The sequence below is a fragment of the Miscanthus floridulus genome, chromosome 16 (genome assembly GCF_019320115.1).
Source record: "Miscanthus floridulus cultivar M001 chromosome 16, ASM1932011v1, whole genome shotgun sequence".
Classification (NCBI taxonomy): domain Eukaryota; kingdom Viridiplantae; phylum Streptophyta; class Magnoliopsida; order Poales; family Poaceae; genus Miscanthus; species Miscanthus floridulus.
Window position 1 is genome coordinate 73,550,666 of NC_089595.1, and position 144,179 is coordinate 73,694,844.

Genomic DNA, 144,179 nt, shown 5'->3' on the forward strand with positions numbered 1-144,179 from the left:
AGGACCTTTTGTTATGGTTAGACAAATAAGAATAATTAAAGGATATGGCGGCATATTTGTTCTTATTGTTGTTGCTGCCCTTGTCCTTGTTATCCTTCTTTTTGTCCTTGCTCTTCACCTCCTTGCTATCTTTTGAATCATGGTATGATACATCATCATCTCCATCGTCCGAGCTACTAGAGAGCTCACTAGATGATGCATCATACTCATTCTTCTCTTGCTCTTGAGTTCTTGCTGCCCTTCTCTTAGCTCTTGCCTCTCTTATGATTCTTCTTTCTTCTTTTCTCTTCTTTTTGTCTTTGAGATGCTGCTCTTCCTTCTTCTTTTCTCTAGCTTCTCTTGTCGATATCTTTGTGGCTTTTCTTTCTTTTCTTGCCTTTCTTCTTTCGGCATTGGTGGTCTTGGGTTCTTTGATGGTGGCATCACTTGCTATGGACATGGATAGGTCGCTGCTGCTGCCGACATCCTCAACGTGTACACCACTTGCGTCCACAATGCGAACGTTCTTCGAACCTTCTCCTTCTTCCATACTTCACGCGGTGAAGCGTATGCGAAGCAACCTTGCTCCGATACCACTTGTAGGATCTACAGGAAGATAAAGAAGGCCTAGAGGGGGGTGAATAGGCCTATAAAAATTTAACTCAAAACTCTGTTAGAACATAGGGTGGCACTACTGGCCTTACAGAGCGGCACTGCCGGCCTTACAGAGCGGCACTGCCACTCTATAGAAATTAATCTAACACAGTTGAGATTTAACAGATATGAACCTGACCCCACTAGCTGCTTATTCCTGCAATATAACTTCAAGATCTAGTTCGAAGACTGGATACCACAGAAACTTCACACAAATGTAAATCAAGCAACTAAACCCTAACAACAGCTAGCAACAAAGTAAACAGCAAATGTAATCAAGATGAAGCACGCAAGGCACAAGATTTATCCCATGGTTCAGCTCACCACTAAGGTTTGCCTAAGTCCACGTTGTTGAGGAAGCCACAAAAGGCTTGAGCTTGCCACAAAGGCTTGCCTTACCCTCGTTCTCAAATCAAGAGAGTGAACTCTTGAAGTGAGGGGTGATTTCTTAGCTTTTGAATGAGGTTACAAACCTCCCAAGGCTGCCACACAAGTTGGCAAGCACAAGGGCGACGCCTAGCCGGCTAGGAGCAAGCTCCAAGAGTAATAAACCCTAGAACCATCGGCCAAGCGTGAACCAAATGCTCTTAGACTTTGGGAATCAGTGGATCTACTCTCCAATCGAGTTTTGCTGCCTTTTCTCTCAAGTTTTGATGGTTGGAATCAAGGATTTGCTTGAGGGATGGAGGAGCAACAATGGTGGAGAGGGATGAGCTTTGGTTCTATCTGTTTTTCGAGCAGAGTGACTCAGTGAGGAAGATGACTGTTGTGGGCCTGGGCCTGAGGGGTATAAATACCCCCCCCTGAGTCCAACGGTCGGTTAAGGGCGGCACTGGCGCTCTTAACAGGGCGGCACTGCCGTCCTAGCCAAAACAGGTAACATGATCTGAAATTTGGTTGGTTGTTTTGACTAGGTGAGATGATGTAGATCTGTGGATTTGAGCATCTAGTTCAACACTTGACCAACTGTCCTAAGATCCCTCTTAATAGTATGGCTTTCCTTAAACTCAAATTCAAAACAAAAATGAATTTAAACCTCTTTTGAGCTGGGTCTAGCCACCTTTTGTAATTTGGACACTTGTAACATGTACATCATCCTCATACTTTGATTCCATGCTTGTCATCTCGATAAACCTCATTAGTCCTCTAATTTGGTGGTCATCAATGCCAAAACCCACAATAGGACTTGATTGCACTTATAGTTAGCGGCACTAGTTGGTCGACGCTGACTTGCACCAACTATGGCGAGTGGGCGGTGACCATGAAGGTCACGCTCAGAGCCCGACGGTGCTGAAATGCTATTGACAAGGGCAACGACAATGAAGAATACGACATGTTATCATTAGAGGCTATCCTCGCTGTTGTGCCAGTGGAGCACAGGGAGCCATTGGGGGCGAAGAACTCTGCTAAGGAGGCATGGGAGGCCATTGCAATGATGCGCATCAGCTTTGACCGTGCAAAGAAGGCAATGGCCTAGCTGCTGAAGCAGGAGTATGCCAACCTCAAGTTCAAGGATGGTGAATCGGTGGAGGACTTCTCCCTCTGCCTATAGTTGCTCATCACCATTGAGGATGTGATAGGATGTCTACGGGCAGTGGACGAGCGCATGGAGCAAGCCACAACAATGATAGATAGCAGCAAGCTGCTGCTGACAAAGGAGGAGTGGGCTGCCCGGAGGAACTCTAGGGAAGCATCTTCTAGCCGTGGTGGTGATGGTAAGCACCATGGCAAGGCTTCTTCGGAGAAGAAGAAGAAGAAGAAGGTCGACCCCAATGCCTATCGGCGCTGTGGGAAGACGGGTCATTGGGAAAAGGAGTGCCCAAATTGTAAGCAGGAGAAGAAGGCTAAGGCTCATTTAGCATAGGCTGATGAGGCCACTCTCCTGATGGCAATGTTTTGTGTAATGCACAACATTGAGGCCAAGGAGAAGGGAGAGGTGATGGTGGTGAAAGGGCATAGCAAGGCTCTCAAGGATGTCAACCTCGATGAACCATGCGCCCAAGTCCACCTCGGACGTGTGGGTGGTGGACAGGAGTAGCTGTGGTACCTAGACTCCAGCGCCAACAACCACATAATGGGCTCCAAGGAAGCCTTATTCGAGCTCGACGACAACATGACCAGCACGGTGAAGTTCGGTGATGGCTCAAAGGTGACGATCCGAGGGCGTGGCACCATCATCTTCAGGTGCCAAAACTATGAGCATCGTGTGCTGACGGATGTGTACTACATCTCGTAGCTGCATTCAAGCATCATCAGCATTGGGCAGCTGGACGAGCGTGGATGCGAGGTACTGATCGAGAGCGGGATCCTAAAGATTTTGGATCGAGAGCAGAGTCTTCTCGTGAAGGTAAAATGCTCACGTAATCGATTGTACCTGCTCGACTTGAAGGTGGAGTAGCTAGTGTGCCTAGTAGCATGGTACATCGAGGAGCCATGGCTGTGGCATGCCTAGTTTGGCTATCTCAGCTTCAACATGCTCGGTCGGCTAGAGAAGATGGTCTGAGGGTTGCCTCACATCAAGCACGCAGATGAGCTATGTGACAGCTGCCTAGCCAGGAAGCAGAGAAGGTTGTCGTTCCTAAAGACGGCCAAGTATTGCGTGGCAGACGCTCTCGTGCTCGTCCATGGTGATCTCTGTGGGCCAATCATGCTAGCCACAAACGGTGGTCGACGATACTTTCTCCTGCTCATGGATGATTGTAGTCACTATATGTGGCTGCAACTCCTAACGAGCAAGGATGAGGCGATGGAGAAGATCAAGAAGTTCAAGGTGTGCGTGGAGGTGGAGAACGGTGTAAGGAAAATGGACCCTAGGCCCATTTACTTTGGATTTTGGTGTTTGATTACCAACACAACCAAATTGGACTAACAAATTTATAAGTAATTGTTTTGTAGTTCAATAGGGTGCAAGACGTGACTTGGACGAAGGCGACATGATGATCCCACGATCAACACCATAAGCAAGACCCTAGAAGCACAAGAGAAGACTCAAGATATCAAACAAAATCCAAGCATGAATATGGGAACCAAGCCGGATGCAAGATCATGAAGAAACGAGCTTGGCAGAGGTGACCGGACATGACCCTATGAGGACCGGACGCATCCAATCATTTGCTCAACAACAGCAGGCGTCAGCAGCAGCGACCGGACTCTGAGCGAGACAGTGATCGGATGCATGGACTTCACTATTCATCATCGCGACAACAACTCAGTGAGGACTGGACGCAATAGTTGTGGATGACCAGACGCGCCAGGCGGTGGCATCCAATCGAGTCTAGAGAGATTCTTGAACGGTGAAACATCGATCGGATGTGTCAGATGGTAAGCGACCAGGACTTGCCAGAGAGTTGGATTAATAGTGAGCGCCAACGGTTGGTTTCAACAGTCGAGACGACCAGATGTGTCCGATTAGGACGACCTGCGTGTTCGATCAATGGTAGAAAGCTGGATTTTATCCCCAACGGCTACTTTCTACTTGGGACTTATAAATAGACCCCCCAACCGGCCATTTGAGGAGTGGAGAGCTGAGGAAACATACCAAGGGTGTTGATACACCACTTTAGTGATCTCCACTTGCATACATTCGGTGATTAGCGTAGGTGCTTTACGAAGTGCTTAGGTTAGTAAGACCACCGCTTATGCGTCTGCTCTAGGTTTAGGCCTAGTGTTTAGTAAGGTTTGCACACCTCTTACCACTCAGTGCTTGCGCGTACCATTGTTGTACATCGGAGGGGCTTGTAGTTTTGCGAGATCACACCAACCGCATTTGTGGTGTGGGCACCACCGTGTACCGAAGGGAACAAGGCCCACGGTGGTTCGGCCGGAAGCTAGATAGTGAAGACGATGGGGAGCAGTCTGGGAGAGGCTTGCCGAAAGGCACACCGGAGACCCACTTGCGTGTGGAAAAGGCCCGGGGCTATCCATGGAGTTACCCGACTAGGAACTTGGCCCTTGCGAGGGATTCTTTGCGAGGGGCTCCAACGGGGACTAGGGGAAAGCCTGCGCGCTTCTCGATACCTCAGTAAAAATACCGAAGTCGTCGACGGGAGTTTGCATATCTCTACCTTACTCTTTAGCTTTCGCATTTACATTGAAATCTTGGTTTGTGCTTTACTTTTCGAGCTTAGCAATAGGCTAGTTGGTAGGTTTGAAACCTAGGTTGCATAACTCCTTTTTGTGGTAGAGATAGCAACACACTAGCAAAACCGTAGTTGCACATTTAGATAGTTTACTTTCCTGCATAGGTTTTGACTAGGTAAAATTAGAGGCCTTAGTGAGAAGTAGAATTTTAAGTTGCCTAATTCACCCCCCCCCCTCTTAGGCTTCACGGTCCCTTACAAGTGGTATCAGAGCCAGGTTGGCTCAATTTGGACCTTTGGCTTCACAGCCGTTAAGCTGACGCTATTTAGAGTGGTTGGGATGGATACCTCTAGGCCTCCGCACTTTGATGCCACTAACTTCCCCTACTATAAAGCTAGAATGGCTTGTCATCCTTGAGGTGGTAGATTTGGGTGTTTGGAGAGTCACTCGTGATGGGATAAAACCCATTAAGAATCCCTGATAAACCCACAAAGAGTAAAGAAAAATAAATTCATTTCAATGCTAGAGCTAAAAATTGCTTGTTTGAATCTTTTAGCATGGATGTGTTTAACCAAGTGTTCACTTTAAATATGGCACATAAAATTTTGTTAAAACTCCAAGAGCTACATGATGGCACAACTAATGTCCATGAGCAAAAATATTGTCTAGCTAAACAAAATTATGATTCCTATAAAATGAATGATGATGATCTTGTTCATGATATGTATTCTCGTTTGAATCTAATTATCAATGAGCTCCATTCAATAGGATTAACGAAGCTAGATGATGTGGACATCGTGAGGAAGACCATCTCCGTGCTACCACAAAACAAATATGCAAGCATCATCACCATCCTTCACAACATGGAGGACTTGAGCACCATGACCCAGGCCATAGTCATTGGCAAGATAGTGTCATTTGAAATGTCATGGAAGATGGGTCAAGAAGAAGCCTCGTCATCAAGCAAAGGCAAAGCTCTTGTATGTAGTAAGAAAAAGAAGATGAAGAGAAAGTAAGTTGATACAAGCTCAAGCTCAAGCTCCTCAAGTGAAGATGAAGAAGAAGAAGAAGAAGATGATGATGATGATGATGACGACGATGATGATGATGATGATGATGATGATGATGATGATGATGATGATGATGATTCAAGTGATGATGATCAATCTTCCTCCTCCACCTCTGACCTTAATGAAGAATCAATCAAACTTATCAACAAGGTGGAGAAGATGATCCAAAGGCTCAATGTCAAGGGTGTGCCCATCTAAATTCAAGATTTCATCTATACCAATCAAAGAAATGAGCAAAGAAAGAAAGGATGATATGAATGCGGTGAGTTGGGGCACTTTGTGGAAGTTTGTCCAAACAAGCCCACACCCAAGACAAAGAAGGAGGCGTGCAAGGACAAAGCCCTCACATCAATAAGGTCATGGGATGATTCTTCAAGTGAAGAAGAAGACCATCACAAGAGGCGAGGCCACAAGCACTCATCATCAAGCTCTTCTCGTGTCTGCCTTATGGCACGAGGTAACGAAAGCTCATCCTCTAGTGAGAGTGATAGCGATAATAAAATGCCTTCTCTTAATGAACTTGTGCAAGAAAATCTTAAATATGCTAAGGCTTGCACTAGCCAACAAAAGAAGCTAAAAATGTTGCAAGAAAAGCTAGATAGTTCATAAGAAGCATATAAAACCTTGCTTGAACAATATGAGACATTTGTTAATCTCAATATTGAACTATCTAATAAAATTGAGCAACTTGAGGCTAGTGCAACAACAAATGCATGCACAATCAATGATGAGCAACTTGTAAAGAAAAATGAAAAATTAAAAGAAAAGATAGCTAGCTCACAAGATGCTTATAAAAGTTTGCTTGCTAAAATAGAAACCATGTGCAAACATTGTGATGAGCTAACTAATAAAGTTGCTAATCTTGAAGCTATTCGGTACAACCCTCACCAAGGCTCCTAAAAAAGTTATATCTTTGATATGCCTAAAAAGGATGCTTTTACTTTTTGCAATGATTTATGTTTAGACTCACCCTTGTGCAACCAAGTTTGTGTTGAGAAAGTTGTTGTAGATACATGCACACAAGAGGTCGCAATGGAGAATGAGCAACTCAAGCAAGAAGTGGCTCACCTTACCAAGGACTTGACTCAAGTAAAAGGCAAAACAGAGCAAGCCCAACATCATCAAGATAACACCATTAAGGGAGTGAAGAAGCTTGATGAAGGACAAACCATGGTTTGCTACAGTGTGCCACTAGGAAGGCCGCAAGTCCTATGAGTACAAGGTGAAGAATGGGGGAGAAGCTAAGAAGAAAGAGAAAAACATAAAGGAAACAAGCAAGCTCTCCAACACCTACACCAACAAGGAGGACAAAAAGGCCTCCACACCTTCTCTCTTGCAGAAGAAGAAAAATGACAAGGTGGTGACCATCAAGGTAAATAAGCAAGCCAACAATGGGGCCAAACGCATTTGGATGCCAAAGGAGATCTTTTAAAACATGAAGAGCACCAAGAAGGTTTGGATCCCAAAAGGAAAGTGAGAAGTCCGATGGACTTTGGGGAATTTGGAGACTTGGCAAAGTATGGATGCATTTCATGGGGTGCATCATTATGGACAAGGTAATTGCCAAGTGGGTTAGTGAATACTATGGACCCAAATTTCCCTTCCCATGTTATGTAACTAGATTTAATTTTTTGCAATTTCAACTAGCATCTAGTTTCTTTTCATGCATAGGTTTGCATTTGCATGTTTAATCTTTTATCTTGCATACACTAGGTATATCTTATGGTAGGCTTGCTCGGTTTCACTCTTAACCCTTGGAGAAAACCTACATGGTTTAAATTGTTTAGGAGCATGGCACATAGCTTGTTTTACAATTATTTATCTAATATGTACCAAAGTCCAAATTGTAGATAATTTCTCCCGAATATCACCTTCGAAAATAATTCTCACATTCATGTGATGTCATCTTTCAAGTGGTATTTTTATTCTAAAATCAATGTGCATGTCTCCTACAAATATTCCATACTCGTGTGCATAAATTTAGGGGGAGGTTACTCTACAAGTTGGATACTTTGAGACTAACATCTTTTCAAGCTTATCATGTGTGTAGTAGTCTCATTGCAAGGAAAATGGAGTCCCCAGAGTTAAGCATCATACTTCAAATATCCACCACCTATTGCAAGTGGTATAAATCAAATTGGTTTCCACATGTGGTATTTCTAAACCGATATCATCATATTGATTTTACTTTGGTATTTATATGCTCTCTCCATGCATTATATAGATTAAACTACCTTGAGCATTAATTTGCCAATTATGCATAAACTACTATTCTCCATCATATGTATGCATATATTTAGAGGGAGCTTAGTCTATGTAATGTGAGAGTCAAATTTTGTGACTATTCCACTCCACATACAAAGGATCACAAAGTTTGACCCTCCTTTGTGCTACTAATATCTTCCTTTTTGGTGTTTAATTACAAAGGGGGAGAATTTATAGGACCAAAAGCAAGCCCGATCATAATAATTTACAAGTGGTAATAGTCCAAGAAAGGGAGGATAGTGGATTATGGAGTTAGGGGGAGGCTTAAATCCATAATGCCACATGGGGACATTTCCAAGGGCAAGATAAGTTTCCAAAGATGCTTATATGTGGTATCTTTTAGCATCATATAACATTTCCCTTTGCATTGCATCCTAGCAAGTAAATAGTTTTTAAAATTCCAAAAAAATATATTATTTGCTTGCTTTGGTCGTGTTGTCATCAATCACAAAAAATGGGGAGATTGTAAGGAAAATGAACCCTAGGCCCATTTACTTTAGATTTTGGTGTTTGATGACCAACACAACCAAATTGGACTAAGGAATTTGCAAGTAATTATTTTGTAGTTCAATAGAGTGCAAGATGTGACTTGGACGAAGGTGACATGATAATCCCACAATCAACACCATAAGCAAGACCCTAGAAGCATAAGAGAAGACCCAAGATATCAAGCAAAGTTCAAACACGAATATAGGAACCAAGCCAGGACGTAAGATCATGAAGAAACGAGCTCGGTAGAGGTGACTAGACGTGGCCCTATGAGGACCGGAACGCGTTCGATCAGTTGCTCGGCAACAGTAGGCATCAGCAACAGCGACTAGACTCTGAGTGAGGTAGTGACCGGATGCATAGACTTCACTGTTCATCATCGCAGCAATAACTCAGTGAGGACCGGACGCAGTAGCTGTGGACGACCGGATGCGCCAGTTAATGGCGTCCGATCGAGTCTAGAGAGGTTCTAGAATGGCGAAACATCGACCAGACGTGTCAGATGGTAAGTGACCGTACTCGCCAGAGAGTCCGATCAACAGTGAGCGCCAATGGTTGGCTTCAACAGTCGGGACGACTGGACACGTCTGATTAGGACGACCTGTGCATCCGGTCAATGACAGAAAGCTAGATTTCATCCCCAACGGCTACTTTCTCCATGGGACTTATAAATAGACCCCCCCCGACCAGCCATTTAAGGAGTGGACAACTGAGGAAACATACCAAGGGTGTTGATACACCACTTTAGTGATCTCCACTTGCATAGTGCTTAGTGATACATTCGGTGATTAGCGTAGGTGCTTTGCGAAGTGCTTAGGTTAGTTAGACCACCACTTTTGCGCTTGCTCTAGGTTTAGGCCTAGTGTTTAGTGAGGTTTGCACACCTCTTAACACTTGGTGCTTGCGCGCACCGTTGTTGTACATTGGAGGGGCTTGTAGTCTTGCGAGATCACACCAACTGTGTTTGTGGTGTGACCGCCACCGTGTACCGAAGGGAACAAGGCCCGCGACGGTTTGACCAGAAGCTTGATAGTGAAGACAGCAGGAAGCGGTCCGGGAGAGGCTTACCAGAAGGCACACCAGAGACCCACTTGCACATGGGGAAGGCCCGAGGCTATCCACAGAGTTACTCGACCGAGAGCTTGGCCCTTGCAAGGGGCTCCAACGAGGACTAGGGGGGATCTTACGTGCTTCTTGATACCTCGGTAAAAATACCAGAGTCATCGATAGGAGTTTGCATATCTCTACCTTACTCTTTAGCTTCCACATTTATATTGCAATCTTAGTTTGTGCTTTATTTTCCTATCTTAGTGATAGGTTAGTTGGTAGGTTTAGAACCTAGGTTGCATAAGTCCCTTTTGCGGTAGAGATAGCAACACACTAGCAAAATCATAGTTACACATTTAGATAGTTTACTTTCCTGCATAGGTTTTGACAAGGTGAAATTAGAGGCCTTAGTGAGAAGTAGAATTTTAAGTTGCCTAATTCACCCCCCTCTTAGGCGTCACAGTCCCTTACAAGCGGCAAGAAGCTACGCATGTTGCGGACTGATCGCAGCGGCAAATTCACTTCGATGGAGTTCGCTGCATACTGCGCTGATCAGGGTGTGGTGTGACACCACACCGTGCCGTACTCGGCATAGCTGAATGGCGTGGTGGAGCGGTAGAACTAGACGGTGGTTGGCATGGCTCGATCCATGATGAAGGCCAAGAGCATGCCAGCAAGGTTCTAGGGTGAGGCAGTGACCACTGTGGTGTTCATCCACAACCGCGCACCCACAAAGGCCTCGAAGAGAGTGATGTTGTTCAAAGCTTGGTATGGGCGCAAGCCGAGCATGTCCTTCCTCCAGACATTCGGCTACATCAGCCACGTCAGAAAGACTAAGCCAGTCCTCACCAAGCTAGAGGATAGGAGCACATCGATGGTGCTCCTGGGCTATGCGAAAGGTACCAAGACGTATCGGCTCTATGACCCATGCGGAGGCAAGGTGATTGTCTCACGCGACGTCATGTTCGATGGGAAGGTGGCCTAGGACTGGAACAGTCTAGACACGGGGGAAGCTAGGCGGCTTCACTAGCACATTCATCGTCGAGCACTTGGTCATCCACGGTTGTGGAGACGCTGGAGAGGAGGTGCCGACCACTCCAGCAACAGAGCCGAGCACTCCTAGGGTGGTGTCGAGCACTCTAGGAGGGGTGCCAAGCACTCTAGGAGTGGTGTCAAACGGTCCTGTAGTAGTGCCGACCACTCCAGAACAGGTGTCGAACGCTCCCGTAGCGATGCCGAGAGGTCTTACAGTGGTGCTGACCACTCTAAGACTGGTGCCAAGCACTCTAGCCAGGGTGCCAAACACTCCATGTGCTATGCCAGCCACTCTGACAGAACAGGGGACTCCATCGACGCCGATCGAGTTCACCTCACCTCCAAGCGACATCACCGAGTTCATGGATGCCTTCCACGATGGTGAGGAGGTGCGGTTCCGCAGGCTAGACGACATTATTGGTGGCACAGGGTCCTTAGGCCTAGGCGGGTTGGCTGCTCAATGACCCAAAGCTACTTCTCGTCAGTGCAGAGGAACCACCCACATTTGTGCTGGCCGAGTGTGATGCAAATTGACGACGGGAGATGCTGGAGAAGATGAAGGCGATCGAGGAAAACGAGACTTGGGAGTTTGTCGATTCACCTCTAGGATGCCATCCGATCGACCTGAAGTGGGTGTACAAGGTCAAGCGGGATGAACGCGGCCCCATTGTCAAGCACAAGGCGCGCCTCATCACCTGAGGCTTTGTCCAGCGCTAGGGCATCGACTTCGAGGAAGTCTTTGCGCTGGTAGCGTGCATGGAGTCTATCTGACTGCTGCTGGCTTTGGCAACAGTGAGGGATTAGCACATCCATCACCTGGACGTAAAATCGGCCTTCCTTAATGATGAGCTAGCGGAGACAGTTTTCATCAAGCAACCTCCGGGTTTCACCATTAAGAGAGTGGAGCACAGGGTGCCCCAACTGCGCAAGGCGCTCTATGGGCTACGGTAGGCTCTATGAGCGTGGAACGCCAAGCTAAACGCCACACTGGGCGAGCTTGGGTTCACACGGTGCACAACTAAGCACATGCTCTACACGCGGCGACGGGAGAAGGAGGAGATCACCGTCAGTGTGTATGTGGACGATTTGATCATCACTGGCACGCGTGTGGAGGACATCAATAGCTTCAAGCGCGAGATAGCGGCTCATTTTCGAATGAGCGATCTCGACGTGCTCTCTTACTAACTTGGCATCAAGGTGAGACAAGGGAAGGAGGCGCTCACACTCAGTCAGAGCGTGTACGCCTCGAAGCTGTTGGAGCGGAGCAAAATGGCTGAGTGCAAGCCGTGAGTGACTCCGATGGAGGAGCGGCTAAAGCTGATGAAGACTAGTACCACGGTGAAGGTAGATGCAACACTCTATAGGAGCATCATTGGCAGTCTGTGCTACCTAGTCCACATGAGGCTGGGCATTACGTTCATCATGGGCTACGTCAGCCGCTTCATGGAGGATCCCCGAGAGGATCACTGGGCTGTAGTGAAGCGGCTGCTGCACTACGTCAAGGGGACGGTGGATCAGGGGATCGTCTTCCCTAGGACCGGTGGAAGTGGGCTGTGGTTCACTGTGTTCAGCGATGCAAACATGGTGGGGGACATCGACTGACGGCGGAGCACCTCTGGCGTGCTCGTATTCCTCGGGTCGGCTCCAATCTCATGGTTGTCGCTAAAATAGAAGGTGGTGGCGCTTTCCACGTGCGAGGCAGAGTACGTGGCGGCGGCCACAGTGTCGTGCCAAGCTGTGTTGCTGCGCTGGCTGCTGGGCGAGCTGACCGGTGTGGAAGCTCACCCACCAGCACTGATGGTGGACAACCAGCCCACCATCGCCCTTGTGAAGAATTCGGTTCTCCATGACCGGAGCATGCACATCGACGTCAAGTTCCACTTCCTCAGGGACTGTGTTGATGGAGGGCATATCCTCATCGAGTTCATCGAAACTGGTCAGCAACTTGTGGACGTCCTCACCAAGCCGCCCGGCCATCTTTGGTTCACAAAGTTGAAGAAGATGATTGGTATGGAAGAATTGTTAAGTAATCTACTGCTCCCCTGTGTGAACGCATGGCAAAGGTAGGTGTCGAAAGGCTCCCTGCTGCTGGACTGTAGCCGCTGCAGGGACTGGCGCCGAAAGGCTCCCTGCCGCACTGTAGCCACAGCAGGGGCAGGCGTCAAAGTTAGTCCTGTTGTTACATCTAATCACTGTAGCAGCATGACAGCATGACATATCTGTGTACTAGAATTATATGGGTAGAGTTGTATATATAGTTTCTCACTGCAACTTAGTAAAGAAAGCAAGTTCAGTTTTGTCATCTCTTCCGCAGAGCTCCAGCCAACGCTGGTGCTTGTGCTGTGTGTATGTGTGCGCACGCTCTGTTCTCCCTCTCTTCTTCTACCTCTAGGCATAGTGTGTGGTCGGCAACGTCGGTGAGCGGTCGGCTCACCCGTTTCAGAGATCCAGGGGCCAACACCGTGCATTCATGGCCTCTTCTTTTTGCAAATGAAAATACAGTTGGTGGCCTATATTTTGTCTGTTCGTTGGGCAAAGGGACCTAACCTTCTAATTAGCAATTGCAAAATTGTGTAGCCTGGTCTTAACTACTATCGTAGGTACTACCAAAAACCAGACCACAATTCATATTGTAGACTAAACTATTGGTGTTTGGGTGCAAACTTTTTTTCTTTCAGAAAATGCAGTGCGTATAGCGATAGTTGGATTGAGCAAAGGCTGTTATGGCTCAGTCCTCTTGAAGCGGACATGGCTGTTTGTTGCAGGCGCTAGGAGAACGCTCGTGATGTGGGGGCCACGACAAGTCCGGGGTTCTGATATTCTTTGCACATAATAATATAGGGTAAAGGAAGAAGATGACTAAATTAGGGGAGTCATACTTCACCTTGTCGATGATTGGTTGTCTATTTTGCAACATGTGGATGATACAATCCTCTTTCTAGACCACGATCTAAAGCAGACTAAGAATATAAAGCTATAAGATTAACAAAATTAGAAGATCCTTCTTCTGGAAAGGTGAGGAGAACGCTAATGGGGTCACTATCTAGTGAATTGGCTGACGATCTGCAAGCCAAAGGATCTGGGTGGCATGGAAGTGCCAGACCTGATAGATTTGGGAGGGCCCTACGCCTCCGCTGGCCGTGGCACGAATGGGGTGACGACCCCAAGCCTTGGGTGGGAACGGAAGTCCCCTGTAATGACACAGATCGCCTCCTGTTCAACTCCTCCACCACAGTCACAATTGGCAATGGTGACAAAGCACGTTTCTGGCACCACAACTGGCTGGAGAGCAAGGCACCTAGGTATCTAGCGCCGCAACTATTCAAGCTGGTGCGTAGGAAGAACAGGACGGTTCGTCAGGAATTACACAATGGCAACTGAATTAGAGCACTACGAGCGTGTATCACCACAACAACACAACTCCAAGAATTTGTTGGCCTATGGACTATATTAAAGAATGTTCAGCTGCAGCCCGATGTGCAAGACACAATTATTTGGAAATGGACGACTGAAGGTGCCTACTCCACCAGCTCAGCGTACATGATACAGTTCCGAGGCAAACAATCTACAAAAGAGGGGTTGGCCGCACCAAGAACATTGTGTCTTGTGTAACAGTCCTCTGGAAACTGGGCTTCATCTCTCCTTGTTTTGCCCCTTCGCAAAAGCCGTCTAGGATCAAGTGCTAGCTTGGGAAAATTTTGTGGTGTAATGGCCACAACAGGACCCTGCCTCAATTGCTGATTGGTGGGAGTAGGCGGCAAGCAAGATTCAAAGCAAGACCGCAAGCGGTTCAATGGCATGTGATATACATTATATGGAATTTGTGGAATAAGAGGAATAGAAGAATCTTTGAAAATGTGCACAGATCAAGCGCAGCAGATGGCATTTTTTGCCAAAGAGGACATAGTGCAAAGGCATAGAGCACTGAACTTTGGTGAGGTGTAAAACTAATAGTGCGAGATGTGTTTTTCTTCTCTTCGGTCTTCGGACCATAGTGTTTAGGCACCTCAGCTGCCATTTGTACATAAACCTCTGTTCCTGTCTTAATTGAGCGACAAAGCTCCTACCTTTTATTTCAAAAAAAAAAAGCTGTAAACTTCCTCGTTCCAGAAAACAAAGCCATAGGTAGTACTGGCGCACAAATTATTGTTTGTCTGCATTTGGAATTCAAAGTTTAAAAGCATATATGTGTACTCTTAAGATAATTGGCACTGCCTATGGTCATATGGTGGTAGACTGGTGTTGCCCAATTCAGTCCTAAGTAGTTTAACTATATTTACAAAGTCTTTTTTCGAAATCCCAAAAGGTGTCATTAAACGACTGGATTTTTACTAGTTAAGAGTTTTTTTAGACAATGATAATAAATGAAAATATAGCCTAGCAACCTAGCCAAATGGGACAAAATTCTGTGTCGCCCAGAGGATCAAAGGGGGCTAGGAATAACTTGGCAGACCTTTCTCAAAAATAAATAGAGTTCAAAAAATCTTACTCAGGTACAATCAAAACATGGGGCTTCACAATTTTTAAAAGGTGTGCTAAAGACTCAGGAATATTTTCTAGAGTGGGACATTTAAAAAAAAAATAAGAGATGGCTCATGCACTAGATTTTACAAGTGAAATAGAATCCTCACCCGGCCCCATAAAGACCAATTTTCCTAGCTTATACTCCCTCCATTTTAAATTATAATTCACTAACTTTTCTAGATACGTATCTTTTACTATGTACACATTGTATAAACGTATAGTAAAAGTTATAGTAGGAAAGTTATAGTAGAAAAGTAAGTTGACTTATAATTTGAAACGGATGGAATATACTATGCCCGCCACTGAGCAGCTTGCAGTAACTCCTGAGACACGGGGCATTGCCAGCCACTCAGTCCACACCGAGTCGGCACATCCGACGATCAAGTAAACATACAAGACCACTATCAATTAAATTAATGTTCAGGTCCGAACCTGTACACCGGTATATGATACACTGAAACCCAAAAGGTGTCAGGCGGCATAATTATACATGTAAACCAAAGAAAAAAAACCTAGGTGGTGGTTATCAACTCTATTTCACTATCGCTGTCTTCTCATTCCCCGGTTATCAACATGAAATACACCCTGCCATGCCTATGCGGTGATAGCTATGTGCAACTTGCAGCCCCACTGCAGGTTGAGATTTTGCTAAATTTGAAATGCTGCAAAATGGATGGGTGCAAGAAATCAGGTATGGGGTCAAAAGAATACCACAAGCCTATGAACAAAAGGTCAAAAGCCATTAGAAGCCTCTGTCAATAAGTGGGCATCATCAAGAACAATATCAGCAGGGTCCCCAATCCAAAGTCTATCCCTCCACCGAAACTTTATCCTCAGCTTTCCATTTGCATCCACACCTACAACCTCGCCTTTGCTCGCGTAGGTCTCCATCCCCCAACCCCATCTAGGGGATACGAGACCAGGTCGTATCCGTACTTTGTCACCTTGTCTGAAGGGCCTAACCTTTTCGACCTCCCATGCTTTGCATAACCATAGTCTCTCACAGAAGCAGAAAGCAATCCAGAGCTCTCCATCATCAGCCCGGTGGACCACCCCTATGCTGTTGTGGTTCACATCACCCCATTGATACACTGGGGTTCCAACGGAGTCCTTAACCTTCACCCAATCCCCAACAGAGACTTCCTCCTCCTCCACTTTTTCCACCTCTGCAGGGTCTATCAACCAAGCCCGGGCACCAGCTGGTGTATGAATCCTCAGTTTCCCATCTGCGTCAATAGATGAGATTGTCCCTATACTTGAATGACTATGATTAGACCAACCAAATCTTGGCTGGCGGATACAGCCTCTAATTCGAACACGCTGCCCAACAACAAACTTGCTAACTCCTTCAAGCTGGCTAGAAGGCCCAACCCACCTTTCCTGCTCACCACAAAAAGCGACATGAATGGTTCCATCCCAAGCATCACCTTGATACCCCACCCCATGCACCACACCAATGCTACCAGGCTTGAGCGATCTCCATTGCTCCACATCGTTCCTCAGCCTAACCCACTCTCCAACCTCAAAGATATTCTCAATTTCAAGATCTGCAGGATCGCCTCTCCACAATCCAGGAACACCGAAGAAGGCAACCCTTACTTCTCCATCAGCATGTACACCAGCGATGATGCCTCTAGAATCAGGGTTCGCATCTCGCCATCCCCATCTAGGCTCTGAAATTCCAGCACGGAACCGAACATGCTGACCAATTTTTAAGGTCTGCACTTTCTCAATGTCTGTGTTATGGGTTAACCATTTCCCATTCCTGAAACAACCAGCTAACTCCAAGTAACCAGAGTCCTGAATGCTATGGACTACTGCAATGCTTATTCTCCCAACACTATTCCAGTCATAAGTAGGCCTGCTCCCAATACTTGGTTTCGGGCGGACCCAATCTCCAACCTCAAAGGCTGAAAGCCTCTCAGCGTCACCAGGAGCAACCTTCCACAAGCTTTTTCGGCCAGAAACCTTGATATTTAAAGTTCCATCCATGTCAATCCTTGATATGGCTCCAATAGTAGCTGCAGTTTCATTTAACCATCCAAGGCGTGGCTCAGATATGGAAGGTGACACATGAACCTTTTCCCCTACTTCAAATGGCTGTGCCTTCTCGACATCTGCAACTGAGCAAAGAAAAAGCTTGCTTCTGAAGCAGAAAGCAACACCAACATCCCCATCATCTTGTAGACTATGAACTATCCCAATACTATTGCGAGTCACATCCTCCCATCCATATTTGGGTGAAGGAACTGTTGCTTTGACTCTAATCCAATCGCCAACCTGCAAATAGAAATGGAAGATAAGGATCCAAAGAAAATCAATAAAAGCATTAACACGAATATTAAGAAGTTTATACCTTGAAGTTCTCAATCTTTTCCATGTCCGATGGATCTGCCTGCCATGGTGCAGCCCGATTAGGAATATCAATGATGAGCAGACCATCACTCTCAATGTCAATTATTTTCCCAACACTGTGATGAGTCTCACCACCCCATGCATATCTGGGCTCTGCAACAGACCTCTTTACACATACTTGGTCCCCAATCTGTAATTTTGTTTTGCAAAAACAAGAACATAAACAGTAAACCATTGATCCTTATGTTTATATAACCACAAAGTAGTCAAATAAACACCACCACAGTACCAACTACCAAAGGGTTTTGTTTTGCAAAAACAAGAACATAAACAGTAAACCATTGATCCTTATGTTTATATAACCACAAAGTAGTCAAATAAACACCACCACAGTACCAAAGGGAGCCTTAGATGTAAGGGACTGTAAACACAAGAACAAATAGATCATATACTCCCTCCGTTCCAAATTATAGTTGACTTTGGTTTTGTCCTAAGTGGAACTTTGCTAGCTATGACCAAGGTTTTAGAAAATAATATTAACACCTACAAGTTCAAATAAATACACTATCAAAATATATTTCATGGAGAATTTAACGAAACTATTTCAAGATTGTCGGTATTGGTGCGTTTTTCCATAAACTTGGTCAAAGTTAAAGAAGTTTGAATTAAGACAGCCAAAGTGAACTATAATTTGGAACAGAGTATTAAATAGTAGATAGTTAAAATAATTGAACAGAACAATAACTTACGAATAGACAGTATATTATGTGATAGACAGTTCAAAAACTACCTTGAATGGGTCAACATGTTCAACCTCCTCTGGTTCACACAGCCATGGATGGGACAAATAGCAAAGGCCCAATAGAAGACTGCTATCTGGTCTGATGGAGTATACAATCCCAACACTTCCAGGAGTAATAGACTCCATGCCATGTACAGCAACCGTCAGTGAGGGACGAATCCGAACCCAGTTACCGACCGTATATTCTTCAACCCTTTCAATTTCAGCAGGATCAGCTCTCCATCCCCTAGAAGCTCCTGGGAAACCAACCCTCAAGATTCCATCGTCATCAACACAGAGAACTGTCCCAATGCTATCCCGCGATTGACCGCGCCATCCAAATCTGACAAGACAATATTAGCGGGTGATCTAAAATGACAATTTCACATGCCAAACAGCTAGCTGGCAAGTATAGTGCAGTTATTTTTTCTTCAAACATTTCACAGATTATTAGGTTACCACAATGATAGTGGACATGGCATACAAATCAATACAGCTGAAAGATCACCCCAATACCATTAGCATGTAAATGGCAAGTACATATTCCACCATAATGTTTTGAAATTCACTGTTTGTGGTCGGAAGAAACTGCAAATTCTTTTTTTCTTTTTTTTTTGTAAAATAGGCAGAAGCAAAGCACCATTTATGGGCTATCACTTGAACCACATAGGATGAAAAAAGAGTACATCAGTTTAAACTTTTTCCAAGAGTTGAATGTAATCAGAAAAGAGATTGACAGGTCTCTAAGTTTTGCTTGACACTGAACTAAGTTACTAGCAAGATCAGCTTTAGTGTAAAACCGAGAACACCAGATTGAACATGTAATAAAGCATTAGGGAAAACTAAATATCTGGGGTTTCTATTTGCAACTACTGGCACAATCATCTGGGCTTTCTATTTGCATCTACTTACAAAAGACACATGGTGGATCTCCAGTTCATTATACCATTTTTTATATATCATGGTACACTAAACACAAGATCTTTACTAATTCAATTATCTCAGCATCCAGATAAGTACTAAAGCAAATAAGTAAATATTAATGGAATGTACTGAACTAGCAAATAAGAAAAGAAGTTCCTGTGAACATATCAGGCATTGCTTTATTTAGGTCACAGTGAGGTGTTAGGCATTGTGGCATCAAAGGTATTTAGGACCAAACTTGATTTACCTTGGTTCCAAAACATCAGGCTTGAGTTGCACATGTTGGCCCCTATTTAATGGAATAACTTTGATAACTTCACTTGTCAAAACATGGGCTTCTCCAGTACAAAATGACACAGCAAGTTGGTCATTGTCTACAACAGACTGGACAAAACCAATGCTTCTAGGTCCTGCACCTTGCCAGCCAAAAGCAGGTGAAGTAACAGTTCTTCTAAATTTCACCCAATCCGCAACCTCATATCTGATTACAGCATAAAGAAAATGAATTACTAAGATAATTTGTAAATAACATGACCGTTCATATTCACTTGTTATCCTAGAATGGGCAGTCAACTTCCAAATTATACTTCTAGAATTGTCATCAAAATTGAAAAGTATGTGACTATCATTATTTTTATTTAAAAAATCCATACATATAATTAGGAAAGGCAACAGTCAAGATCAATGTTATCAGATCGGATGACTAATAGCGATTAGTTGTCCTTATCGTAATTTGGTGCTCGCTAAGGGTGCTCGATACGATTACTTTGATTAGAAACCCAGTAGTCCAATAAGTGGACGACTAATCATGATTAGTCCTCTGATAAGCCACCTTTAGATGGCCCATTAGGGTATATAGATATATAGTGTATACGTATAGAAGAGGAGTGGAGGAGCTGCAGCCGCCACACATTTTCCAGGTTCTCCCACTCAGCCGCCAGCACATTTCCAGTTTTCCGCTCCGCCTGGGTGCTCTGCTCTCCCTCGCAGCCGCCGGCACCTCCACCCGCGTCTCCTCCACCTGTGGCCTGCGGCTCCACCTCCGCCCTCAGCTCCTTCCTCTACTCCACCCACAGCTCCTTCCTCCGGTCTGTGCCTGGCCGCCTATCTGGATCTCCCTCGCCGGCGTCTGCACCTCCGCCCGCGCCTCCACCTCCACCTGCAGCTCCTCCCACGCCTGTCGCCTCCCCTGCCGGGACCCCAGCAGCTCTGCCCACCTCTCAGCTCCTTCCTCGACGCCTGGAGGACGGACACAGCACGCCTCAAGCATAAAGATGAGCCACAAGGACGACTATATTTATATCATATATATATAGTATACACATGGTCGATCAGGTCATCTAGGCACAAGGACGACTAAATGTCCGACTAGACCGATTAGGACTGACTAATCGACCCTGATCGACGACTCTGATAAGTGGTCATACGACTAGCCTCGATCATATGATCTGATAACATTGGTCAAGATTGAGCATTGGAGATGGTTATGTCCAGTACAGCGTGTAAGAGCGTGGTAGTATTCAAGATGCCCAACTAGAACTTACATTGAAAAAAGGTAAATAAAAGCGAGAGTGCATTTCATGTAACTATCAAACTGTAACAAGCCTACACTTCTACGGAAACTTTACATAAGACCCATGCATTTTTTGATTCACAGCTCGCGAAGCAACACAGACTCTCTCGGATGAACCTTACAAGAAGCTAGCTAGCTGGTGGACACACACAAGATTTAGGGTGGACAATGGAGAACACACACGCAAGAATTTTGTGACGATGAATGCCTCCTTTCGGCTTTTATGTATTCAACTCACATGAAAAACCACCAAGTACATGGCTTTAAAGCCCAGCTGGCACACCCCGTTGAGCAACAACTCGGCCGGGTCTCAAGCCGTGCACACGCAAGCATGCATGCCACCCACTTCTGTACGAGCTGCAGACTCATGCACTACAAGCCTTAAGTGCACTCACGTGTACAATCCACAAGAAGTGCTCCACCAACCACAACCCACACTGCCCCTACGTCGTGCTCTTGGAGTGCATGCAGCTGCTAGCTTCTCAACATACTTGACTTATTCCCTGATGACTCGTAGTAGCACAAACTAACAAGCTAACTCTATGTGCATGTGACTAACACATATCCATACATTGATGCACAAACTAACCCTGGCCAGAACATGAACACAGCACGGTTCCAGCCACATGCTCATGCACTGCAAGGTGCACGTTCTGTTGGAATTCTTGCAGACTTCTTAAATCTTTGGGACATTCTTCTCAAGTCATTTTGCAGCCTGAGTCAGAAGATAAACACAAATGGCGGCTTGCTGCTTCCTGTGATTACACTGCAGCATATGATGGTTTCTTTAAAGGAGCCATTTTATTCAGTTCATGGGAGCGTATTTGGAGAACGTGGGCTCCTAACAAATATTACTTTTTCATGTGGTTGGTCACGCAAAATAAGTGCTGGACTGCAGATTGTCTTGCTCAGCGGGTCAACAGCATCACCAGAAATGTTTGTTGTGTGATCAGGAAGAGAAAACCATCAAACATCTACTGGTTTCTTGTGTTTTCTCTAAGAATTTCTGATATGAACTACAGATATTTGGACTGTAGAACCTTGCTCCCCAGCCAGCTGAGCTTTCCTTTGAAGTTTGGTGGTGCCGATCTAATGAGATTGCCGCTGTTCAAGATAGGCAGGGTCTCAAATCATTAATTATTCTTGGAGCCTGGTCACTTTGGACCTATCGGAATCGTTGTCTCTTCGATGGTGCTTCGCCTAACCTGAAGGGTATCCTTGTTTCAGTCTTCGAGGAAGCAAACCGATGGGGTCTAGTAGGCGCCAAGGCCATCGCCTTGTTGTTGACTGTCCAGATACTTGGTGGTGGTGCCTAGCCCCTTGGTCATCCGTCCCTTGTTTGTGTTTTTTCTCCTAAGCGTGTATGTGTGTGTATGTTGTTTTTTTAGAGGGGAGGGGGGGGGGGGGGGGGGGGGGGGGCGCTTTTGGATGTGTGTGTGTTGAGGTAGTTGTTTGTTTCTTTGTTATTTGAGGTTTCTCATACCCCTTTTCTTCTTAATGTAAAATATACACAGCTCTCCAGTGTGTTCATTTGTTCAAGAAACAAATATTCAACAAAATTAGCATGACTAACAAACCTATATGCAAGATTCAAAACGCAAACAGGCCCACACTCCTGTAAGAGACGCATAGTAATACTGTCATGTGGACCAAGTGTGTCAGGTGTATAGCCTGCTGGCTGATAGCCTGATACAAAGATGTGGGGGTGGAGCAAACAGCCCTTACTCCCCTTCAATGTCATGCAGTAAAGATGACTTGTTGGCCCACGACGTGGTAGCTCCATATTAGCAAAATGGCAAACAGAAACCACTCAGGCCTGCCAGTTGGTCAGAGTATGTTGTTTAAAAGAACTTGTTAAAAGTGTGGTTTAGCTAAACATATGTCAAAAGTGTAATTTTGCAAAAACCTGCCAAGTATGGTTTGCGGAAGTATCCAAAGTATGTGAAGTTTTGCAAAATTACTCGAAAAACATGAGGTCCTTACATGGTTGGTGAGAGATGAACTCCTTTATCTTCAAGTGTTTCCATCAATTCTTCATAAATCCATTCTCGTGGAAGCCTCTCAAGAAAGTCTCGTAGTGTCCAACCTCTGTAATATACAGTGATATTGTTCAAACTTGTTAATATATAATATATTGTCACACAAACTACTGAGTAACTTTTTCATTCGCAGAACTAAATTTGAATGTAAAATTTCCAAATAACATTGAAAAGAGAAGGTCTCAAATATGAAAGAAAATATGTGAGTTGTAATCATATTTTGTCTCATGTTGTTTTTGCCTTTGGTATCACCACACAACAATAGTTTGGCGTACCCTGCAGAAGGATCCTTCTAAAAAAATTATAGAGAACAATGCATCTAGGATTCACGCCACCATAAAAAGGGAAACCAGGGGACTTTGCTTACCGGTGGTTTCTCACATCAACAGCCGGTGACGGCTGTAGTAGCATTTGAGCAATCCAAGTCAGGTTTTCACGTATCATTTTTGCAGCATCAGCAGCTATGTGAAAAGCATTGTCACCATCATCATCCTGATTAACAAAATAGCACAACACTTAAATACATAAAATAATTTAGTTCTAACATACATAGCAGTAAACCCAGGTTGAATAAAATAGTAAACGTGCATGAAAAATGGTACAAAAAATAAGTCCTTTGTACAATAACTACAGACCTAAAGAGAAGGTCCAAGATAAAAAAAAAGAAAGAAATAAAAGAAACCAGGCAGAAGACCAACACTAAGGCCTTCCTACAGCACATTCCAACTTCTAAGGGTGCGAGCATTTAATTTCAAAACCAGTAAATTCAGTGGATGCCTATAATTCATAAGAATCCGCATCGCATACACTTTCAGATCTAACAGGCCCAATGACTAGCATAGGAGTTGTCCCTCTGGAAGATGACGCCCAAAAAAGTCTCAGTACATCCTAATTCATAGAGCCATTGATCTTGAGCAGATCACCAACAACTAGCACATAATTTAGAAGGTTGAACTAAATTCAAAGGTTAGTTATTACATTAGCAAGCAACATTTTTTTTCTAAATATCCACGTGCCCACTACTAAGGGTGTGTTTGGTTGGAGGGATAGAGCCATCCCATCCCAGTTTCTATAGTGTTTGGTTTGTGGACACAAGAATGGAGCCATCCCCAGCAAGGAATATTCCTTCAAGATGTGAATATTCCTTCAAGATGCCGGACGCACTCGCTCCACTCGGAATGAGCGTCGTCTCCCTCGCACACGCACGCATGGCTGGGACGAGCGGAGAGCTGATGTAGCCAACGGCGGGCAGATCCGGCGCTGCCGGATACGGAGCTAGGCCGGGCGGAGCCCGTGCGGCCAGATCCGGCGCTCCTGGAGAAGGAGCCAGCACGGTCGGATCCAACGCTGCCGGGGATGGAGTCGAGGGCCAGTGGAGCCGGCGCGGCAAGAGACGAGTGGAGCCGTGGGCGAGGTCAGGGCGGCTGCAGTGAGCTCGCACAAGCAAATGGCAGCACAGGCTCACGCGGGGCTGCAGCAGGCACGGGCAGGCGGGGGTGCACGCAAGGGCGCGGCACAAGCAGTGTGGGCTGGTAGCGCTAGGCAGAGAAGAATGAAGAAGGGAAAGAAGCTATTGTTTGCATGACATGTGGGCCCCATAGTTAACGGTGTTAGCCAATCTATTATCCCATCCATCCAAACATAAAAATAGAACAGTTCCATCCTTCCAACCAAACATAAGATGGATGTTAGTCGCTGAATTCTCACTCTTGGTAGTAGGAGAATTCTTACTCTCATCGAGAGAGGATGACACTAGGAGTTGGGGCAATTTTCTTGTCTATTTCTCACACAAGCTCACACAAATGCCATGCCAACCTGAGGGGTTGGGGTTACATATTTATAGGCTGCTAGCCAGCCAAGCATATGCTAAGATGCTAGTCTAAGATGCTAATATGCTGTCCTAGCTAAGATGCTAATATGCTGTCCTAGCTAAGATGCTGTCCTCTAGTCTAAGATGCTGTCCTAAAAACAGAAAAACAGCCACAAGGACCATGACCATGTGAGCATCACAGCCCCACAAAGACCAGCCACACATGAGACTTATCCATCATTCTCCCCCTAAGTCTTGTGCGTCGTCTTGCGGGAGAGTTGAACCATCCCGGTCCTGGAGCAGAGCTCAAGGAACTTGATCCTCCCAAGGGGCTTGGTGAGCAGGTCCGCAAGCTGGTCCTTGGTGTTGATGTAGCTCGCCTTGATGCTCCCTTCCTCCAAACAGCCTCAGATGAAGTGGTACCTCACCCGGATGTGCTTGCTGCATTCGTGGAACACGGGGTTCTTTGCCAGGGCCAGAGCGGACTTGCTGTCCACCCTGAGCTCCACCGCTCTAGTGTCTCTGCCGAGGAGATCACCAAGCAGTCGAGCGAGCCAGAGCGCCTGAGTTGAAGCGGTGGAGGCCGCTATGTACTCGGCCTCGCAGCTGGACAGGGCCACCACCTGCTGCTTGACCGACTGCCAGCTAACGAGGCACTTGCCGAGGAAGAAGAGGATCCCGCTCGTGCTCTTGCTGGTGTCGATGTCGCCGGCGTGGTCGCTGTCGCTGTACCCGACGAAGTGTGCCGCCCCAGGGCTCCTCGGGTAGTAGAGGCCGTGGTCGAGAGTCCCCGCAACATAGCGGATGATCCTCTTCACAGCCTGCTGGTGCTCCGTCGTCGGTCGCTGCATGAACCGACTAACGTAGCCGACGGAGAATGCCAAGTCCGGCCGTGTGTGGGCGAGGTAGCGAAGGCTCCCCACAAGACACCGGTACTGCGTAGCGTCCACCTCCTCCGTCGTGCTGTCGCGGCTCAGCTTCAGCCTCTCCTCCATCGGAGTGAGAGCTGGGTTGCAGTCGGTGAGCCCAGCTAGCTCAACGACGCGCTTGGCGTAGGCGGTCTGTCGAAGCGTGATCCCAGAGTCATCCTGGTGTACCTCGATTCCCAGGTAGAAGGAGAGAGGCCCCAGGTCACTCATCTGGAAGGTGGCCTTCATCTCTTCCTTGAATGCCGCCACCTCCGCATCCTTGGTGCCGGTGATCACCAAGTCGTCGACGTAGACACCCACCAGCAGGGCATTACCTCCATTGCCCCGTCGGTAGATGGCCGCCTCGTGCGGGCTTTGCTCGAAGCCCATCCCCTTTAGCGTGGAATCCAGCTTGGCATTCCACGCCCTCGGTGCCTGCCGCAAGCCATAGAGGGCCTTGCGCAGGCGGAGCACCTTGCCCTCCTTGCCGGGGATCGCAAATCCCGGCGGCTGGTGCACGTAGACCTCCTCCTTCAAGTCGCCGTTAAGGAACGCCGACTTGACGTCCATGTGATGAACACTGCCAGCCCTCCTGGGCAGCTAGCGCAAGGAGTCGCACGGACTCCATCCGTGCCACGGGAGCAAAGGCGTCGTCGAAGTCGACCCCCTCCTGCTGCACGAAACCTCGTGCCACCAAGCGAGCCTTGTGCTTGACGATGGCGCCGGCTTCATCCCTCTTCAACTTGTACACCCACTTAAGGGTGATCGCGCGGTGACCACGAGGAAGGTCAGCAAGCTCCCAAGTGCGGTTCTTCTCAACCGCATCCATCTCCAACTGCATCGCGGTGCGCCATGCCGCGTGTCTCTCGGCCTCTGCAAACGACCGAGGCTCGCCGTCGTCACACGCAAGGTGCAACTGCGCCTCCAGGTCGTGAGGCACCGGTCCCGGCACCGGCTGGTCGCCGAGAAGGTTCTCCACCGTACGGTACCGCAACGGCTCGCTCCTCGTCGTGAGAGAGCGGAGTAGCGAGCTCAACCGGGCCGTGCTCGACACGAGCTGGTGGTGTAGACGTGCCCGGAGTGGTGCCTGTCGGTGCTGGAGTGCATGGCGTTGCCGGCTGTGGTGGAGCCGGCGAAGAGCTCATCGCAGCCGAGGTCCTGGCTGGAGGGCGTGGTGCTGTCGGAGTAGCAGGTGCCGGGGTCGGTGGAGGCTCGGAGACTGGGGTGGACGCGCTCGCCGAAGAAGAACTGCCTACTCCCCCAGCTCCCTCGAAGTGGACGTACTCGACAGTGAAGTCGTCGTACGTCGGAGCCGAGCCGTCGTCCACTGCCTTGTCCCACGCCCATCCTCGCCCTTCGTCGAACACAACGTCGCGCGTCGTGCGCACACGATGTGTCTTCGGGTCGAGGATGCGGTAGGCCTTCGAGCCCTCCGCGTAGCCGATGAACACTCCCGGAGTGCTCCTGTCGTCGAGCTTGCTGATGTGGCCAAGCTCCTTGGCGAACGCGAGGCAGCCGAAGACCCGCAAGTGGGAGGCCGCCGGCTTGCGCCCATGCCAAGCCTCGTACAGCGTCCTGCCGTCGAGCGCCTTGGTAGGCGAGCGGTTGAGAATGTAGACGGCCGTCACCACCGCCTCTCCCCAGAAGACAGCCGGCATCCCCCTCTGCTTGAGGGCCCGAGCCATCCCCACAACCGTCTGGTTGCGCCGCTCGACGACGTCGTTCTGCTACGGGCTGTACGGCGCGGAGTAGTGGCGCTGAATGCCCTCGTCAGCGCAGTACGACGCGAATTCAGCCGCCGTGAATTCGCCGCCGTTGTCGGTGCGCAGCACGCGCAGCTTGCGGCCGCACTCCGCCTCCGCAGCAGCCTGCGCGCGTCTGATGGCGTCCGCAGCCTCTCCCTTGCTGCCGAGGACCATCACCCACATGTAGCGGGAGAGGTCGTCGACGAGCAGCAGGAAGTAGCGTCGTCCTCCCGGTGTGGCCGGTGTCACCGGGCCACACAAGTCCCCGTGCACGAGCTCGAGCCTCTCTTTGGCTCGAAAGCTCGCCCGCTGGGGAAAAGGGAGTCGCCTCTGCTTCGTCAACACACAGACGTCGCAGAGCTGCTCCACATGGTCGAGGCACGGCAGGCCTCGCACCATCTCCGTGGCACTGAGCCGCTTCAGGGCCTCAAAGTGAAGGTGCCCGAAACGCTCGTGCCACTGCCACGCCTCGTCGTCCCGACGAGCAGCGAGACAGAGGGGTTGTGCCACCTGCACGTTAAGGACGTAGAGTCGATTTACGCTTCTGGATACCTTGGCAAGAAGGCGACGACGACTGATCCCAAATCCTCATGACTCCGTCCTCAACCACCACGCGCGAAACCGTTCTCATCCAACTGTCCCAAGCTGCTGATGGAGTTCCTCAACACGGGGATGTAGTAGACTCCGGTGAGCAGCCTGTGCTCACCAGACACGGCGGTGAAGATGATGGAACCGACGCCCTTGATCTCCACGCCGGAGGCAACCCCAAACTTGACGGAGCCTCGGACGCTAGAGTCAAGCTCGGTGAACGAACTCCCGTCGACCGGTCATGTGATGGGTGGCGCCGGTGTCGAGGCACTACCCGTCAGTCTTGTCGTTGCCGGAGCTATCGCCGAGGAGGGCGTGTGCTTTTGGCTCGTCAAGGTGGAGGAGAGCCGCTGCGGCCGGTGCCGCTGGAGGTAGCTCGATGCTGGCATGTGCCATGAACAGAGCCGGCTCCTCCTCCTCCGCCTGTGCGACGTGGGCCTGGCCGCGTCGTGGCTGTCGATAGTCCTTGGCCCAATGGCCAAGCTGGCCGCAGTTGCGGCAGGCGTCGTCTCGTGCCGGCTTGTGCCTGCCGGCGGCGCCGCCCTGGGCGCCTCCGCGGGCATCACCCTCGGCACGTCCTCGCGCCCCGGCCTGGGCGTCTCTGCGCGCCTTGCGTGGCTTGCCACGCTTGCGGCCGCCTGTCGCGGAAGAAGGCTCCCCCTTCCTCCGGTCACCTTGGCTGGCAAGCCACTACTCCCGAGTGAGGAGAAGCTTCCCGCCAGTGGTGATGGGCCCCGAGAGGGACTGTGGCTCATCGCTGTCGACAACCTTGAGGCGACCTATCGCCTCCTCGATCGACATCGTGGAGAGATCCAGCAGAGACTCGATCGAGCGAGCCATCTGCTTGTACTTCTCGGGGACCCAGCGGAAGAGCTTTTCGACAGCTCTCTCCTCGCCGTAAGTGTCGTCGCCGAACTGCACCATCTTCTGCAACAGAGTGTTGAGACGGAGAGCAAAGTCATCAACGTCCTCACCTGGCTTGAAGGCCAGGTTCTTCCCACTCCTTGCGAAGTGCCTGCAGTGTGGACTTGCGGGCGCGGTCGCTGCCGATTGCATGCCGCAGCGATGGCGTCCCAAGCCTCCTTGGCAGTCCGCTTGCTGGTAAGCGAGAACTACATCTCGGGCGGGACTACAGCGATGAGAGCATCCAGCGCCCGTCGATCTAGGTCGTAGTCGACGTCGCCATACCGGACTGCCTCCCACATGTGCCGCACCTGGAGCTTTACCCTCATCACCGCAGCCCACTCGACGTAGTTGGTCTTGGTGAGGGTAGGCCACCCACCGCCGGGACCGACGTCCCTGACAACAGCCTGGAGCCCGTGGTAACCACGGTACCGATCCGGGGAGAGAGAGCCACGCTGCCTGTGAAGGCCGCGCTCTCCATCGACCCGTCGGTACCGATCCGGGGAGAGAGAGCCACGCTGCCTGTGAAGGCCGCGCTCTCCATCGACCCGTCCGCCACCGTTGCCGTGCGCGCCTCCTCCAGGAGCGCCGCCGCCGTGCGCGCCTCCTCCGGGAGCGCCGTCGTGGGCGTGCACGGCTGCCCCAGGAGCGCCACCGCCGTGCGCACCTCCTCCAGGAGCGCCGCCGGCGCGTCCGCACCTGTCTGGGCTACCGCCACGCTCGTGGACGTGCGCGGCTGCCCACTGCGCCGCCCGCGCTCGCGCTGCCTCCCTCCCTAGCAGCTCGAGGTCCGCGTCGGTGGTGTCGTCAGCGGAAATGGAGCTGCCGATGCTGCCGCGCAGAGCCTCGACCTCCGCTGCCGCCGCACGCGCTGCATTCGCCGCCGCCGCTGCCTCCGCCTCCGCTCTGGCTGCTGCCAGCTCCGCCGCTGCCAGCCTCGACGCCCTTGCCGCCGCCGCAGCGGTCTCTGCCGCCGCTCGCTCGCGTTCCTCTGCCGCGGCAAGTTCGGCCTCCTGCCGACGCCGCGTGCTCGAGGCGACCGAGCGCTGAGACTGCCCTGCGGACATGACGCGCTACCGGAGGGCTGCTGCGTGGGGAGAGGGCTGCTTCAGACGAGCTAGGAGAGGAGTGAACAGGAGCGGCCGGAGGAGCTGCTGCTGCCAACAGCTGGGGCTGTTGTGGGGCTAGGAGAGAAGATGAGCAAGAGATGCTCAGGCTACAGGATAATACGGCTCTGATACCAGTTGTTAGTCGCTGAATTCTCACTCTTGGTAGTAGGAGAATTCTTACTCTCATCGAGAGAGGATGACACTAGGAGTTGGGACAATTTTCTTGTCTATTTCTCACACAAGCTCACACAAATGCCATGCCAACCTGAGGGGTTGGGGTTACATATTTATAGGCTGCTAGCCAGCCAAGCATATGCTAAGATGCTAGTCTAAGATGCTAATATGCTGTCCTAGCTAAGATGTTGTCCTCTAGTCTAAGATGTTGTCCTGTAAGATGCTGTCCTCTAGTCTAAGATGCTGTCCTAAAAACAGAAAAACAGCCACAAGGACCATGACCATGTGAACATCACAGCCCCACAAAGACCAGCCACACATGAGACTTATCCATCAATGGAAACATTCCACTCTACCTCGCCCTCCAACCAAACGCATCCTAAAATGATCCATTTTAGTGTTGTGGTCATTAGATAATGAAATAGTCTGCTTCCAACACGTAAGCTTGGTCCTATGCTTCTAGTTTGTGCTCTCCTTAATACATCTAGCCATGTGTGCTGGAGCCCAGTGGTTGGTAGAGAAGACATGGGATGATTCAATAGATCTTTATATAACTTGGGTGCGCAGGAGGACTAGGCGCTACAACAGCCCAACCATTGTGGGCAAATAAGAAATTGACACGTTTAGTTTCAGAAATCAATAAACAAAGCATCTCCTAATAGTGAGGCTTTATTTGGGAAACACTGGGTAGAGGCTGCAGAACTACTTAAGCCAGAGGATACCTTCTTCTAGAGGCTGATGTATCTCGATTGTTGGGATGGTTCTTTTTCTTATCATAAACAACCCTTTGTACAACTGATTTCCTTTTAATATATTAGCTAAGTCCTTGCGAACTGACATTGGCCAAGATAAAACATATGTGCAATTGGCTGAACATTTCAGTTTTCCATTTGCCATGACAAAAACAACACAGCAAAAAAAAAAAAAAAAAAAAAAAAAAAAAAAAAAAAAAAAAAAAATCCTTTAGGGTTTCATGGGATTGGGGTGGAAAATTAACTACTTTCCACCGAAATCCCTACCAACCCATGTGGAATGGGGTGGATTGGAGTGCAGCCAAGCAAGCCTTTGCATATATCCATGCAAGCAAAAAAATATATATAACACAGTGCCACAGTGCAAACTGACCATGAGAACCATAGCACTTGAGCAGATTATAATCACAACAACAACAACAAAGCCTTTAGCAGATTATAATCACAGAAAACATAAATGTGATAGACACTAAACACCATTCATATATTTTATACGTTTACATATTTTAGATGTTCTTACAAAATGATGATGCAAACTTGCAAAGAATATAAACTTCGTTCAGTACAATTTAAATCATAAATAAGTGAATCAGAATGAACAATATATATTACAAAGAGTCTCGGCACAACTCCCACTTAGCAACACTACTTTATATTTCCTAGTACTGGCTTCCACAAGAGTATTTTATTAGACTTGGCTTCCAAACTTACCCAGCGTTATCTATGAAAATAACATGAAAAAAAAAACAGTAACACATCAAACCTGTATGTTGCAGTTTGCACCAGCTGCTAAAAGCAAGCCAACACATGAGTTTGCACCTCTATTAAGTGCAACATGGAGTGGGGTTGTATTTTGAGCATTTCTTATATTAACATCGACTCCTGCTTCCAGTATAATCTGCCAATAAAAAGATAACGAAAGGCAAAATTAAGTCATACTACTATGATATGGTGAGCAGAAACACCACAGAAATATGGGGGAAAGAATCAAGCCACCAGATGGCATTTACCTTAACCAGCTCCACGTCATCGATCATTGCTGCAGTATGTAATGCAGTTCTACAGTGTGGATCATCTTGTGCTGTAGGATCAGCACCAGCAGCAAGCAATATTCTTACTAACTCTCGACCCTCTGCAAGTGCAAGTAATTTTACTATTAGAACAAAACAGGATCTGGAATAGATGGAAGAACAGGATTGTCCAAATATCCTGGACCTTAGAGAACTCTGAATACAGATTTGCTAATAGTGGTATAATCAAACATACAAATGTAGATCTATGTCTTTATATCTGCTGAATCCAATAGAAGCAAAACTAGAAATTACCTTTCTCGTGCTCCTTTTTAAGAGCTGCTGCCATGCATAAAGCGGTACCAACAGGGCTGGGTACATCAATCGCTTCTGCTATATCCTCTAAAGATGCAACTTCAACCCATCTTCTTACCACAGCCGTGTTCCATGTCTCAATACATAAATGCAATGGCCTGCTCACCATGAGAGTGAAATGTCACTAGACGGAAACAACTAGACAGATAAAACATGCAAAGGAAGAAGATTTAATGCAGCCACAGCCTAAATAAATTGGCAAAACTTTTTCAAGTGGTAGACGAGCATTAAAATAGAACATGATAATAGAAGCTGATGCACTGGCTTGGCTTCCACTAGGCACTAGGTGGATATTTCTTACGTTTTATGTTGAGAATTTGGTATGCCCATCGATCTGCAGCCTCCATTTTCCAGTATAACAATAGCACAATCAGTATATCGCCTGGCCACGGCAATATGCAGGACAGATTCACCTTCCCCATCTACTGCATTAGGATCAGCTCCAGCCATCAGCAACTCCTGCATAACAAATACAGAATCTAAAAAATAGGAACCAGCAAGCTTAAATGACATGAGGTGAGCATTATGGCATACTTGCATGCACTCCGGTTGACCATGATGAGCACAGACATGGGCAAGAGTAGGACCCAGGCCTTCTCTAAGCCTAGAATTGATACTGGCAGACCTGCCTACAAGTGCACGAACACATTGTGGAGAGCCAGCAGCCAAAGCCAATACTATAGGAGGGTCTTCATCCTTATCTAATATATCTACATTCTCTTGGTAAGCCACAATAGCTTCCACAAGCTCTCCTGAGCCTCGGCGGCATGCTAAATGTAAGGCAGTGAGCCCATCTGTATTTTGTGCTTCTAAGAGAGAACGGATTAAACTGCTATTTCTCTCTGATGCAGCCTTTGCAAGTAGATCCCTGGTATTAGCAAAAGGTTTAGTGCGAAGTAGTATATGATATACATGCAACTATACAAGAGTTGCCAGAGACAAACCTAACAGCAGCAGCATCTCCTTCGCATACAAGATGATGCAAGGAATTTGGATTATCATGAACCATCTCTAGGATGGAGGTTGTTGGAGGTTCCATGCCATTGGGCAAATTTTCATTTGCGAAATCACTGTATAAGCAAGTAACTAAGTCAAAAATTAAGTCGGGGAAAACAATATGCAATTAGATTTCAAGAATGGTTAGCTTGAAGATATCTCAACATTTGCTGCTACACTTCCAGGTAAAGGAATCTTCAGGAATGGTTAGCTCGAAGATAATTCAATATTTGATTCTACACTTTCAGGTAAAGGTTCTCCAAAGCTTTAAGCTTCCATGTATTATGATTTAACATAAAGTAATACAAAATCAGATGAAATTACTTCTCGGGACTAGCAGGTGGGCTCCGTGGTATGTCCAGAAGATGCCGAAGAAAAGTTTTCAGCACTGTCCTGGAAGGATGGTCTTCTTGAAGCTCGGAATTGCAAACATTCACCAATCATCTTCCACAGCTCCCCAGGAAGTCCTACACCTACTACTCTAGAATATTGAGGCGGTGGCTTCTTTTCTTTTACAACAGACTTACAGATTTCCTCTGCACTCAGTCCAGCCCATCTGCATTTCAATGAGCATATAACAACACCATTCACAAAACATTAAGGATAACAAATTGAATAGTCAAGCTACTTACGGAACAGCACCAGTACACATTTCCACAAGCGTGCAACCAAAACTCCATGCATCTGACTCTGGTGATATACCATTTGCACTATCCCAAAACATATTCAGTGACTTCTTCAGTGGTCCCCATGCCTCAGGAGCTGTATAATTGGGGCTAAGCAGTGTAGCATCAATGCCAGCACTGGAGTCATCAGGTACTCTCCTACTAGTAAGGTTCTTCAGAATTGCTGAAAGACCGTAATCCGAAACGACTGCATGTCCATGTGCATCCAAAAGAATGTTTGACGGCTTTATGCTCATACAAACAATACCCGCTGCATGGAGTTCTGCTACTCCACGAGCAATATCTGCTCCATACCTGCAAAGTCACGTGCGTGAAAAAAATCATCAGTGGTTCGGCATAGTTGGAAAACAAAGGGATTATTGACAAACAACGACACTGGTTAAGAATTCCAGAAATTGTTAAAATATGATGGGTAATGACAAAGAAGACTTATTGGTAAAGCAGGGAACTCAAATTCAAAGGCAAAAGAAATAAATGAATATGAATGCTGTTGTAAGGTAACTAGTTCTACTAATGTTTAATGAGAGATTTCATGCACTCAGTATTAAAAAATGAATCCCACAGGTAGCTTCAGTGTATACTTGGGGGAATCTGTTGCTTACTTAGAAAGTGCTGAAACAATAGGTATTAAAATGCTACAAGTCTTGGTTGTATTTATATGGTTCCATCCATCAGCTGTGAACTGTTATAGAAGCTTTCATCAAATGTACCACAGAAACACTGCATACTCAGAACAAATTTATGTGATTAGCTTGAGCTTGACAGTATTATAAGAATGACGTTGAACCCAAGATAGTTTTGGTTACCATAAAACAGCATCATAGCGATTTCTTTTTTAGCCTACCACAACTTGCTTGTGTTTAAAAGGTTTTACTGTTGTTTTTTGTTCCACCACTATAGGTTTTTGGGGCAAATTGTCAGGAAAGCTAACACAACTAGCGTAGGACATTCACTTATGTTCTACAATGTTTGTCAGTGTGGATATGGTGCAATGAGTTTCAATAAATCGCTACCACACTTTAATGTTGATCATGAAAGCTGGTCGATTCCACAGTTTGAACTGTGCTCTGAATAGGAAAATGCTCAAAGCGTTACAATGAAATCCCATACCTAAGAAAGTGAAAATTTTGGGGAAGGTAATGAATGGGCATATAATGACATGCAATTAAGCATTGACCAAACTAAACTATAATGTACTGATAAACAGTTAGCTGTACAGAAAATCTTGGAATATTAACTGCTGTTGATTTGGTTCCAGCTAAAACAAGCAATCTACTTAACTTGCTGACTGAATCGCCTTTGCTAATATATAGTAAGATATCCAACAACAGTCAAAATATAGAAACAGCCTCCTTTGCAACGAAATATAGCATAGAACCTTTGAGCCAAAGTTAGAGCTGACAATGATTATATCATTGAAGACAGCAACAAACTATCAACCTGGTTGGAATATTGCTCCGGAACTTCCATTCTAAAGACCACATGGTTCTTGCAGAGAAATGTTAAATGTGTCAGTGCCTAATACTGCTGGGAAAACCACAGCACTTCATAAATTTCTTGCAGTGATATTAATTCTCATAGAAATTTTACTCACACATATGCATGTCATAGGAACTTTAATGATTTCAGCATATATATATATAAGTGTTAGTCACACTGTGAGCTGATAATAGATAAAAAAAAATGAAGCTCCACAGCTTGATAACTTGATGGTAATTGACTCAGCGAGCAAATTGCAAGCCAAAGTTATGATATTCACAAAATATATCACGGCATTGCGCAGAAATGGCAAGCGACATACAACAACAACAACAACATAGTCTTTCAGTCCCAAGCAAGTTGGGGTAGGCTAGAGTTGAAACCCACCAAGAGCCCCAAGTCACGGTTTAGGCACTTCAATAGCTGCTTTCCAAGTACTCCTATTCAAACATAGATCTCTAGGTATATCCCAAGCTTTCAAATCTCTTTTTATTGCCTCCCCCCATGTCAATTTCGGTCTTCCTCTACCTCTCATATTATTAGCTTGGCTTAGGACTCCACAATGCACTGGTGCCTCTGGATGTCTCCTTTGGACATGGCCAAACCACCTCAACCGATGTTGGACAAGCTTTTCTTCAATTGGCGCTACCTCTAGGCGATCATGTATATCATCGTTCCGAACTCGGTCCATTCTTGTGTGACCGCAAATCCATCGCAACATACGCATTTCTGCAACACTCAGTTGTTGAACATGTCGAATCTTTGTAGGCCAACATTCTGCTCCATACAATATAGCCGGTCTAATCGCCGTTCTATAGAACTTGCCTTTTAGCTTTTGCGGTACCCTCTTGTCACAGAGAATGCCAGAAGCTTGTCGCCACTTGATCCACCCTGCTTTGATTCTATGGCTAACGTCCGCATCAATATCTCCATCCCTCTAGTAGCATCGATCCCTAGATACCGAAAGGTATCCTTCTTAGGCACTACTTGACCTTCCAAACTCACATCTCCCTCCTCCTGTACAACTCCGCCAAAGTCGCATCTCATGTATTCGGTTTTAGTTCTGCTCAATCTAAAACCTTTAGACTCAAGGATCTGCCGCCATAACTCTAGTTTCCTATTTACTCCCGCCTGTCTTTCGTCCACTAACACTACATCATCAGCGAACAACATACACCAAGGGATATCCCCTTGTATGTTCCTAGTAACCTCATCCATCACCAAGGCAAGCGACATGATGAGCATTAATTGTGACCAAGTTTACCTTCCTTACAACAATAGAAGATAAGCAAACAAAACGGCTAGCAGCACCAACCAAAATCAAAACGCATAATGTCATTAACAAGGCAACCACTTCACACCTCGCGAAGCAAGCTATCATACTACACAATTTGCCACCTTTAGTGAAGGTTCTAGCTAGGCATGCTTCTTAGTTCTTACTGACTACTGAGTAACAATAAAAGTAAGCGCTATGTTGCAATGCGATATGTATGCAGCCATAATTGGCAAGACAAAAGCAGAAAGAATAGCTACTCAATATTACTAAGTACTAACGTTTAGATGCAATGCCACACCTGAGAATCTGCTCCAGCGTGAGGCGTCCACCATTCTGCCGCATCTCCGCCTGCACAGACCCGGCAAAGCGATCCATCACGAAACAGAGGTGGCCGCCGACCCTCACAAGCACCATGGAATGTGCACACGTTCCGACACCATGTGGAGGCGCGCCTCAGACCCTCCACCTCCTCTTGAACAACCTCGAGCCCGTCCCCTGCGGCCAGGGGCACCCTCTTCACTGCCACCTGGTGCTTGCACCGCTTGACCCCGCTGCCGCCACCGCCACGAGACAGCGTGCCGGCCCACACCTCCTGCCCGGCGGGCCCCGGCGGGCCGCTCCCGATGCGACGGGCGAGCTTGAGGTCCGGGTGCGAGGCGAGGTCGAAGGAGCTGCATCCCGACGGCGCGGCGGCGGGCGCGGGCGCGGGGCGGCGACTGGGGCGCGCGAAGAAGTCGTCCTCATCTTCGGAGCCGTCGGAGGATGACCCCGAGTCGGAGTGGAGGAAAGACGGGGATGAGGGGGATGCGGAGAGGAGCGAGAGAATGGGGAAATTCTTCCGCAGCGCAGAGACTGAGTTGCCTACGGCGGTCGGATGGCGACATCGCGGGCACGCCAACGTGGCTCCGGGGGCTGCCGCCAGCATGTGTGAGAGGCACGCGCGGCAGAATCCATGGCCGCAGTGGAGGAGCAGCGGCGTCCGCTCCTCCTCGTCATATCTGACGTTGCATAGCGAGCAGCATGGCACGCGCATCGCGCCGGCGCCGACGGGTTCGGGCGGCGCGGTGCCCTAGGGCGCGGGGCCGGAGAGGAAGCTGTAAATGGGGAGGGGTAGATCTGAGCGGGGGGTGGGGGTTTGGGGAGGAGAGACGGGAGAGCAGCGTGGGAATTTCTGAAAGGGATAGGTAGAAGAGGGGGGTTGGTGGTGATGCGGTAGGGAGTCTGGGGAAGGACGACAAGCAAAGCGCGGCGCGTTGCCCTTCCTGCTCCTGCTCCTCTCCCCGCTCCGCCCACCTTTTTCCGGGTTCCTGCGCTTGCAAAATTGCAACGAGGGTGCGGCGCTGCCGCCGCGTGTGTTTGGCAGTGCGGGCGAGAGCTCTCATGAGTTCATCGGCTTGCAGCGCTGTCGACTGCAGCTTTTGCGACGGAAAAGGAACTCCGCTCTAAAACAACTTGTCAGATATCTATACCCGACCAAGCCAAAATGTTAGAGCCTTTCGTCGATTCATGCGATGATTAAAGACTCCATTGTAGCTTCGTCCGGCCACACCTCCGAGGCGTGGGCTTCGACTCCGAAAACGAGGTTTCCGTTTCGTCTGACTCCGAGGATAAGGTTTCTGCCTCATCCGACTCCAAAGCCTGGGTTTCGACTCCTCCGACCCCAGGGAACGAGCTTCGACTCGTCCGGCCCCACGGGGAGGGCTCCGCCTCGCCTGACTCTCGAGGATAGGACTCCGTCTCGCCAGCCCCCAGGACGAGATTTCCGCCTTGCCCGTTTCCTGGGTCGGATTTGCTACCGGATAAAAGCAGTGGCCTAGGGTGGAACCCAAACCGTTTCAACCACTACGGTATGGAGGCGCACGTCCGAGAGCACGTCTCGGGCACGTCTTGATGCGACTGACGGTCGTATCGGGCCATGCTAGAAGACTCACATCGCCCATCGCGTCAACAGGCCAGCACTGTGCTACCAACTTCCTATCTGACCACCATCCTAACACCAGTCAACCAACGTCAGTTGACTGGCATTGTACCGTTAGCCCCCATATGACCTCTGTCAGAGGACCATTTGACTATTTCGTCCGCTTCGGATGGGATGGAGGATAAGAACGGCGTACGACACCCGCACGTATGTTGCAGCGACCAACAGGACCCTGGTGCGACGTCGCTGCCTCCACGATCTACAGGGTCAGCGGGACCCACGTGAAGAGGAGGACGTAGGGACATTCGGTCCGAACCAGTATAATTCTTGTGTCCTCTTAGCACACCATCTGAGCCAGACACAATATTGTAAATTTACTAGTTGGTGTTTACTCGAAACACCGACACAACTATACGCCGTTAATCAGTATGCGAGGCAAATTGTAGCGATGAAGTCAAATGAAAACTTGGGTCTACCGATGAAAGCTCTAGTTTAGGTTTTAGTGAATTGATGAAACCCTAAGTGCTAATCTAGTTTATCAAGTGGTCATGAGATAGGTAGCATATTTCAAGTGATGAAGCAAATAGAGATCATGACATAATAATGATGATGCCATGGTGATGATCAAGTGCTTGGACTTAAAAAGAAGAAAGAGAAAAACAAAAGGCTCAAGGCAAAGGCATAAATTGTAGGAGCCATTTTGTTTTGGTGATTAAGACACTTAGCGAGTATGATCACATTTAAGTTCGATAGCCGTACTATTAAGAGGGATGAAACTCGTATCGAAATATGGTTATCAAAGTGCCACTAGATGTTCTAACTCATTGCATATGCATTTAGGATCTAGTGGAGTGCCTAACACTCTTAAAAAATATTTGTGAAAATATGCTAACGCATATGCATAAGGTGATACACTTGGTGGTTGGCATATTTGAGTAAGGGTTAGGAACTTCACCGATGGATTATCCGCCCGTAGAGTGCGGACAGTCCGACAGTACCACCGGCGCCCTAGACAGAAAAGACAAAGGTCACTGTAAGTGACCAGACGGTGGTCTCCGTTGGATCGGCACGTCCGGTCAGTGACAGCAGAGGGCGTGCAGCGTCGGTCTCTGACCAGACATTGGGTCATTTAGTGACCAGACGCTGACAGGCTATGTCCGGTCCCGCTGACGTGGCAGTACACAGAGGAGACGCCGAGTGACCGGACACTGGGAGAGTCCAGTCGAGCATGACCGGACGCGTCCGGTCGTGAATAATCAGTTTCTGGATGCTTACTGGAAACGACTGGACGCTGAGGTCTAGCGTCCGGTCACTTTGAGCTGTTGCGTCCGGTCGTCACTTGACCGTTGAGATTAGGCAATCAACATTTGAAGAGATGGGACATGTGGCACGTATCGCGTGACCGGACGCTGAGGTCCAGCGTCCGGTCGATATGACCAGAGCGTCCGGTCACCCCGTGTTGTGCCCAGTGAAGGGGTACAACGGCTCTATTTCGTGGGGGCTTCTATTTAAGTCCCCATGGCCGGCTCAAGCTCACACTCTTAGCCATTTACATTGACATAGCAATTTTGTGAGCTTAGCCAAAGCCCTCCCACTTATCTCCATCATTGATTTATCATCTTTATGAGATTAGGAAGAGAATTCAAGTGTATTGCTTGAGTGTTTGCATCTAGAGGCACTTGTTCATGTTTCGCTGTGGGATTCGCTTATTACTCTTGGTGGTTGCCGCCACCTAGATGGCTTGGAGCAGCAAGGATCGGCGAGCGGATGGTGGTGATTGTCTCTAGCTCCGATCGTGGTGATTGTGAGGGGTTCTTGATCTTTCTCCGATAGAGAACTAAAAGGTACTCTAGTGGATTGCTTATGGCTTATATGATCCTCATCTTATGTTGGTTGTGCGGCACCCTATTGAGGATTTGGCGTGTGAAGCCAATTAACTGCATGAACCTCAAAGTGAGTGAATCACCATAACGAGGAGTAGCTTGTCGGCTAGCAAGTGAACCTCGATAAAAAATCATTATGTTCATCATTTGATTCCTGAGGTTATTAGTCTTTATTGGTATTCATTCTTATGATTGATTGACTCCTTCCTTGACACAGTCGGTATAAACAAATTGCTCACTCTCTTTACTTTACCGTAAACTAGTTGTTAAGCTCTTAAGTATAGCTAGTTGTGAGAGCTTATTAGTTTGATTAGTGTGTCTCTTTAGTTAGCCTTTGAGAGCACATTAACTTAGTGTAGTATCATAGCTTTTGTGTGGATAGAAACTATATAAACTAGAATTGTGGTAAGTGACTTGCTATTTTAGTAGGCTAACGCAACACTTGCTCCGCCTTATAATTATCTAACCGGTTTGTTAAGTGTTGATGTAGAAATTTTTAATAGGCTATTCATCCCTCCCCCTCTAGCCATTAGGACCTTTCAAGTGGTATCAGAGCCGAGGTCATCGTGATTTAAGGTTTAACAACCTTCGGTGTAAAAATGGCTCAAATCAACAACACAAAGAAGTCACCCCAATTTGATGGCATAAATTATCCTCATTGGAAGTCAAAGATAACCACACATATCAAGTCAATCAATAGAATGGTGTGAAAGGTGGTAGAAACCAAAATTGAGATTGGTGATCCGGAGAATCCCACCGTGACCGAAGAAGTGCTTCTCCAAAACAATGACATTGCTCTAAGTGTCATTCATGATGCAATCGATGAGAGAACATTTGAGCAAATCAAGAATATTGAGATGGCTAATGAGGCGTGGAAGAAATTAGAGGAATCATTTGAAGGCACTCAAGCCATGAAGGGTGCAAAGACATATATTCTCAAAGAGAAGTTTGTAAGCTTCAAGATGAAAGAGGATGAGAGTGTACCGGAGATATTTCATAGGCTTTAAGTGCTTGTCAATGATCTCAAAGTACTTGAAGAAGAGGTGAAGGACAAGGACTTCTCCCTATAAGTTCTTAAGATGCTTACCTTCAAGATTTGGTATATTGGTCACTATTCTAGTGAGGAGTGGTTTGGACACCATGACACGAAACTAAGTGTTGGGAGATATAATGACCGATGATACATATAAAGATGATGATGAGAAGAAATAAAAGAAATAAAAGAAAGATGAGAAGAAGAAGAGTGTGGCATTCAAGGCCACATCATCCCAGGGCAAGGCTAAGCAAGAAACATCAAGTGAAGATGATGGCTCATAAGATGATGATGATGATGAGAAGATAACTCTCTTTGTCAAGAAATTTGGTAAGTTCATGATGAAGAAAGGGTACCGTGCTAGAAGAAAGAAATCTTCATCTAAAAACAAGGAAGAGTCAAGAAGATGCTTCAAATATGGAAGCAAAGATCATCTTGTTGCTCAATGTCCATGCAATAGCGACAATGATAATGACAATAAGAAAAACAAGAAGAAGGACAAGAAGGAAAAGAAAAAGAAGAATGACAAGATGGCCTTCAAGAAGAAGAAGGGTGGTTTATATATGGTCACTTTGGATAGTGATACTTCCTCAAGTAATGATGATGATAGTGATAATGACAAGACCACTAAGAAGAAGGCACTTGCAAGCATTGCAATCAATGAGAAGTCTTCTCTCTTCGACACTCCATCATGCTTCATGGCTAAGACCACTAAGGTACAAAATTATGATGATGGAAGTGATGAGGAACATGATAATGAAAATGATAGTGATAGTGATGATAATGAACCTACTAAAGATAAATTATTTGACATGTTAGAAGATGCCAAAGAACACTTTGACATTAAGAGAAGGGAATACAAGAGCTTGAATAAGGAGATGAAAGACCTTAAGTAAGCCCTTGATGAGCTCAAAGCAACTCATGAGAGGCTAGAGAAAGCCCATAAAAAGCTTATCAAAGCTCATAAGAAGCTTGAAAAAGCTCATTCCTCTTTGCTTGATGAGCAAAATAAAAAGAAGCATGTTAAAACTTGTAATATAGGCTTAACTTGTGATATAATTGATAAATCATTATCTATGCCTATCATTGTTGCTCCCACTAACCCTTCTTGAAGTACTTCTACTTTCATCTCATCTAGTAGTGATAGTTTCACTTGTGATACATCACTAATGGTTGAGAATGAGAACCTCAAAAAGGAGGTCAATAAGCTTACTCACACCTTAGCTAAAGCCTATGGTGGTGAGGATCACTTGCTTATTTGATTGGGTAACCAAAGAGCTTCTCTCTACAAAGAGAGATTGATCTATACCCTTAAGAAAGGCAAGGCAGCCTTTGCTCCTTATAAGACTAGTTTTATGAAGAACAATGGTCGGTTTTACACTAGTTGCAAGTAAATTAGTACTAAAGAGCATGAGTGTAAGAACAAGAGTAAAAATGCTAACGTATTCTCAATTAAGATTAATTCTTTCTATGTGCTTACTAAGGGTACAAATGGTGTTAAGGCTAAGTTCATTGGTAAACCATGGATGAGCTCAAAGATGAAAGCCATTTGGGTACCAAAGAGTTTAGTAACTAACCTTTAAGGACCCAAACAAATTTGGATACCTAAAAAGAATTGATCTTCTTTTGTAGGTTAATTATAAAGTCAAAGGAAGGCACTGTGTTCTTAATAGTGGGTGCACTCAATACATGATCGGTGATGTAAGAATGTTCAACTCAATCAACATCAATGACAATGATAGGTTATGACAGTATCACATTTGGTGATAATGGCAAAGGCAAGGTCAAAGGGCTTTGTAAGATTGCAATATCCAATGATATGAGCATATCCAATGTGTTGCTGGTAGAGAGCTTGAACTTCAATTTGCTATCCATGGCTCAATTGTGTGATCTTAGATTCAAATACATATTTGAGGTAGATGATATAGAGATCATAAATGTAGATGGCTCTAATTTGATTTTCAAAGGATTTAGATATGAGAATCTATACTTGGTTGATTTCAATGCTAGTGAAGCTAAATTATTTACATGTTTGTTTACTAAGTCTAGTATGGGTTGGTTATAGCATAGAAGGCTTGGTTATGTTGAAATGAAACAATTAAATAGATTGGTTAAGCATGACTTGGTTAGAGGCTTGAAAGATGTTGTGTTTAAAAAGGATAAGCTTTGTAGCTCTTGTCAAGCCAGAAAATAAGTTGGAAACACACATCCTAAGAAAAGCATGATGAGCACTAGTAAAGCATTTGAGTTATTACACATGAATTTATTTGGGCCAACTCAATATACTAACATTGTTGGAAACAAATATGGCTTTGTGATAGTGGATGATTACACTAGATACACTTGGGTATTCTTTCTAGTGGACAAAAGTGATGTGTTTGCAACATTCAAATCATTTGTCAAGGACATTCACAATGAGTTTGAAACAACCATCAAGAGAGTTTGAAGTGACAATGGTAGTGAGTTTAAGAATACTAGAATTGATGAGTTGTGTGATGATTTTGGAATTAGACATCAATTCTCGGCCAAGTACACTCCATAATCAAATGATCTTGTTGAGAGGAAGAATAGAACACTCATTGATATGATAAGGTCTATACTTAGTGAGTACAATGTGAGTCAATCTTTTTGGGCCGAAGCTATCAACACGGCTTGCTATTGTAGCAACCATCTTTATTGTCATCCATTGAAAGAGAAGACACCATATGAGCTCTTGAATGGTAGAAAGCCCAACATTGCATATTTTCAGGTCTTTGGCTGCAAATGCTATATTTTGAAGAAAGACACTAGATTGGGCAAGTTTGACAAGAAATGTGATGAAGGATTCCTACTTGGTTATTCCACTACAAGCAAAGCATATAGAGTTTAGAATTTAGATAGTGGTACTCTTGAGGAAGTTCATGATGTTGAATTTGATGAAATCAAGGGTTCACAAGTAGAGAATGAGAACTTAGAAGATGTTAGAGGCATTCAACTTTCAAATGCCATGAAGAACATAGGATATTAGGTAAATTAAGGCCTAGGCAAGTAAATGATGATGAAGATAATCAAGTGCAAGTGCTCTCTAACTCAAATGTACAAGATGATACAACTCAAGCAAGCTCTCATAATAATAAACAAGATCAAGTGGCTAGTACATCATCTCAACCTAATGATCAAGCAAGTGCAAGCAATTAAGTTCTAATCCTTCAACCAACCAATATTGGAAGAGATCATCCATTGGACACTATTAATTGTGATATTTCTAGAGGTGTGCAAACTAGATTCAAGATTGGCTTTATTTTATGAGCATTCCTTATTTGTGTCATCCATTAAACCAAAAAAGATAGATGAAACATTGAAGGATATTGATTGGGTGAATGCTATGCATGAAGAATTGAATAACTTCATAAGAAATCAAGTATAGGAATTAGTAGAGAGACCAAAGGGACACAATATGATTGAAACCAAATGGGTCTTTAGAAACAAACAAGATCAAGATGGGATAGTAGTAAGGAACAAAGCAAGATTGGTAGCATAAGGCTATACTCAAGTTGAAGGTCTTGACTTTGAAGAAATATATGCTCCGGTTGTTAGATTAGAGGAAATTAGGATCTTGCTAGCATATGCTTGTGCCCACAACATCAAGCTCTATCAAATAGATGTTAAGAGTGTATTTCTCAATAGTTACATTAATGAAGAAGTATATATTGAGCAATCCTCCCAGTTTTGAAGATGACAAGAAGCCCGATCATGTGTATAAATTGAAGAAGACATTATATGGCTTGAAACAAGCACCTAGAGCATGGTATGAAAGATTGAGAGACTTTCTACTCTCTAAAGGGTTCATGATAGGCAAGGTTGACACTACTCTTTTCATCAAGAAGAATAGAATAGATTTAGTTTGTGTTGCAAATCTATATAGATGACATTATATTTGGATCAACCAATCAAGACTTTTGTGATAAGTTTGGAAAGATGATGGCTAATGAGTTTGATATGTCCATGATTGGAGAGTTGAGTGACTTCCTTGGTCTTCAAATCAAGCAATTGAAGAATGGTACATTTGTGAGTCAAAGCAAGTATATCAAGGACATGATCAAGAAGTTTAGCATGAGTGATAGCAAGGCCATTAGCACACCAATAGGAACCAATGACAACTTAGATAGTGATATAAGTAGAAATATGGTGAATTAAAAATTGTATCAGTCTATGATTGAAAGCCTACTCTATATAACCGCATCAAGGCCGGATGTTATATTTAGTGTATGCATGTGTGCAAGATTTTAAGCCTCACCAAGAGAAAATAATTTGAAGACTACTAAGAGAATATTGAGGTACTTGAAGTATACATAAAATATTGGTTTATGGTATCCCAAAGGAGCAAAGTTTGAGCTAGTTAGTTACTCCGACTCGGATTATACGGGATGCAAGGTTGAAAGGAAGAGCACTTTGGTCACATGTCAATCGTTGGGAAGATCACTTATTTCATAGTCATCAAAGAAGCAAAATAGTGTTGCATTATCAACCGCCAAAGCCGAATACATATCCGCCGGTAGTTGTTGTGCGCAAGTACTTTGGATGAAGGCCACTTTGAGTGACTTTGGAATCAAGTTAACCAACAATCCAGTTCAACATGCAAGAACAAAGCATATTGACGTCCACCACCATTTCATAAGAGATCATCAACAAAAAGGGAACATTTACATTGAGAGTGTAGGCACCGAAGATCAACTTACCGATATATTCACCAAGCTATTAGATGAGAAAATGTTTTGCAAGCTAAGGAATGAGTTGAACATATTAGATTTCTCAAATATGTGTTAATGCATCCCCACTCATATGACGTGCCTCTCCTTCAAGCAATCCAAGGTAAAAGTTGATTGGCATGGCATACATCCTTGCTAAGGACATGTTTAGTGCATCTAGACATTTTTCACATTTAATAGGTTATTCATGAAAATCAAATGAATTTGATGATTGTGAGGTATCACTATTGCTTCTATGCTTATTTTTGATCTAGTGGTAGCATATGACATAGTTAGTGGACTTGTAAACCTAGTGTTTAATCTAGAAAATGAGCTCTAAGTGTTTAACTCAACATGGTATAAGATAATCCTTATTTGGAGGTATGAAGAAGCTTGTCCTTGGATCAAACCGAGTTAAATATCTTTGATAAATGATCTAGATTGAACCAAATTTTGAAATATGATCCTCACCCCATTGATTGACGTTGATAATCTCAACCTATCTACATTTTGAACCTTTATGGTCATTGATGACAAAGTGGGAGAAAAACAAAGATATTAGTACATGGAGAGAAAAACAAAATATTAGTGTACTAAGATTATGAAAAGACAACAAAGGAAGAGAACTTGACATAGGGGGAGAGATATGACAAAGGAAAAGGATTAATTAAAATTTTGAGCACACAAGTAGGGGGAGCAAACTCATAAACTTGTATGGTACATTTGAATATGTATTTCATATGTTTGCTTACATGGCATAAGTTTTAAATTTCAATATCCATACTTATGTGGTGTATGCTAGTTGTAGATTTAAATGATGAAATGAAAATCTAGCATGCATAGGTTATCTAGTGATTTCATTTCCAAGTGTTTCCAAGTGGTATCGAGCTAACCATAGTGCTAAGAATGGTATAATGGTGCACTACGATTGGTATCATGCTTCAAAGGTCCATCTTTTATACCTTAGCATCATTTGGTAGACATTGTCTTCTATATTTCCTATCTAAGCATATGTGCAAGCTTCAATCCAAACTCTTAGCACATATGTTGGGGAAGCAATTGCCAAGTGGTGAAGCATATTCCAAGTGGTGAAGCAAATGAAGATCATGACATGATGATGGTGATGCCATGGTGATGATCAAGTGCTTGGACTTGAAAAGAAAAAAGAGAAAAACAAATGGCTCAAGGCAAAGGCATAAATGATAGGAGCTATTTTATTTTGATGATCGAGACACTTAATGAGTGTGATCACATTTAGGTTCGATAGTCATACTATTAAGAGGGGTAAAACTCGTATCGAAATATGGTTATAAAAGTGCCACTAGATGCTCTAACTCATTGCATATGCATTTAGGATCTAATGGAGTGCTAACACCCTTAAAAAATGTTTGTGAAAATATGCTAACACATATGCACAAGGTGATACACTTGGTGGTTGACACATTTGAGCAAGGGTTAGGAACTTTCACCGGCGCCCTAGACAGAAAAGACAGAGGTCACTGTAAGTGACCAGACACTGGTCTCGGTTGGACCAGCACGTTCGATCAGTGGCAGCAGAGGGAGTGCAACGTCGGTCTCTGACCGGACGTTGGGTCATTTAGTGACCGAATGCTAATAGGCTGTGTTCGGTCCCGCTGATGTGGCAGTACACAGAGGAGACGCTGAGTGACCGAACGCTGGGAGAGTCCGGTCGAGCATGACCGAACGCGTCTGGTCGTGAATAATGGTTTCTGGATGCTTACTGGAAACGACTGGATGCTGAGGTCTAGCATCCGGTCACTTTGAGCTGCTGTGTCCGGTCATCACTTGACCGTTGAGATCAGGTGATCAACATTTGAAGAGAGGGGACACGTGGCACACATCGCGTGACCGGACGCTGAGGTCCAGCGTCCGGTCGATATGACCGGAGCGTCCGGTCACCCCGTGTTGTGCCCAGTAAAGGGGTACAACGGCTCTATTTCGTGGGAGCTTCTATTTAAGCCCCATGGCTAGCTCAAGCTCACCCTCTTGGCCATTTGAATTGACATAGCAACCTTGTGAGCTTAGCCAAAACCCTCTCACTCATCTTCATCATTGATTCATCATCTTTGTGAGATTAGGAGAGAATTCAAGTGCATTGCTTGAGTGTTTGTATCTAGAGGCACTTGATGTTCGTGTTTCGCTATGGGATTCGCTTGTTATTCTTGGTGGTTGCCGCCACCTAGATGGCTTAGAGCAGCGAGGATCGACGAGCGGAGGGTGGTGATTGTCTCTGGCTCCGATCATGGTGATTGTGAGGGGTTCTTGACCTTTCCTCGGTGAAGAGCCAAAATATACTCTAGTGGATTACTTATGGCTTGTGTGATCCTCATCTTGTGTTGGTTGTGTGGCACCCTATGGAGGGTTTAACGTGTGAAGTCAATTAGCGTGTGAATCTCCAAGTGAGTGAATCGCCACAATGAGGAGTAGCTTGCCAGCTAGCAAGTAAACCTCGGTAAAAAATAGTTAGCCTTTGAGAGCACATTAACTTAGTGTAGTGTCATAGCTTTTGTATGGATAGAAACTATATAAACTAGAATTATGGTAGGTGGCTTGCTATTTTAGTAGGCTAACGCAATACTTGCTTCGCCTCATAATTATCTAACCGGTTTGTTAAGTGTTGTTGTAGAAATTTTTAATAGGCTATTCACCCCCTCTAGCCATTAGGACCTTTCAACCGAAGCTACAGATTATTATTGTCTACAAGGACACTCACGTGTGTTTGCTCGGGAACATATAGGGATGGAATGGACCTATTCTACTTTTAGGGATGGAACGGTTCACGGTCCTCCTTTAGTTGAAAGGTGGTGAAATGATTCCTATTTTTTAGTTAGGGCATGTTTGGTTCACAGCCACATATTTGGTGACGAGTGTGGAGGCACTTGAGCTGTGGTGGTTGAAATTGGCGCCACAGCTATGGCCACCGAGAAAGAGGGTGGCTGCCATGTCCAAACACTGAACAAGCAACAACCTTCTTCTGGTGGAGAGCTGCACTTGAGGCTAGCAGGCTGTGGCGGGGAAGCAAACACCCCTTAGTTTAGGATATAATAATTGGGATCAGTACCTAACCTTTAGAACCCATTTGTCATTATTTTTCTTTTTTTTCTCTTCCCATTTTATCAGGTTTGGTACTCTTATCTTATGCCCTTAATAAAACATAAATCGCCTCAAATCTATAGGACGTAACTCTCACCGCCACCAAAGCTCCATACTCGCTAGCCCTATGGCTGAGAACTCACCTTGTAGACGTGCCCTTCCCTCCGCAAATGACTCACCCTGCGAACAACACCCTCGCATTTTTGCCCGTGGTTGAGACGCTCCCTCAGCCTTCGTCTCCATGTGCTACCACCTCACCTTGTCTACACTCGTCACGGGCTAATCTTGTGCCCCTATGCTATGACCTGAACTCCTCATCGTCATCTAGGCTCTACACTAGGCATGAGGTACTCCTCTACATCCACCTCTCCCAGCATCAAAGCCAAGTTGCTGTTGATTTGCAAGGCTAACCACCTACGGTGTTAAAGATGGCTACAAATCATGTTTGCAAGCTTTGACACTTGATGGGATAAACTATGAATATTGGAAGAAAAGAATGTGTCACCATCTCAGGACAAAATGAGTAGAAAGATACGGGGTGTGTTATAAGAGGAGTTTATTGTGCTTGATATGAAGAAGCCAGCAAATAGAGAAGAAGAGTTATTGTAATTGATTGATCAGGCTCTCAATGTGATCTATGAAGCTCTTGATACAAAGGTTTTCAAGTTAATCAAAGACTTAGAGATGGCACATCATGTATGGAAGAGGCTTGAGGACTCATATGAGGGCACTTCGGTGGTTAATAAATCCAAGCTCTATATTTTCAAAGATAAATTTGTCAAATTCAAAATGTTAAAAGATGAGAGTGTACTGGAGATGTTCCATAGGCTCAGTCATTGTAAATGAGCTAATGAAGTTGGGGCACAAGGTTGATGATGAAGACTTCTCCACCAGTTCTTAAGGTTTGATACATTGGTCACCATCATTGTGAGAGGTGGTTTGAAGGGAGTCACTTCTACCCAAGTACTAGGTGACATAGTCACATGAGGCACATACTATGAGGAAAGGGTGGAGGTGGAGAAGGAAGAAAAGAAGAAGGGTGTGGCATTCAAGACCACTACATCATCCAAGGGAAAGAGCAAGAAAGAGGAAGAAACAAGTGACGATGAAGATGCTAGCTCAAGCTCAAGTGTAGAAGACGAGGAGATGACTCTCTTTGTGTGCTAGTTCATGAATTTCATGAAGAAGAAAGGCTATGGTGCAAGAAGGAGAAGATCATCATCCAAGGAAAGAGGAGTGAAGGTGCTATGATTGTTACTATGATTGTTGGGAGGTTGGGCATCTTGTGGCCGATTGTACCAATAAGAAGGAGAAAAGCTCCAAGGATAAGAACATCAAGTACAAGAAGGACAAGGAAGCAAAACAATGACCTTCAAGGAGAAGAAGGGTCATGCTTTATTGTGTCGAGTGGGACACTGATGCATCAAGTGATAGTGAAGATTAAAGGTATCGGGGACCAATACTAGGGTACCCTAAGAGGAGGAGTTAATGACCATCAACATTGAGTCATCCGTGCGATCAAGAGCGTGACTACACCTCTTACTGGGCTCCCTCTCGTCCAGCCACCGAGGCCGGGGACTCTTCCTCGTCTGCCCCCTAAGGGTTGGCTCCGCCTCAGTGGACGGTGCGGCCGCGAGCTCCGCCTCACCCAACCCTCGAGGGTTGGCTCCGCCTCGGCTGACTCCTGAGGGTTGGCTCCGCCTTGTTCGACTCCCGAGGGTTGGCTCCGCCTTGCCCGACGTTCGAGGGCTTGGCTCCACCTCATCCGATGTCCGAGGGCTGGCTCTGCCTCGCCCGATGTCCGAGGGCTAGCTCCGCCTCACTCGACGTCTAAGGGCTGACTCCGCCTCACCTGATCCCTCAGGCATAGATCTTTACGAAAGCTCACGACAACCACTATGGTCCAGAAGGTGTGACCTAAGGTCAAACTTCTGGCATCGTGCAGGGAGCGGTCACATCTCAACATGACCCATCCCCACGACATGTCATTCTAGGGAACTCACATTGCCCACAGTAATGGACACGCGATCACTGTGTTGCCTATTCCCTATACGGACGCTGATCAGCATGCTGGTTCGCCGCGCCGCCCGCTGGGGCAGAATGGGACATGACAACTCGCTGACAATGCTAGGACATGGCATTGTCAGCGGACAGACACCTAGCCTGGCCTTGTCATGGTCAGCGGACATGCGCCCCACGTGGGGCTGTCCCTGTCACTGCCTGCCATGTCAGCGGGGCCCACACAGAGGAAAAAGGAAGGCCCAGCGATCCTAAAGGACTTTCTTTGCCTCTCGTTTTCCTTTTTTTCTCCCATCTATAACCCGTGCTCTCCCTTGGCCTATAAAAGGAAAGCAGGGCACCCCTCTAAGGGCATCGGTTCACCACATCGCACCTCACACCTCATCATAGCAGAACCACTAGCATCGAACCTCGAACACGTAGCTGAGCAGCGACCGAGCTCTCAGCACCAATTCGATCTTTCCATCAGAGACTTAGGATATGTCCCTCTCTTACCCATTTGTAACCCCTACTACGAATTTTTCAGTACTAATAACACGAGCAACACCCACAAACTAGACGTAGGGACATTCTGCTCGAACCAGTTAAACCTTATGTGTTTTAGCACACCATCCGGACCAGACGCACAATAATACAAATTTACTCGTTGGTGTTTACTCAAAACACCGACAAAAAGCAATCCAAGTCACTTGTTGGCATCGCCGTCAATAGGAACCCTTCTACCATCGACACTCCCTCTGTTTGTCATCATGCTTCATGGATAAGTGTCCAAAGATACAATGCAATGAGAGTGATAGTAGGAGTGAGAGTGAGGATGAGGAGTCCTCTAAGGAGAAACTCATTGAGCTATTGCAAGAGTCTCATTATCTCATGAACAAGAAAAGGGAAAATACAAGGAGTTGCAGAAGAGCCAAGAGGTACAAGACGCCTAATTGGAGGAAAAATATAAAAAATATACGTTTTCAGGCTCCGTGGGTGAAATATGACACCCACACCCGTCCTGACACCATCGAAGGTCCCAACCCGTAGACACCCACGGGCCCAATGTTGCACTTGTACACGCGCCCTAATGGGGTGACCCACGGGTGTGATTGCCATCACTAAGTGGGGGTCAGAGTGCAACTACACTCCTAAGCCTTTTAATCTTTTTCTAGCAAGGGTACAATACTCACAGCTAATGTGGAATTAATAAAAGTAGAATACCACTAAGAAGTGACATATTTTGATGGTATACATATCTTAAATTTATTATTTTGGTGGTATATATCTAACAACTGTTCCTTTTGATTGCATGGATCTTTTCCCTTTAGGTTTGTTTGGACTCGAAAAATTTTATAGGAATTTTAAAGGAATCCAATTTCTATATTTTGCTTATGTCACATGGCTTTTAGAATGGAGGAATGGAGTTTTAGAATGGAGGAATGGAGTTTTATTTTTTCTATAGAAATGCTTGCTTTCCTTTGTCAAACGGAGGCAACGAAACATCCACTCTAAACTCTTAATTACCGTATATGTGAATGTAGGAACGGGCAAGTGAAATAAGTTGGTTCACTCATGCTTAAAATTTATAAGCCACCATTTTCTGCGTGGGGCCCACACATTTCACTTAACAGGCATGAGCTTATAAGTCATCTACAACCAAACATGCATGAGTTATAAGTTATTGGTTTTCAGTCACCTGACTTAATAAGTCACCTGACTTATATAAACCAAACAGTACCTAAGCATGTTATTGTATTCCCTTGTTTCAAAGGCATGTTCCTATAAAATTATTATATTTTTAATTCTATATTTTGTAGATATACTTTTATGTTTTTTTTTTCTTTTTACTCTATTTTAAATTTCTCTGTTCTAAATAGACTCTTGGTACTTTTTTTAACATCAAACCAAATCAAACAAATCAGCCTGTTCGGTAGCACGTAACTGCCTGTATCTGGCTTGGCTTATCAGCCAGTCAACAGTGTCTCTCACACTAAATTAGTCAGCAATACTTTTAGCGGTAAGCTTATAAGTCAATCCTGGCTGGTATTCTCTTGGATCTACTGACCGATACAGTGCCCGTCGATCTTGGTGAACCCTATTCGAGGGTTTCTTTCGTTCCCTGTCGCGTTGGATCCCACCACAATCCTTCTCCGTTCCGGTTCCCGACCAGGCCTGAAAGGAAAAGGCTCTTCCCGGCCTTGCCGGCTCACCGCCCCCGCCGCGCCCGCCATGGACTTCCCGGAACAGGACGTCTTCGGCGAGGACTACGACGTCCACGACGGCGCCGCCGAGGCCGAGGCCAACGGCGGCGGGGACTCTTCGGGCTCCTCCTCCCCGTCCTCGTCCTCGTCGTCCTCTGCCGCCGCGTCCTCCTCATCCTCAAGTGGCGGTTCAAGCCGCAGCAGCGGCGGCGGCGCTGCTGGTGAGGGCGAGGATGGCGCCGACGAGGGGGACGGTGAGGAATACGATTCGTCCAACCTCATAACCACGAGGGGCGCCGGCGCCGCCGGTTACCGGGACGATGAGAGGGGGGAGTATGAGGACGAGGAGGTAGAGGAGGAGAGAGATTTGTTCGGCTCAGACAACGAAGAGTACGGCAGAACCCCGGCGCGCAGCAACTACCTAATCCCAGGTCCGCCTCTCGCCAATACTAAAATTGGGTACCAATGCCCTAGAGTCAGTTTCTAGATTGAATAGTAGTAGCTTCTGTGTTGCCGTTGAATTAGCTAGGAGGCCGATACTGAATCCTGCCAACTTTATCCAATGGTTTTGTTGTGAGTAGGTTGTTCGTATTGTTTTGTAAGATGGGGTGCACTTTGGCATTGCACAATTTTCCACTTGAAAATGTGTGAGTGGTGAATCTTTCCCTGTCCGTGATTCTTTGCTTGTTTCTTTCTCATTAACTTTCCTCAGGCGTAATGTGGGAGGTTTATTGTAGGTTATGGACATTTGCCTTCTGACCTTTTGTTATTATTAGGCTTTTTTTGTGTGTGCATTATAGTATTTTAACATATCAGTAGGCATAGTTTTAGTTCAAACCATTTAATGCAAAACGTATTTGCCGCAAAGTTGGATGGAAATTTGTTGGGAAGCATATGTCTAGCCATTTTCATTTCCAACTTTCATACAACTGTAAATTATGACTGAAGAATACTGCCTTTGCGAAATGAATTCTCAAAGCCTTTTCTGGGTGAATAATACCAGCTCATAGAACATGAAGTTTTTACTCAAGGATCACAACTGGAGTGAAATCACAATTATAATGTAGCGGATAGTTACAGCTTTGAGCATACGCTATACATCTTCTCATTGAGAACCTCCCTGAAAGTTACTACACGTTTCTTTTGTGGGGTTATGCTGACAGAGGTATAGCAGTGGACACCAGACACAAGCTTTGTATGTGACAACTCAAATTCTGCTGTTTAAATGTCCATTCAACCTATCAGTACCCTGTTATAGAAGCACCCTTGCTGTATAAGAATGTGACGAATGAACTGGGTTTTTTTTTCATGGGCAAGATACTTTATATTTGGGGGGCTTAGTGCAACTAATGCTTTTAAAAGCTTGAGTGGATTTGGATTGAAAGGTGGAAATATTAATACTTAAGTTCATCATGTGTAATTTCTTGCAGTGCTTCCTGCAATACGGAACACTAATAATCATTCTCGAGGAGGCTTCGGAGGCCGAGGTGGTAGAGGCCCACCACTTCTTCCAAGGCCAGGAGGCCATCCAGGGCGACATAACTTTGGTTATGGGAGATTTGGGAACGGGCGTCATGTTGAAGGTTTAGTTTCAGATATGAAGCTTAATAAGAGCGAAGAAACATTGTCTAGAAAAGCTGTTACTTTTCAGGAGGTGTGTAGTATTATCATGTTCATTTCATCTTCTGATTGTTACTCTTCTATGTGGAGTCATGTTCTCTCTCATGCAGCCTTGTGAGATTGCATGCTTAAGTCGCGCTGAGGGTGGAGCGGTGTATTTTGATGATCGCAGCTTGGTAAGACCTTGGAGTTGCTAACTGGCATTGATTTCTCTTCACAGTAAATAGCTGCTAATTTAATGTCTATGTTATTAGCTTTTCTTGTTATGTTAGATAGATGTTGTTCTAACGTCCTTTATGTTTTCTAGAGGCTCTTCAAACGTGAAATCTGTGATTACGTTGGTGCAGATCTCAATAAAGGATTCGAGTCATTTATAGAGAAGAAAGGTACATTCTTTTTATAACTCATGTTCTTCTTCTCTACATCATTGATATTTACTACTCTTAGTGTATTAGTGTATGAATCTGGTGCTGCCTGTACCTCACATTTTTTTCAATTAATATGGTATATTGCTTAAATTGGATGGGCCACTTCTTAGGCCATATACGTAACATAGATAATACAAGTAGAAGTTGTTTCAAATAGTAGAGAAAAGGGAGGGGAAAACTCAATTCAGTTTTCTCCTTTTACATTCTACATATGGATACTGAAAAGCAGTAATTCTGCTATTGGAAGTTAGTCTTTTCTTTTTAAAATTGTTGCATCTGAGGGTTTTGCTTCATGATGAATGTGGTTCAATACTTCAATGTCAGATTTGGGTTCTGAAGGATTTGGCGATCTACTCGCATGCATACGAAATTCCAACATACTTCTTCAGCATACTATACATTTTGTGGTAACATTACATTGATGTCAATCTTGTATTTGTTACCTTACTAAAATTTCTTAGACATGGTGATAATATATGCTCTTCTTGCAGACATACCGCAACAATCTTAACAAGGTACATTCATCTATTGTAAACTTGTCTAAAACTTCTTTTCCCCTTCCTGTTACTTACATTTTTAGTGAATTTTCAATAAAGCATTGCTGTATGGTGCTTCCAGTGCAAATTGTCTGAAGGACCACATTTTTTTGTACCCTACCTTTTTTTCCTTACATTTCTAATCACTGACTAACATAACATTTTTTAACTTTTTATACGCTTTTATTCTGTAAGACCAATATAACAACTTATATTTTATCATCAGATATTGGCCACTGCTTACCTAAGAGAACCATGGAAGATGGGCGTTCATAAAAGAAGGGGTGTTGTATACCTTGATGTTTATAAGCTCCCTGAAAGACCAAAAAGTGAAGTGGAGCGTAGGAGGTGATTTCTCTGCCCCTCCCCATTATATTTTGTCCCCTTGCATGTACAGAGTAGATGATGATGGTATGGCATGTAGTGTGCTTGCTGACAATAGAATGTTCAATAACAAAGAAATTAGTCAAGGTTAGGGTGCATTTGGTAGGGATTCTCCATACTGATTCTTTCCAAACACAGGAAAATGCCTACCAAACAAAAACTTGTTTTCTGAAGAGAAACAAGAGAATTCCTACAAAATGGTTCAAGAATTAGAGACAATCAGAAATGTTTCTTGGTACAAAAACCAGAAACCAGAAAAACCTGTTTCTCAGCAAAATCAGAATCAGTTTCTCTTAGGAGTCAGGAACCATTTCCTTGAGAAACCGAATCGTTGCCTATTGCAGCTTTAGTGTATAAATATGTTGATAGATTGAGTTTGCACAGGTGTCTTGTGGTGATTCAGCACATGAGTATGTTGACGTACATGAAACCAGAAAACAGAAAAACTTTGTAAATGCAAAATTGTTGCTCTGTTTCATCATAATTTCATGACGCTGATTTGGTTTGTTGCCATACTTGCCATGTGATGCAGTAACACATAGTTATTTGAAATGTTAATACTTGGCAGGAAGTTTGGAAATTTGGGAAAGATGTAAATTCGAATCTCAAACCATTCTTAAACTTGATGTGTTGAATACTAGTACAATCAATGTTTCATGAAAACTTTAATGATATATCTAATAATATAGTTTTCTTATGGCCAATGTAGATAGTTTTAGCCTTGTTCAGATTGTACTTCTTTTGGAAGCATGATCACATTGTGTGGACCATTTAAAAAGGATGGAGTGATTTAATAATCTGTGCATTGGAGATTGGAGAAGGTGGGAAATATAGAAAGATAAGGTCATGAGTTACAAAAGCGGCTCATCTGCATTCTTGTTTGATAGGCCAGCCGTGTTTAAGGAACCAAGTATAGACCCCTATTTATGATTTATACACATTGATTCCTGGCTATTTTTTCTGTTGTGTTCTGCCAAATTAGCTTAGCAGTGGCTTAATGATAATCCAAACCACAATAATACTGATAAACCTGTATTTTTCTCCCCTCTACATTTGATTCCCAGATGTTATTGGGGCTATTCTTTTGAAAACCTTGCCACTGAGAACTCATTCAGCGATGATGGAAGAGGTATTGATGCAAATGTAGAGTTTTGTTCTGTAATAAGGACAAAATTGGGTGCCCATCGCATTGTCATGGGTGCTGAGATGGACTGCTGTGATGCAACTGATGATGGCAGGCGGTTCTATGTGGAGTTGAAAACAAGCAGAGAGGTTTTCTTTTTGCATGAATTGTTAAGCTCTGCTATCACTTTTTTTTAAAAAAAATAATAAGATTCTGTCCTTGAACTTGATGTGTAACAGCTGGAGTACCATACAGTGGAAGCATATGAGAAAGAAAAGCTACTTAGATTTTGGGTAATTCATACTCTCTTTTTTCCCCTTATAAGCTACTTAGGTTTCAGGGTTTACTCCTGCTATCTTTTTCTTTGCTGTCATATTACGTACTTTGAAGTATTTTCATAACTGCCTATGCATTTTATTATTCTATTCTCTTTTGTAGTGTGAAATTTTATTTTGGATAGTAGTGAGTGGTAACTTAGCAATTTTGTTACAAGTCTGTCCATTATGCCGTTTCAGCAACTTAGGATTTTTTGTTCAGATTTCAGAAGGTATAACATCTTATTATGTTAAAATATTGACTTTCTTTACTTATCTAAATATTGTAGATTCAATCGTTCCTTGCTGGTGTTCCTTATGTTGTTGTGGGATTCAGGTATTGTTCACCTTTTGTCATGTTCACCTCTACATTATCATGGGTACTAAACTTTGTTACTTGCTATTTTGCAAACTCATCTGACTGCTAAAGTTAAATCTTGTTATGATTATATATGCAAAATCTTTTGTTAATTGTAGCATTGGGCCTTGATACATCTCCGTTTATGTTATAGATACATTATTAATGTGACATTTCATACTGATCCGTGTGGTGGTCTATTGGTCTTATACAAGTAATCGCTACGGAGTACTATCATTTTTTATTGCTGTTGCTATTGATTCTACCTTTTTTGTTGTATAATTTCACACATTGCTTGCTATAAGATCATAAGACTGAATTCTTTGCCTACCATGAGTTTTTGATAACCCGAATTCTAATGCTACCACATGTATCTAATGCTTCCGATGAGATATGTACATTGGTTGTGGTGTTCCCTACCAGTTTAAACTATTCCAAATTTTGCTCTGCACTTCTTTTGGCCTGTAGGAATGATGCTGGCATACTCGTACGAACGGAAAGACTAAGAACCAAAGATATTACACAAAAGGTGAAGGCAAAGAACTACTGGCAGGTACTTCAAACAGTTTTCCTACAATTTATCAGCATTGCAAGAATCTAGCAATGCTGAGCTAATTTGTGAAGCATCTCATGTATAAAAGGGAAAGTAATGTACACATTTTTCTTGTGCACTACCTATTTTAACCACTTTAAAATGAGGTGATATATATATATTTTTTTGTGGAAAGTTGAGAATCCAAAGGATTTCTTCCAAATTAGACTTATTTTAATTAAATAGAAATTTGCAGTTACTTTCATGCATCCAAATTGTAACATGGCTTTGGATACCTGTAACGATTTCTCTGTACTTTAGGGTGGCGTTTGCCTGGCCTTTGCTGATGAGGTCTTATGCTGGTTGTATGGGACTGTCAGAGAGAGTAAGAATTTATTCACCTCCAAGTAGTTGCATTTTAACCTGGCAACTTTTGGATTTTTGTTCGTGTGTTCATAATGTTGACCTCTCAATCATGAGCATTTTCACTCATGTTATTGTTTATCCCTTGTATTACAGATGAAGACTATGTTCTTCAATTTGTACATCCATTTAACCGCCTGGAACTAATACGAGCCCAGTCCCCCTGTCCCGAAGCCATAACGTTGCATGCGCAGCAGCTCTCAGGTGCAGCAGACTAGATTCTAGCAGTGACCTCGGTGGGGACTACTTGCCTTGGAGAAAGATCAACAGGCTCCATTCTAGCAGCAGCACTGAACAATGGTTGATCTGACAACTTACTCAACCCCAATTACCAAGCGGATGTGCTGATGCATCAAGAACTAATGAGATCGATCACTGGTTTAGCTACATCCATGGTTTACTCTCTTGAGTGGCCAAAGAGATTTTGAATCCATCAAACATGTATTTCAATTGTAACATTATTACATCATAAACTATACGGACAGAGCTAATAGTGCTGTGCTACTAGTTTGTGCCACAAATCCTGTAAACTTCAACAAGGGATGAATGTTATTGAACATCCAAATTGTCATAGTCTTTATAAGTCATAATATGTATACAGAACTTTTCGTACACTAGAGTTTTGAAGTAACAAATTTCATTAGGGCTCTTTTGGAAGCAGGGGAGCAAAACCCCACACTAAGAACTAAAATGATACTCCTCTATTTAAATTATAAGTCGTTTGACTTTTTTGATATATCTATTTTACTATAAATTTAGATAAATAATATGTCTAGATACATAATAAAATGGATGAACTAAAAAAGTCAATACGATCTATAATTTGAAACGGAGGGAAGTATTTAGAATGGTATCCTTGTGGATTATACCCACTAGGGAAAAGTCCAGGATCCTAGAGGGATTGGACTTTTCAAATTAGGCCTTAATGACGATTGGAATGGTGAGTTTCTGTCATTGATTATGCTCACAAGCCATTGTGAAAAATACTGTTCCGGCTAATTGCTGTGAGAGAAAAAATACTGTTATGACAGGACGTAAACAGTGATTTCGTGAGAGACAAAACTAAGCCAGCCGGCTGGTAACCAGCCAGCCGAACGGCCTCGTGGGTTGCAATGTGAACCTGCTGTAATACGAGCTTTAAAGGTCAGTTTCTGTCATTGTTTCTTCATACCCGCCCACCTCGTCACCCATGCCTCAGCCACTCACACCCGTCGGTGGTCGCTAGCGCCAGGGTACGCTGGATGGAGCCCATGCCACCAGCACGGTCGCTCGTTGACCGAATTTTTTATTATTCGGGCTCTTTTTTCGAAAGTTTCTCTTAAAATAGACTCTGACGGAAAGAATTCTGGAAATGGACCCTTAACTCGGTGCCAGAGTGACTGGCGCCGAGATCGGCAGCCACGGTCACTGGCGCCGAGGTCCTGGGCACGGGGAAATAGCCTGCCAGGGGCTCGGCGCCAGAGTGACTGGCGCCGAGACACCTGCATTTAACCCAGCCTGCACTTCTTCCCCGAGCGTTCTTCCTCTTATTTCTCCTCCGTGTCGGGTTTTTTTCTCGCCACTTCACCCTACCTCACAATCACCGGCAACTTAGAATTTTGGCTAAGTCCCTAAATTTACCGTGAGATTGATGTATAAAATTTTGGCTAAGTCTTTAAATTTACCATGAGATGGACATGCTGAAATTTGTGGGACAGACATATGCAAAAATGGCTAAGTCTGAATTTTTGCTATGACTTGGAGACTAGAATTTTACCATGACTTGGACATTGACAAATTTAAAATTTTACCATGATTTGGATATTGAGAAATGTGGCTAACTCTAGAGTTTTACACTGACTTGATATTTGAGCACTTAAAACAACATAGAAATACTTAGGATAAAAAATGATCTAGGGTTCATGTTGATGAACGAGCCTAAAAATATTTCTAAGTGTTGGATCAATAGTTAACACCCTTTTTCATGATGCAGTTTTGACCACAGTAAAACTATAGTTTCTTTTCTAGATATAATGTTTGACCTTTAATAGAAGTTATAGTTTGAGTTGAGTACAACGAACTTTGTTTTTGGATCTAAACCTAAATCAGTTTGCGATATTTTATCTTCCAAATTTGTATAGCAACTCAATTTAATACCTTACTGCGAGTTTGAGTACTCTCTGAGGATATGACAACAAAACAAGTCTCGTCAAGTTTGGACTTAGCCACGGTAAAAAATCAGACCATCTCGTGGTAAATATACATATGTCCATTTCATGGTAAAATCATAGATTTAGACAGATTGTAACATATCCAAGTCATAATAAAAATCAATATGCCATTGCCATGGTAAAAATTCAAATTACATAGCCATGGTAATTCTAGTCTCTAAGTCATAGCAAAAATTCAGACTTAGCCATTTTTGCATATGTCTGTCTCACAGTAAAAATCAAATTTGACAATGTCCAAGTCATGGTAAAAAATCCAGGCTTAACAAATTTCAGCATGTCCATCTCATGATAAATTTAAAGACTTAGATCATCAACATTTTTAGGCTCGTTCATCAACATCTAGGGTTCCACAAATGATCTAACCCGAGACGGAGGAGAAATAAGAGAAAGAACGCTCGGAGAAGAAGTGCAGGCTGGGTTAAATGCAGGTGTCTCGGCGCCAAGATCTACGGCGCCGAGCTCGGCGCCATGTGAATGGCGCCGAGACCCTAGCAGGCTATTTCCCCGTACCTAGGACCTCGGCACCAGTGACCGTGAGCCGAGCTCGGCGCCAGTCACTCTGGCGCCGAGCCAAGGGTCCATTTTCGGAATTCTTTCCGTCAGGGGTCTATTTGAGAGAAACTTTCAAAAAAGGGTTAAATAGTAAAAAATTCGAGTTCGTTGACCCGACCCATGTCCCTGTGCGCAGCTCGGCACCCCACCGTGTGCCATGCAGTCGTCCTCGCCGTGCAGTCTTTTCTCCTCCCATAGCCGATCCTTTCTATTAGGGCAGCCGCAACAGGTCGATATGCGTTGTCTACAGCAAAACCGTCAGCCAGCAACTTACGTGGATAGTGAGGAGGGAGAAACCATTTTTTTCGAGACCGTGCTTAGCACATATTTCATTAAGGAGACAATAAGAGGTTTACAAATCGACTAGCGCAAGCTGATGAGGTGCCAATGCGCTAGACGAGGGCTGCTTTACATTAGCTGATTATACAGAAATTGATTTTGTGACATGAGGATAACTTAAAACTAGCTAGGCACCTTGCGTCATGAATGTCGACATTGCTAGGAGAGAGAAACCATAGTTGCGGTTAGCGAGGATTGCTACACACCTTTTCATGATGTGTGGGGCCCATCTATAGGCATTTGTCTCCTTCATCCCACACTCCTTTGGAGACGAAAGAGAGAATTGATTAAAAAACTAACAGTGTACAAACATGAGCTTATTGCATGGCTTATCTTTTGCACCACTTTCTGTTGACGTGGAGTTACCACACATGCCATATAGCATTATATTGCCTATAAGGTTATAACCAGTTGTGGATGCCCTTAGAGCTAAGAGTTGGCTATACTTTACTTGTGGAACTAAGTTAATAGCATTTTATTAGTTAGGTGCTTTAATTTAGACTATTAATAAGATTTATTGATTTGAGGGGTTTGGATGGATTGACTCTAATTTTAGCCTCCAACCAATTACATTTAGAAGCAGACCTAAATTTGTAAATACAAGATGGTTGACCAAAGAAAGGTGTATAGGACTATAATAATGTGCATGCATAGGGATGAAATGGGAGAACCAGCCAGTACCTAAACTAACCCGGTCGGCCGGTCCGGTCGATAACTTTGAATGATTCGGCTTCTTCGCTGGTTTGTTTCGGCTGGCTGGTGCTGGTTCGTTATGAGAGAAAAATATTTTTGGCTGGCTGGTTTGGAGCATGATTGTGTGTGAGTGAGCGCGCGCGAGCCCCTCCCCACTGACCACCCCAACCACCGTCGACACCTCTGGTCGCGCCGTCCACGCAGACATGGACCCCGGGTCCTGCTCCCGTCGCTCATGGGACGACGAGGTCGAGGAGGACGAGGCTGCTCGGAGTGCTGCCAGATCTGCACTCCTGGAGCTGCCCCCTCTGGCCGCGGCCGCCCACGCTGCTTGCGTGCTCCGAGCGAGCTCTCTTAACCTCGACGCTGAGCTGTTCGTCGCCTCTCCCGGTGGGGAGGACGACAGATTGCACTTCACCGACTCGGAGGTCCTCCTTTGGCGACTCCGATGCTCCACTGCCGTCGAGTTGTGGCAAGGAGATCCTGCGCCTACGTCGGGCTCATAGGCGGCGACGCCGTCGTCCTCGACGGGGGGAGGGGGCTTCATGGCAACTCCTACTCCACCACCGTCGTACCACTGTCTTGCCTTCATTGTTGTTCACCCACCACGCATGTCGGTCGAGCCGGATGCCGATGGTTTTAGGCCGGTGCAGAGAAGGCGTCGCTAGCGGCGGGTGGCGGAGCCACGACGGTCGGTCCCGTCAAACCTCATCGGCAAGTGTTTCAATTGCCTAGCCGGTGACCATGTGCACGCTGAGTGCATGTTTCTGTCGAAGTGTTTCAACTGCAAGGGGAAGGTCACCACGAGCGCGAGTGCCCGTTCCCACCCCGCTATTGGTCGCTGGGAGGGCAAACGTGGTCGCTCCCTGGGTCACTCATCGCGGCGGCAGCGTGGGACTCGTCGGCGTCGGATCTTCGCCTGATCACAGGTCGGTTGCCAAGACTGCTTCCGCTCGCTTGGTCTCTATGGGAAGGCAGCCAGTCGGTCCCGCCTGTGTGTGAGCCCCCAACCCCAGAGTCATGTGGCAGTGCCTGCGTCAATGCTGGTGTGGGCCTCCACATCAATACTGGTGCTGTGGTAGCGGGACATGGGGCTTTTACATTTTTACCATTATAAAGATTGGCGCTCATCCGATTATCACTCTTAGAATGTCACTTATATTTTTACCAGATGAAAGAAGTTTGAGTTTCTATTTTACCACATTTGCGCATGTGGCAAGCCACGATAGCCCGACACGCTGGCGCCCAGTCAGCAGGTGAAGGTAAAATGTCATCGCTGTCCCTGCCCATTTTGTTCATTACGCCGCATCCCTTCCGCTCATTTCATCCCCATCCCACCTACCGCCGCCGCCTCCTGCTCCCCTCCCGCCGTCCCTGCGCCATGGTGACCGCATCTGGTGAGCGGGACCCCTGGTGAGCGCATTGAAGGTATGTGGCCTTACTCCCCCTTTACACCCAGGTCCCGTGTCCATTAGGGTTTAGGGTTAGGTTTCATGGACGTTGACTTTGTCTTCCTCGATTGATTATTTCGTAGGCTTATGATGTAGTGGGAGAGGTGGTGTCAACCAATGTCACAATGGCTAGCAGCAGTGATTGCCAGTCGTAGAGGGCGGAGTCATCTAGCGCCAGTAGGGCATTGAGGAGGTAGGAACGAGGCGGGAGCTCCATGCGCGTGCATGCTGTGGTGTATCCGGTCAGTAAAGAAACTGGGCTTCCTTTGATTCAATGTCCGGATTGCCACCTAGCCTATGTGATCGAGCTTCGCATTAAGCAGGACACTCCCAACAAGGGCCGGAGCTTTTTCAAGTGCCCCAGGAATGGGGTTAGTTTGCTGTGTCTCCATTTGTCTTGCTTTCTTTGTTTGAAATCTAGAGTTTAACAGTCATGAAATGGTGTTTACAGAATCTGAAATTGTGTGGATTCTACAGATTCCAGAAGGAGTACCTAGATGAGCTGATTGATAAGAAGATCGTCATTATCAACTGTAAGGAGGTCGAGGAACTGGAAGAAGGATCAGAGGGCAGTGAATATGCTAACCATGAGGAGGGCAGCGTCCGGTCAGTGGTGGCAGACAGCGTGCTGGCGTCGGTCATCGATCGGAACATTGGCGGGGGCTAGAATGAACATGATGTATGAACCATTTGCAATGAAACTTTGAACTGTGTTGTCTAGGTAACCTTGTGTTGTTTGATTCATTTGAGAACTAGAAGTCTAGAAGTAATGTCGCATTGACATGCATTGGAGGCTTGGACAACACCCTGCCTTATGTATCTAGCTATATACAACTACTTGTCATCACAGAAAGGTCACAGAAGGAGGTTGTCTTGTGTATGCCTAGAATTTGCAACCTGTATCATATTAAGTTATGCTGACAAAGATGTTATGCAGACACTCGACATTTTAACAATGCAAATAATAGCATACCTTTAAATTCATCCTCCCACACACCATAGTTATTTGTGAATGGAAGGTCAGGCCCAATGAGACCTACAGTGAGACCTTGCTTAGCTGACTATGAAGCTAGAGAAAGACCAGCAAGACCACAACCAATGATAACCAAATCAAGTACTGTGTTTTCATCAGATATGGGCATACATATAGCAAATTCTGGGCATTATACATAGAGTTTATACAGGTAGCAAATCCTAGCCATTATACAGGTAGCAAATTCTAGGCATATAGATAGAGTTTAGCGCCCATTACACATAACAAGTTCATCTTGGGGAATTACATGCTATTTTTGTTCCCATGATTACATAATATTGTTTTTTGCAAAATAATAAAAGTTCATGATCTTGGCAAAACAAGACCAGTTAGGCTCCTGTCTTTCTCTTTCCTGCTCTTGTCTTGTGCGGTGTCTTCTTCACCTTAGTTGCCAATTGCTTTTTCCTAGGAGTCATCTTCCTAGCTGGCTACACTTCAACCTCTAGTGCATCTTCAGCAAATAAGGACTTGTGGAAAATAAAGTTTGATTAATGATTGATTTATTACACAGGTAATCCATTATCAATTATCATGCTATCATAGGAAGAAGAGTAGTACCTCCTAGCTGTTGTGGTCTGAATAGCTGTCTCTAGGAGCTCAACTTCTAAAGGCATCACCTCCATCACTTGTTCATGTGCTTGAGTTGCTAAAAATTCATCCCTTGCTGCTGTTGCTTGGGTTGCTTCCCTTGCTGCTGCTGCTTGGGCTGCTTCTACTTCTTTTCTTGCTACTGCTTGGGCTGCTTCCCTTGCTGCTGCTACCTTTAGCTCTAGTTCTAGAGCCTCCCTCTTAGCCTTTGCTGCTGCCTCCCTTGCAATAGCTGCTCTGGTCCTTGGAGTTGGTGCTTCCTTAGTAGTGGTACCTTTTTGGCTTTTTTCCTCCCAACCTTGACTGTGGTCTTCTTTGCTCTCTTCCTGCAATAATGATAGGATCAGTTTCATATTGTAATGTAACAAATAAAGAAGAATTGAGAAGATACCTTTTCTTGGTGCTAGTGAGTGGACATTTCTAGCAACCACCTCTATGACCATACTCACTGCAGTTAGGACACCTCACTTTCCTTGTTGCCTTACCACCTGTCTCCTTTGCAGACTTGATCCTATTTTTCCTTAGTCTTCCTGCTTCTCTCTTCTTCTGGCATGGAGGGTGTAGTTTGAACCCTTTGCCTACCTCAGGCCACTGGTTCCTATCAGTGATATTAGGAATGATATGCTCATATGCTGCTTGAAACTTCTGAACTGAATAATACTAATCCATAAATTTGGCCATGTCTGGTTGCCTAGTGCTGGTAATCACAGCCAAGGCACGGGGACATGGTTGACTAGTTATCTGCCACTGTCTACATGTGCAAACTTTGTCAACTAGGTACACAACATGCCTTCTCACTTCTTCATCCTTGTAGATCTCTGTAACCTTAGCCTGATTTGGGTGCCCCTTGGAAATGGTCAGGTGTCCAAGTCCCTTGGATGCTGCATTTAGTTGATGGATGATCCTAGGCAATATACTAGGTGGGAGGTGAAAGGTCCTTGTGTGGTTTTGGTAATTGAGTGACAACCTAGGTGGACTAATTGTGTTTATGTGAGATACACAAGTGATTAGTCGACATGTACATGTATGTGAGCAACATATGCCATGAAGGTTAAAATGGCTTAGAGATGTTGCAAAGCTCACACATGTGATGATGAAGGAGCTCATTGCAAATGAGACAAGACATTGAGTCATGTGATCAAGGTGGAGAAGATCAAGACATGACTTGGCTTGATGGACCGGTTGCAAGTGTGAAGGGCAAGTCGGAGGCTTTGGAGCAATGGTCCGCGTGGCAGTGAAGCTCGAGCAAGACTTGGCGCTGATGGACGAATGCAATGGTGAAAAGCAAGTGAAGTCAAGATCGATGAACCAATATGATCACATGATGATATGAAGTGGATCATATCATTGTTGATCGTGTTGGTGCATGTGTTGCATCGACATTGGAGGAGATGAAATGGAATGCGTAAGGCAAAGGTATAACATAGGGCATTTCATTTCACCGGTCATAGGTGTGTAGAGAAGTTGATGATTAGGTTTAGGATAGATGGCCGTAATATGAAGAGGGACAAACTTGTTTGCATATCAGTCATCTAAGTGCCACTCGAGTGATCTAACTTTGCATCGTTGCTAGGATTGAGTGGCATGGCAAGTTGAGTGGCTAATCATATGGAAAACATTTTGTGAAAATGCTAACACACATACACATGGTGGTATACACTTGGTGGTGTTGGCACATTTACAAAGGAGATGAAGTTGGAGTTGATGTGGATCAACTTGGCGAAGGAACGGAGAGAAGGGTTCAAAACTCCACCGGTGGAGTGTCCGCCCATAGAGTGCGGACAGTCCAACGGTGCCACTGGCACCCTATATAGAAAAGAGAGGTCCCACAGAGTGGACTGGACTCTGGTCACGCAGTGACCGGACGCTGGGTTCCAGCGTCCGGTCAGTGGTGGCAGACAGCGTGCTGGCGTCGGTCATCGATCGGACATTGGCGCTAGAAGTGATAGGACACTGGCTGTGTGCATCCGGTCAGGGTGACGTGTGGTGACATAGGCAGAGCAGAGAAGCTAGAAGTGACTGGACGCTGGTGCTGCGTTTGATCACGACCAACTGGACGCGTCCGGCCATGTCTGGTACCTTACTAGAAATGACCGGACGCTGGGGTTGCTGCGTCCGATCAGTTCAAGCTGCTACGTCCGATCGACAGATGACCGTTGAGATCGGGCGAACAACATTTGAAGGAGGGAACACGTGGCATGCATCGCACAACCGGACACTGAGGTCCAGCGTCCGGTCGATCGGACCGGAGCATCCAGGTCGTCCCGACTTTTGCCCAATGAAGGGGTAACAACTCTATTTGTTCGTGGAGTTATAAATAGAAGCCATGGTCAGCCTTAGGCCAGTAGCTGAGCACACTAGAGCCTTGGTGGCTTATGTAGTAGTACTTGATAGTGATCATTCGATTGTGTGAGAGAGTGATTCTAGTGCGATTGCATCATGAGGTTGCATCGAGTGGCACTAGATGATCGAGTTGCAAGCTAGTGGTGCTTGTTACTCTTGGAGGTTGCCACCTCCTAGATGGCTTGGTGTTGGTCTCCGTCGAAGCCCGCAAGAAGCTTGTGTGGTGCTCCGTAGAAGAGCTTTGTGAGGGGCATTGTGCTTGCCCTGCGTGAGCCATGAAGAGCAACTCTAGTTGAGCGTGTCATTGAGCTACCCTCACTTTCGAGGTAGGTTCTTGTGGTGCCCAATGTGTAGGCTTGGCGGGTGATGCCAATTAGCCATCGAACCACCAAGTGAACGGTCGACACAATGGGGACATAGCGTGTTGGCAAGCACGTGAACCTCGGGAGAAAAATCATCGTGTCAACCTTGTTCTTCCCGTTGGTTTGCATCCTTGTTACACAAGCTTATAATTACTTTCATATACATTGTGCTTGTGTAGTTGCTCTTGTAATTAGTTAGCTTGTGTAGCTTACTTGTTACCTTCTTGCTTGTGTAGCATAGAAGTAGCTCTCTTGTGTGGCTAATTAGGTTTGTGTAACCTTGTTAGTCACTTTGCTTAGTTTGTGTAGCTAAGTATTTGCGCTCTCTAATTTGGCATTGGTTGCCTTATTATTGAGCATTGCTAGTGAGCTTAGTTGGCTTTGTGCTTTTGCTTACTAGCATGTGTAGGAGCTCCCTTGTTGCTTAAAGTACTAGTGGCATAGGTTTGTGTGACCTTGCTCCTAGAATTGGTTATGTGAGCTCTAGCTAGTCCGTCATCTTTGTTTCTTAATTAGTATCTTTGGAAGGTGCTAGAGAACATAGATAGAGGGGTGTAGTCTTGGCTAGACCGATAGTCTTTATCACTTGTTTCGGTTAGCCAACACAATTAATTTTAGAAAGGACTATTCACCCCCCTCTAGTCCGTCATCTTTGTTGCTTAATTAGTATCTTTGGAAGGTGCTAGAGAACATAGATAGAGGGGTGTAGTCTTGGCTAGACCGATAGTCTTTATCACTTGTTTCGGTTAGCCAACACAATTAATTTTAGAAAGGACTATTCACCCCCCTCTAGTCCGTCATGTCGACCCTACAAGTGGTATCGGAGCTAGGTCTCTTATTTGTGGTCTTCACCGACCCGAGAGGATGGCGTCTAGTGGGCTAGATGTTTGCGAGACACATTTTTGATGACACAAACTTTGCATTTTGGAAAAATCACATGCTTGATCATTTTCGTGCAAAGGGATCTAAGTTTTGGTGGATTGTCACTAGTGGTCTCACCCATGTCTTGGACCATAGAAATCTCACCAAAGCTCAAAGAGTTCTCTATAAACTTAATGCACATGCTTGTTGTTTTCTAATGGATGCATTGAGTTTTGATTTGATGAAACAAGTAAACTACACGGGGACCACACGTGAGATATGGGAGTCCATCAAGCGCACCTTCGGTGATTCCTCCACATGGGATGATGGCAAATTCAAGAAGGAGGATGAGCCCAAGAATGAGGCGCATGAGTGTGTTGAGCATAATCATAATTTGGTGATTGTGGAAGATTGCTCCACCTCATGGTCAAGTGATGATGATGATGATCGATCTACTACAAGTTCACTTGACAAGGTTGATGATAATGCCACAAGTGTTGTAAGTGATGATGCTACCCATGCACACTTGATGGTGATGATGGTTCATGCTCAAGCCATGATGAAGATGCTACTACAAGCTCTCCAACTATATCACCACATTGCTTCATGTCACAAGGTGACCAAGGTAACAAATGATAATGTGGCTGATCATGTTGATTCATATGATGAGCTTGTTAGTAGACTTGCTAGCATGACCATGTCTTTAGAAAATGAGAAAGCTAAAACATTGAAATTAGAAAATGAAAACTCATTTCTAAAGAACTCTTGTGAAGAACATAAGAAATTACTTGATGCTTATAAATCTTCACATGATGAGCTAAAATTGAATCATGAGACACTACTTGCATCTCATGATGAATTATTAGAACAACATGCTTCTCTCATTAAAATGTTTACAAAGAAACTTAAAAATAATGAGAGCTCATCACATGGATCAAATGATAAATCACAAATTGTTGCTAACCCTTGTGATGTAGGCAAGAAGCATGTATCCACCTCTTGTGATGATTTGTTAGACATGCCATGTTCTTCACAAATAGACGCTTGTTCTACTTCTATGTCTTGTGAGACTAACATTTTGAAGGAGAACATTGAGCTCAAAAGTGAGGTGAAGAAATTGAGCAACAAGTTAGAGAGGTGCTACAACTCAAAAATGGCCTTTGAGCACATGTTGAAGACTCAAAGAAACTATGGTGACAAGTGTGGCCTTGGCTTCAAGAAGAAGATAACAAAGGGCAAAAGAAAGAGAGAAAAAAAGATGAAGAAGCTACAACAAAGAAAGCTCTCTCATACCATGTGCTACCAGTGTCATGAAGTGGGACACCTTGCAAATGGTTGCCCTAACATTGAGAAGCTCAAGAATATAAAAGAAGAAGAGAGGATAAAGCATGTCAAGTGCTTCAAGTGCCGCACTTGGGGCCATCTTACCTCAATATGCCCAACCAAGCAATTGGTGAAGCAACAAGTGAAGCCTCAACCAAAGCCACAAGTTGAGCAAGAGAAGACACCCCAAGTTCAAATCAAGATCAACCATGGAGATGGTGGTGATTTGATGATAAAGAAGAAAACAAGAAGGGATGGAAAGGCAAGGCATCCAATGTAAACTCATGATGCCAAGATGATGAGCAAGAATGAAGATGAGAAGAAAGATTATGCTCACATCAAGTGCTTTAAGTGTGGAAGTATGGGACACTTTGCCTCTAAGTGTCCTACCAAGCTTGAGAAGAAGGCTTAAGCAATCCATGAGAGGCAAGGCAATGAGAAGCACCATATGAGCAAGGACGAGAAGGCTCAATCAAAGAGAAAGTGCTACTCATGTCGGGAAAGGGGACACATGGCACATTCATGTCCCCTAGGTAAAACTTCTAAGCCTATTTCAATTGATGATGATTCTATGCTTAGGAAGGATGATAATGGTACCTCTATGGTTGCTATTGCAAAACATCCCGCTATTCATACTAAGGCTATGCCAAAGTATGTTGCTCCCAACTTGAGAGGATCCCAAACTTGTTTGGGTATCGTCAAAAAGTGGATGATAGATTGTAGGTACCATCGGCATTGGAGACTTGATTCAATTGATTTCATATTGATCATTATATGTTGAGTCAAGATATGAAGCCTAGTGCGCATCCAAATCCAATGTCAAGTGAAAATTGAGTGAAGTCCAAGTGCTATCAACATATAAGTGTCATATTTAAGTTGTTGGTGATTCATTGGATATATTTGATGACTTGCAAATAATTGAGTTGAAGCTTGCTAGTTGGATGATCATGAGCTAACCATGGTATATCTCTTGTTGATCATTTCATTTGGGTGCATATGAGTTGATTGAATTGGATAAATATGCAATGTTGCTTGCTATGAGTTGATTGAATGGATAATTGATTAAGTAATCAAGGTTGGATTGATTTATATTGGATAAATTCATGAGATGACTTTTAGTAAGTGACTTGAATAGATATGTCTTATGGAAGTATTCAAACAAGTTAGTTTCAAGTTTGATTCACATTTGATGAAGTATAGCTCAATTGTTGAAATCTGTCCTATATTGAAAATCTGAGTGAGCTGTGATCTTAGCCATGTTTGAGTAATCAAAACTTATTTGATTGGCATAAAAATTGATGTACATGCTCTAGACTTATGGTATAAGATGCTGTACAATTTTCATGAGAATTGGATAAGAAATGCTTTGGTTTTGGAGTGGATCTTGTCAGCTATAGTGCAGTTGTTTTCAGCATATAACAGTGGTGGAAGAATTGAAATCTGGTAGCAATCTAAAGTCAAATGAAGCTCACATTTTTACAGCTGCTAGATAACTTAGTATTGCACACATCCACCAAATTTAGTGGTATTTAGATTTGTACTTTGGGAGATATGCTTATTTCTTTGAAGGGTACAGAATCTGCCAGAAAAGTAACAAATGTTGGATTGATCTAGAGTCACTTTGATTGAAAGGTCCTCAAGTTGAAAACATGTTTATAAGTAATTGAGGTACCTAAGTTTGATTTTGAGATGATCTAGAAGCATGACAAGCAAAGAGTACAAGGCTATTTGATTATGGAGTGTACTTTGCACACTTTTAGTACTCAAGATAAAGATGAAGCTGAAGTTTTAGATATGATTGAAAATCTTTTGGTAAAAAGAAAAGGACTTAAACAAGTAGAAAGAAAAGGACTTAAAGAATGAATCAAGGTTACTCATCAAGTTAAGTCCATCACTTGTGTAACACTCCAGGTGTTTGTCTTCCACATTTGCACTTGCATTTCATGAACATGAGCATCATTCATCCATTCATGAGCTTATATTGCATGAAACATGTTTTCGAAACATTGCAACATATTGTTATATTTCATGTGTGTTTGTTTTATGAAATGAATAGTGTGCAACACTCAAGTGCAACATGTGCAACTCACTTTAGTGAAACATGGTTAGTTAGTACTATGCAACAAAATCATGAAACATGTGAAACATGACTTTGAAACAAAGGTAACATTTCACTTGTTTTTCCTTATTTCAATGTTGTGATGCTTGATTTTGGTGTGACCAATGTGTGGTGTGGCTAATAATCCTCTTAAGCAACTTAGTTATACTTAGAATGTCATTAGAAATAATGTTCATGTTGATCATTTTGCCTAATTAGGTTTCCAAGTCATGGTTTGACTACTTTAGACCCCTAGAGCTCCTGGGTTTGACTATTTAAAAAGTGTAGCTTAGATTGTTTGCATGTCTAAGCAACCTAAATAAAAGTTGTAGCAAATTTTATGAGGAACAAACTTTGTTTAGAAGCCAAGTCATGAAAAGGAGCAGAACATGTTCAAATAGGGCCCACAAGCCTGAGATCAGTGCTGTTTCAACACTTAGAAAATTTCTAAGTGTTGGAATTGCTTTCTAGTTTCATGAAGACGACTTTGGAACCTTGTAGATGGAAATCCATGGCGAATTAGCTCGAGCTCATGTTGAGTCATTTGGAGTACTCACTTAGCTCTATCACGTAGTCCAACTGGATTAGAATTTGGCTGAGCCAATTAGGAGTTATGCAGCGTTGAAAATCGCCTGTCAGTCGGTTCACTTGGTAACTGAATTGGATTTTCAGACTTGCTACAGTGACCGGCCGGCAGCAGAGCCTGGCCACCGCGTGGACGCCATGCTCTCGGCTGGCCCTGACCACACTGTGCGCTGGCCGGCATGAAGAGGAGGACACCTACTGCCTCTCAGCTTGCCCGCACGCGCTCTACCTCCCACTCGCTCTCTCGCAACGCTGCTGCTCGCCATTGCCGACGCCACTCGCTTTGCCACCGCAACTTGCCTTCGACGCTGTGCTGTTGGCTAATCTGTCTCTGCCATCACCACATCTTCTTCCACTCCACCTCCCAGACCTCTCGCTCTACTCCCTTGAACCGTTGGTAAGGCACATTTTGATTTCCACCATCGGAGACTTCACCGGAGCACGCCGTGCTTGCGGTTCACATGGCCGTGGCACTCCACCGCACCACGCACTGCCTCTTCCTCTGGTCTGGCATCACACTAGCTTGCTGATGCTCTGGTAGGAATAGCTCTAGATGCTACCAAGTGTGCACCTAGGAATGCCCCGGTGCACCTCACCGTGTCCGCCATGGCCGCAAGCACGAGCTCGTCGTGGCCGACCGCCTTGAACCTTTCTTGCCTCTTCTAGCGCACGCATGAGGACCCTTATGAGCCGTAGTATCTACCTCGAAGACATAGTCCTCAGATTTGCCGGCACTGAGCCGAAACAGCCATGCCGCCGTGATTCTCGGGGCACCGCCGTGTGACCGTGCGCGTGGCCAAGTTCACTGGCGCTACCCTAGCCGCCCTTACCTTAGGTTATCTCTATGTTAGGTCTCTCGGTAACTCTAGCATCTTTTGCTGGGTGATACCGTGGCTGGAGTTGGCCGGCGTGCCATTGGGCGTCCTCGCTGTCCGCCATGGCCGCCGCCATCCATGCTCCGAGGGGCCATTCGTCGTGCTCTGTACATCCCTCAACGCGGTTGAGCTCGAAGATGGTGACGGTGGTGACGCAACCACCTGAGCCCTCTGCGCCAGCGAGGAAAAGCTCGCTGGAGCACCGCGGCAGTCCCTCCCCTATTTCTGTTTCACTGCCATGTGGGCCCTGCTGACATGTGGACCCCGCGTGACAGTGACTGCGTATTTAAAGGCTAGCTCAATTATTCCAGAATTGATTGATGTTTTGTAAAAATTGTATCTCTAGTTTTATAAATCCAAACTTGGTGGTTCTAATTTTTTTAGGATCATAGTGAAGTCTAGTATTTAGGAAAAATATGACATGAACACTTGTAGTGGAATTTTTGGATGAATTAAATAGGAACTTGAAATGTGTTTTTAATTGCATGCAAATTTGTTTAAATTATATGTTGAGTTCCTTTGCTCCAAAAATTATGAAATTTTGTTAGTAAGCTATTCTTGCTTAGTAGAAGCTCTGGTAAAAAATTGAGAATCATTGCATGTATGGTTTTTGAGTTATAGATTTTCCTTTTATCATTGAATGATCCTTGTGTGAATTTTGTTAATTTACCTAGGAATCCCATGACCATGAAAATTTGTGAGGAATGTCCTAGTACCTTAAGGATGTTAGGAAAAATATAAAATCTGTTGCTTGACACTTTTCACTAAGGTTTCCTAATTATGTCATTTTAAGCCTTTATGTCTTGTTATTTTTGTGTAGGATGTTATACTTGCTCAAATGATGTGAAATTTTTATAGTAGTCTACTTGGAGCATGTGGTACCTACTGAAATTTTTGTAGATTAAATGGTGTAGTTTTCATATATGTTTACCATTTCCCCTAATTAATTAAATAAATAAAGAAAGGCATTAAAATAAATGAATTGGTGGCGAACACTTTACTTTCTGGTGTTCTTGTGACATGTGTGATAAGTGAGTAGAGTTGGTTTTATCCAATTAGTTGTTTGCCACATAAGTTAATAAATATTTTTGGGCATTATGTCTTTCTGGACAGTTCTTGAGACTTTACAAAGTTCCCCATGATATTTTGGTTTGCTAGTGAATACAAAAGTTGTAAATAACTTATGTATCTAGCTCCTGTCAAAATTTGGTGGCATTTGGCTTAGTAGTTTAGGAGCTACAGTTGTTCAAAGTTAGATCCCAGAGTTGCTTGTTCTCTGTCTTGTTTGGACCTGATCATGTAATTCTATAAATTCGACCTAGTAAAGTTGGAATCATGCCTTGAGGTCTAAAAATGAATTGTAGGTAATTTCATAAGCTTTCCAAATTGTCTTGTTGCATGTCATTTGGAATTGTAGATCTTCAGTTATGGTCAATTTACCATACGCTGTATAGTCTCTGTTTCGCTAAAATATGAATGTTTGTGTGCATGCTTTGTTGCAATGTTCTTGTTGATTGTTAGGTGCTAGCCTAACTTGAGAATATGCTTAGATGCAGGTGCTAGGTCCTTAACTAAAGATGAGCAATTGTACATTAGATTGTATAGACTTGGTAAGTTAAAGTGATTTGAATAGAGCCTAAGTCAAAAAATACGGACTGCAGTAAGCCTGTGCATGCCCCGAGCATCCATAACTTCGTTCATGTGCATCCATGGTATTTATCTTGCACATTTATGCAATAGGTGTGCCGGAGGGAGTGATGCTGTTGGAGTTCGAGGGAGCCAACCAGGAGGAGGAGCTTGAGGTGTAGGAAATCGACGAAGCAGCCACCGAGGAGGAATTGCCCGAGTGCCCTGACCACCAACCGTCCTCTTTCCTAAAAGGCAAGCCCCAGAGCATATTAAGTCTCCCATGTTTTTATAAATACCTTGAGTATCTTTTATTCGTTGATGATGCATTAAGTATCGGAATTAGTTGGAACCAATTGTTGCATTATATATCCATCCTTGTCCAGATATCGCACTGGAATCCTATTTAAGTTTAGGAACGGGTTAAATGCTTAGCCATGCTTAGTGCGGTAGAAGTCAGGTGATTTCCTGTCACCTGCGAGCTTTAGGATGAGGTGGATCACGGTTGGCTATATTTGCTATCGTGAAAAAGAACCATGTTAATAATGAATTAAGACCGAGTGGAGTCTTGTGTAGGTTTGGACATAGTGACTCCGTCTATGTCGTTTAAGGACCGATACGCTGTACGTCCTTATGTCATATTGAACGCAGCCTAACACTTAGCTGTCCGGATAAGTTGTTCCGACCATGAAGCCTAGTAGCTCGATTCAGGCTAGGGACACGAGCAGGGGTCCGCAATCTGGATGGAAGTAAGGATGTGTGGGGAGCCATTGGCGTAAGCCCAAGGGCGGGTTAAGTCACCGAGCACGCATGGCAGAGTGGTTCTCTGATTTTGCGGCACTGTTTGGACTCGCAACTCCTGAATTATACCAACGGTGACTTGTTTGTGACCCTAACGGGGGAAGCAAGGTTTGTGTTAGGTATACCCCTCTAGCTGGATAGGAATTGATTCGAATCGCTGTCTCTCTCGGATAGTGAGAACTTGACTGAGCAGTGGCAACGTAGATTCAATTAATTTAATGATATGGTTAAATGGATGATGATGATAATGTTGCCACGATTTATACCTGCTATGGTTATTAATGTTTGCATCTTAATTAAATGGTTGCTTAGTACAGGTGCTAATATAGATGACAGGTTAATGGTTAAAAGTCACTACTAGCTCAGGTTAAGAGTTGATCATTATTACTTATGCTTTTTCGCAAAAAGAAAGTGTCAGCCAGATCCACTAAATTAAGCTATGCATGATCCTTGGTGTCATTTGTTTTGGTTTTCGACGGGTAAGTCTAGCTGAGTTCAGGTTGCAAATGAAGTTCAGGTTGCATGCCCACTAAATGAAGCTGGCAAGGCAATGGCAGCCCAGCACAAGTTTAGGTTGCATGCCCGCAAATATCACCGTAGGGCGGATGCATGTCGGCGAGCTCAGCAAGAAGTAGATGATATTCGAGGTATTGCAAATTATCGCCTGCAGCAGTGGGGTCAAACAGCACGCGAGAGAGATGAGCTTCATAACCAGCTTATGAACCTCACCCTAGAGAGATGAGGCAGCACAAGAGTTGGATTGTGTGACCCATCATAGAGATGTAGCTTTAGAGTTAGCAGAAGAAAGACATTGGGGCTGGATCATGGTTAACCACAACGCCTTTCAAAGGGAGCATGAGCTCCAAGAGCAGCTTGAAGAGCTTCAGGTTGAACACCATCAACTAAACAACCATCTATTTCCTATTCCTCACCCCATACCAAGGTATCCTAATGTGGGTGGATCTCAAGTGATTGTGGCCGATGAAGAAGAAGAGGACGTGTAGATGGATGACAATGTAGCTAAACCTACAAATGAAGAAGAGGAGGAAATTCCAGAAGAAGTCCAAGGTTTCTCCGATGTGGATAGCAATCGCTTCAATGAGTAGTTAGTTAGCAAGTCTCACTAGTTTAAGCTTTTGCAGTCATTGGTGTAATGGACTTAGTGCTATGACTGATGTGGATGTACCTTTTTAATTCGAACTTGGCATGAATGTACTTAAATCTGCTCCCTTCTAGATGCGTACCTTGTTGGTTAAGCTTAAAACTTGTCATGTTGGAATGCACTGCGTATGGCGCTAGTAATCAAATTGACGATGTGGTGATTGGAGAATGAATTATTGCCTCTGTTTATTGTATGAAGTTTTCGTTCTCTCCAGTAAATTCAGTTTGGCGTAATTACATGGTTCCCCTCCAATGTGCTAACATCATCAATAATTGCTGGTTGCGCATTGTTGCAGATGCCTCGCACTTGTTCCACTAGTGCGACTAGTGATGATGACGATCTTCCACCACCACCACCACCCACACCAACAGAATTGATGGCAATTCTTGTGAAAGGACATCGCACTATGGCTGAGGCTCTCCGCATGATTGAAAATCATGATGGTCGTGGTGCACACCAAGGACCAGAACCAAATCAGTATAGCGACTTCAAAGATTTTCTTGACACTAAACCACCAATCTTCAAGGAGGCTGAAGAGCCTCTCCAAGCTGATGAGTGGTTGAACACTCTCGAGCAGAAGTTTCGTCTGCTTTACTTGACTAAGGTGCTGAAGACTGAGTATGCATCTCACCAACTGCATAGGCCAGCTGGTATTTGGTGGAGTCATCATTGGTCCACTATGCCCGCTAATGCCCAAATCACTTAAGATCAGTTCAAGTTTGCTTTCAGGGGAAATTATATTCCTCTTAGTGTCATGGCAATCAAGCATATAGAGTTCATGAAGCTGACCTAGGGGAACAAGAGCTTGAATGAATACCTATAGGCTTTCAATAACCTTGCAAGGTATGCTACTGAGTTTGTTGACACTGATGCCAAAAAGATCGCTAGTTTCAAGCGGGGACTTAGCCCCAAATTGACGAAGACCATGGGAAATTGCAAGTGTGCTCATTTTAATGAGTTTGTGAGTGATGCTTTATCGCAAGAGAACAACAATACTGTATATGCTGCTTTGAAGAATCATAAGAGGGCCTATGAGGTGGGTGCCTCACAATCCAAGGCTCCAGTCACACAGAGGGCTCCATTCCGTCCTCCAGCATCAACTGCTAAGTTTTGCCCACCGCTGAAGAAGAATCTAGGCAAGACTAGGTTTTGCAAGGCATTTACAGTTGCTCTTCCCAAGGGCACTACCAGTCAAGGCAGTTCCAATGTTCTACCAAGCAACATGCCATGCTGGAACTGCAATAAGCCAGATCACTAGTCGAGGAAGTGTCCTTACCCCACGAAGAATAACTACCAAGGTGGCTATCAGGGATAGGTGAACCACACTAATATTGCTGATATCCCGTTAGGAGAGGTAGTAACTGCTAGTAAGTTCCTGGTTGATCAACACCCTATAGTTGTACTATTTGATTCGGGTGCTTCGCATTCTTTTATTAGTCCCATATTTGCATCCAAGTTTATGCATAAAACATACACTATTGAGGGTGAGGGTTATTGTATTAGGGCTGCTAGTGGTACTATCCCAACCAAGCTGGTAGTTGGGGACATGCAATTTGAAATAGAGGGGCAAAGTTATCAGGTTAATCTGGTAGTGTTACCGGGGCTGGGTATCGATGTGATATTAGGAATGAATTGGATGAGCAATCATGGAGTGCTTATTGATACCTCGACTAGAGTAGTCATGCTTAGAGATCCTGGTAATCAAGAGGGTTTTCTAGTACAGCTACCCAAGGACATCAATCTTTCTTGTATGGCTAATGCGGTGCAAGCAAAGGCTATGGTAGATATCCCTATCGTGTGTGATTTTCTGGATGTTTTTCCTGATGATTTGCTCGGATTACCCCTGAATCGAGATGTGGAGTTCAAGATAGAGTTGCTGCCTGGTACAACACCCATCTCCAGAAGGCCTTATAGGATGCCTCCCAATGAACTAGCCAAACTTAAGACCCAGTTGAATGAACTTCTAAAGAAAGACCTTATCCGTCCTAGTTCATCTCCGTGGGGGTGCCTAGCTATCTTTGTAAAGAAGAAGGATCAATCACTACACATGTGTGTAGATTATAGGCCCTTGAATGCAGTTACAATCAAGAATAAGTACCCTTTGCCACACATAGATATCTTATTTGATCAGTTGTCTAAAGCAAAAGTCTTTTCCAAGATTGATTTGAGATCTGGTTATCATCAAATCAAAATTTAGCCTGAGGATGTTCCAAAAACTACATTCTCCACAAGATACGGTCTGTATGAGTACCTTGTTATGTCTTTTGGATTGACCAATGCCCCCACACACTTCATGTATTTGATGAATTCGGTGTTTATGCCTGAGTTGGACAAATTTGTGGTGGTATTTATAGATGATATCCTGGTTTATTCTGAGAATGAAGAAGATCATGTTGAACATTTGCGAGTGGTTATCACTAGATTATAGGAACACCAGCTTTATGCAAAGTTCAGCAAGTGTGAATTCTGGCTTCGTGAGGTACCTTTTCTCAGACACGTGTTGTCCGATGGTGGAATTATGGTGGATCCCACCAAGGTGCAAGAAGTGTTGGACTAGAAGGCTCCTATCTCGGTGCATGAGGTTTGGAGTTTTTTGGGATTCGCTGGCTATTATCGTTGCTTCATCCCGGATTTCTCTAAAATAGACAAGCCTATGACTCGGTTGCTGCAAAAAGACATGAGGTTTGTCTGGACTTCTGAGTGTGATGCGGCTTTCCACACCCTGCGAACTCTTCTAACTTCGGCTCTAGTTTTGGCGCAACTGGATATCGAGAAACCTTTTGATGTGTTCTGCGATGCATCAGGTATAGGTTTATGAGGTGTTCTTATGCAAGAGGGTAGAGTCATTGCTTATACCTCTCGCCAACTTTGGAAGCATGAGGTGAACTATCCGACGCATGTCTTAGAACTCGCTGCAGTTGTTCATGCTTTGAAGGCCTGGAGACATTATTTGCTCAGCAATGTGTGCAACATCTATACTGATCATAAAAGCCTTAAGTACATCTTCACTCAACCTGAGTTGAATATGCGTCAGAGAAGATGGCTCGAGTTGATCAAGGATTATAACCTCCAAGTGCACTATCACCCTGGCAAGGCAAACATCGTCGCGGATGCCTTAAGCAGGAAATCTCATTGTCACTCTTTGATTGAAAGTGACTTCCATTTGTCAAAACTCCTACATCCTGCAGTCCTTTACAACATCACTATCAGTTGTACTCTACAGAGTCAAATTATTGAGCTACAGAAGACAGATTTAGATGTGTTCCACATCAAGCATAAGATGAAAGAGCAAGCAACCAAACATTTTTGGGTAGATGAGAATGACATGTTATGGTTCAAGGATAGGTTGGTGGTTTCGAAGGATAGAGAGCTTAGAAATCAAATCATATCCGAAGCCCATTCTTCTAAATTATCTATTCATCCTAGTAGTAACAAAATGTATCATGATTTGAAACCTGGCTTTTGGTGGACCAAGATGAAGAAAGAGATAACTGCTTATGTGGCTAGGTGTGACACTTGTTGTTGAGTCAAAGCGGTGCACATGAAAGCTAGATTGCTTCAGCCACTCTCTATTCTAGGTTGGAAATGGGAGGAGATAAGTATGGATTTTATTGTTGGACTTCCTACTACTCAGAGGAATTTTAACTCCATTTGGGTGATTGTAGACCATTTGACCAAGTCTGCACGCTTCATTCCTGTCTGCATAGATTTTTGTCTAACTAACTATGCGGAGTTGTACTTTAATCAGATAGTCTAACTTCATGGGATACCTCACACTATTGTCTCTGATAGAGGACCACAGTTCACTGCTCACTTTTGGGAGCACTTGCATAGATTATTTGGAACTACGTTAGTAAGAAGCTCTGCCTATCATCCGCAAACCAATGGGCAAACAGAACGAGTGAATCAGATCTTAGAGGATATGCTGAGAGCATGTGTCATCTCGGCTAAGGGTTCATGGGAAAAATTGTTGCCCCTAGCTGAATTCTCTTACAATAATAGTTATCAAGAGAGCATCAAGATGGCACCGTTTGAAGCTTTGTATGGTCGGAAGTGTAGAACTCCGATGAATTGGGTTGAAGCCGGTGAAAGGAGATATTATGGAATTGATTTTGTTCAAGAAGCCGAAGAACAAATCCATACTATCCAAACCCATATGGCCGTAGCTCAAGCTAGGAAGAAAAGTTATGCTGATCGACGTAGAAAACCTATTGTGCTCGAAGTTAGAGACTTCATTTATCTGAAAGTCTCACCCATGAAGAGTGTCCAACATTTTGGTGTGAAGCAAAAGCTTGCGCCGAGATATGTCGGTCCGTTTGAAATCATTGGACAAAGTGGTAAGGTAGCATACAAGATCCAATTACCTCCTGAGATGAGTGCTATCTTCAATGTCTTTCACGTATCCCAATTGAAGAAATGTCTTCGTGTCCCTGAAGAGAGAGTTCCACTGGGGGATATCAAGTTAAAATCAGATTTGACTTTTGAAGAGAAACCGGTCTGAGTAATTGACATTCGTGAGCGAGTGACTCGGAGTCAGGTGGTCAAGTTTTACAAGGTCATGTGGAGTAATCAGGGTAGTGAGCTCGATGCAACGTGGGAAAGAGAAGATTATTTGAGGGACTGTTATAAGGAATTCTATCAACAATGGTACGCTTGTCAAATCTCGGGATGAGATTTTTATAAGGGTGAGGGCTGTAACACCCCAGGTGTTTGGCTTCCACATTTGCACTTGCATTTCATGAACATGAGCATCATTCATCCATTCATGAGCTTATATTGCATGAAACATGTTTTCGAAACATTGCAACATATTGTTATATTTCATGTGTGTTTGTTTTATGAAATGAATAGTGTGCAACACTCAAGTGCAACATGTGCAACTCACTTTAGTGAAACATGGTTAGTTAGTACTATGCAACAAAATCATGAAACATGTGAAACATGACTTTGAAACAAAGGTAACATTTCACTTGTTTTTCCTTGTTTCAATACATGTGATGCTTGATTTTGGTGTGACCAATGTGTGGTGTGGCTAATAATCCTCTTAAGCAACTTAGTTATACATAGAATGTCATTAGGAACAATGTTCATGTTGATCATTTTGCCTAATTAGGTTTCCAAGTCATGGTTTGACTACTTTAGACCCCTAGAGCTCCTGGGTTCGACTGTTTAAAAAGTGTAGCTTAGATTATTTGCATGTCTGAGCAACCTAAATAAAAGTTGTAGCAAATTTGAAGCCAAGTCATGAAAATGAGTAGAACATGTTCAAATAGGGCCCACAAGCCTGAGATCAGTGCTGTTTCAACACTTAGAAATTTTCTAAGTGTTGGAACTGCTTTCTAGTTTCATGAAGACGACTATGGAACCTTGTAGATAGAAATCCATGGTGAATTAGCTCGAGCTCATGTTGAGTCATTTGGAGTACTCACTTAGCTCTATCACATAGTCTAACTAGATTAGAATTAGGCTGAGCCAATTAGGAGTTATGTAGCGTTGAAAATCGCCTATCAGTCGGTTCACTTGGTAACTGAATTGGATTTTCAGACTTGCTACAGTGACCGGCCGGCAGCAGAGCCTGGCCGCCACGTGGACGCCATGCGCCCAGCTAGCCCTGACCATGCTGCGTGCTGGCCGCCGTGAAGAGCAGGATGCCTGCTGCCTCTCAGCTCACCCGCACGCGCTCTGCCTCCCACTCGCTCTCTCTCGCAACGCCGCTGCTCGCCATTGCTGACGCCGCTCGCTTTGCCACCGCAACTTGCCTTCGATGCTGTACTATTGGCCAATCCATCTCGGCCATCACCGCATCTTCTTCCACTCCACCTCTCGGACATCTCGCTCTTCTCCCTTGAACCGTTGGTAAGGCACATTTTGATTTTCGCCGTCAGAGACTTCACCAGAGCACGCCGTGCTTGCGGTTCATGTGGCCGTGGCACTCCACCGCACCACACGCTGCCTCTTCCTCTGGTCCGGCACCACGCTAGCTTGCTAATGCTCTGGTAGGAATAGCTCTAGATGCTACCGAGCGTGCGCCTAGGAACGCCCCGGTGCACCTCACCGTGTCTACCATGGCCGCGAGCACGAGCTCATCGTGGCTAGCCGCCTTGAACCTTTCCTGCCTCTTCTAGCGTGCACATGAGGACCCTTATGAGCCATAGTATCTACCTCGAAGGCGTATTCCTCAGATTCGCCACCATTGAGCCAGAACAACCATGCCGCCATGATGCTTGGGGCGCTGCCGTGTGACCGTGCGCACGGCCAAGCTCACCGGCGCTACACTAGCCGCCCTTACCTTAGGTTATCTCTGCGTTAGGTCTCTAGGTAACTCTAGCTTCTTTCACTGGGTGATATCGTGGCTAGAGTTGGCTGGCATGCCATCGGGCGTCCTCGCTGTTCGCCATGGCCACCGCCTTCCATGCTCCGAGGGGCCATTCACCGTGCTTCGTACATCCCTCAACGCAGTTGAGCTCAGAGATGGCGACGGTGGTGATGCAACCACCTGAGCCCTCTGCATCAGTGAGGAAAAGCTCACTGGAGCACCGCGACAGTCCCTCCCCTGTTTCTGTTTCATAGCCATGCGGGCCCTGCTGACGTGTGGACCCCGCGTGACAGTGACTGTGTATTCAAAGGCTAGCTCAATTATTCTAGAATTGATTGATGTTTTGTAAAAAATGTATCTCCAGTTTTATAAATCCAAATTTGGTGGTTCCAATTTTGTTAGGATCATAGTGAAGTCTAGTATTTTGGAAAAATGTGACATGAACACTTGTAGGGGAATTTTTGGATGAATTAAATAGGAACCTGAAATCTATTTTTAATTGCATGCAAACTTGTTTAAATTATATCTTGAGTTCCTGTGCTCCAAAAATTATGAAATTTTGTTGGTAAGCTATTCTTGCTTAGTAGAAGCTCTGGTAAAAATTTGAGAATCATTGCATGTATGGTTTTTGAGTTATAGATTTTCCTTTTATCATTGAATGATCCTTGCGTGAATTTTTGTAATTTATCTAGGAATCCCATGACGATGAAATTTTGTGGAGAATGTCCTAGTACCTTAAGTATGCTAGGAAAAATATAAAATCTATTGCTTGACACTTTTCACTAAGGTTTCCTAATTATGTCATTTTAAGCCTTTATGTCTTGTCATTTTTGTGTAGGATGTTATACTTGCTCAAATGATGTGAAATTTTTATAGTAGTCTACTTGGAGAATGTGGTACCTACTGAAATTTTTGTAGATTAAATGGTGTAGTTTTCATATATGTTTACCATTTCCCCTAATTAATTAAATAAATAAAGAAAGGCATTAAAATAAATGAATTGGTGGTGAACACTTTACTTTCTGGTGTTCTTGTGACATGTGTGATAAGTGAGTAGAGTTGGTTTTATCCAATTAGTTGTTTGCCACATAAGTTAATAAATATTTTTGGGCATTATGTCTTTCTGGACAGTTCTCAGGACTTTACAAAGTTCCCCATGATATTTTGGTTTGCTGGGAATGTGGTGAATACAAAAGTTGTAAATAACTTATGTATCTAGCTCCTGTCAAACTTTGGTGGCATTTGGCCTTGTAGTTTAGGAGCTACAGCTGTTCAAAGTTAGATCCCAGAGTTGCTTGTTCTCTGTCTTGTTTGGACCGGATCATGTAATTCTATAAATTCGACCTGGTAAAGGTTGGAATCATGCCTTGAGTCTAACAATGAATTGTAGGTAATTTCATATGCTTTCCAAATTGTCTTGTTGCATGTCATTTGGAATTGTAGATCTTCAGTTATGGTCAGTTTACCGTACTCTGTATAGTCTCTGTTTCGCTGAAATATGAATGTTTGTGTGCATGCTTTGTTGCAATGTTCTTGTTGATTGTTAGGTGCTAGCCTAACTTGAGAACATGCTTAGATGCAGGTGCTAGGTCCTTAACTAAAGATGAGCAATTGTACATTAGATTGTATAGACTTGGTAAGTTAAAGTGATTTGAATAGAGCCTAAGTCGGAAAATGCGGACTGTCATAAGCATGTGCATGCCCCGGGCATCCCTAACTTCGTTCATGTGCATCCATGGTATTTATCTTGCATATTCATGCAATAGGTGTGCCGAAGGGAGTGACGCTGCTGGAGTTCGAGGGAGCCAACCAGGAGAAGGAGCCCGAGGTGCAGGAAATCGACGAAGCAGCCGCCGAGGAGGAATTGCCCGAGTGCCCTGACCACCAACCGTCCTCTTTCATGAAAGGCAAGCCTCGAAGCATATTAAGTCTCCCATGTTTTTACAAATACCTTGAGTATCTTTTATTCTTTGATGATGCATTAAGTATAGGAATTGATTGGAGCCAATTGTTGCATTATATATCCATCCTTGTCCAGATATCGCACTGGAATCCTATTTAAGTTCAGGAGCGGGTTAAATGCTTAGCCATGCTTAGTGCGGTAGAAGTCAGGTGATTTCCTGTCACCTGTGAGCTTTAGGATGAGGTGGATCACGGTTGGCTATATTTGCTATCGTGGAAAAGAACCATGTTAATAATGAATTAAGACCGGGCGGAGTCTTGTGTAGGTTTGGACATAGTGACTCTGTCTGTGTTGTTTATGGACCGATATGCCGTACGTTCTTATGTCATATTGAACGTAGCCTAACACTTAGCTGGCCGGATAAGTCATTCTGACTGTGAAGCCTAGTAGCTTGATTCAGGCCAGGGACACAAGCAGGGGTTTGCAATCTGGATGGAAGTAAGGATGTGCGGGGAGCCAGTGGCGTAAGCCAAAGGGCGGGTTAAGTCACCGAGCACTCATGGCAGAGTGGTTCTCTAATTTTGTGGCACTGTTCGGACTCGTGACTCTTGAATTGTACCAACGGTGACTTTTTTGCGACCCTGGCGGGGGAAGCAAGGTTTGTGTTAGGAATACCCCTCTAGCTAGGATAGGAATCGATTCGAATCGCTATCTCTCCCGGATAGTGAGAAATTGACTGAGCAGCGGCAACATAGATTCAATTAATTTAACGATATGGTTAAATGGATGATGATGATAATGTTGCCACGATTTATACCTGCTATGGTTATTAATGTTTGCATCTTAATTAAATGGTTGCTTAGTACAGGTGCTAATATAGATGACAGGTTAATGGTTAAAAGTCACAGCTAGCTCAGGTTAAGAGTTGATCATTATTACTTATGCTTTTCCTGCAAAAAGACAGTGTTAGCTAGATCCACTAAATTAAGCTATGCATGATCCTTGGTGTCATTTGTTTTGGTTTTCGATGGGTAGGTCTAGCTGAGTACATTCTCGTACTCAGGGTTTATTCCCTCTTATTGCAGATGACCTTCTATATCAGGGCTTCTGTAAGTATTGTCTCCACTCGGCGGGTGATGAAGACTAGATCACGGGCATGATCTTTGTTTCTCTTATCCAAATGCTTTTGCAGGTTGTGATCAACAAACTAGTATTTGTATTTGAACTCGGGTCTATAAGTTAAACTATTTGCTTCCGCGTACTTTACAACACTTGTTTTGTAATAACAATGACTCTGAGGTGATGTAATCTATTTGCAAACTGTCTGTGAAATGTTGTAACGTATGATATGTTATGTTGAATTACTGTGATCTTGGTTGTATGCAAGTTGGTTTGAAATCCTTCGAGGTTTCAGTTGACTACCGGGTTTATATGGGCTCAAGTGCGATAATTTGATCATTTCGGTGATTGTTTTTGTACTTGTGCTCTTATAAATTGGTCAGTTCTGTGACAACTTGGATCAATCAATCAAGTTATTTCAAGTAAGTGTCAAGAATGGTTCTTAGAGAGAGGTCACTTCTCTCTAGTGTAGGGGCTTGCCGCCTATGTGTAGGTGAACCAAGTGTGGTACTTGAAAGGCTAAAATGGAAGTGATGATCCGAGGAACATTTGAGATGCTTAGTTGAAGCATTCAAAAGGGTTGATCAAGAAAAGCAAGCAACACCCAAAAGAGAGCTAGTCATGATATTTCAAGTGGTATTGTGAAATTGATGCTCTCATGCAAGCAAAGATTAAAAGATAAAGCAAGGCAACCACAACAAGAAAGTGCACTTGATCATAAGTGGTATTTATTTCATATGGGTGAAGAATGGAATTCAACATGGTATCTATTGGTCTTCACCAAGCTTATAATTGGACTTCACATTGCTATTGGAGTTATGAATTAGAATCTATGTGACTATCCTCTACTCCAACATAGCAAAGGTATCATTGTAATGTGCATGATCATTTCATCCCTTACTAGTATGCGGTTAGTGCATATAGTACATGCCTCATAGGATCATACATAACAAATGAAATGTTTAAATTCATAACCTACCACTATTGCTTGAATTATTACTTGATCTAGTGGTTAGTATATGAATTTGTTCATGAGCTAGTGATCCCAAGTACTTGATCTAATTTGGATCGCTAACAAGTGACAAGTACAACGTTGGCAAGATAACCCTTGCAAGAGGTGTGAAGAAGCTTGTCATTGGTTCAAACCGGACTTGAAAGTTGAGGCAAATCAATTTAGTTCAAGTCAACCATAGAAGCTCATGATAGTGATAAGAGTACAAGCACAAGACAACAATGCAAATGGATATCTAGTTCATTTGTTTCAAGTGGTATCTAGACTCAAGTATTTCATCAAGAATCTACAAGTGATGTCTAGATCAACTCACAAGTGATATCCTATAAGTGGTACTCATGAAGATAGCAAATGTTCAAGAAATAATTCTTATTGGATATAATCCAAAAAAGTGGTTCCATATTAGAAGATTCTTTCAAAGTGGTATTCACTTCATACAAGTGGTATCATATCTACACATGATATCAATCATACAAGATGATGGTTCCACAAGTGATCCTCAACTTTAAGTGATCATCAAATGAAGAATGCATCCCTCACCTACAAGAGCTCAAGTGTATTAAACGGATGACCCATGCTATCACATAGGGGGAGGTGGCACACCAATTGATATCTAGATCAAAAATCTTATGTGTGGTATCTCAAGAAGCCCTACACAAGATACAAGTGGTACAAGTTACAAGTGGTATTTACAAATAGTGTCATTCCAATAATCAAGTGATGTCCATAAAAAATGCAAGATTTAAGCCTCAACCAGCTACCCCAAATGCATACCTTTGCATCAATGAGAAGCACACCTTTTATGGAAATTGATGACAAAGGGGGAGAGATTGTACAAAGATATGAAAGCTTTGAGATTGAGATTATACATGGGGGAGAGATAAGATATAAAAGCTCAAAGAAGTAGAGGTTGGACATGGACATGGACAAAGAGGGAGCAACATTGAAGAAAAGAGATGGATCAAAATTCTTGGACAAGAGAAGCACACAAGTAGGGGGAGCAAGCTCATGAACTTTGATTGATTGCATTTGATATGTGCATATTCATGTGCTTGCTTGCATTGCATAAGCTTTCAAATTCAATATGCATGCTTGTGTGGTGTATGCTAGTTGTAGAACTTGAATGATGATTTGATAACTAGCATGCATAAGATGATAGCTAGACACTTGGTATGTTTTTCAAGTAATGCTAGTACCTTGCTTTTAATGTTGATCTCACAAGGTATCTAGTGCTTTTTATTTCCAAGTGATATCTAGCTAAGCATGGTGCTAAGGATGAACTTAAAGGTGAAACTCCGATTGGTACACGCTTTAAAGGTTTATTCTATACACCTTAGCATCATTTGGTAGTAATTACTCTCCCACATTTGCAATCTATGCATATGTGTGAACTTCAAAACAAATACTCTAGCACATATATAGGGGGAGCTAATGCTACCATTTCGGGTTTGTGGTACTTGTCCAAAACATTTACACATGGTAAAATTGCTTGGGCAAGCAACATAAATCCAAAAGAGCTTAATTTCCATATCTTTGTAGAGTTGTCATCAATTACCAAAAAGGGGGAGATTGAAAGGTCCTTGTGTGGTTTTGGTAATTGAGTGACAACCTAGGTGGACTAATTGTGTATGTGAGATACACAGGTGATTAGTCCACATGTACATGTATGTGAGCAACATATACCATGAAGGTGAAAATGGCTTGGAGATGTTGCAAAGCTCACACATGTGATGATGAAGGAGCTCATTGCAAATGAGACATGACATTGAGTCATGTGATCAAGGTGGAGAAGATCAAGACATGACTTGGCTTGATGGACCGGTTGTAAGCGTGAAGGACAAGTCAGAGGCTTCGGAGCAATGGACCGTGTGGCGGTGAAGCTTGAGCAAGACTTGGCGCCGATGGACGAATGCAATGGTGAAAAGCAAGTGAAGTCAAGATCGATGAACCAATATGATCACATGATGATATGAAGTGGATCATATCATTGTTGATCGTGTTCGGTGCATGTGTTGCATCGACATTGGAGGAGATGGAATGGAATGCGCAAGGCAAAGGTATAACCTAGGGCATTTCATTTCATCGGTCATAGGTGTGTAGAGAAGTTGATGATCAGGTTTAGGATAGATGACCGTACTATCAAGAGGGGCAAACTTGTTTACATATCGATCATCTAAGTGCCACTCAAGTGATCTAACTTTGCATCGTTGCTAGGATTGAGTGGCGTGGCAAGTTGAGTGGCTAATCCTTTGGAAAACATTTTGTGAAAATGCTAACACACATACACAGGGTGGTGTTGGCACATTTACAAAGGAGATGAAGTTGTTGTTGATGTGGATCAACTTGGCGAAGGAACGAAGAGAAGGGTTCAAAACTCCACCGACGGAGTGTCCACCCATAGAGTGTGGACAGTCCGACGGTGCCACTAGTGCCCTATATAGAAAAGAGAGATCCCACAGAGTGGACCAGACTCTGGTCATGCAGTGACCGAACACTGGGTTCCAGCGTCCGGTTAGTGGTGGCAGACAACGTGCTAGCGTCGGTCATTGATCAGACTGTTGGAGCTAGAAGTGATCGGACACTGGCTATGTGTGTCCGGTTAGGGTGACGTGTGGTGACGTAGGCAGAGCAGAGAAGCTAGAAGTGACCAGACACTGGTGCTGCAGTCCGATCACGACCAACCGGACGTGTCCGGTCATGTCTGGTACCTTACTAGGAAACTACCGGATGCTGGGGTTGCTGTGTCTGGTCAGTTCAAGCTGCTACATCCGGTTGACAGATGACTATTGAGATCGGACGAACAAAGTTTGAAGAAGGGGACACATGGCGTGCATCGCATGACCGGACGCTGAGGTCCAGTGTCTATTCGATCGGACTAGAGCTTCCGGTCGTCCCGACTTTTGCCCAGCGAAGGGGTAACGGCTCTATTTATTCATGGGGTTATAAATAGAAGTCATGGCCGGCCTTGGGCTGGTAGCTGAGCACACTAGAGCCTTGGTGGCTTGTGTAGTAGTGCTTGGGAGCCCTCCATCTCACATATACTGGATAGTGATCATTTGATTGTGTGAGAGAGCGATTCTAGTGTGATTGCATCGTGAGGTTGCATCGAGTGGCACTAGGTGATCGAGTTGCAAGCCAGTGGTGCTTGTTACTCTTGGAGGTTTCCACCTCCTAGATGGCTTGGTGGTGGTCTCTGTCGAAGCCCGCAAGAAGCTTGTGCGGTGCTCCAGAGAAGAGCTTTGTGAGGGGCATTGTGCTCGCCCTACGGGAGCCATGAAGAGCAACTCTAGTTGAGCGTGTCATTGAGCTACCCTCACTTTTGGGGTAGGTTCTTGCGGTGCTCGACATGTGGGCTTGGCGGGTGATGCCAATTAGCCGCCAAACCACCAAGTGAGTGGTCGACACAACGGGGACATAGCGTGTTGGCAAGCACGTGAACCTCGGGAGAAAAATCATCGTGTCAACCTTGTTCTTCCCGTTGGTTTGCATCCTCGTTACACAAGCTTGTAATTACTTTCATATACATTGTGCTTGTGTAGTTGCTCTTGTAATTAGTTAGCTTGTGTAGCTTACTTGTTACCTTCTTGCTTGTGTAGCATAGAAGTAGCTCCCTTGCGTGGCTAATTAGGTTTGTGTAACCTTGTTAGTCACTTTGCTTAGTTTGTGTAGCTAAGTATTTACGCTCTCTAATTTGGCATTGGTTGCCTTGTTATTGAGCATTGCTAGTGAGCTTAGTTGGCTTTATGCTTTTGCTTACTAGCATGTGTAGGAGCTCCATTGTTGCTTAAAGTACTAGTGGCATAGGTTTGTGTGACCTTGCTCCTAGAATTGGTTAGGTGAGCTCTAGCTAGCCCGACATCTTTGTTGCTTAATTAGTATCTTTGGAAGGTGCTAGAGAACATAGATAGAGGGGTGTAGTCTTGGCTAGACCGATAGTCTTTATCACTTGTTTCGGTTAGCCGACACAATTAATTTTAGAAAGGACTATTCACCCTCCCTCTAGTCCTGCCATCTCGACCCTACAGGAGGGCCCTTGAAATTTTGTTCCTTTTGGCAAACAAGACCATTATCTTCTCTCTGATTGCATCTACCATGCAATGCACAGGAAGGTCTTTGTGCTCTTTGATCTAAGAATTACATGATTCTACTAAATTGTTGTTGATATAGTCACACTTGATGTGTTCTGAGAATTTACTTCTAGCCCACAGAAAAGGATGATTCTCTATCAGCCATTTCTGCACATCTGGACTAGCTTGGAAGACTTTATCAAAAAAGTACTTGAATTTGTGTGGTGAGTAAGCTCTAGCTGTAGGCCACATATTTTTGCCATACACATCACCTGTGTAGTATTTCTTCATTGTTCTCCATTAAGTGCCTGAAACATTCTCTCATCTCTACTTGTGGAAATACTAGTCTAACAGCTGACTCCAACCCCTTACATGCATCAGTGCAGATAGCTAGCTTATCCATGGGTCCAATGGCCTTCCTAAGTTGCTCCATAAACTAGACTCAGTTTTCCTTTGTCTCTGACTCAAACAATCCAAAGGCTAGAGGAAACATCCAATTGTGGCCATCTAAAGCTAAGGCTATAGGCATGTGGCCATTCCACATCCCATTAAGTGTAGTGGAATCTACACTTATGTAAGGCTTGCAGCCATTCAAGAATCCATCTATACTAGCCTTGAATGCATAGAAGAATATGCTAAACCTAATTTTTCCATCCTTAGGATCAGTGACAGTGGCTATCTCTACAACACTTCTAGGTGATCTCAGCTCTATCTTAGCCTTAAACCTAAACAAATAATCGAAAGAATCATTCCATTTACCAAATAACTTATCTGATGCTCTCTGCCTTCCATTGTACACTGTCTGGTAGGGGATGCCAATCTTGTACTTGTAATTAAGCTCTTCTTTGAGTTCTTTAGACCCTATTTGTGGGTTCCTCTTGAGGTAGGGGATTGCTCTCTCAGCCACCCAAGCTATAGATGCCATCCTGCTGACAACCCTTTGTGTAGATGCACTAGTTATAGACCCCCTGATTGATTTGAATTTGCATAATAAAAACAAAAGGACATATGAGGACAACAAAAAAGCAACATTCAACAAACACAGAAAAAGATTGTATTCAATAATAAAAAAATGTACCCTGACACGGCCATCATGTTGGGTTCTAGCTCTAAGAATCCATGGGTAGCCTAGAGCAGCACAATTAGCCCTGAATCTTTCTTTGTCTGAATGCTCAGTATCATACTCAAACTCCTTAATTATAGCATGCTGTCTAACTGCTAGCCTAAACTTAGCCATGCTGGCATAGCATGTGCCAACACTCATATCAGGATTGTCCCCGTCCCATTCATGCATTGGTTCTACATCAACTGTATCATCAACATTAATAGCTACTTCATTCATATCTGCCTGCATCTCTACTGACATAGCTAGAATGGGCACCTCTTCTCTAGATCCTTCTACTGTTGTCTCTGACTCCATGAACCCCATGGCGTCATAAACCTTGTCCTCATCAGCAACCTCTTTTGCTAAACCATCATCATCAAGCTACCCTATTATTGTTAGAGTAGTCCAGTCAACTGCTATAGCCAAATCAGTAGGTGTTTCTACTGGGGAAATTGTAGGTATCACCACAACCTTCAGCATCATCATGCACAACACGTGAGCCACTAGTTGGCCCACTTGTGACACCAGAGGCACATCTACCTTTAGAAGCACCAGAGCTGACATTTGCATTAGAACCATCCTTCCTCACAAGATCCACTACAATAACAGCTGACCTCTCACCCCATCTATCCTTAATCATCTATTGGAAATGCTCATCCCTCCTAATCTTCCACTCAGACCCAATATCTTGGTCAACAACCCACACTGCAAGTGTTTGAGTTGGCCCCCAAATTATCTTTGTGGCTAAATCCTCCAAGAATTGAGCCATAGAATACTGACAGTTCCTATCCAACCATAAGTCATGCTGCTGCTTTGCCATTTCAACTAGCCCATACTCACCATCAGCCATGAATTTAGCAACCTTAATGACTAGTCTAAACGCATTGTCAGGATTGATCCTGGCATCATGGTAAACAATGAACGAAATGAGGAGTTAGATGGTACCCAACTCCAATTCTAGCCTACTACTGCTAGGTTGATTAAGCACTTACCAAGGAGGGCAATCACTGCTGCTAGCCATTGTGACATGGGTTGACACCACCTCTCCCACTACATCATAAGCCTATGAAACAATCAACCGAGGAAGACAAAGTCAGCATCCATGAACCCTAACCCTAAACCCTAATGGACATGGGACCTGGGTGCAAAGGGGGAGTATGGCCACATACCTTCAATGTGCTCACCAGGGGTCCCACTCACCAGATGTGATCACCATGGCGTAGGGACGGCGGGAGGGGAGCAGGAGGCGGCGGTGGCATGGAAGAAGAATGCGTCGGCGGCGGTGGGTGGGATGGGGACAAAATGCGCGAGGGACGAAATGAGCAGGAGGGATGCAGCGTAATGAACAAAATGGGTAGGAGCAGTGATGACATTTTACCTTTGCCTGCTGACTGGGCGCCAGCGTGTCGGGCTGCCGTGGCTTGCCACATGCGCAAATGTGGTAAAATAGAAACTCAAACTTCTTTCATCTAGTAAAAATGTAAATGTCATTCTAAGAGTAATAATCAGATGAGCGTCAATCTTAATAATAGTAAAAATGTAAAAGCCCCCTGTGGGACATGGGGACGGTGCTGGCCCCTCATGCCCTGATCGACCCCATGGCTACCCACACTCCCTGCTTAGGCGGGTCAAAGAGCCACTAGCGTCGCCTAGGACCAGAGCCAGAACGCTCCTTCTCGAGCTTGCCATCGTGCCGCGCACTCTAGCACTACAGGACTGTGGAGGAGGCCTTATCTCTCACACTCTTGGCCATGGTTGTGGTACTAGGCCGGTGGTGACCCTAGCCTTGGTCTGCATGCATCTTCTACAGCATTTCAGCATTGATGAGGAGAGGGTCTCGGTGCGGCGGACCAGATCTGACGACTTCATCATTTGTTTCACCAACCAGGAGGACCTAGACGTTGTTCTAGGCACCCCTACACTAGAGGGGCACCGTTTGCTCTATGCTGGTGGTGGTGGAGCCGCCTTATCATGGGATCAGCTAGAGCATTTAGATACCACATTCTTGTCGGCATGAAGGGCATCCTGTCCCATGCGCAGCTTGTCGGAGGTCGCGCAGGTCATCCTCGGCTCATCAGGGGCCAAGGCAGGAGATTGCCAATCCAGAGGCACTGAGAGAGAGCCCTTTGTTGCCACATGGTGTGCGCACCCCGACCTCATTCTAGATGAGAAGATTATGTTGGTGCTGGAGCCAGAGGAGGAGCATGACGGTGGGTCGCCGCTGTACCTCTGGCCGCATGAAATCATCCACTGACAAGGTGCCGGCTCTCTATTACCTTGTGTGGCTAAGGATCATGGAGTTCCAAGACTGCCATACTCCTCCACCATCCTTCGATGAAGATTATGGCTACAATGACGATGAGGATAGTGACAATAGTAATAACAACAGGTTCCACCTGGGTTTTAGGCGGCGGTGGTGGCGGGGGCGCGCGGCCGTGGATAACTCGCTTCGCCGTGCCAGATGAGCCTCGCCTGGGTCATGGGTCTAGGCCCACTTTTTGGGCTTAGGAAACAAGGTAGACTGTCATCATGGGAGACTTCTATTGCCTGGTCATGTTGTCGCATGGTGCCATGCCCTGTCGCGCTGTAGGGAGCGGGTTTCTCTCCACACATCGGACGCATGTCGACGAGCGCATGGATGCTCAGTTTGATTATCGAGTTGGCAGCCGAAGACCCAATGGTGGATGAGGCAGCTTTGTGCACACCACGCATGCCATGTCAGGACACCAGTGACAGCGAGGCACCCCACTCCATCGACATCTGGCCACATGTCGACTATTCTTCTCGCGCCGCTTGACCTAGCATTATGGGGGCTGCCCTAGAAGACGAGGTTGACCTCCTACGGGCCGGTAGGATGCGGCCTTGCTATGGGCCTCTTGATGGGCCTGACTGCCTATTCAGCTATGAGGCCCAGTTGACATTAGAGCTAGGCATGTCTGCAGTGGCCTAGGCGGTGGACTTGTGCCTGTCTGGCTCGGACGAGTGTGGATCCAGTAGTAGCTCTCCGCGGGGTCCTCCTTGGTCTCCAATCAATTTCTTGGATCAGGCCAGGGGTCACTCATCACCGGCCCAAGCCTGCTTGATGGCCCAAGATGCTGAGGCATTCTTTGGTAGCTCATCAGCGTCATCACTCTCGAGAGCAGCCATGATGGCCATCCTCGGCGAACAGGCTACAGGTGCTAGTCACGATGCCGGCCGCTGACTTTGTCGCATCCTTCAAGAAGCCTCTTATGCTGCTAATGATCCAGTCCTCACCTAGACTAAGGATCACTTGGGCAGTGAGAGCACGGAGTGATAGCATCGATGACTCAAAGCTCGTACCCAATAGAAGTGCAAGGCTAGTGGCCAAAAGTAAGAACAAGCTGCATCAACCCAAGGCGTAGGCAAGGAAGGTTATGATGAAGCATGTGGGGGTCGAGGTGGAGACCTAGCTCCTAGACGAGGCCTCATTCTTGGAGTTTTAGTAGCGTTTGCCCTGCCATTGTTTGAGTCCACTCATGAGGCGATGCAGGTTCTCAGTCCAGGGCAGGAAGCAGCGGGTCGCTAGGGCCTTTCGTGCTGCCTAGGTTACCTCTATGTGTCGCATTAGGCTATTGTTCCCATGTTAGGAAATAACATCTTTGTCTGGAACGTGAATGGCATGAACTCGAGAGACCACAGAGACATCATGTGCGAGTTTGTCTTGCAAGAACGCACGTGTGTCGTTTGTCTCATCGAGACAAAAATTGATGTACTAACGCCTTCAATGGCATCTGGTCTAATGGGAACAAGCTTTGATTATGCTTGCTTGCCAGGCCTCTGGTGCCTCAGGGGGGTATTGTCATCGCTTGGTCATGAGACACATGGTCTGTGTTGACGACTGTCTGCCGCCAATTCTCCGTAACCATCAACTTCCAGCCATCCGAAGCATTTGAGCTGTCATGGTCGCTAGCGGCTGTATATGATCCTGGTGCTTGATGCTCACAAGCCGGACTTCTTGGCAGAACTCAGACTAGTTCACGAGAACTACAATGGCTACTACTATAGAAGTTAACTGTAGGGGCAGCTCTAGAGCCTCTAGTAGGGGCGGCTACACTAGCCACCCTTCCCAGGGTGTTCCTACAGAGGGTGCCTCTGTAGGGGCGGCTGGTGTTTTTAGCCGTCCCTACAGCGACCTCTGTAAGGGTGGCTGGTAATATCAACCGCCCCTGTAGTGGACTTCTATAAGGGCGACTGTATCACTAGCCGCCCCTGCTATGTGTATTTGTAAGGGCGGTTCAATTAAGATCCGCCCCTACAGTGGATTTTCCAGCAAAAAAAAAATTCAAATTCAAATCTGACCACACACACACACACACATATATATATATATATAATTCAAATTCGAATCTGTCTGCCACAAATATACATATATACATCCACAAACACAAGACCATTATTTAGAACATCATCACAAGTCATAATTCACAAAAGTCCATCATTACAACATAGTCCATTATGAAGTCCATCATTATAACATAGTCCATTAAGAAATCCACAAGTCCACATGCAAAACAAAGTCCAAACCATTCCAAAGTCTGATTCAAACCATACCACAAGTCCACATTGTCATCAACGGCCTAGGGCTAGCCTATCAGTCTCCCAAAGGTGTTGGTATAGAGGATTACTACCTAAGTCAGAAAGAAGATGATGGTAAGTGCCTTTATGATACACAATCTGGTCCATTATGAAGTTGCAAAGGTCGCCGACCATCTCTAAGAGCTCGTCATCCTTGTATGGGTTCCTTCTTGTGTCTTTATCTTTCTCCAACTACAAGAGAACAAGTTTAGGTTTACTATATCACAACATATGTGAACTTTTCATACTACCAGCGAAGAGGTTCAAACTTACTAGATTGGGGTTTCTGTTGTAGCCACCGATGGTACTCATCATAATACATGTGTAGTATCCACAATGTAGACTCCCAGGCTGCTGCTTGGGGCACTGTGTGTTTTGCATATGGAGATGTTAAGTAATGCTATTGACAGACACGTAATATATGGAGTACCAAAGTAAATGACACTTACCGCACATAGAGTTTTGACATACAACTTTTCCTTCCTATTTGGATGATGCCTCCCCTTATGTTCCTAGACATAGTGCCTGAATGCCCTGTTCCAATGGTTTTAGCAAATGCAACTTGTTAGTATCCCACATTGAACCTTACAAGTATATATACAAACATAGTAGCTAAAATGAGGATTGTCGATATGTATACGTCTTGACAATCGCTATGAAGTCTTTGTATGTCTCGACTAGGAAATTTGCAGAATCAAAGACCCATGCCATGCTATGTGAGAGCCAGATGCCTATGCAAATCCAGTGATCGCTGCATGAATTTTGTCAAAGAAGGAACACATAAGCTCTTTTGCATCGAACAAAGTATATTGAACAAAGCTAAGTATATAGTCGAACTTACTTGAAGTGGTATGGTATCCATATATTATCATGTTGTTGGAGATTTTTAAAACATAGAGCAATGTATGTCACAACCTTGAGGGGCTCTTCCAATATTTTCTTGTTCCTGATGTCCTCTTTCTCCTTAAGTGTCTTTCCAGCTCCTAGTTCTTTGCAATCTAGTTTCCACTCTTTAGGGTAATTAAAATTTGTTGATGCTATAGGTGAAGGGTCTATATACCCAGTGTTTCTGAGCTGGCCTCTTTTTCACAAAGTCCGCTTGCATTCTACAAATCACGGCGTGGGTTAGTTACAACAAAATCAAAAGATTATATTCATATCATAGAGGGCAAGGACTTACAGGCACCATATGCGAATTAGATTCATTTCCATTTGTCTGAGGTGGAAGCATGCCTGGATATTCCTAAACTCAACATCGAGGTGGTTCGCTAGTGATTTTGGTCGCCTCTCCAGACGCCGACGCACTGTGCCGGCGGAGAGCGTAGGGGCGGCGATGCTTCTCTTGACGGACCGGCGAACCCTAGCCGTGCGAACCGGCGAACCCTAGCCGTGCGAACCTAGCCGGCAGAGAGGGCAGGGACGATGGTGGATGGGGCGGGGGCGGCGGTTGGGGTTAGGAGAGACAATGGAGGAGGCGGTGGAGGGGTCAGGGAGGGGCTGGTGATGGCTGGTGCAGCGGCGCCGGCGGCGATCCGGACGGTAAGTGTATGATTTTGCCCAAATCGATTTTGCCCAAAGTGACGGTCACATTTAAATACCTTAGAGCCTCTGTAGGGGCGGCTGAGGTTATAAGCCGCCCCTACAAAGCTGCTGTAGGGGCGGCTGAGGTTATCAGCCGCCCCTACAGTAGATTTTTTTTTAAAATACCTCAGAGCCGCTGTAGGGGCGGCTGAGGTTATCAGCCGCCCCTACAGTTGAATTATTTTTTCAAAATTCTAAATCAAAATTAATTATTCACATATAAATAATAAATAATATAGTACAAAATTTTATAATTATTTTTATAGATATATTTACATATACAATAACTAAAACAACTACAACAATTTAAAATTGCAAAATTGAACCTTTAAAATGGGGGGAAAAAATTAAATTTTAAAAAATTAAAATCAAAACTACTAAAATAATTTTGAGACAACAAATGATCTCAAATGAAAATTTGATAAACATCAAAGTTGTAGAGGTCATAAAGATCTACAACTTTTATTTTGGTCATCTTGTCATTTGACAAAATTTGAACCTTTCAAATTTGAAATTTTAAAAAATGACAAGTTCGAAACAAAAATTTGAGACCCAAAATGATTTCAACATAAAAAGTGTTGAGTACCAAAGTTGTTCAACTCATTAATATCTACAACTTTTATTTTAGTCATTTTGTCATTTGATAAAATTTGAACCTTTCAAATTTGAAATTTTGAAAAAACAACAAGTTCAAACCAAAATTTGAGACCAAAATTGATTTCAACATGAAAAGCTATGAATACCAAAGTTGTTCAAATCATAAATATCTACAACTTTTATTTTGATCATTTCTTTATTTGACAAATTTTTAGCACACATTGTTCACTAATTTTACACATGTCTCATATAGTTTATAAAACCTTATGAGAGATGTGTCACATTTGTGAACAATGTCATTACCACTTTGTCATATGAAGAAATGACCAATACAAAAGTTGTAGATCTTTATGAGTTATTCAACTTTGGTATTTATCAGTTTTTCAGCTGAAATCATTTGGGGTACCAAAATCTTGTCTGAAGTTGTATTTTTTTGAAATTCAAAATTTAAATTGCTTAAACTTTTTATATGTATATATTGACAAAACCAACAAAATAAATGGATAGAGAATGATTTTAGAAAATTTTAGGAAAAAAATCATCAGATTTGGAGTTAGTATGAGGAAGAAAAACTAGTTATAAAGTTGATCCATAGATTAAAAAAAGAAATCACACTGTTCACTATGATCATGTAAGGATCATCTAGAACAGTGTGATTTCTCTTTTTAATCTGTGAGTAAACTTTGTAACTAGTTGTTCTCACTCATACTAACTCCAAATGTGATGGTTTTTTCCTAAAAATTTCTAAAATCATGCTTCAGCATTTAAGTTTGATCAAACTTGGATGTGACAATGTTTTACACATTTTAAAATTTGAAATTTGAAATTTGACAAGTTCAAACTAAATTTTCAAACCCTAAATGATTTCAAATGTAAAAGTGATGAATACAAAAGTTGTTCAACTCATCAAGATCTACAACTTTTATTTTGGTTATCTTGTCATTTGACTAAATTTGAACCTTTCAAATTTTGAAATTTGAAAAAAAGACAAGTTGAAACCATAATTTGGACCCCCAAATCATTTCAACTGAAAAAGTAATGAATACCAAAGTTGAATAACTCATGGAGATCTACAACTTTAATTTTGGTAATTTTATAATTTCATAAATTCTTAGTACACATTGTTCACACAAACATACGTGAATATGGCCTCAAACACACACACACACACATAAATGTAGTTTCAAACACACATACATAAATGTAGTCTCACATATATGAATGTAGTCTCACACATACATACATGAATGTAGTCTCACACACACATACATAAATGTAGTCTCACACACACATACATGAATATAGTCTTACAAACACTAACACACTTACATAAACTAGCTAGCCCACCGTGACAACTTTTCCCTTGACACCTTTTCATTCCCATGGCAATACATCTTTGGGCAGGTTCTTTTCCACAGCCTCGATCTTCTTACAAAAGTCTGTGAATAGCGGCATCTCATCGCACTTATTGTAAGCTTCAACATCATCCACGCCATCAACTCCGATGATATGTTGTTTCCCAGAGACCACCACGTGCTTTGTCTTCTTCTTTGGGGGAAGGTTACTTTGTGGGTCGGGCATATAGAAGACTTGCGCGACATGTTCAGTGAGCACCCAAGGGTCATCCTGGTAGCCTACATTCTGGAGGTCGATGACTCTCTGTCCGATCTCATTGAATTGATGTTGCTTGATCCAGCGGCATCGAAACAGGCCACCTTTATATCCCTTCCATAGTCAAGTTCCCATATATCTTCAATTATGCCAAAGTACATGACCTTTTGCCCCACTCCATCAAGAGCCTCTATTCGGACGCCGCTGTTCTGATTCATAGATTTCCTGTCCTTTGTGTCGGTATAGTATGTGTACCCATTGATGTCATAAGCATTCCAAGACGTCACCTGTTTCGATGGCCCGGCCGCTAACCGACTGATGGTAATAGAATCTATGGTTTCTCTAGGCTATATGTTCTGGTCCTTCAACCATGATGTCAGGCATTGCTTATGTTGTTTCATGACCCAATCATCTGAATGGCCATTTCTCTCGGCCATAATGATAGCCATGTGTTCATCAATGTACGGTTGCATCACTGCCATACTCTGCAAGACACTGTAATGCGCCCGACTCACCTCTCTGTAATCATTGTCGAGGAACACTTTCCTACCACTTGTGCCCTTCCTAGCTAGCATTCCCTTGTGATGAGAATCGGGATTACCAATCCCTCTCTGTACTTTTAGCCAATCTTGGCAGCACTCGACGACTTCTTTGGAATTGTAACCCTATATCATGGAGCCCTCTAGGTGTGTTCGGTTATGCACATATCAGCTTAGAACCGACATGAACCGCTCATAGGACCACATTTCATGCAAGAAGCTAGGACCCAGCGCCTCGATCTGATGAACTAGGTGAATCATGAGATGTACCATTATATCAAAAAAAGCAGAAGGTAAACACATCTCTAGCTAGTTCTGGGTCTCCACCATGAATTCATGTAGGTCACTCAGCTCTTGCCTGCGAATCGTCTTCTATGAGATCTTCGAAAAGAAGTAGCACATGTGGGTGATGGCCATCTTTAGGAACTCTGGCTTTATAGCCCTGATTGCAATTGGTAGGAACACTGTCAGCATCACATGACAATCGTGAGCCTTGTAGTATGTTAATGATAGGTCCTTCATCGACACTAGCTTCTTTGGGTTCGCCGAAAACCCAGTCGGCACTCTGACCCCCCCTAAGGAAATTGCATATAGCTCTCCTCTCCTCTAGGGTTAGGTTGAAGCTAGCCGTGGGAAGACTGTACTTGCCATTATCCTACTGTACCGACCAAAGCTCCCGCATCACGTTCAGCTGCACCATGTCTTTTCGTGATCTGAGACCATCCTTTGACTTGCCCATTTCCATCAAGGTAGCCATGAGACTCTCAAAGACATTCTTCTACACATGCATCGCATCAATGGCATGGGGGACCTCTAGGTCTGGCCAATAAGGTAGGTACTAAAAGAAGATCGATTGTTTCTTGAATGGTATGCCTTCGATGGGAGGTGTGCTTCTATCTCTGATCATTCGATCTGGGTTCTTCTTTCCATAGACGACGTGTATGTTTTGGACCATTCTGAACACATGTTCCCCATTACGACATCTCTCTAGAGGGGGTTCATCCTCTGGGATGTTGCCATAGTATCTTAGGTACAATTTGCCGTGGTACTTGTGACCTGTCTTTAAGAAGCGCTAGTTCTTTATGTAAACTATCTTCCTGGATCCATCTAGGAACACCCATTTAGTACCATCCAAATAGACTAAGCATCTAGTCTTACCTTTGAACTGTCTAGATAGGGCAAATAGTGCGGGGTAATCATTGGTAGTAACAAATATTATTGCTTTCCATATGAAGTCCTCCCACCGGAACGCATCATACATCAGCTCCCCATGCCTCCATAGCTTCTCCATTTCTTGCATCAGAGGATCCAAGAACACGTCTATATCAATGCCTAGTTGTTTGGGGCTAGAGATAAGAATGGTGAGGAGAAGGTACTTCCTCTTCTGACACAAATACGTTGGGAGGTTGTACATGGTCAAGATGACTGGCCATGTGCTATGGTCGGTCATCCTCTCATTGAAGGGATTCATTCCATTGGTGCTCAAGCCGAACCGTACATTTCATGGATCATCACTGAATTCTGCTTTGTACTTGGCATCGAACGCTTGCCATTGGCTACAATCGGCTGGGTGTGCGATCGTATCATCATCCACCTTGCGCTCATCATCCCACCATGTCATTAGTGCGGCTTCCTTAGGGTTTAGGAACATACGCCTCAAGCGGTTGGTCACTGGCAAGTACCACATAACTAGGGTAGGAATTCTTCTCTTATTTGCATCATTGCCTAATGGAGTTTCCTCTAGGGGCTAAGATTCTTGCACCACCTTCTTCCCACCCTTCTTCCTCTTTCCTATGGAGGCTTCCACCCCACTTTGAAGGTCATTGTTCTTGTACCGACTAGCCCCACACCTAGGACATGTATCTAAAGTCTCGAACGATGTGCCACGCCGAAAAAGGATATAGTGGTTGGGGCATGCATGGATTTTTTCAACCCCTAATGTGAGTGGACTTATAACCTTCTTCGCTTGGTATGTGTTGGCGAGAACTGTAGTTTGGCCATGGGAGCAACAGTGACATGAGGCACAATAGATCATCGAAACTGCAGTTCGACCAACCGTACTTAGCCTTCAGGATGAGTAGCTCAAGCACAAAACATAGCAGTGTGAAGTATGTCGGACAACCTTTCTCAGCATCATACATAGTCTTCTTTGATGCTTTTGTGACCCTCTCAAGATTTTCTAGACCTCTCTTGCTCTTTTCTAATATTTCTGGTCCAAAAGCCCTAAGCATTTCGTCCAAGTTGTCAACATCATCTGCATCCCCCTCACGTGCTTCGCTATCATTGCTGGCACCACCAGCATCATCACCACCTTGTTCATTGCCAAAGCCACCACCTTGTTGATTGCTAAAGCCACCACCTCATTGATTGCCATAGTCATGATCCATTTGTTGCTTAAGATCGTCTGTGAATTGGAACAAGTACGCTTGGGTTTCAGCTTCATCAGCTAGATCATCGTCGCTATCATCAACAACCACTATTTCACCATGATGAATCCACACTGTGTAGTCTAAAACAAATCCTCTCCTAATCAGATGTTCTTTGATGGTACTCACATCTCGAAATGCAATAAGGTTCTTGCAATCTTTGCAGGGACAAATAATCATGTCATTATTCTCTTTCAACGTCGCTACATGCTTCTTTGTGGCTTTGATGAATTTGTCCACCTCATCACGAAAAAGTGCGTCGTGTCTTAACGAACCATACATCCAAGAGTTCTTGTAGTCCATCTTATAGAAACAAAACAACCAAAGAAAGAATATTACTCAAGAATAATTGTATATACCTGAGACACGCACCATGGTAGTAGAGGATAGTTAATTAATTGACTATTAATGCATAAATATTTTAAAATATAAATTAATTGGTTCAAATAAACAATTTCAAAGAAAACAATTAGCAACATTTAATATTTCATCCACTACCTTTCATGCAAACTCCATTCTAATTTCATGGTAGAGGATAATTAATTAATGGCCTATTTATCCATAACTAATTAAAAACACACATTATAGAAAGGAATCAAAATAAATATTAAATGATAATTAGTAGCCATGGTAGAGGATATTTTACACATTAGCAACAATTAAAATCTTATGCATTCACCTACGTGCAAACCCTAGTCATATAAAGAAAAAATTGAAAAATAAAAAAAACAAAATCCTAGATCTAGATCTAGATATAGGGTTTCATGACACATGCATCAAACTTCACTAATACTACACTAAAATCAACAAAGATGTACTAACAAAGGGTGCAATCTTACTTCCCTACCTAATTTACCCTAGTATAGTGAAAATGAGGGTCCAATTTCACTCATAACTAGCTCAAGCTCCATGGAAGAGAGAGAAAACCAAAAATCAAATTACTCACTAACCAACAAATTAAACTTCAAATAAAGAGTTGGAGAAGAATTTCCTTACCTTTTAGAGCCTCTCCACCAAAGGATTTGAGATCAAAACCTCTCTCCTTAGTAGAGCAAATTTTAGGAGGAGCCAAAGGCCTTCCAACCTTTTTTGTGTAGAAGAGTGTGTCCTGAGGTGGAAGAAGAGGTGACTGCTATTTATTCATGCGCCATCAGTAGGGGCAGCTATGATTCAGCTGCCCCTACAGTTGAACATCAGGGGCGGCTGGTGACAGCCGCCCCTACAAATGGGCACTGTAGGGGCGGCTGGTGATTGAGCCGCCCCTATAGATTAGCCCCAACTATAGGGGCGGCTGGGCTGCTGGGGCCCAAGGATACCAACTGTAGGGGTGCCCCCAACCCCAGCCGCCCCTACAGTAAAAATGCCCCCGTTCCTACTGTGCGAATCTGGCGTAGTGGGCGCGCTATTGATTTGTGGTGACTTCAACCTAATCTATCAAGCTGTAGATAAGAACAACGACCACCTAAACCTAGCCTCCATGCGTCGCTTTCATAGGACACTGGACGCTATGGGTGTCTAGGAACTCTACCTCCACGGTAGGTGTACACTTGGAGTAACGAGCACCGTCGGTTGACTATGGAGAGAATTGATTGGGTGTTAGCGACCATTCAGTGGCTTGAAGAATTCGTCGATCACTGGTTGCAGTCGCTGTCCTCGGATTCCTCTGACCATGCCCCGCTCCTCTTGCAACTATGGACTCAATCATGGGCCACGCCGTGGTTCCACTTTGAGGCATTCTGGGTGCGCCTCGACAGCTTTGATGACGTCGTCAGGGAAGCATGGGAGCCTATGCCACCGAACATCGATGCATGCTGTGTGCTCGACATCAAGCTTAGGAGATTGGCAAAAGCTCTTAAGAGCTGGAGCATGAAGAATGTGGGGAGCGTGCAATTATAGCTTTTCATGGCTAGGGAGCTAATCGCATAGCTTGATGTAGCCCAAGAGCCGAGATCATTAACTAATGAGGAGTGGGCTATGCGGGCGGACCTTAAGTGCAAGTCGCTTGGCTTAGCATCCTTGGCCAGGACCATCACATGGCAACGCTAATGGAGACATGGATCCTGATCTTCGGTCAGGTGATGGTAACTATCGTTGTGGCGAAGAGTGACACACCGATCCGGCTTCAGATCGAAAGATCAAACCCTACAATCTTAGCACCATAGCTCCTCTGGTTATCAACCGAGTCACGGACCAGGTTGACCTCACCAAGAAGGCTAATCCCTGCCTACGCAACGAAGAACACAAGCAAGAACAAGAAAGAACGTAACCAAATTACAGATGAATGATTAAACTCACGAAGTTGGGGTCTCACAAACCGATGAACGGCGAAACTGTTCTTGACAGATTAATCTAATCAAAACCCAAACTCTAATGGATGGGCAATGGCTGTTTATGAAGACTCTAGGGTCATGCAAGACCCCTAGACACACCCCTAATGGACCCAAACTTGATACATGGTCCAACGGACCAAAAGACGGTGTCGTAGCACCCTGGCAGATTCTAGATGCTGACTTGTTTCAATGATTCCTATTGATTCCGAATAGATTTTGACGTCAAACCACTTGGATTGGCTTCCTTATCAAATTAGCTTTCCATCCATATGTAGATCATTGAAAATGGAGTCCGGATGTGTCCTGGGTGACCAGTTTAAGACAAACTAGTCTGGATTCCGAGGCAGACTTGAACTTGAGTTGCTTTGGGCCTCCACCTCGGGGACTCGAACCGAATTAGCCTCGGGCCTCGTTCTTGACTTGGACATCCTTGCTGGCCTCCTTCACCTCCATCCCATGTGCCAAACATGGTCATATGCATGGGTGTCATGTCCTCATCATCCTCCCCTTCTTGATGAAAAGCCATCCTCGGTGTCGATTGTGCTTGAAACTAATCCTGCACAACATAAAGGAGAACGGGGTTGTGAGGACAAAGAAAACTGAAATAATTGTGAGAAGGAATGTGACCATGTTTCCAAGTTTCTAGCATGTCATCTCGCATAAAAATTTTAGCAAGCATGTAGACTCCATGATCCAAATGCACACGATGTATGTCAACACTATCTTGCAAAAGATTAGAACTAACCAAAGACAATGTAGGAATAGATGGTTGAGTAGACATAGGTAGCAACCAACAATGCTCCCCTTCTTGGAAGTGAACTTGTTTGTTTAAGGAACATGAGAAAATGTTTGTATTATTATGTCTGCCTTCTAAACGATCATAATCTTGTACAACAAATGGAGAATTCATATTATTACGAATGTATACTCGATGTATCATATATTGTCCCTTGTTGTTATATCTGCCAATAACATGATATGTGTGTTTAGAAAACCAAGGCAAATCAACATATTTAAAAAGGCTGTCTTCCAAACAATCTAGGTTACACAAAACATCAAATTCAATGTAACCCAAAGTATGTAAAGAAGACAACAGTTTGAACTTATCAATTTTAGTAGCAATATGAATAACATGTTTATTTTCAGCACAAGTCATTGGTTCCAAAACATGTAAAACTGAAGCATCTTCAACCAATTCATCTTTGTCACAAGGAACATCAAGCAAATTATCATGGGACAAAGATAAATCAAGAGAGGGTTCCACTAATAATTGCTCTATGACAGCATGGTTTGTGGAAAAATTTAGTACATTAAGACAATTTTCACCTTCCGTGAGTGTAGGACCATGGGCATTACCTGTGTTCTCAGCAGGAGTAATAGGCGCATGGTGAAGTGATGGTTCTGAATTTGCATATGAGGTCGTGAGCTCCTCATTTTCTTCCATGTCATCCTCTCGCTTATGTACATTATTCTATAGAAGGTTAGTCATAGCAAGTGGAATAACAACAGACTCTTCCTCTAAATGGTGCACCTCAGCATACGAAGTCAAAACAGGAGGTGGATTAACAAAGGTTTCTCGCATAAGAAGTTTCATATCATTCCAAGTTTGAGGTTTATCAGAAGGATCTAAAGAATCCCACCAAGATAAAGCAGAATGTCGCAAAACACTAGCTACATTTTTTACCTTCCTCCTTGGACACATAAAGCGAGTAGCAAATATGTTATCGATGACAATTTCCCACTCCATGTACTCATCAGCACCTATACCATCATAAGTCGGTGGATACGAACAACCTATCATTGTAAACACAAAAACAAGGAACAAACGGTGAAAGTTATCCCTACCAAATGACTACATGGTTGCAGTGGTGTCACTTTTCACAGCAAGTGGAAGTGTCTTACCAAGCTCTTACAAAGTTCTTACCAACGCAAGCAGTGGGCGGTACAACCGGCGGCTGGTTCGTGATACCTGTGAGGTAGTGGTACCGAGATTGCAGAGCCCTTTGTCTGTACTGATCTGAAGAATTTGTGGAGCTTGGAAGGCAAACAAAGAGTATTATATATATCTGGCACACAAGTCAGTAACAGAAAGTAATGCTGAATTATAGTCCAAAGTACTTGTTCTCGTTGCTGGTCTAAAGTGTTGCAAGTACCAGGTGTGTGACAAAAGTATGGTGGATAGCAAGGTGATAGGTGTGAGAAAAATAAGTATGATGGATGGAAACAACAACACAAATAAGGAACCAGACAGCACACGCTAACACAGCTCACTTTGGTCTTCTCTATGTGCTCCTCTAGATATTGTTCCTCTTTTGCCCCTCTCTTTTTTTTTATTTTTTGAGCCGTCGTTGTTTTTTTGGGAAATTTTGACTTTTTATTTTTATTTTTTGATATTTTTCCTTTACTTAGGAGCACAAAATAAGTAACCATAGAAAATATGAGCTCAAACAAGTGAAAGACGTGGCCTATGGAATTTTCAAAAAACTAGATCAAAATCGACAAAAACCTTGTGACCATGAAACGAGGATTTTGTGACCACTTTTTGACCAATCTAAAAATTTTGAACCCCAGCAACGCCAGGGATGGACAAATCCAAAAAATTTTCTGATCGATTTGCATATATGGAACGTCGAAAACGGAGTTCGTATGCGAAAGCTAGACCAGTTTTAAGAATTGGCTCCGAATTAGAGGACAAAACGAGAACAATATGTGCAAAATTGGTCATAACAGCCAAGATTTGATGGAAACGATGGGGAAAAACACATGAACTAGACTCTAACACGACCTAACCAGCAACAAGACCTTGACCAGGACACAAACTCAACACGACAGACTCTGAAACTGAAATATGTAAAGGCTATGGCACGGAAGGTTCTAGGACAGGAAAAACGAGTATGGCACTGGACTATGGGACGAATGCGAAACACTTAAACTAGGGAATAAAAGTGAACTTAATGGTATACCTTAGCTCTAATTATCACTTAATGGAGACAGGGATCCCGATCTTCCGTCAGGTGATGGTAACTATCGTTGTGGCGGAGAGTGACACACCGATCCGGCTTCAGATCGAAAGATCGAACCCTGCAATCTTAGCACCACAGCTCCTCTGGTTATCAACCGAGTCACAAACCAGGTTGACCTCGCCAAGAAGGCTAATCCCTGCCTATGCAACAAAGAATACAAGCAAGAACAAGAAAGAACGCAACCAAATTGCAGATGAATGATTAAACTCACGAAGTTGGGGTCTCACAAACCGATGAACGGCGAAACTGTTCTTGACAGATTAATCTAAGCAAAACCCAAACTCTAATGGAGGGGTGGTGGCTGTTTATGAAGACTCTAGGGTCATGCAAGACCTCTGGACGCGCCCCTAATGGGCCCAAACTCAATACATGGTCCAACGGATCAAAAGACGGTGTCGCAGCACCCTGGTAGATTCTGGATGCTGACTTGTTTTGATGATTCCTGTTGATTCCGAACAACTTTTGATGTGAAAACACTTGGATTGGATTCCTTATCAAATTAGCTTTCCATCCATATGTGGATCATCGAAAACGGAGTCTGGATGCATCTTGGGTGACCAATTTAAGACAGACTGGTCCTGAATTCCGAGGTGGACTCGAACTTGAGTTGCTTTGGGCCTCCACCTCGGGGACTCGAACCGAATTAGCCTCGGGCCTCCTTCTTGACTTGGACATCCTTGCTGGCCTCCTTCACCTCCATCCCATGTGCCAAACATGGTCATATGCATGGGTGTCATGTCCTCATCAAACGCGCTCGCATTCGCTACCTAGAGGATGGAAATGCAAACACAAAGTTCTTCCACCTCCAGGCCTGCCACCGGAGTCGGAAGAATTACATTCCATCGCTTAAGCATGAAGGCACATGGTTCTTGGCGGAAGAGGCAAAGGCGGACCTAATCTTCAGCTATTATAATGGATCCTAGGCACACCCTTCCAACGCCAGCACTCCATCCACCTTGATGACCTTCTACCTCAACTGGACTTGGTAGGCATCGACGCCTGCTTCGGAGGAGGAGGAGATCTGGGCAATGGTAAAGGACCTGCCGACAGACCGTGCCCCTATCCTAGATGGTTTCACCGACCTATTCTACAAGGTGGCCTAGGGCATCATCAAGCATGATGTGATCAGCGCGTTCAATGCACTCTGGTCTCTTAACTCCAGAAGCTTCCACCTATTGAACGATGCACTGATGATTTTGCTTCACAAAAACCAAGCACCCACCCCGCTAAAAGACTATCGACCAATTAGTTTGATGCATAGTTGTTGACACAAAATGTGACGCACTGTGCCTCACACACAGCAAGCCGAAAAGCGTAGCTTCAATCGGGTTCCCGGGTGCTTCGTTATCCGGAAGCGTGCCAGTCAGTTTGACCTGAAAACTAACAAGGGATAAAACAATTAAATGTCAAACTGGAACATGTCGGGTAATACCAGACAGTTCCACATATACGGCCCAGAAGCCACTTACGACGACATACAGCTATAGAGAACTGTCTGCCAATGAGTTCATAAACCATTTAGCTAATAGTAAGATGAATACACGTGGAGACCTGATTGCCGAATACACGTGCATGGAAGACACGTTTGAACAAGTGAAAATAATTATGAGTTAATGCATAACCAAGCTCGGCAGTTCAACCGAATTGGGGTCCATGAAGAAGGAACGTGCAAATAAAAAAAACGATTAAACTAATCTAAAACCTGCGTCTGCCGCACGACACCTGGTTTTGTTAAAGCTTAAACGTGATTAACATGCATGAACCCGCGACACGTGACAATCTAGATTAAAATAATTCAGCCATTGTATGCACACTATCTAGTTGCAAAGGTATTATGGGAAGCCATGATCGTTGAAGCATGAATGAAACCACAAGAGATAGAAGGCCGAATAATATCAATCTAGATTGGGCAAAAGTGTGTTACAAATATATATATAATATTCCGTAACATGCAACACTAGATAACTTAATGAATCTATTTAGATTTGACATATCTAAAAGAGCCGATAACTATCTTGCTTTCACTAAGCATATTGAGCAAACGCCTGCCGCACGGTATCTACTCATAAACAAAGCATAAGCAAAGACTTCTTGATTGTCAAACAAAGATCCGCCGCACGACCATTGAAAACAAACAAGACTACTTGCATCACGTCTAAATCCACCGCATGATACTAAACATGATAACAAGGTTGTCGGAACTTACGGAGGTCGACGGATCGATGACTCCTCTCGAAGAACTCGACGACACGACAAAAGAACTCGAAAGTTGGCACGGGGCCGGTTGTATTGATTTGGTTGTGAACCCTTATTACAATGGTCGAGGGTCAATATTTATACCCTAGACAAAATGTGAGTCCCAAAGGACTACGATTTACAAAGGAACTTCTAAACAAACTTGGAAACTTACGATTCCTTACCCTAAACTTATAGATTCCTTTATTAATACAACTCTCATCTTTCCGATCGGTCTTGCCTGCCATCTTCTGTTTTCCCGAATGGAGTTACCGCCTTCCAGAATAACCGACCGCACAAGCATTTAGCCGACCGCTTGCGTTGTTTGCCGAACACTCTTCTTCCCGCATGTGGGTCTACCTGTCATCTTCCAGAATTGACCAAAATCCAGTGTTAACACATGCCCCCTCAATTTCGGGATAAAAGTTGTTTTATTCTGAAATTGACCATAAGCTCTTTCATCCTCCTAGGTCATCACCGTTCAAAACCGCAGCCGCTGCCCAAAAACTCAAGCTTTCAGCACAACCTCGGACCTCCTTCAAATCTTCAATGGCGACCCAGGATGAAATCCCAGAGGTAAACTTTACTTATATTTGGCAACTTTCATCTTATTCTCCCGCTCCCTTTTTGATTTATTCCCCTCTGATTTCAATCATCTTCTAAAGGAATACAAGAGCCAGATTTTGATCCCCTATGCTGCCAATCCCGACTCCTATTTCCTTGGCCCAATGGGAAATCTTGACGCTTCTGAAATTATTGAGAAGGAAACCCAAAGAATTCCTTTCAAGTCTGGGATTACCTCATCAAACCGATGGCCAAACACGTTCAAGAATTGGCCATTTCCCCCAATCACCGAATGGCGTAACTGGTACAGGAGAATGCTGGAGAAAAGCAGCAGCCACTGGGAAAGTCAAGACATCAGTCATTGTATGGAGTTATCTTTAGCAGAGACACCCAGGAACGATCCCCTTCTGATAGCAGCTTCTCATTTTTGGTCTGACGCTATCAATGCCTTTATCTTTGGTCATGGTATTATGACCATCACTCTAGCCGATGTATTCATGATGACTGGCTTGAATGTGTCATTGCCAGCATATCCTTACAAGTACAAGAGCAAAAGTAATCAAAGAGCCGTCAGCTCTGGATGTGGATGGGTCAAACATATTCAGAACTACATGAATGCATCTGGCGCCGTCTCTGACAAAGAGTTGAAAGCTTTTATGAATATGTGGCTATGCAGATTCATCTTCTGTGGAAAATCCAATGAACCGACCCTGAATCATATGGTAATGGCTGAAGACTTAGCTGCAGGCACTCAGATTCCACTAGGCAAATATCTCCTAGGGTCTGCTTATCATCTGATGCATCAGATCACTCTCCAGATGCGCCAAGGTGGAGAAATCTCTTGTGTGAATGGTCCTTGGTGGCTAATTCAAATGTGGCTTCAGCTATATATGCATCAGATAACCTCTGTGAGCCTCTCCAGTCTAAGTTTTCCTTCAGTCAACTATGCTGAAGGCAACACAGCAAAGGTCAAGGCTTGTCAGACTTATGGGGAAGCAGCATCATCCATAAGCATTGACTTAGACATCGGTCATTTCTTCAAGCTATTTTTCAAAGGATTCGGCAATGTGCTCTGGTTTCCTTATAGAGAAAATGAAGATCTGACTTTGCCCTGCAAGTTTAGCTATGAAACTGGTTGTTCAGGCCAAGAATCCACAGAGATTTTCAACTCCTTTATCAAACCTTGCATTCTGCCAGCCGAATTTCATCATGGGAGGTTAGTGCAGTCCACCTATGAATTCTACTATCCAAATATGGTGGCCAGACAATTAGGATGTGGCCAACTGCCTCCAAGATTCCTCTTCTCAACAATCATAAAGTCAAGGGAAGTAATAACAGAAAGAATGGAAGCCAAGAAGATCTTTGAATTAGGATAGGAATTGCCAATATATGAACCATCTCCATTTGGGCTAATAGATGTTGCTCATCCCTTCTTCGTCTCTTGGTGGCAAGAATGGCATGCTCATATCTTCAATATGTCAGTTCATTCTTTATGCAAAAACTTGCAACCTGACTTTGCTTCTGATAGCGAGGTAATTTCATTATGCTCATCATCTCTTGCATCCTGAATTCACTTCTTATTTTAAAATCTGGTTATGTACAGGATCTTGAGTTTACCCCCCCAGCCAAAGCAATCCAGTACTATTCGGCTGGTCCCAAGCCTGCTCTGGGGTTTGATGCTCCAAACTTAAAGGAATTCATGAAAGCTCCTGTAACTTTGGATTCAGCACCGTTAAAGGCACTCATGAAAACTCCTGCTACTTCAGCTGCTGCATCCTCAAGAGGAAAAAGCAAAAGGAAAACATCTGACAATTTTCTCTTACCCAAGAAACCAAGGACCAAGAAAGCCAGATTATCTCCTAAGGCATGAATCTTTTATTTTCTTATCAGGTTAACAACCTCATTTAGCAGTAAGCCTTACTATCTCTACATTCATTTCTTCCACTGCAGCCACAAGTCGAAATTCCCATACTGGGTAATACCTCAGCGCTTGTAGAACCAACCCCTGAAGTTTCTACTGAAGATGAAGAAATCCATGATAGCGAAACTTCAGAGACCCATGAAGCTGAAGGTTCAAAGGCTCATAAACCTGATGAGACTATAGGTAACATTGTTCAACCAATTCTCTTCTCCTTTCTCTTTAACAACATCTATCTCTTATGCTCATTATCATTTACTTTACTGAGAATAGATGAGATCTTAGATGAACTGGCAAGGGAAACTTCTCCTGATCAATCTCCAGATCCGTCTCCTCTGAATCTTCAATCAAGTCCTCCAGCAAGCCAGGGTATAACCCATCCTGATGACCAATCAGCCCAACAGGTAATGCGTTGTCTCATACTATATTTTAGCAAAATTACCCAATCGGCTAACACCTTCTTTCTTCCTCTTTGTCTAGAAGAACATCACTAAACCGACCACCAGTTACTCCTTCTCTATTGAGGACTACATTATTGAGAAAGGTGAAGAGATTACTTCTCATCAAACTTTGTCACTGGAGAATCAGGCTCGGCTAAAAGAAGTGATTATTCTGCTGAATAAGGATACCATTAGTCTGGTTCAGGATGCAGACCAGATAAAAGACCTCCTTGAACTCATTGATCAAGGTATCCCTTCTGCTCTCAAGGCTCCCCTAGAATCTGCAGCCCATCTTGATGATCACTTTGCTATGGTGAGAAGGGCAACCAAGAACATATCTTCGAGGGCCGCTTTGCAGAAGGATAGATCTTTGAAAAAACTGGAGATTAAAGATCTTCACTCTCATATCCAGACTACGAGAAATTCTTTGGCAACCTTGGAGCCTGAACTGAGATCCATGGAGGATGAAAAAATCAGACTAGAAGCTCAACTAGCCGAACTGAATGCCAAAATTCAGTCTCACAGGGCCCATATAGTCAATCTGCCGAAGAACATAGAAGCAACTTCACTAAAGATAGCTTCGACCATCAAAGAAGACCAGCAGATCAAAAATAAGTTGTCTAGCATCCAGAGTTCTGAAGATGAAGATCAAAAAGTGCTAGATAATGTTAGCCGAATCAGGACTGAGGCCATAGAAGCAATCAATCATCTTCTGAACCAGTAGACATTAGGCTTGTAATAAACTTTAAGTGTGATACCCTTTTTTCCTTGATTAAACAACTTTATGTTCACTTATTTTCATTCGTTCGGAAAAAAGCAATCGGCCATTTTCCCTTAAATTACTCGATTAGAATGTAGCCGATTGTCTCCATTCTTCCGATAGCCGAACGAATCCAATCCAAATACTGTGAGGGTATAGCCGAACAATGTTGGCTCCAATAAATCATGGAGATATTCAAGCGACGTTCGACTTAACTCAGGCCTGGCCCAGTCCAGTAACGGTCCAGCCGAAAGGGAGAAAACCTACTCCGCCGTTCGGGATTCTCGCCCCACAACCCCGTGGAACTCGCCACGATCCCTCGCTTCGGCTTATAAATAGACTTTTCCATTGGCCTTCATCACTATCTTCGCCTCAGCGTTCTCACATCTGTCTCTTCCATTTCTTTCATCCGATTCACTCCAGAAGGAAACCCTAACCTCCATCAAAGCAAATGACGAACAGTGGCAACCGTGGCAAGCGTCCTGCCGACGGAGAAGCTGAAGGAAGCAGGGCATCGCGCTGCCGGCGTCGTGGGTATGATTCGGCTTTTTGCCCCCTTTGCAACTTCCTTGTTCATCTCTTAATTTTGAATTCCTCTTCCTCATTCATCAGGATAAGGGTCATCAGCTCCAGCCAATACCATCTCCTTCCTCCAGTAATGGCAGCTCAACCGGGAACTCCATCATCCGGCTCCTCCGGGTCTTCCAGCTCCTCAAGCTCTTACCACTCCAATCCTTGGGGTTCGGCAGAGCCAGCAGACGCACACCATCCATACTCTCACGAGGAGGCGCTCAAGTTTTGCCAGGAGAGGGACGAAGCCCGGGAGGAGCTAGGCGACGTCTCCAAGAAGTTCGGCATTGATCAAGCCGAATGGGAGGACCAGCGGAAACAATTCTGCGATGCCATCACCGGTTTGATATCTTCATTTAGTTTTGTCATCCTGACTTCCTTTGCTTGCCGACCCATTTCTTCTTTTCTGCCCAGCTCTTTCCGTGGAGAATGACCGCTTGAAGACGGCGGCGAACAAGATTGCTGACAAGGTGAATGCTCAAGGGGAGACATCTGAGGCACGCCTTGATGCTGTGGACGGCCGCATTGATCAGGCCGTCATCCAAGGTGTGCACCTCGGCGCTTCTCTCGGGCTGGTGGCAATGACCTCCCAAACCAACGAAGACTACTCCTCCCAACCAGTTGGCTTTGTTGGAGGACGCCCGGACGAAGTCGACGACATCGATGAGCGTTTGGAGGCCTACGACGATCATGCTGCTGCCCTTGCCGAAATCACAAACCCCCAATCCATCCTCAACAAGTTATTTGAGGAGTAGTTTGTATTAGGATGAACTTTTATAAATAATCTCATCCTTTGGAATGACATTTACTTCTTTGATTCTTTTCGGTAAAATCCCACTTGCGATTGTCAGAAAAATGCTGAAAACAACCCAGTTTCGGATAAACATTCTTGTGCTAGAGGCGATGCAAACTACATCGGCTATTTTGTGCTAAAGGCGATATAAACGATATCGGCTATTTCCAATCTCGTATCTGATTTTTAGGCTAAAGGCGATATGAACAATATCGGCTATTTTTCAGTCTTGTATCCGATCTTCTAGGCCAAAGGCGATTTTCCCTCTGTCGGTTTTTCTGATCTACATTCACGAACCAACCTCAACACTGGGGTAGTATTTCTTAAGAAATCTTCCATTAATAGCTCTGGTAAACTCTTTCTGATAAATTGGATATGAATCTTCTTACAAAGTTGATTTTGCCTAACAATGATTGCAATTCTGTGAGATTAGTTGGCGGCACAACTTTGTCTATTGCTTCCATGCTCTTTTTCCCAACTTCAATTCCTCCTTTATGAACTAAAAATCCCAAAAACTCACCAGCCGAAACTCCAAAGGCACATTTGTTTGGATTCATCTTCAAGCCATGCTTTCTTGTGCACTCCAGAGTCTTTCTTAAATTGGCTAAATGTCTTTCATGATTTCTAGACTTGACTACTACATCATCAATGTAGATTTCTACAATCTTGCCGATCAACTCGTGAAAAATATAATTCATAGCTCTTTGATAAGTTGCACCAGCATTCTTTAACCCAAACGTCATGACTATCCATTCGAACAAACCAATATGACCAGGACATCTGAAAGCTGTTTTCGAAATATCTTCTATCGCCATAAAAATTTGGTTATAGCCAGCATTACCATCCATAAAACTAATGACTTCATAACCTGCTGCTGCATCTACCAGCAAATCGGCAACTGGCATTGGGTAACCATCCATGGGAGTAGCCTTATTAAGATTTCTAAAATCTATGCAAACTCTCATTTTTCCATTTTTCTTGTATACCGGTACTATATTTGAAATCCACTCTGCATACTTGCATGGCCGAATGAAATTTGCTTCTATTAACCTTTCAACCTCCTTCTTCACATCGGCCAATACCTCCTCTTTGTATATCTTCCTTGGAGGTTGTTTATAAGGACGAAACCCAGGTTTAATGGGTAATCGATGCTCAACAATGGAACGATCCAATCCAGGCATTTCCGTGTAATCCCAAGCAAAACAGTCTTTAAACTCTTTCAACAAATCTATCAACTTTGACTTATATTCTGGGTCTAACTTTGCACTAATATACATCGGCCTTGGCTTAGAACCATCACCAACATTGATTTCTTCCAACTTATCAGCTGACATAAAACCACGCCCCAACTTTCCTTTGTTGCCATCGACGGGATTTCCCATTAAAAATTGCTATGAGAGCCGACTGCTTGGATCGGCTGTTGGCCTTTGCTGAAAACATTTACAGGACCTTCTTTCCACACTTTTCCAGAGAAACAATCGACGCCCTCATATTCCCAATAGGTAGATTCTGTGGCAGCAACACTTACCGAATTATCAGCATGTACAACTTCAACATCATCTCCAATCCATTGAATAAGAATTTGATGCATAGTTGAAGGAATGCAACAATTAGCATGGATCCAATCTCTGCCCAAGAGTAGACTATATGCCCCCTTGCCATCAATGACAAAAAAGGTAGTAATCAGAGTTTTTGACCCAATAGTCAGCTCGACATGGATAGCACCTCGGGTATCGGAAGGATTGCCAGCAAAGTCCCTAAGCACCATGTCAGTTTTCAATAATTCTTCATTAGTCATCCCAAGTTTCCTGAAGGTAGTATAAGGCATGATATTGATAGCAGCCCCTCCATCGACAAACATCTTAGTTAAAGGCTTGCCATTGACATATCCCTTTAAATAGAGTGGCCTCAAGTGACGATTCTTGATTGGTTTATCAAAAACAGCCTGCTGTGCTAATACAAGCTGAGCCATCAAATCCTGACATTCACTTTCATCAAAATCGGAGTACACCTCTTCTTGGACATCTTGGCTTTTGGGAGCTATAAACTCTGATGGGAGGAAGAAAGCCATGCAAGCATTAGCCGAAGGACCACATCCATCAGGCTTCTTTTTAGGACGCCAAATTTGCTTTGTTTCGGTAACTTCTTGTTCCAACTCCTTATTCCTCAATCGTTGTACTCTTCTTTTCTGGCTTTTCCTTAGGCCTGGAGGACACCACTGTCCTTTTTGCCATATGTATTTACAAAAGTCAGCTTCTTCATCATGCACTCTATCATGAATCCAACCTGAACCTGCAACTCTTTTCCTTTGCTGATTCTCAAAGCCACCTATTTTTAAGCGCCGATCATCTTCAGGAACCTTCGTTCCAAGTCTTTCATAGACGGGACGGCGGTTGACTCGAGATTGCCTATACTCGGAGTACTGAGCACTACACTCCGGACAATTATTTCTTGCAGGCAACCTCAAACCTTCATTCCAACAATGCCTAAAGAACGAACAACCCTAATGAGACTGCTCCTGTTCTGTCATGTATTCTTCTTGCTCCCTTCGGTATACTTCTTCCTCATACCTCCGGCATTCTTCCATAAACCATTGTTTCTTACAGTATTCCTTCTCTTGTTCCCTCTGCCACTTGTTTAGCAAAATACGTGATGTAACTCTGGGTTTGGAAGTTTGACCTTTCTCGGTTCGGCTATCCTGAAATCGAACTCGATGCTGCAGCTCTCTACTGGTGATTTGCCGATCCGGGTCAACAGCACCACTCTCCTTTGCTCTATCGGAAGTCAACACTTTCACCTTGCCTTTACCTTTGAGATCATTGGCAGATACCATATTCACAGAGAAAGAAATCATATTTTGTGGAAAAGGCTGATCATCAATTTTCATCTTGCCATCAAACCTCAAATGTCCCTCTTGGATAGCTTTCTGGATTCGCATTCTGAACACTCGGCAATCATTGATAGAATGAGAATTAGTGTTATGAAAGCCACAATATTTTTTGTCTTTCACTCCTTCAGGACGTAACATAGGATGTCCTTCTGGTAGCTTGATGCGTCCTTCCTTTATCAACAATGCAAAAAGCCTGTCTGCCTTAGTAACATCAAAATCATAGGTTCCCTTTTGTTGTTTCAACCAGCGTTGACTAACTTGAGTGGGTTCCTTTGCCCAATTTAACTCAGCTGCAGCTATCTCATCTTCATCAATATACTCAGTCGCTTCATCCAGAAAGCCCTGATACACCTCATTAGTGGCATTGTTCTTCTGAAAGCGATTATCTCTCCTGAATCCTTGGGCTTGATTACTCATAGCTGCTAAACGCTGTGCAAGTTGACTAAGATCATCAAACTCTAAACTGAACAACTTCTCCCTGATATTCGGCAACATTCCTGCTATAGCAATTCCAGGTAGTTGATCATCTGGTAAATTTAGAGAATAACACATATTCTTGGTCTCCCTAAATCTGCGAAGATACTCCAATGGTGTTTCATTTGTTCTCATCCTCAGACTCATGAGATCAACCAATTTCTTCTCATTAGTACCCGTATAGAAATATGAATGAAACTTCTGCTCTAGTTCTGCCCACGTACCAATGGAATGAGCTGGTAGAGACGTGAACCATGTGAAAGCCGGTCCTGTAAGAGACAAAGGAAAATATCGAATCCTCCATGCTTCATCTGAAGCAGCTTCTCCAAGCTGCATTAAGTACCGACTGATGTGCTCTATGGTACTAGTATCATCTTGACCAGAAAACTTGGTCAAATCTGTTGGAGGCTTCACCCTTGGAGGCAATGCCACTCTGTTGTACCATTCTAGATAAGGAGATTTGTATGAATAGGATTGATTCTTTGGCTTCAAGCCGAACTGATTTTGCATCATATCAGCCATCCTGTGCATCAAAACATCAATGCCTGGATCTTGATTTCCTTGTACTTGCATTCCAGAAGGCAATCCTGAAACACTTCTATACCCTGGATTTGGCACAGCCTTGATAGCACTGTAATCAGTAAATTCTTGATATCCATCTCCATACATATTCTTCTGCAATCTGTTTGATGCCGGAGAAACTCTATAAGCTGAAAGTGGCACTTCTCCTGTGGTACCAAATGTCACCTGGCCATAGGTGGGATGTGATTGCTTTTCAGTGTGAGTCAATCCACCTATATTTGAAGGCGACGCTACTTCCTTTCCAACAGGCTTCTCTTGATGCTTTGGAACATTGAAAAGCGTCGGCCCACTAAGTGGTCCAACATTTTCCTCGAAGTATTTATCAACCATTGGGCCAAAAGTACTGATCATGATTGCCCGAAAGGTATTCAGAAAAGCTGTGTGATGGTTTGTCATGGTTTCTCCCATAGCTTTATAAACCAGGGCTGCCATCTTCTGAGCATCCTCCTCTTCAGTGTAATCAGTTTGATGCGGAAGAAGAACTCTTGGCATTGACTGCTTTTGAAATACTTTATTGCTCTTGTTTTTGGAAAAAGACATCAAGCACTTCCGTTGGTATTGCTCACATGCTTGTAGCACTAAATCCTTGTAATTATCTGGCAATTCTGCCATGCTTACATCCAGAACATGATCATTGTTGATCTCAGATGCCATCTTGAACTAGCAGATGGTCCCACCGGGTGTGCCAAAAAGTGTGTTGACACAAAATGTGACGCACTGTGCCTCACACACAGCAAGCCGAAAAGCGTAGCTTCAATCGGGTTCCCGGGTGCTTCGTTATCCGGAAGCGTGCCAGTCAGTTTGACCTGAAAACTAACAAGGGATAAAACAATTAAATGTCAAACTGGAACATGTCGGGTAATACCAGACAGTTCCACATATACGGCCCAGAAGCCACTTACGACGACATACAGCTATAGAGAACTGTCTGCCAATGAGTTCATAAACCATTTAGCTAATAGTAAGATGAATACACGTGGAGACCTGATTGCCGAATACACGTGCATGGAAGACACGTTTGAACAAGTGAAAATAATTATGAGTTAATGCATAACCAAGCTCGGCAGTTCAACCGAATTGGGGTCCATGAAGAAGGAACGTGCAAATAAAAAAAATGATTAAACTAATCTAAAACCTGCGTCTGCCGCACGACACCTGGTTTTGTTAAAGCTTAAACGTGATTAACATGCATGAACCCGCGACATGTGACAATCTAGATTAAAATAATTCAGCCATTGTATGCACACTATCTAGTTGCAAAGGTATTATGGGAAGCCATGATCGTTGAAGCATGAATGAAACCACAAGAGATAGAAGGCCGAATAATATCAATCTAGATTGGGCAAAAGTGTGTTACAAATATATATATAATATTCCGTAACATGCAACACTAGATAACTTAATGAATCTATTTAGATTTGCCATATCTAAAAGAGCCGATAACTATCTTGCTTTCACTAAGCATATTGAGCAAACGCCTGCCGCACGGTATCTACTCATAAACAAAGCATAAGCAAAGACTTCTTGATTGTCAAACAAAGATCCGCCGCACGACCATTGAAAACAAACAAGACTACTTGCATCACGTCTAAATCCACCGCATGATACTAAACATGATAACAAGGTTGTCGGAACTTACGGAGGTCGACGGATCGATGACTCCTCTCGAAGAACTCGACGACACGACAAAAGGACTCGAAAGTTGGCACGGGGCCGGTTGTATTGATTTGGTTGTGAACCCTTATTACAATGGTCGAGGGTCAATATTTATACCCTAGACAAAATGTGAGTCCCAAAGGACTACGATTTACAAAGGAACTTCTAAACAAACTTGGAAACTTACGATTCCTTACCCTAAACTTATAGATTCCTTTATTAATACAACTCTCATCTTTCCGATCGGTCTTGCCTGCCATCTTCTGTTTTCCCGAATGGAGTTACCGCCTTCTAGAATAACCGACCGCACAAGCATTTAGCCGACCGCTTGCGTTGTTTGCCGAACACTCTTCTTCCCGCATGTGGGTCTACCTGTCATCTTCCAGAATTGACCAAAATCCAGTGTTAACAATAGTTTCAACAAATTGTTCACGAAATGCTTAGCCAGACGGCTAGCGCCAAGGTTGCTGGAGATTGTAGTGTCGAATCAAAGCGCGTTCATCAAGCAGCGGTCCATTCATGACAATTTTAGAGCAGTGCAACTCACCTGCCGATGGCTACACTACAAGAAGGTCGCCATGTTGCTGCCGAAGATGGACACTGCCAAGGCTTTTGATTTGGTGGCATGGCCATTTCTGATCGAGGTCCTACAGCACTCTAGGATCTCTGGTTAGTTTAGAGAGGGGTGAATAGCCTATCAAAACAAACACTCAAACTTTTATCAAATTCATCCTGTAGCACTATCGCTCAGGAGGGCGGCACTGCCGTACTACGACACTAAGCACTGCCACACCTACAGATAACTTCGAGTCACAGTTCAAAATTAGTGAATGAAAACTGAGATCAGAGAAATTTCTCCGCTTACTATAGGTATTATAGTCACAGACCAAGAGCTAGAATGAGTAGGAACACCACACACAAGTAGATAAACTAGAAACCATAGAAATTACCTCAACCAACAATATGAAATGCAAGTAATGTAAATCAAGCATAAGTGACACAATGATTTTATCCTGTGGTTTGGCTCACCACCAAGGCTTGTCTACCTCCACATTGTTGAGGTTAACCACTAAGGCTTAGGGCTTTCTAACCCTTCCTCGTTCTCATGTCAAGAGACTTAACTCTTGAGATGTGGGATGAGTATACTAGCTTTAAGAGTTTGTTACAAACCTCCTAGAGCTGCCACACAAGTTAGAAAGCTCCATGGGCAATGCCTAGCTAGCTAGGAGCCAAGCTCCAAGAGTAACAAACACAACCGTCGAACAAAACGTGAACCAAGTGCTCTTTCGAGTTAGAGAATCAATTGAGCTGCTCTCTAATCGAGTTTTGGACCCTTTTCCCTTAAGGATTGATGGGGAAATCAATGGATTTGCTTGGGGGTTTGAGGTCAACAATGAAGGGGGAGAGAGAGCTCCTTTTTTATTTGGGCGTGCTAGACTCAGTAGGAGGAGAAAGAGAGATGTTGGGGAGGAAGAGGATGAGTATAAATACCCCCTCAGCCCCAACGGTCACTGAAGTCGTGGCAGTGCTGTGGCTTAAGTGTAGCAGTGCCTCTCTTTAAGTGCAGCAGTGCCGCACCACGCAAGACAGCAAGGGTAAGAGTGAAGTGTAGACTGTCTTGGCTATGAATCTGAGGATGCATGTGTATGTTTGAGCACTTGGTAGCACATGTTAGCTTAAGCATTATGTCCCCCTTTATATTATGACTTTTCCTATACTCAAATTCAAAATATAAAAGAATTTAAACCTCCTTTGAGTTTGAAGCCATCTACATTTGTAATTGGGGACTCCTCGATTTCGTATAGCATCCTCGTACATGAATTTCCTGCTTGTCATCTTGATAAATTTCATTAGTTCTCTAATTGCTAGGTCATTATCACCAAAACCCACAATTAGGGCTTGATTGCACTTTCAATCTCTCCCTTTTTGGTGATTGATGATAACCCAATTAGAGCTTACAAAAGTTATGAAATAAATACTAAGATTTTCGAGCCATGGGTGTAGAGCCTCTTCCTAAGTATGTGAATAGAGAATTGAATTCTTAAATTGGCATAAGAAGCCAAGATTCATATTTTAGTGAAAGTGATGGGGCTCCCCCTACATCCATGCTCCTATGGGGTGCTGCATACCATGTTAGGTATGTAAAACGTGATGCAAATGACAGTTTGTGCACAATCATGGTTTGCTATTGCAGCTGGGTGCGGCATTGCCGCATTTGCGGTAATAGCATAGATCAGAACAAACATTATGTGATACATATAAAGATATACATTCTATCACAATTGTATCACAAGCGACATCATAGATTAATATTGTCCATATCCCACACATATAAAAAGTACTTAAGTAACATTATTACATAAATAGAGTTTCTAAAAGACTCTCAAACTATCACCTAACGAAGACTACTCTAAACGGATACGAACATGACTTCTAGCTACAACAACCTCCATGGCATCAAAAACATTGTTGATCCCTTTAATTTTCTCTCCCTTTGGCATAAAGCACCAAAAAGATAAGAAAAGAAGAAAACCAACACTCATTCCTCATCCTCTTGGATGGTGTCCCAATCGACATCATCCCCACTAGCAGCTCCACTAGCACCTGCAACATCCTCCTCTCCACCACCATCATCGTCAAAGGAGGAGGAAGAAGACACCATCGCCCTCCCTTGGCGATGAGTGGTCGAAGTGTGGCGCTCATGCTTGGTGCTTCTCCTCATGGACTGCAAGGTGGATCTCAAACTCATGTGAGGATCAAGCTCTGGCTGCTCCTCCTCCTCCTCCTTATCCTTTGAATCTATCTCAAAAAGACTAAGGAGGTCATTAAACCTCTGTGGTGACTGAACTAGAGAAAGAGGTGGTAGCCCTACACGCTCTCTAGCCTTCCGGTTGGTTTCACGGTTCTCCAACCGGTCCTAATATGCGGTCCTCGCTTCATAAGTGCTAGTTGTGAAAATGGCCTTAATCCATCTCCCAAACTTGTCTATCTTCTTTTCCCTGTGGGGCCTAGATCAGGATGACTCAAGCATGTCCTCAACTGATGGAGAGTGTCTCACTGCCCTGCTAGCACCCACTCCTTAGGTCTTCTCAATTTTGTAGACGATGTGAAGACCATCTTTCTCAAATCTGTAGCCAGTGCCCCTCTCAATCATAAATATGAGATAGGGGGCATAGGGTTTCCCCTTTCTCCCATCCTCCATGGTGTTCCTCAGCTCATGCCACATGAAGCGAGGGACATTAAACCTATCACCTCCAGGAGCAAATCTAGCATGCACATTCCTCATATATCCATTAAGATCAGAAGCTGCTCCATCCTTGGGATTGATAGTGTGCCTGATTAAATTGTTTAGAATGTAATAATAGCTCTTTAGGCCACTGACCTTCCCATATGCACTTCTCTTGTCAATCCACATGTATGCAATGTCATGAATCTCAGCTCTAGCCTCATCATGAATGTAAGTGAAGCCCTGCTCCTCCTCTCCAAAACAAAGGATTCAGCTGAAAGTCACAAAATCATCTCTATAATGCCATCTCTCAGTCATCTAGTGAATCTCATCAGTGTAGATACTATAGAAGAAAGTGGCATGGAACTAGGCTAGCACTTCCTCATTCCAATTATATCTAAAGCTCATAATATCAGTGAGGCCAAACAACTCACAAGCCTTGATCACCTTATTGAATTCTGGTTCATTCTTTGCCTTTATCTCCTCCCACTCAACATACTACATCTTCACAACCTTGGATTTCTTGGAGTTGAAGTTCACATATGCATAGAAGTTGGAATGAAACTCATTCCAAAACCTATAGTCAATCTCCAAATCCTTTGGCTGCTCATAGGGATTATTCTCACGTGCTTCCTCCACCATCTTTAGTTTTCCCGCATAGTTGAGCATGGGATGAGCACGTATGTCAATAGGACACCTCATGACTACATCCTTAGAATACTCTCTGATATAGCTCCTATCAAACTCCTCAAGATGAGGTGTAGTATCTGAGCAAGCACCTGGAGGAATGGTGTGGCCAGCCCTCTCTAGGTTCTTCTTCTCCTAGATCATCTGATCTCTCCTCCCCCTGTCTCTAGCAATATCTCAGCCTGCTGCACTGCTGCTGCCCCTGTGGTCCTGCCATGACCACGACGAGGCATCTGCTTATCCCGAGGCTCTGTCATCTTCCTCTTCCCCTCCAGTTATCATCACCTCTAGAGGACATCTATGCAAATAAATATAGGTCCAAATAAGAAACTGCACATAAGGGGTATAAAAGAACACTTGAAAAACACTCTAGATAGATGAGATGATTCAAATCTCAAGTTAAGAGAGCACTCTGAACTAATTAGGTCAGAGGGTACGGCACTGCTACACCCTAGGAGTGGCATTGCCGCACTTAGTGCTTCCCTCTCCCATGATTCAATTCTTCTCAACTATTTAGACTATTCTCAAAACATTCTCCTAAACCACTCGACAATCTCAGAATGAGTAGACCAAAACAAATACATGAAGTTTGAAAGGATCAAGATGCCCAAGAGGGGAGGTGAATTGGGCTAATTCTAAAATTCTTTGCAATAATTAAACTCTACACTTAGCCCACTTCACCCCTTGTGCCTAGAAAGTGATTCTAATGATCTACTGCACAAAAGCTTAGCACCCTAAGTTCCAATCCTACTCTAGCATGGCAATTCTAAGAATGTAAAGACAACAATTGAATTGCTCAAAAGTAAATGCTCAAAGTAAAGAGAGGAGAAGGAACACGGTGATGTTTTGCCAAGGTATCAGAGAGTCGCCACTCCCCACTAGTTCTTGTTGGAGCACCTACACAAGGGTGTAGCTCTCCCTTGATCCGCACAAGGATCAAGTGCTTTCTACAGGTTGATTCTTTGACACTCCATCACGGTGAATCACTCACAACTCTCACAACTTGAGTTGGGTCATCCACAAGCTCTATCAAATGATCACCAAACTCTCAATCACCACCAAGCCATCTAGTTGATGGCAATCACTAAGAGTAACAAACAAGAACTCTCACTTGACCACAACAAGCCTAATGAGAAGGGTGGATGCACACTTGCTACTCTCTTTTCACTAATGAGGCCTTACTCTTAGATTCTCAAATCTCAATCACCTTACTAGGTTCTTGTTCTCCTTGGCACTCTCAAGAGTGTTTCTCAGCTATTGAAATGGGCAAGAGTACTCCCTTGAATGAATAGAGGAAGTATTTATACCCCCTCATTGAAAACAAACCATTATGTGCCTGAGTCAGTACTCTATGGGGTGACCAGACACTCTGGTCAAGGTGATCGAACGCACCAGTCAGTTCTCCCCACCACTGAGTAGTTAAGTTATGACCGAACTCTGACCTACGTCCGATCATCACTGATCGGACGCGTCTGGTCATAAAAACTGCTCTCTGGAACCTTACTAATGTTGACTAGACTCTGGCACCCAACATCTAGTCACTTTATTGCTCAGCGTCTGGTCAGTAGCCGGAACCTGACCATCGTCTGGTCAGCACTGACCGGATGCGTCCGATCAGGATTCTCCCTCTCTGGAACCTTACTAGAGTTGACCGAACTCTAGCACCTAGCGTTCGGTCACATTTCACTCAGCGTCTGGTCGCATCTCAATGACTTCACTTGATCAAATAAACTGACCGGACTCTACTGCTAGCGTCCGGTCACACCGGAACCAGCGTCCGGTCAACATTTAACCCTCCATTCACTTCCAACTTGAAATCATATGTGAATGAAGTTTGCTCCAATTGATCTTAGGGCTACATAGGAGCTACCTAGTGCTAGATATGACAAGTGTGCACCACACCTAACACACTAGACTCATCTAGGTCAAGCTACTAGTCCATACCCCCTTAATAGTATGGCCAAAGGAAAAACAAAGTCCTAAACTACTCTAAGTGTCTCTTCAACACCAAACAACACTTAGAACTAGTCCATCCTTAACCTTGTCGTCCATCCTTTAAAAACCAAAACAATTTCCATCGTAGGGGCATGACAACCATGATTGCCCAATCAATTGTCATTACCATTGAAAGGATCAAGATGCCCAAGAGGGGGGGGTGAATTGGGCTAATTACAAATTTCTTTGCAATAATCAAATCCTATGGTTAGCCCAATTAACCCCTTGTGCATAGAAAGTGTTTTTATTGATCTAACGCAAAAAAGTTTAGCACCCTAAGTTCCAATCCTACTCTAGCATGGCAATTCTAGCAATGTAAAAGACAAGTATTGAATTGCTCAAAGTAAACGCTTAAAGTAAAGAGAGGAGAAGGAACACAGTGATGTTTTGCCGAGGTATCGGAGAGTCGCCACTCCCCACTAGTTCTTGTTGGAGCACCCATGCAAGGGTGTAGCTCCCCCTTGATCTGTGCAAGGATCAAGTGCTCTCTACGGGTTGATTCTTTGACACTCCATCGTGGTGAATCACCCACAATCGCTCACAACTTGAGTTGGGTCACCCACAAGCTCCGCCGGATAATCACCAAACTCCCAATCACCTCCAAGCCATCTAGGTGATGGTGATCACCAAGAGTAACAAGCATGAACTCTCACTTGACCACAATAAGCCTAATGAGAAGGATGGATGCACACTTTGCTACTCTTGATCTCACTAATGAGGGCTCTCTTTGGGATTCTCAAATCTCAATCACCTCACTAGGACCTTGCTCTTCTTGGCACTCTCAAACATGTTTCTTAGCTCTTTGAATGAGCAGGAACAAGAGCTGCTGTAGGCTATGCTGGTATGACTGAAGCAGCCGGCTCTGATGATGCCACTGAGGAAGGGAGCATCTTTGTAGTCCCAGTAATAGGTGCAACAATAGAAGGACCTAGGACATGTAGATATGGAGGAGTGGGCCACCCTGTCAACTCACTAATGGAAGCACCGAGGCTCCTAGACACTATAGTCTCTAGCACTAGCAGCGAGGGCATCTCAGCCGGTGTGAAGCCCATCTAAAGAGGTGTAAACTGCGGGGCTATCACTGGCGAAGCAAAATACTAGGGACACCTACTCGGTAGGTGAAGCATACTATGCTGGTGGCTGTCCCTGACTCTGAAGCCCACTAGGCTATAATGCTGGAGTCATCGAAGTGGTGGCAGGCTGACCAAGCTAGGGCGAAGGCTGTGGCGGTGGAGCCCCAATCGCTATCACTACATGCTGCATAAATCCAAGTAGCTACTGCTGCATGAGGATTTGCTGCTGATGCATGGCCTGCTACTGCTGCTATAGAGCCTGTGTCTGCTGCTGAATAGCTAGCTGTTGTCGCTAAAACTCATCCTGCCGAGTCTAGAACTGTGCAAAAGTGGCAGCGGTCTCCTGAGCCTAGCGTGCCTAATCCTGCCTCATCCGCTCAAGTATAGCAAGGAGAACAAGGGTCTATCTGCGGTGCAGGTGGAGCTGAACTAGAGCTACTGGCCTCATGATCATGTCGACATGTAGGCATCTGAGGAATGTCCTGGTAGTCCTCGTCTGAGCTGTCACTGGGGTCGCTCTCGACCATCCCCTCCTGCTGAGCAAGCTCCTCCTTAGTAGCTGCAATATCCCTGATAATAGCATCCTGCTGGGTTGCAGTCTCTAGTACATCTGAATAATGGCATTGCTAATTGGGTGCCTATGGTGTACTATGGCAGGATCATCTAAGTCAGGTTATATGTAGGGAACTATATAGTAGCACCACTGTACTCAGCTAACATCTCAGGCGACCTCACTGTAACTACCATGTGAATAAGAAATGTAATCCAATGGGCATAGGGCAACTATCGATGACCTCTAAACCCCTCAGCAATAGTATCCTCCATCTCTGAAAGAAGGAGATCCCAAATATCAAATACAGTCTGTTGCATTAGGGAGTTGAGAAGCCATAGCTACAAGCGAGTCAAGCCCTCACGATACCCCATCCTTGGAATCAAGGTCCTCCTCATAATGGTATCCAACACTCTAGCTGTAGGAGTGAGATCACTGGGAGTCCTGCTCGACCCCTCACCAAAGGGCTCCTTGAAGCAGTGGTGAACCAAATCTATGGGAGGCACCATACCACCATGAGGGCATCTGGGAGGCGTTGTCTGTCCATAGCAAACATCATGTAACCTAATAGGCTACTCCTAAAGCCTGAGTATCTCCTTGACTCTAGTGCTTGTCAGCCTGTAATCCCTGCCTTTGAATGCAAAGTGAATGTATCTGTGTTGTGGGTCAATCCATAGTGTAGCATAGAACTGACGGACCCAAGATGGAACATATAATCCTATCCGTCCAATCAAGTCTGTCAGCCCTGGTAGATATGTAAGGTAGGGGTGAAGGTGCTCTCTAGCTACTGCAACTATAGACTCAATGTGGCACACCCTCTGAGGTCTAAATATAGCTCCACTATTAAGATATGCATTGTAGAAATCCTCCTGGTGTGGTCCTCTGATGCTCTGTCATCCCTCCTTGGTGGGAACCACTACTCAAACTCCACTAAACCTAAGCTGCTGCACCTGCTTGGCCATGGCAGCCCTCAAGTCCAAGTGTGTCATAGGAGGTGGACCCTAGTGGTCTGAGCGGTGGATGAGAACCCCTCCACTATGTATCCACCCTCGGCGTGACTAGAGCATGGGTATGACCAGAGCGGCGAAGCTATGGCTGAGGTGCCTGCTCTATCTCCTCAGCCTGCTATCCCTCCTAAGTTGGCTCTGCTGACGGTGCCTGCTGCTATGACTCCCCCTAAGGTTGACCCTCATCATTGGCAACATGCCGTCCTCCAATCATGAGAGTCCAAGGTGGACCACCATGAAGGCGCTCAACCTGCTCAAGTGTAGCCCTTGCTTCTGGTGAAAGCTGATCTGTAATCCAGACTCCACTGCGAGCACCTCCTCTCTTGGCATGCTCTGCAGCCTCTGTAACTGTGGCTACTCTAGCTATCTCTGCATCTGGGTACTTGCTGCTTCTTTGTTGCAGTCTTCTTCGTCGCCTTGCCTTTTGGATCTATAGGCAAGCGAGGCGGACGCCTCGGATCCTCATCACCCGGATCGCCCCCAACATTCTTGACATGAACCATCGGTTGGATCTAAAGAGAACAACTGCCGCTGACAAGAGACAACTGCCGACTGTCACTTTTGAGGCTTGGCCTCGATCCGTACTCATGAGCTTGGCCCCGAGTTAACTGATAACTGCCACTGAGACCTCAACAACACCGACTCGCTACACGATGGAATAGATCGGGAAATACAAATAATTTTAATTATGCATCTAGAGATACGAAAAACCTATGAAAGCAAGCAATTAGGTATAAAATTGAAACGCAGGGCTTGCTACCTGACGAAACGGCAAATCGACGAGAAGAGGTATGAACGGGGAACCACCAGATCAGGCTAGGGTTACGCGATGCATAGTGAATCGACTGGTTAGGGTTCAAAGTGGGCACTAGAGGCTCTCCAGCGCTAGTTTAGTTGGCACTGTAGCTAGGGTTGGTGCTAGGTGGAGACTGGCACAGGGAGGTGGCACTACGGCGCTATGGTGGTGCACAAGAATAGCGGCAGTGGTGGCTTGGTGCGAGCAGGGCATGGTGCCTCAAGCAGTTTGGCAGCGGTGGCAGTAGGGGCATGACTGCAGCGGCGTGGAGAGCTATGAGTGGTGCGGGCTCGGCATGCATAGGGTGTGGCGGCTTAGGCGCGGGTGCGACAACTCAGCGTGGGCGCGATAGTGCAGGTAGGGCATGACGGTGAGTGGTGATGTGGTGGTGAGCGGGCTTGGCAGAGGATGGCGCGGTGAAGCTTGCTGTGCGGCTAGGGCTTGGGAGCATGGGCACGGCAGTGTGGACAGGCGACAAAGTCAGCGCGGGTAAGAGGCTAGGTTAGGGCGACTGCTCGATTATAAAGGGGTCCCCCACGGGATTGAATAGGAAATGGAGAAAGAGTTTGTAATCCGCATGATTCCTATTGACCAGACGCTCCGGTGGCAGCGACCAGACACTGCCACCCAGCATTCGGTCGATTCCAGAGAGGTCTAATTCCACTAGAATCATGATCGGATGTGTCTGGTGGACATCGACCGGACGTAGCCAAAGTTCGGTCAATACAACCTTCATCTTCTCCACATGATCCGGACGCTGAAAGGCAGAGTCCGGTCACTCCTTCGCAGCATGTTCACCTCCTATGAATTGATCGGGCACTGGACTTTAGAGTCCAATGCAGCGTCCGGATCACTCTTTTTCCAGCAAATCTTCAAAGTTCTTCATGCTTCTTGTTCCTAATCAAGTCCCAACTTGAATAAGATCCAAATAAACACCAATTGGGACTGATATGAGTGACCTCTCTCAAACCCTCAAGTTTTTCAAAATATTTTGCCTTAGGCTATAATTCTTTTTAAGAAAATAGTCAATAAGAGGGCAATTTGAAGACAAACGACAAAACAACATTCATGCATATGCAATGCAATACTTGTAAGTAAATCTAGTTGCTTGTCAAGTTTGATCCAAGGTTAGGCTTCTTCACATGCTTTTCGGCAGTTATCTTAACCATGTTAGACAAGCCCTATATGCATTACAAAACATTAAACATTTTGTATTCTACAAATGCAATGCAAGGGACAACACAAGCTCATCTTTTAGTAAAGTTGCTAAAATCAAGCACATTGAGCTCATTCAACAATCTTCAAAAAATTGTCTCATCTAGCGGTTTAGTGAAGATATCTGCCAATTGATCCTCAATCCTTACACCTTCTAGTGATATATTATTTTTAGCAACATGATCTCTAAGAAAGTGATGATGGATATCTATGTGCTTGGTGCGAGAGTGTTGAACCAGATTATTTGCAAGTTTTACCTGCACTTTCATTATCGCACAAAAGAGGTACTTTTTCTAGAACTAAACCATAATCTAGCAAAGTTTGTTTCATGTAAAGTATTTGTGCACAACAAGCACCCGTGGCAATGTATTCCGCTTCGGCAATGGACAAAGCCACACTATTTTGCTTCTTGGAGGACCAAGACACAAATGATCTACCAAGCAAATGGCACCCTCCGGATGTGCTCTTTCTATCAACTTTGCAACCGGCATAGTTCGAATCAGAATAGCTAACTAACTCAAATATAGCTCCTTTGGGATACCAAAGACCAATGCTTGGTGTGTGCTTAAGATACCTAAGGATTCTTTTAATGACAATTAGATGAGTTTCCTTAGGATTAGATTGAAATCTAGCACACATACACACACTAAACATGATGTTGGGCCTAGATGTGGTCAAATATAACAAGCTACCAATCATAGAGCGGTAGAGAGTTTGATCAACCGGGTTACCTCCCTCATCTAGGTCGAGATGTCCATTAGTTGGCATTGGTGTCTTGATTGGCTTACATTCATCCATCTTGAATCTCTTGAGAAGATCATTTGTATATTTCTCTTGAGAGATGAAAATCCCTTCTCTCATTTGCTTGACTTGAAAACCAAGAAAGAATGTAAGCTCTCCAATCATTGATATCTCGAACTCCTTCGACATCAATTCACCAAACTCTTTGCAAGAATCTTCATTTGATGATCCAAAGATGATATCATCAACATACACTTGACAAATGAAGATATGCCCATCAAGCTTCTTGGTGAATAGTGTGGTGTCGACTTTCCCAATGGTGAAGCCCTTCTCAATGAGGAAGTCCCGAAGGCGCTCATACCAAGCTCTTGGGGCTTGCTTAAGCCCATATAAAGCCTTGGACAACCTATAAACATGATTAGGATATCTAGGGTCTTCAAACCCGGGAGGTTGATCAACATAGACTAGTTCATTAATAAAGCCATTTAAAAATGCACTTTTCACATCCATTTGATAAAGTTTCATTTCATGAATGTGATGCATACTGCAAGGAGGATATGGATGGCTTCTAATCTTGCAACCGGTGCAAAGGTCTCTCCAAAATCCAAACCTTCAACTTGAGAGAACCCCTTTGCCACTAGTCTTGCCTTGTTCATCACAAAAATGCCTTGATCATCTTGCTTGTTTCGAAACACCCACTTTGTTCCAATGACTCTTGCACCTTTTGGCCGCTCTTCAAGAGTCTAAACTTCATTGCGGGTGAAGTTGTTTAACTCTTTATGCATTGCATTTATCCAATCTGGATTTTGAAGAGCTTCTTCTACCTTAGTAGGCTCAAAGCAAGAGACAAAAGAGTGATGAGCAATAAATGAAGCAAGTTTTTGTGAGCGAGTCATTACACCCTTTGATGGACTCCCTATGATGAGATCTTATGGATGATCTTATAGTAGAGGTGTATTTCTTCTATTGACCACTTGAGGAGGAGGTTGTGGAGCATCAACATCTTGTGCTTCTACCACCAATTGATCATGGGGGACATGAGTGTCTTCATTTTCTACTCTCCCATCTTTATCACCATCTTGTGGCACACTTGATGAAGAAGGTGGATCTATCACTTGTACATCATCTTCATCATCTGTAAGCTTGATGTCTCCAACCGGAATGTTCTTCATAGCCTCCCTCAATGGTTCATCACCTACATCATCAAGATTCTTATGTGATCCTTGGGAGCCATTAGATTCATCAAATTCCACATCCTATGTTTCTTCAACCAAGCTGGTGGCATGATTAAATACTCTATATGCTTTGGACTTTGATGAGTAACCAACAAGAAAACCAATATCACAATGTCTTTGAAACTTCCCTAGGTGTTGGCACTTCTTGTAGATGTAGCATTTGCAACCAAACACCCTAAAGAAGGAGATGTTTGGCTTCTTCCCATTGAGCAACTAATAAGGTGTCGTGCCATGGAACTTTTGAAGGAATAGGTAGTTTGATGCATAGCATGCGGTGTTGATAGCTTCTGCCCATAGAGCTTTGGGGGTGTTGTACTCATCAAGCATTGTTCTTGTAAGAGTGATCAATGTTCGGTTCTTCCTCTCAACTACACCATTTTGTTGAGGAGTATATGTTGCAGAGACCTCATGCTTGATCCCAACTTCATCACAATAGGCTTCTATGTTTCTATTGTCAAATTCCTTCCCATTGTCACTTCTTATCTTCTTAAGCTTCACTTCAAATTTATTTTGTGCTCTCTTGGCAAACTTCTTAAAACACGATGCAACTTTGGATTTGTCATGAAGGAAGAATACCCATGTATACCTTGAATAGTCATCAACATTCACAAGACAATAGAGATTTCCTCCCAAACTCTTGTATGTTGTTGGTTCAAATAAATCCATATGAAGGAGTTCTAGCACTCTTGCGGTTGACATGAAAGCTTTTGTTGGATGGGTATTTGCAACTTGCTTGCTGGCTTGACATGCACTACATGTAGGTGAGTAGCATCCTAGGGTTTTGGGAAGCCATGTGAGGCGGCTCTAAGAATACCAACATCTAGAGCTTCTAGATATGCCTCCATGCAAATTTTCCAATAAGGAAAATCATCTCCCTCAAAGATAGGAGGAGGTCCATCCCCATGAGACATCTTGCTCTAGGCGGTTAAGCCTAAATACATGAGCATGAGGCTTCGATACCAATTGAAAAGATCAAGATGTCCAAGAGGGGGGGGGGTGAATTGGGCTAATTACAAATTTCTTTGCAATAATCAAATCCTATGGTTAGCCCAATTAACCCCTTGTGCTTAGAAAGTGTTTCTATTGATCTAACGTACAAAAAGTTTAGCACCCTAAGTTCCAATCCTACTCTAGCATGGCAATTCTAGAAATGTAAAAGACAAGTATTGAATTGCTCAAAGTAAATGCTTAAAGTAAAGAGAGGAGAAGGAACACGACGATGTTTTACCAAGGTATCAAAGAGTCGCCACTCCCCACTAGTCCTCGTTGGAGCACCCATGCAAGGGTGTAGCTCCCCCTTGATCCGCGCAAGGATCAAGTGCTCTCTACGGGTTGATTCTTTGACACTTCATCGTGGTGAATCACCCACAACCGCTCACAACTTGAGTTGGGTCACCCATAAGTTCCACCGGATGATCACGAAACTCCCAATCACCACCAAGCCGTCTAGGTGATGGCGATCACCAAGAGTAACAAGCATGAACTCTCACTTGACCACAACAAGCCTAATGAGAAGGGTGGATGCACACTTTGCTACTCTTGATCTCACTAATGAGGGTTCTCTTTGGGATTCTTAAATCTCAATCACCTCACTAGGACCTTGCTCTTCTTGGCACTCTCAAACATGTTTCTTAGCTGTTAGAATGAGCAAAAGTACCCCCATACATGAATGGAGGTGGTATTTATAACATGGGCTAAAAAAACAAACCGTTATGTGCCTCTGCGGGGTGATCGGATGCTCCGGTCGTGTTGACCGGATGCTCTTGTCAGTACACCCCAAACTCCAGTGTTTAAAGTGTGACCGGGCATTGGCCAGCGTCTGGTCAGCACTGACCGGACGTGTCCGGTCATGATTTTCTCTCTCTAAAACCTTAGTGGAGTCGACCAGACGCTGGCCCTCAGTGTTCGGTCACTTCACCTCTCAGTGTCTGGTTGCGCCAAACAAATTCACCTTGGTCAAATGAACTGACCGAACTCTTGCGCTAGCGTTCGATCACACTAGAGCCAGTGTCCGGTCAATATTTGACCCTCCATTCACTTCCAACTCTCGATCATACGTGAATGAAGTTTGCTCCATTGGATCTAAGGGCTGTTTTGAAGCTACCTAGTGCTAGTTTTAACAAGTGTGCAACAAACCTAACTCACTAGACTCACCTAGGTCAAGCTACCCATCCATACCCCCTTAATAGTACGACCAAAGGAAAAACAAAGTTCTAAACTACTCTAAGTGTCTCTTCAACTCCAATCGACACTTAGAACTAGTCCATTCTTAACCTTGTCGTCCATCCTTTGAAAACCAAAACGATTTCCATCATAGGGGCATGACCACCATGATTGCTCAATCGATCTCCATTACCATGACCTAACTTAATTGCCTCTACAAAACACATGTTAGTCATAGTAATCACGTATTGTCATTAATCACTAAAACCCAACTAGGGGCCTAGATGCTTTCAACCATGACCTAACTTAATTGCATCTGCAAAACACACATTAGTCATAGTAATCTCGTATTGTCATTAATCACCGAAACCCATCCAGGGGCCTAGATGCTTTCAATCTCCCCCTTTTTGGTGATTGATGACAATACAACCTCGAGTATGTAAAAGAGATGAGGTTTTCAACATGCTTGGTTCATATAAGCTTTTGACAATAAGAACAAAAGAGTTAGACAAGCTTATATGACCCAAGCCAACATGATGTACTCAATAGATATGAAATAAGCATGAGTACAAGAAATAAAGCTCATTTGCATCAGAGTAAAATGCGGAAGCAAAACAAATGAGCATAACCAAGTGACATGACATATATAAAGATCAAAGTAGAGAGCACACATGTCACATATCACATAAATATCACGATCACACGTATGTAGTTCAATGCATGAAAGTAAACATGAATGCATAATAATGTATCACACATAAAAAGGCCAAATGTAATAGATACGTAAGCTCCCCCTAGATATATCACTCCCCCTAAGTCTATCATACTCGATCCCTCTCCCCCTTTGGCAGTCAAACACTAAAACCTAAGGGTCGGTCGGTGGGGCTAGAGCCAATGTTTTCCTAAACGCTGTTGGTGCGGGACCCACTGGGATACCTCGCAAGGAAGGGAGAAGATCTAGTCTAACTAGGATTCTTCCCCTGTAATCTTAGTAGTAGTATTATTCTGTAATCCTACTAGGAACTCTCATTGTAAACCGACTAGGATTCTGACCTCCTAACTATATAAAGGAGGGCAGGGTTCCTAGGGATGGGGACTTTGACAACACAACACTTGACAATCAATCCAACGCAAAGGCTAACGCCGACTAGACGTAGGGCTATTACTCAATCAAACATTGAGGGTCCAAACCAGGATAAATAGACTGTCTCTAGCGTTAACCGTCGAGTTCTGCATAAGCTAAAGCCCAAACAAACTGCCCCGGGTACCCCCGTGCCAGGCTATCGGTGGTCAAACATCGACAGTTGGTGACGCCAGGTAGGGGCTTTCAGTGAATTTGCACCCGAGAGCTTGATGGACCTCGTCAACATGATCTTCTCAATGGGATCAACCTTCATCTTTGGTTCATGGATCTACGAGGCAGGCAATGATGGCAAGATCCAAGGACGTCTCCTCAAAGATTTGGATCATCATCAAGACCTTTCCATTTCAGCGACAACGACATATCAACTTGCTAGAAGATTCGCACAGCTCGCGATGTCCGATCCAACTCAGATTTTGCGGCTTCACACATCCAATTCAAACTCAGGCTCTGCTTCCAAGATGGAGTCCTATCCGAGTTCTTTCAGGAAAACCGAGCTCTTTTCCAATAAGGCTCCGGAACGCGACATCAACCTATCAAGAATACAACTCAGAGCAGACTCAGAGCACTCTAAAGAAGACGAGTCCTTTTTCGTTCGGTCTTAGCAACATGGCAACGTCTTATCGGGCATAGCTCGAAAGATCTCTTAATCTAGTGCTTGGAATACCACTGATAGGAGCTCAGAAAGGTCTCATACTAACTATAACATCTCAAAACTACATCATCCATTGGCCAGGTTCTATTCCTAAGGATAGCAGTACCTGGCTAGTTGACACAACAACGACAATAGCTCTACCCTACCAAGAAGGAGACTCGATCTACGACCCTAAAGCCTCTACTGACAGTTATCAACAACTCTGATAGTACTGAAAACCAACGCTGATTACAGAACAACTCACTGCTTGAGAAGTATTCATGATTCGCTGTCCTCGATCACCATTGGTTCCCCCTAAAGCGCCCGACGTCAAGTCTTCAGATGAATCCGAATCCAACATATCACCATTTACCCAGGGGCACGATGGTGAGACTGAGAGTCAAAGGCAAGCCAGAGAGAGAAAGAACAAATTAAAACAAGGATGTCAATGCCGTGCTAAGCAGCGCAAGGAAGCTTGGATCAAATATGAGTCAGACCTAGCCGAGTACAATAGAAGAAAATCAGAGCGAGAGGTCAAAGAAGGACGAGCAGCGAATACACCCTACTGATAAGATTCCGAGAAGCACTAGAAGAACTCAGGGCGACTTCACATCCCAATGAAAAACAAGAACAGCTCTGGGACTTCCTCTAATCAATAGTCCTAAGGATGCATGATGGAAGGGCCTACTCAAGACTACCTGATAGGTCAACATCTCATGAGTAGGAAGATCAAAATCAAAGGAAGTTCGCTTTCAAGAGACTTGGACCAAGTGGAAGTCACAACAGAGAAAGTAGAAGAAATCATAGTTAAAACTGATCGAGTCGAACAACCAAGAAAGGCCAGAAGCAAAGCACCTACTCGGACAGCCACATAGAACTACTCTCACCAAGACAACAGTTGGCAAGAAGGGGGCACAGAATCAGAATACACAGAAGCTAGAACGCACTGATAGATTCCCCTATTTTGCAAACAGACTTGCTTCAATACGACTGCCTCACAAGTTCAAGCCGTCCAACCACTCCAAGTATGATGGCAAGACCGAACAATGGTAGTGGCTCAGGATTTACTCGCAATCGATTGAATTGGCTAGAGGAGACGATGACATCAAGACCTTGTTCTTTCCCATGGCCCTAGAAACCATGCCCCTTCAATGGTTTGACAAATTAAATCTAGGATCAATTAGAAATTGGGAGGACTTGCAAAGAGCTTTCTATGAAAATTTCGCGGGTATCATTACACACCCAATCACCCACATAGAGTTAAAAGGACTCAAGCAGAAAGGAGGTGAAAGTCTCAGAAATTACTATCGATGGTTTAGCGAACTACGAGCTCAAGTACATGACATCACCCAACGAGAAGTAATCGAAGGTTTCTCTCACGGAATCATGGCTAGGTGGCAATTTCAAGACTTTAGCAAAGAAAACCCAAGAAACAATGAAGAATTCAGACGAACAATGGAAAAGATGATTACCGTAGAGGAAAAGACACGAGAAAAATTCCCGGATAGAAACAACCGAGACAACCTGGACAGGCAAAATCCTTGAAACAACAGACATCAAGAAAGAAAACATGGACCAGACAACACCGTAGCAAGTGACTGACAAATCAAATAAGTTTTCCAAGCCCAGGAGGTATGACGACATTGAAAACATGCGTTGCATCTTGCACCCCAAAGGAAATCACACCATTAGAGATTGCTACACCTTCAAAGATCGATACACAAGGAAAGATAGTAAAGAGAATACCAAAGAAGGCAATCAGAAAAAAGAAGAAGACAACTACAAAGACAAGGGATTCCAAAAATCTAGGGAGACAGTAGCAGTAATCTTTGCCGGGTTTCTAGATTCTAGAAGCAAACATCAAGAAAAGCTAGCGTTACGAACCATCATGGAAACAGAGCCTACTACACCAAGATATCTCAATTGGTCACAGTATCCAATCCAATTTTCAAGAGAAGACCAATGGACTAGCATAGGAAACGTAGGCCATTACCCACTGGTTCTAGATACAACTATTGCTGGTATGACTGTCACAAAAGTACTAATCGACAGGGGAGCTGGACTCAACATCATTTTCTCAGAAACTCTAAGGAAGATGGGACTACAACTTGCCGGGATGATTACACCAACAAGCATGCCTTTTTATGGCATAGTACCTAGCAAGGCTGTAATGCCACTTGGACAAATCACTCTACCATTTACTTTTGGGACTCCCTCGAACTACCGTATAGAGTTCATCAAGTTTGAAGTTGTGGACTTTGATTCATCATATCACACAATCCTCAGGCGCCCAGCACTGGCAAAATTCATGGCAATACCGCATTATCCGTACCTGTTGCTTAAGATGCCAGGGCCTAACGGTGTCCTTTCTCTTTGGAGTGATTTGAAGCGCGCTTTTGACTGCGATGTTTAGGCGATCCAAATTGCAGCAAACCGATAGAAGAAAAGAAATAGCCACTGTTGCAGCAGAAATGAGCCCAGAAGAGCTAGTGATACCGGCTAAAAAACCCAGCATCCTAGCACCACCAAAAGAAGCCGACGTCAAGCAAATCGACTTGGGCACCGGTGATCCCTCCAAAACGGCAACCATCAGTGCCCACCTCTCGACAAAATAGGAACTCGCGCTCACCAATTTTCTTCGGGACAACAAAGATATCTTCGCTTGGAAGCCGGCTGACATGCCAGGGGTCCCAAGAGAGTTGGCTGAGCACATAATTGATATCAATGAAGGCTCTAAGCCAGTGAAGCAATGACTATGACGATTCTCACCTGTCAAGAAGGCAACAATTAAAAAAGAAATTGCAAAACTAATGGCAGCTGGATTCATCAGAGAAATCTTCCATCCAGATTGGCTAGCAAACCCAGTTCTGGTATAGAAAAAGAATACGGATGAGTGGCGCATGTGTGTCGACTACATAGATCTCAACAAACACTACCCGAAAGATCCGTTCGGGCTACCACGCATTGATCAGATAGTTGATTCAACAGCAGGATCTTCCCTATTATCCTTCCTTGATTGCTATTTAGGATATCACCAGATTGCATTAAAGGAACAAGACCAGAGTAAGACATCTTTCATCACCCCATTCGGTGCTTACTGCTACAAAACCATGTCATTTGGACTCAAGAATGCTGGTGCCACTTACCAAAGAGCTATCCAAACGTGCCTCGGTGATCAGATCAGCGAAAACATAGAAGCATACGTGGATGACATAGTAGTAAAGACAAAGAACCTAGATACACTAATTGAAGACTTAAAGCAAACCTTCGAAAACCTAAAAAGATGGAGGTGGAAATTGAACCCAAACAAGTGTGTATTCGAAGTTCCTTCAGGACAACTACTCAAATTCTTGGTTAGTCATCGTGGAATCGAAGCAAGCGCCAAGCAGATTCAAGCCATAACAGAGATGGGCCCTCCTCGAAGTGTCAAAGATGTGTAGAAACTAATAGGCTACATGGTGGCCCTTAATCATTTCATATCAAGACTAGGCGAAAAAGGGTTACCTTTCTTTAAATTGCTAAAGAAGACAAACAAGTTTGAGTGGACAGAAGAAAGCCAACGAAGCTTTCAAGAAGCTCAAGGCATACCTCACCTCCTCACTCAGTTCTCACACCTTCGAAGAAATACGAAGACATGATGCTGTACATCAGTGGCAACTTCTACTATGATCAACACAGTAATTGTTGTAGAAAGAGAAGAAGAAGGGCAGTGTATATAAAGTACAATGTCCCGTATACTACATCAGTGAAGTACTGTCAGAATAAAAAATCTAGTACCCGCATGTGCAAAAATTACTCTACGCTCTCCTAATCACTTCACGCAAGCTTTCGCCACTATTTTGAAGGCCACAAGATTACTTTGGTGACAAATTTCCCACTCGGAGACATCCTACACAACTAGAGATGCAATAGGGCACATATCTAAGTGGAACAATTGAACTTGGTGCTCTCAATATCGATTTCACCCCACGGAAGGCAATTAAGTCTTAGGCCCTGGCCGATTTTGTTGCCGAGTGGACAAAAATTCAACAACCTATGTCAAATACAATCCTTAATCATTGGAAGATGTACTTTGATGGATCACTCAAGCTAGGTGGAGCCAGTGTAGGAGCCCTCCTCATTTCTCCAGATGGAAAACAACTCAAGTACGTCCTTCAGATATTATGGCAAGCTACAAACAATGAAGCAGAATACGAAGCCCTCATCCATGGGCTATGAGTGACAATTACTCTCGGAATCATGCATTTACTCGTATACGACTGATTCAGCAGTAGTCATCAATCAAGTCAACAAAGATTGAGACTGCACCAAAGAAAACATGGGCACCTACTGTGCTAAAATATGAAAGATAGAAAAACATTTTCAAGGATTAGAAATTCTGCATGTCCTGCGCGATTCTAATATTGCGGCAGACGTCCTCACCAAGCTTGGATCAGACAGGGCGAAGGTCCCACCCGATGTATTCATAGAGGAGTTATCAGCTCCC

General features: G+C 44.2%; 2 protein-coding genes and 1 pseudogene across 2 annotated transcripts; 1 reads left to right on the forward strand and 2 right to left on the reverse strand.

The window, feature by feature from the left end:
• Positions 1-15,528: 15,528 nt before the first annotated feature.
• Positions 15,529-38,048, reverse strand: LOC136513698 (E3 ubiquitin-protein ligase KEG). Its single transcript, XM_066507656.1, is given in 17 exon segments — positions 15,529-17,423; positions 17,500-17,688; positions 18,289-18,622; positions 19,451-19,684; positions 22,760-22,864; positions 23,183-23,307; positions 31,568-31,702; positions 31,815-31,936; positions 32,130-32,287; positions 32,491-32,648; positions 32,724-33,057; positions 33,134-33,259; positions 33,510-33,574; positions 33,576-33,741; positions 33,818-34,165; positions 36,925-37,031; positions 37,033-38,048. Coding segments are annotated over 17 exon segments (4,881 nt in total). The 5' UTR covers positions 37,660-38,048; the 3' UTR covers positions 15,529-15,875.
• Positions 38,049-53,385: 15,337 nt separating this feature from the next.
• Positions 53,386-59,842, forward strand: LOC136511771 (NAD-capped RNA hydrolase DXO1-like). The gene is made up of 13 exons (XM_066505801.1): positions 53,386-53,934; positions 54,934-55,157; positions 55,234-55,299; positions 55,431-55,509; positions 55,876-55,958; positions 56,043-56,066; positions 56,314-56,435; positions 57,536-57,743; positions 57,834-57,887; positions 58,199-58,245; positions 58,735-58,819; positions 59,120-59,183; positions 59,318-59,842. The coding sequence occupies exons 1-13, from the start codon at positions 53,532-53,534 to the stop codon at positions 59,437-59,439; spliced, it is 1,581 nt and encodes a 526-aa protein (XP_066361898.1). The 5' UTR covers positions 53,386-53,531; the 3' UTR covers positions 59,440-59,842.
• A 6,160-nt stretch (positions 59,843-66,002) lies between these two features.
• LOC136510831 (uncharacterized) lies at positions 66,003-93,047 on the reverse strand (annotated as a pseudogene).
• Between the last annotated feature and the right edge of the window lie 51,132 nt (positions 93,048-144,179).

Excerpts from the sequence above, each read along its gene's own strand:
- LOC136511771 (XM_066505801.1), top strand. The coding sequence starts at position 53,532 with ATGGACTTCCCGGAACAGGACGTCTTCGGCGAGGACTACGACGTCCAC. Across the intron at positions 58,246-58,734 it reads TATGTTGTTGTGGGATTCAG|GAATGATGCTGGCATACTCG; the intron begins GTATTGTTCACC and ends TTTGGCCTGTAG. Across the intron at positions 58,820-59,119 it reads AGGCAAAGAACTACTGGCAG|GGTGGCGTTTGCCTGGCCTT; the intron begins GTACTTCAAACA and ends TCTGTACTTTAG.